General features: G+C 32.2%; 1 protein-coding gene across 4 annotated transcripts; it reads right to left on the minus strand.

Annotated features, from left to right (window-relative positions):
- Nucleotides 1-10,576: 10,576 nt before the first annotated feature.
- On the minus strand, nt 10,577-107,881 carry LOC143052602 (uncharacterized). Of its 4 annotated transcripts, none has more exons than XM_076225670.1 (20): nt 107,762-107,881; nt 96,162-96,269; nt 92,978-93,258; nt 61,612-61,721; nt 58,156-58,311; nt 56,554-56,648; nt 55,228-55,386; nt 52,469-54,275; nt 49,624-49,821; nt 45,397-48,329; nt 42,202-45,360; nt 21,439-21,915; nt 19,610-19,760; nt 18,976-19,110; nt 16,903-17,064; nt 16,364-16,466; nt 15,083-15,214; nt 14,313-14,399; nt 13,198-13,296; nt 10,577-10,884 (listed from the first exon to the last, which is right to left on the minus strand). In XM_076225670.1, exons 1-20 carry the CDS (start codon nt 107,801-107,803, stop codon nt 10,749-10,751), a joined length of 10,530 nt encoding a protein of 3,509 aa, XP_076081785.1. In that variant the 5' UTR covers nt 107,804-107,881; the 3' UTR covers nt 10,577-10,748. The 4 variants fall into 4 exon arrangements, with proteins under 4 accessions (XP_076081785.1, XP_076081786.1, XP_076081787.1 ...); XM_076225671.1 differs by adding an exon at nt 12,160-12,259 and having other exon boundaries at nt 42,202-48,329; XM_076225672.1 differs by having other exon boundaries at nt 42,388-48,329.
- Between the last annotated feature and the right edge of the window lie 36,298 nt (nt 107,882-144,179).

Consider the following 144,179-nt stretch of genomic DNA (forward strand, 5'->3'; position numbering starts at 1 on the left):
ACGTTATTGCGTCAATTCCGTGTAATCAACCAGTCCACACTAATAAACAGCTTTTCTATAAAATCATAACTGTATAAAATTTATATCCATACATGTAGATTAGACAGGTAAATACTATTCCGGGGAAAAAATACAAATTGTTTGATCATATTTTACAATAGACTAAAATGAGGACAACTAAACATATTGACAAAACGTCAAAAATATGCGTGTCAGACGTAACATACTACTAGTATGCACATTAAATATTTAGCAGGGGTGTTTGTGTTCTTCAAAACAATGATATATCTGCGAAAATTCGAATACATGGCATGCTTTATATATGAAGTATTACAATATTACAGAATGTGCGTTCCTGTAACGACCAACGCTATTTTTTGGCAAAACAAATAGTGTTCATTATGGTAAGATTTAGGAAAATGTTAAGTTTTAAAAAATTATAGGTTTTAAAGTATAAGATAATATGAAATTTCCTTTGTGTAAATTATGCATGCTGACAAAAGTACATAGATAGACCATATCAAAATCAAATTATTGCAGCACCTACACCACATATAAAAATGCAACGGCTTCTGGCAAATGTATTGCAAGATGACCTATGTTGGATTTCGCCGCTTTTTACAAATAAACTGTCGTTTGCGACGTTATTTATTGAAAATTTAGATTTGTTGCATGCTCAATAGTGCTATTCCGTAGTTTTACTTTAACTCTACAAAACAGCTACATACTTTTTGATGATTTGTGTAGTCAAAACGACTTCGTTTTCAAAGAAATGATTGTCCACTGCATGGACGATTTTCATACGTTTTCAACGTTGTCGATTCGGAACCCTATTTATGGTGCGTCATTTGTATACATTTCCTTAGATAGAATTTTCTATATAGTCAGATACTATATATCAACAAGACCACAAAGTATAAAAAAATTTCAGATGATTAATTGGGGTTGTTCATTAGATGAGGTTTTAAAGTGGTGAAAAAGTTGTGTGTTACGAGAGGATAAAAAAATCATCTTTTTCAAATTTTCAAATTCGGGAAGCGTAAAACTGCGATTATTTTTTTTATTTCTCTGCAATAAGATTCATATGTATAGAACATTAAAGTGAAAATAAAATTGGGCCTGAAGCCTGGCTATATACCTCTCCACATCATACAAAGCTTGTAAATATGTGAGATGAATATAATTAACCTTTTTTTCTGACAATCGTTTCACTTCTTAATCTAGTTGTTCCGTTATTAAAGAAAGTCAAGTGAATTTTATAAGCAAGACCCGTTTAACTTGTAATTCCCGAAAAACTTTTTTAATTAAAGCAAAATATATATCTTATTCCTTTTCGGATCTAAATGGGGAAACATTGCATTTTATTACGTATTAAATCAATTGGTCTCTGGTAGAGAATTGTCTCATTGACACTCATCATACCGTATATATCTTCTCATTTCATATAGACTTATGCATTACCCAAATACTATATATTTTGTTGTTTGATGCTTACTTTACTTTCAGTGGGAAATATTTCATGTATATTCAGTACAACCAAACATTAAGACGTATCCATATTGATGTGTAAACAATAATTGCAAGCGAAATAAAAAAAAAATATCCCTAATAATCATTACACGCTGTAAAACGTAAAAAATTGACGTTACCATTTGAGACGCAATATCGTGCGTAACATCTAAAAGTGTCTAATTGACTATTTCTTGATGTCATTACTCTTAAATGATGAATTTTACAATTTTGTGTTATTGCCCTTTATTTTGAAACCATTATGATATAGTGAAACTTTAATGACAAATATATCCATTACCCCCATTTGTATAGTGATCGTTTTACAAATCCTTGATTATACTTAGTATACAGATTACCCATAAGACAAATTGATGAGATCTTTGGTAAACTCTTTATTGCCATTAAATGTCATTTTTTACAGTTTTGTTTTTTGTTTCTATATTTTGTATTTTATCTTGAAATCAATAACAGATAAATAAAAAACTTTAAAAAGAAAAGCGTTCATATGACAAGATCCGAAAATAGAATACTGTAGATAGTATTTTCCCTCAAATTACGATTTTTACCCTTTTGTGGTTTAAACAAAAACTTTGGAATATAGAGACAATTATAAACAGAAAATATGGTCAGCAATACAAGGTCAACAAAAAAGTGATTTTAGTTTTGAATACTAGTCTAATTATGTCTACTTTTTGGAGAGTGACCATACTCGAAGATGCACATATATTGACACCTGCTCTTTAGAGCATCTTGTTATGTTTTGAATTTGATTTGCTCTTTGTTAATCTTCCTTTTTAAAGCTTAACAATTTTGTAACATTTTGGGTTTCCAACTGTTGCTTTGATTTCATGGGGAGTCTTTTGTAGACAAAATAGCTATTATAGCTGTATAGCTGACTATGCGGTATGGGCTTTGCTCAGTGTTGAAGGCCGTTCAGTGACCTATAGTTGTTAATGTCTGTGTCATTTGTGGATAGTTGTCTCATTGGCAATCATACCACATCTTCTTTTTTATAAAATAGGTGTCTTGCAGACTCAATTTTAAGCCGGATATTTTCATTTGTCAAAAAAATATTTTTTATTTATTGGTTTTTTATTCTGTATTCTTTGCCCATTATCATCTATTATGAACCTTCCATTATCATCTATTATGAACCTCCCATTATCATCTATTATAAACCTCCCATTGTCATCTATTATGAACCTCCCATTATCATCTATTATGAACCTCCCATTGTCATCTATTATGAACCTCCCATTATCATCTATTATGAACCTCCCATTATCATCTATTATGAACCTCCCATTGTCATCTATTATGAACCTCCCATTATCATCTATTATGAACCTCCCATTTTCATCAAAAAGCCATTTAGTTCGTTGAATTGTCAAACATGATCGAACATGCTGAGAGGTCTCCAGTGCTTCACTGAGTATGATTGTGTTGAAAAACCCTGAGATTAGGTTTTACAGGAATCACATAAACATAACATTCAACAATACCCATGAAAGTGGAGGTTATATGGATCCTGTCAGACAGTCATGGACATCATGCAATGATTTATGCAAGTTGATTTATATAACATGTATACAGTTCACCTCAAACTAAGTTATATGAACCGTTTATAACCATAAAAACTTTGCAGGATTATAGTAATTGGATATCAAGGTCATATTAATCCTGTCATAACCATCTCAGTGGCGGATCCAGCCATTTAAAAAAGGGGGGGTTCCAACTATATGTTCCCATTCAAATGCATTGATCGGCCCCAAAAAAGGGGGGTTCAAACCCCTGGACCCCTCCCCCTGGATCCACCAATGCATCTCTACACCTTACACTCATTCTATACCCCACATTTAATTGTAAAACTAACTACAAAAGCTTTAATCTAAGTCGTTTGAACTCGGGTGATAAGTTGTCTCATTTGTAATCTCACCACATCTCCTTTTTTTGCATAGGCCAAATAAAACAGTATGTGTGGTTCCAGTTACATCTGAAAAAAAGTTAGGGTACACATGTAGGTAGGTAGGGATTTTTAAATTTTTTTTTTACATTGAGTCTATGGGAACATCATTCTGACTTTAACAGTGTTTAATGAAAAATGACAATAAAATCTTTAGGGAAGGCTAATTTCAAGACAAAAAAGTAGGGAAGGTAGGGTCACTTGAACCACACATATATTTCTATTTGGCCTTACATGTACCACACAGACTTTAAATTGACTATTGAGCCCTGAAAAAACAGTGAAAATGTTAAGAAATGAAATAAACAACCTTAAATATGGTAGCCCAAAATCCTGCTAAGTATTAGAGCTTTGTCTAAAACAGTCTGAGAGATGTTGCATTCACAAAATATCATTGCTGTAGCATAGTCTCCCCAAAAATGGCACAAGTCCCATAACTCCCTAAATATTGGCTTATTCAGAACTATAGTATGATGATGCCAAACTAGCCTTCTATGAACTGGATCTGTAAGTCAGAACTATGGTATAATGATGCCAAACTAGCCTTCTATGAACTGGATCTGTAAGTCAGAACTATGGTATAATGATGCCAAACTAGCCTTCTATGATCCGGATCTGTAAGTCAGAACTATGGTATAATGATGCCAAACTAGCCTTCTAAGAACTGGATCTGTTAAGTCAGAACTATAGTATAATGATGCAAAACTAGCCTTCTATGAACTGGATCTGTTAAGTCAGAACTATGGTATAATGATGTCAAACTAGCCTTCTATGAACTGGATCTGTTAAGTCAGAACTATAGTATAATGATGCCAAACTAGCCTTCTATGAACTGGATCTGTAAGTCAGAACTATGGTATAATGATGCCAAACTAGCCTTCTATGAACTGGATCTGTTAAGTCAGAACTATGGTATAATGATGCCAAACTAGCCTTCTATGAACTGGATCTGTTAAGTCAGAACTATGGTATAATGATACCAAACTAGCCTTCTATGAACTGGATCTGTTAAGTCAGAACTATAGTATAATGATGCCAAGCTAGCCTTCTATGAACTGGATCTGTTAAGTCAGAACTATGGTATAATGATGTCAAACTAGCCTTCTATGAACTGGATCTGTTAAGTCAGAATTATAGTATAATGATGCCAAACTAGCCTTCTATGAACTGGATCTGTAAGTCATCATTATAATCTATGAACCATAGATCAGCTTTAAACCAACAAGAATTACAAAAAAGGAAGTAACAAGAGCAATTTTCCTGAAGTTCAACTCTGTAATTCCAAGAAAATACATGGTTATCCAGAATGAAATACAAACTCACCTTTATATACCAAACACCAGATCAATGTCAGCAACAAGAAAATACATGGTTATCCAGAATGAAATACAAACTCACCTTTATATACCAAACACCATATCAATGTCAGCAACAAGAAAATACATGGTTATCCAGAATGAAATACAAACTCACCTTTATATACCAAACACCATATCAATGTCAGCAACAAGAAAATACATGGTTATCCAGAATGAAATACAAACTCACCTTTATATACCAAACACCATATCAATGTCAGCAACAAGAAAATACATGGTTATCCAGAATGAAATACAAACTCACCTTTATATACCAAACACCAGATCAATGTCAGCAACAAGAAAATACATGGTTATCCAGAATGAAATACAAACTCACCTTTATATACCAAACACCAGATCAATGTCAGCAACAAGAAAATACATGGTTATCCAGAATGAAATACAAACTCACCTTTATATACCAAACACCAGATCAATGTCAGCAACAAGAAAATACATGGTTATCCAGAATGAAATACAAACTCACCTTTATATACCAAACACCAGATCAATGTCAGCAACAAGAAAATACATGGTTATCCAGAATGAAATACAAACTCCCCTTTATATACCAAACACCAGATCAATGTCAGCAACAAGAAAATACATGGTTATCCAGAATGAAATACAAACTCACATTTATATACCAAACACCAGATCAATGTCAGCAACAAGAAAATACATGGTTATCCAGAATGAAATACAAACTCACCTTTATATACCAAACACCATATCAATGTCAGCAACAAGAAAATACATGGTTATCCAGAATGAAATACAAACTCACCTTTATATACCAAACACCAGATCAATGTCAGCAACAAGAAAATACATGGTTATCCAGAATGAAATACAAACTCACCTTTATATACCAAACACCAGATCAATGTCAGCAACAAGAAAATACATGGTTATCCAGAATGAAATACAAACTCACCTTTATATACCAAACACCAGATCAATGTCAGCAACAAGAAAATACATGGTTATCCAGAATGAAATACAAACTCACCTTTATATACCCAACACCAGATCAATGTCAGCAACAAGAAAATACATGGTTATCCAGAATGAAATACAAACTCACCTTTATATACCAAACACCAGATCAATGTCAGCAACAAGAAAATACATGGTTATCCAGAATGAAATACAAACTCACCTTTATATACCAAACACCAGATCAATGTCAGCAACAAGAAAATACATGGTTATCCAGAATGAAATACAAACTCACCTTTATATACCAAACACCATATCAATGTCAGCAACAAGAAAATACATGGTTATCCAGAATGAAATACAAACTCACCTTTATATACCAAACACCAGATCAATTTCAGCAACAAGAAAATACATGGTTATCCAGAATGAAATACAAACTCACCTTTATATACCAAACACCAGATCAATGTCAGCAACAAGAAAATACATGGTTATCCAGAATGAAATACAAACTCACCTTTATATACCAAACACCAGATCAATGTCAGCAAGCATATTAGAATAAAGTTACAACAACTGTTTGATTTCAAAATGATTGAATAATGAAAGGACAGGGGATCAATTTGGATAACACTATACCGTATAGAGGGTTATTTTTGTGGGGTGCAAATGTTTGCGGATAGAACAAAATGGCTCAAATTAAATTCCGCCAAATTAAAAGTGTTCATGCAAAATTATCAATAAAAGTTTCGAATACGTCCAAAAATTTTGTCCACCTTATTTAATGAAAATCACGAAAACTTTACGCCCGTGAAAATAACCAGCTATACCTGTCCATGATACATGGTAGAGATAACATAAATCTGACCTTGATATGTGATACAGGAATAAATAGGACAAAACCAGTACACAATGTCCTTATATTGCAAAGAAGGAGGAATATATAATAACAAAATACTGTAAGAATCAACAGATATTTATTTAACAAATATTCAATAACAATTTACATGATAGAGCACCTATAAAACTCTTGATTAAATTACATTATATAATTAATTGGGTTAAAATCAAACATTATTCACTGTAACTCTTCATATATGTTTAAGAAGCTTGCAGTAAAGGAGAAATTTCCTTTTTTAATTCAATGAAATCTGTGTAAACTAGAAATTTTTCTAACCACAATTCATCAATGGGACAATACCATAAGTTAAAGAGTCCTTATATGGATTTCTCATCCAAAGGTTTCTTGGTATGAATAAATTTTTCAAATCAAAATTAAAGACATAACAAAATTCAATAAACAAATGGGTTTATAACTCAGTTTTTTTTTTATGGAAATAAGTTTTCCAGACAATTTTCCCATTTAGAACTGACTTAAATTCTTTGTTTCAATTTTGTCCATAATTATACCTTTGAAAAACAATATTTTCTCAAAAGTTACTTCCCATTGGTTGACATGAGTTGTCTTTCTTGGAATTGGAAGAATTTTTTATTTTTATGCAAATAAAGTTTCTATGGAACAAAAAAATACAGTTTGACCTGGATTATTATGTTACAGAAGTTCAGTTTTACACAGGTTAAATGACTGAATAAAATTTATTGCATGCTCTGATAGAGGTGGTCAGTTTGGACATGATTTCAGTTTAAACAGATTTCAGTGATTTGTCAAACAAACTATTTTCTGTAACAACAAACAAAATTATCAAGATTATAACCAACACTATTGCACTTAGCCAGTTCTATGATAGATAATTACAGTATGTATATAAAGTATCAACTTTGATGTTGAAATCCTTGAAAAAGGTTTAGGCAAACCCTTTACAATTCAGGTTCTTGTAATAATATGGAAAAACAATTCCATATGGAATAATGATTTTCATACAGTGGCGGATCCAGGTTTTTTTTATGGACGATCAATGCATTTGAATGGAAGCATATAGTTGGAACCCCCCTTTACTCTGGGTTGGGAACCCCCCTTTTTATAATGGTTGGATCCGCCACTGTTCATATATGAATATAATATAAAATTATTTATCTCAATAAGTAAACACACAAACAAGGAATAAGCCTATATGACAATCTGGTATTGGAAATCATGATTAACATTTTAAAAATATATTTCAACATTAAAATTAAAAGATATATAATAATGAATTAAAATAAAATTGTGATTCATAACAACAAAAGTCACAAAAATAATCATATTAAGAAAATTTGCTAGATTCTATTCATTGGGGAAATAGTTTCAAGACCTTCAAGACAAAATTCACAGAGGAAATGGGTTCCTGACCTCAGTTAAATGAAAATCCCATAATGCACTTTTTTTGGACAAGGGCTTTGATATTTAGCTTTTCCTAGCATGAATGAGTCAAGTAGTTTATATATTTTATATGTAATTTTGATATATATTATTACGTTTTTGTGTTTATTGTCATCTTACAGCTTTTAAAACTCATTAAGGGGAAATTATTAAACAAAAATATTTATGTTTGCTTGATATATATATTTCTTTAATATCTAACCTACAATGCAATGAAATTTTGGAACATGTTTTTTTTTATTTCATTTAATCAATATCTAATTTGCAAAGCAGTAAAAATTTTGACAGATGTTTTAAAACATATTAGATATAAGGGTAAATTTTACACTGCAATCATGATATAGTAATCTATACTGCCATTTCATATATATAATTATTTTACAGTATTTCATTTTAATTGGTTATATTCATAAAGGTTAAGATAATATTCATAGTTAATAAATTTCAAACATATTTCGAGTTACTGAATATGTCAAACAAGGGAGATAATAACAGCAATTTGTCTTTTTTTTTATAGATATGATCATAATGCTCAGTGTTCTGATCTATATCAGAGGGAAGATAATTTAAGCATTTAAGGATGTACTTAGGTGAGGTTTTGGAATTGGTGTCAAATGTTCGGACTCCTTGGTGTTTTTCCATACAATACAATGTAAAATATTTTGCACCAAAACACCAATTTTTTTTTTCATAGAAGACTTAATAGCTCATGAAAGGTTATTTACCAAAATTTTAGAAGATTCTTAATTTTCTTTCTTTTGTTTTGAGACCTAATAATACCAATGCAAATATAAGGTAAAAGTCAGAGTCATTTTTAAAATCTCAAATATCTCGAAAAGGAGGTCCATGACCTATCAATATTTTTAGCTTATTATACCCCACACAACGAAGTTGCGAAGGGTATAATGTTTTTGACCCGTCCGTCCATCAGTCCGTCCGTCCGTCCGTCAGTCCGTCCGTCCGTCCATCAGTCCGTCCGTTAATCCTGTTTCTTGTCATCACAACTCCTCTCAAACCACACAACAGAATTTCACAAAACCTTTTTATATGAAAAGAACATATTATGTTGTTGTGCATATCGACAGGAAATTACGATTCAATTTTTTATCTAGGAGTTACGCCCCTTTGAACTTATTTACTTTAATGTACTACTGCAACAGTTTGTCATCTCAACTCCTCTCAAACCACACAACAGAATTTCACGAAATCTTTTTATATGAAAAGGACATATTATGTAGTTGTGCATATCGACAGGAAATTACGATTCAATTTTATTTCTAGGAGTTACGCCCCTTTGAACTTATTTGCTTCAATGTACTACTGCAACAGTTTGTCATCGCAACTCCTCTGAAACTACATAACAGAATTTCATGAAACCTTTTCAGATAATAAGGACATACTATGTAGATGTGCATATCAACAGGAAATTACGATTCAATTTTTTTTCTAGGAGTTATGCCCTTTGAACTTATTTGCTTCAATGTACTTCTGCAACAGTTTGTCATCTCAACTCCACTGAAAACACACAACAGAATTTCATGAAATTCTGTAGATAATAAGGACATACTATGTAGATGTGTATATTGACAGGAAATTATTATTCAGTATTTTTTCTTATACATTTTTTTTTCTTATACTTACTTATTTAATTTCTCCAATGACAATGTGGGGACGTGGGGTATGTGAGCGTGCTCACTAAGGTTCTTTAATTTTTATCCTTAATTGATGCTCTACCAGCTTATAGTATCAATTTTAACTTCTTAATTTATTAATTTTCACCTAACCTCACCTAAGTACATCCTTAATAAAACATCTTTGTCATAAATAAACTGAAATCATCATCTAATTCAATTCCCAAACAATATCTGTGTATATCATATATCAATTGAAAGACAAAAAATCACTGCTTTCAAGCAAAAGGTTGCAGCTAAGCAAACAATAGTTTTTTATTTAAATTATCGAGAACAAGCAGTCTATGTCTTACAGAACCTAAATTTGCTCACACAATTCATCTCATAACCTTCAAGCTACTGAGGAAATATCTTCGAAGACATAATGTTCATTAGTTCCTGAGAAAAGTGTCATCAACATATTCAAAAATTAAAGTATCTCCAAACAGGAAGAACGTCTTGGACAAATTTGAAAATCACTCATATGTTACAACTCATCACTGTCAAGCTGTTGACCATTCATGAAAGTGTAAAAAAAGTCATAAGAAAAGTGTGATGAAAAGATGTGGTGCTAAGAAAATGTGTGCAAAAATTATTAGATGTTGAAAAAAAAAACAGCTTGAAGCACATGAGTTAACTTTAAAATAACTCTAGGATGATTGATAATTTCATTTAGAGTAAATAAATAGCTTGATAAAATTTGAATTGAATTTGCCTTCTGATTAATTTGGTTCTGGGGTAACACATATCTACAACAGTATGATATTCATGTATCTTTCTCTATATTGATGCAGAAAATGTTTGCTTTGTTAATGGTATGTTTCTGTTAAAAATTACAAACAGATATATCCAATAAAAATTTTCATTTCACTCAAAATGTCACTAATCATTCAGTTTTTAAATAAGATCACAATAACAATCGAAAGAATGTATAATAAAATGTGTAAAAATATTATAAATTATACAAATTAAAATAGTTATTTCCTTTTCTTGGCTTTTTCTTTCTTTGCCTCCAGTTTCAATTGTTTCTCTTCTTCTTTTCTTTGTTTCTTCTCCTCACGGGTTTCCTTCTGATCGAGATAATTTGGATTCTTCTTAAGGAGCTCTTCAACACTAAAATCACACATAAAATATAAATATGTAAATGAGGTACATTTGTAGTATGATGGAGACATATAATCTCGTCTTTTTTTTAAATACCTTGGTCTCACGTATGAATGTTCTATGTCCCAACACCCTCTATTCTTTGATTTACCCCATTCTTCTTAAACTCTTACTGTTGCAATTCTCATCCAGTACCATTATAGGCTTCAATAATTTTTTTTTAATTTACATTATTTTTGTTGTTTTATGTAATCCTATTGCTTGTTTTCATCAAAGGCTATTTGTGGTAAAAGGTAATTGAGTGCCATATTATGTGCAAATAAACATTTCTGTGCTTACCTAGTTGCACTGTATACAAATGTTTAGTGGTTACCTTTTAACAATGTATGCACATGTGCCCACGGGGGGGGGGGGGTAACTTCGATATTTTTTTGGTAGGGGTGTGCCATTTATGCCTCAAAAAACGTACCCATATTAATATAACATTCACTGAAATTCAGTACCGATAGTTATATAAATATTTAAGAAAGAATGACCTATACTTGTATACAATATTTTAAATATGACCCATGCTTATATAAGCACTAACTCATCATCACTAATAATTCATAAATATACCAGCTACCCTTAAGTTTTTATATATAAATTGACATCCTTTGGTGCACATACATGTATATTTTATCGTTATATATATATATATATACGCATGGATTGTTGGACTAATAATGTAAGATTCTCAATAGCATATTTATATATATATATGTAGATCATACCCCAAATCAATATACATTTATCAAACGTAAATGCATTTTACTATAGATTAGACTAATAATGTAAGATTCTCAATAGCATATTTATATATGATATGTAGATCATAACCCAAATCAATATACAGTTATCAAACGTAAATGCATTTTACTATAGGATGTCATGAAAAAGGAAGGTCATTTTTATATAAAATCTCGCAAAATTATGACCCATATTTTTGGCACATCCCTGTATACCCAATAATAGGAAGTTCCTATTTTTTTACAATGTATACATGTGCAGTACTTGCCTTACAATATGTACACATTAGTTGTGCATACATATTTACAATGTGTGTACATGTGTTCTTACCTTTTTTAAAATGTGTGTACCTGTGCTGTGCTTACCTATTTACAATGTGTGTGCCTGTGCTGTGCTTACCTTACAATGTGTGTACCTGTGTTGTGCTAACCTTACAATGTGTGTACCTGTGTTGTGCTTACCTATTGACAATGTGTATACATGTGCAGTGCTTACCTTTTTATGACTGTGCCTGTGCTGTATTCAGGAAGGAGTGTGAGGAGTAGAGGAAGAGGAAGAGTGAGCAGGGGAACGATGCTGAAGCAGGCTGTCATACCTTCAATTAATCAAAATAATTCATTAGAATAGAAACAATTTCAGTCCAAATTTTGCGCCAGTCCCAAGTCAGGAGCCTCTGGCCTTTGGAGACCTTTGTTAGTCTTGTATGTGTTTTAAATTTAGTTCATTTATTTGTTTTCGGTTTAGTGTAACATCCATTTTCACTGAACTAGTACACATTTTTGTTTAGGGGCCAGCTGAAGCCCACCTCTGAGTGCCGGATTCCTTAAATACCAGCTGATTCCCTAACCAATAAAAACTGTTCAGTGCATATTTTTACAGAAAATAAAAAAATTTCAATCAAATGTCATGCCATTAATTATGATAATGAACTATTTTATATATTTTATTGATAACTGCAAAACCAACTTATTTTGGCGAACAAATTATTTACCCGACTTTCCGAAATACAAAATTTATGTAAATATCCTTTATCATGAATTTGTTGAACTGAAATCTACTCTTATATAAATGAATTAATTTATCCGGCAATCATATATATTGTCCCTTAATCTCTCTTCCATGATGAGCAACTGATAGTGTTGATATTTCTTTTTGCGAACCAGTTCATTTTGAGGTCCTCTATGCATTCCATGTTTAAAACTATGTTGATTTCTTTGAAACATCAGATGATCAGAGACAATGATTTATATTTTAATAACTAAAGTTTTAAGTGGTGAGTGTAAATTTCAGAATAAAAACAATTTACATTGATGAAAATATAAAACTTATTGGTAGAGTATATAAAGATATAAATTGATAAAAATTAATGACAATGATTCAGCTGTAAATGGTTACATCTCTGTAATATTTGAAACCTTGTTGCTATCCTACTTTTTCACTAGCTTGGTCAAATGTGCTTGTGGTTTGTGAAGACTGCCCTAATGAAAGGGTCATATGATTACCTAATGTAAAGATTGTGTGTGAAAAACTTACTTTTTAACTTCATCTGGGATGTATATATAGTCAACAGGGACGATATTGGACAAGTCTTGCAATGTTCGCACAAACTTTAACTTGGAACTAAATTTTGAGCTGAAAAAAATTAAATATTACATAACATTTTAAAAATATGGTTTTATCTTTCTTTTTACATTAAATCTGCATTGGCGGATCCAGGGGGAGGGTTCAAGGAGAAGGTTCCGTGGGTTGGAACCCCCCTTTTTTTTGGACGATCAATGCATTTGAATGGGGACATATAGTTGGAACCCCCCCCCCCTTTTGTCCTGGGTTGGGAACCCCCCCTTTTTCAAATGGCTGGATCCGCCCCTGCTCTGCCATATTCAAATGCAACCTCAAACACAAATTAATTCCATTATCTTTTGTAGAATAAATATGAACATGTACATATCTTATAAATAGAAAAGTTTTGTTGCAGACCTGAAAATTTTTCCAGTGTGAAATAATTTACTGATTTAACAAAGTATAACTACTGTGGATTCAGACTAGATATCAATTTTTGTGGATTGAGAATATATTGCATTTTTCTATGATATTTGATTACTTATTGATTTGCAAAAGTCTGCAATCAATCCCAGCGGCAGATCCAGGGGGGGGGGGGGGGAGGTGATGGTTCCCCCCCCCCCTTTTTTTTGGCCAATCAATGCATTTGTACAAGAGCCTATAGTTGGAACCCACCCTTTACTCTGGGTTTGGAACCCCCCTTATTAAAATGGCTGGATCCACCACTGAATCCAATACAAAATTAGCACTTCTTTGAACATTTTAATTGAGGTTCTTTACCCATGAATATTAATGAATCCACATTGAAAAATTTACATTAATATTGTAAATACCGATAGACATTTTCTATTCAAATTAGACCCTTACAAGATCTCCAAGAAACGTTCAATGACAAAACTTTCTTCATAAAGCTGTTGTCGTAATTAAGCTTGATCAAAGTCATTTACACTTTTATAATTTGTAATTTATCTAAGAAATTATCTTCCTTCTACTAAGCCATATCATGTCTTTTCATATTCTAAGATTATTTTGTCTTTGTGCCTTTGGGATGCAGTCTCATAAACATTAACATTTATCATGTGACTTACCTAATAAATGGTTTTGTCATCAAGACGATTGTCCTCAGCCATAATGTAGGGTGTATCAGTAATAAACCTTTTAAATTTTTCTTTAATCTACAAAATATATATAGTAATATATAGATCTGCATTGATAAGTTTCTTGTTGGTGATATTCCCAAACCAAATAGTGTTTCTATTCCTGAAGTCCTAGCAATTTTATTTCACATTCAAATTCTAATATGAGAAGCGATGTGATATTCACCAAGCAAATCTAAACTCAAACTCTAAAACATGAATATAGTAAACTTGGTAAAAACTTCAATGAATTGGGTAAAGTTTCTACACAGTGCTTTTTTTCAATAAAAATTTCAAACAGATGAATTAAGGTAGTTCACTTCTCAGTTTCAAAGTAATTAGCTTTTCAAAACACTAGTTTATATTGATAAGGAATTAATAAAGGAATCCAAAAAGCAAAAAAAAAAATATAGGTCACCGTGCTTGTTTTCGAGATATGAGACATTGAAATTTTGGCGGGAAAATATTCTCTCTTGACTTTTCATAGCTTTATCATTGACAAGTTAAAGTTCTCAAAAACTGTTAAAAAGTAATTAAAATTTTATAAGACTTTTACAGATGGCGTATCACTTTACTTGTTAAAGAATTTCAAAAAGAAAAATGGGGGTCACCGGGCAAAATTTTTCAAGGCATTTAAATGGATAAAACCAGAGGATTTCGAAAAATCTGACAAAAAATCAAAAACATGACAAGCCAGATTCCTTAAAATAATGAAAGTTCACCTTCTGTCTATCATTTGATAACATTTTTTAAGCCAACCAAAACTTGGCATTTGTCTCCTGGGTGTGGCACCATGGAAATACACAATCATATAATCTTCTGCTACTAACAATTCTAAGGTACTTATCACATATCTGAAATACATAGAAATTAAAGTCAGACAAATAATTTTTGAAAAGCTTCCAATTCGAAATAAAATTATGCATCATAATTTCTTACAATGATCTTTAAGGTATAAAGTCATACAGCTCATCCTCATTACATTAAACTCAGATTTAAAAAAAATATTTGAACATGAGATGATTTGATTTATCTCCCTTTAAACATGTCTATTTATCTCCCTTTAAACATGTCTCATAATTTTCACCTTTCATTTCTTTAATCAATGTAACATAGTCAATGCTTTAATTTTAACTGTTAGCCAGTTCATCATATCAACAATAGTCTTCATAATTAATTAGTGATCAGAAACTTGATGTGAGTTTGAACCCAACTCATGGCAAGGTGTTCTCAACTATGACATTAATTGATAAGGTTGCCAGTTTTCCTGCCTAATATTGTTACTTCAAAAATAAATCTTGTCCGTGTGATGATTGAAATGGTGTATAGCACCAACAACCAATCAATCAATCTTGTGATACCAAACCAATATAATTTCAACCAATCAATCAATCTTGTGATACCAAACCAATATAATTTCAACCAATCAAACAATCTTGTGATACCAAACCAATATAATTTCAACCAATCAAACAATCTTGTGATACCAAACCAATATAATTTCAACCAATCAAACAATCTTGTGATACCAAACCAATATAATTTCAACCAATCAAACAATCTTGTGATACCAAACCAATATAATTTCAACCAATCAAACAATCTTGTGATATCAAACCAATATAATTTCAACCAATCAAACAATCTTGTGATATCAAACCAATATAATTTCAACCAATCAAACAATCTTGTGATACCAAACCAATATAATTTCAACCAATCAAACAATCTTGTGATACCAAACCAATATAATTTCAACCAATCAAACAATCTTGTGATACCAAACCAATATAATTTCAACCAATCAATCAATCTTGTGATACCAAACCAATATAATTTCAACCAATCAAACAATCTTGTGATACCAAACCAATATAATTTCAACCAATCAAACAATCTTGTGATACCAAACCAATATAATTTCAAGATTGTTTTCCTCATAATAATAACTTCTTTTAAACCTATGTTTTGAGATAAATGCAATAAAAATATTTCAGACTTACAAAAATAAATTATCCATAACATAATTATAATCTTTACGACTTCTATCGGGTAAATAACAACCAGAAAATACTATAATAGCATTCAGTCCATCACCATAGTAACCTAAAAGTAAACAAATATGGAAGTCAGTTGAAGTTAGCAATGTAAACTGATGAAAAATGCGAACATTGTAGCAGTCATTTAGCCTAGAAACCCCAAAAAATTAATGTTAGCATTCATTCAAATGTAGATATGTTACAAAAATGTTGGACACACATCACTACAAGCGGTTGACAAAACCAAAGAAACACAATACTGGTGTTATTTCTTTCAAAGTAATAGGAAGTCATTGGAAGTTCAAGATGGCTACAACAGCCCAATGAGTGAAACTTACTGTAGATAAAATTTTAAACATGGGATCAATTTTCCCAGATTTTGTGGGTTTTAGAAAGCTATGAATTTTAATATTCAGTCAATTTCACCTTTTTATAAACTTGTATGCAGACTTTGGCAGTCATGAAAATAGAATTTTCCACTAATTCTCAAAACTGGTACCTACCTCCATGTGTGAGAACTTTTTTATATGGGTCAATGACCTTGAGGTCAATCTTCTGTTGTTTCCCATTGATTTCTACACCTCGCCAATGTTTGGCGTCCTGGTACTCGTCTTCAGCGCTGTATTCTGCGATAGGTTCTTTTGGAATGCTTACAGGAGTATCATCTGCAAAGGAAAATTAGAAATAATAAAATTGAGAATGGAAATCGAAAATATTCCAAGAGACAACAATCAAACCAAAGAGCAGAAAACAGAAAACAGATGAAGGCCACCAATGGGTATTCACACAGCAAGAACGTACACTATCCGGAGGCTGGACTCAGCTGGCTTCTAAAAAAGTATACAATAGAATTCAAAGTAGCTGCTACCTCACTTGGTTTAGGGTGTAAAGTTGTTGCATTGGCAATCATATGATACCACATCTTCTCTTGTACCTATATTGCCAATGGCAAAGTAGATTTAGTAACTGCTCCATTCAGTACATCTGTTGGGTCATCTTTGTAAAAAACAAATTTTTTGATCTATAGAAAGTAAGAATTTTGTATATGGTTAGGAGATGAATAATTATGAACTATTGCTTGTAACGAATTTTTATGCTAAAAAAATTGCGTTCAGCAGCATATGTACGGTATTCATGGTCTTGTTATATTTATAAACTATTGCTATTCACATATTTGAAATTCCAAACGAAAAATCTTTACTTTTCTAAACTGCAAAATAATTGTTAAACAAATGAATATTTCATGTTATCATAATACAATTTTCTTAGTAATTCAATCTCTTCTGTCAATATTAAGAATTTTGAAACTTCAAAAATATCGAGTAATTTGTACATTCTACAATTTGCAGAATTTTGATACTGTTAAGCAGATCAGCGACTAAGGGAAAAATTCAGCTCAAAAGATCAATATTAAAATCTACATTTCTGTAGCCTGAAATTAATGTCTTTTTTAATACAATTTGAAGTGTGATGCAATATATATCTGTAAGATTTATAGCACTTTGATATTGTAGCTTAATTCTGTCTGTGAATAACACACAAAAAAAAATAATAAAAAAAATCATGATTTGCAGTAAAAAGCAATAAATATCTGCAAGATTTACGACAATTTAATATTTGTATCTGAAATCTTACTGAATAATACAAAAAAATAAAGAATTAATGAATATTTTATTGCTTTATCTTTATATTGAGACTGAAAATTCCTAGATTCTAGAAGACATTTTTTGTTTGTTTGGTAATAAACTTGATTTATATCCCTGTTGAAAAAAGATAATTATGATTTGTTTATGACTGAAAACTCCCATTTTATGCATCTCAATTTATCTATCTCTTAACTTAAACTAATTCCATTCATTCCAAGGCCATTCGGTAAATAATTACTGTGGATTTATTTAGTATCATTGGGTACCAGTTTTCATGGATTGAGATTCACTTGTATTTTATTTTATTTAAAATAAACCAAACCTTTCCTAAATAGTTATCAAAGGTACCAGGATTATAATTTAGTATGCCAGACGCGCGTTTTGTCTACATAAGACCCATCAGTGACGCTCAAATCAAAATATTTATAAAGCCAAACAAGTATAAAGTTGAAGAGCATTGGGAATTCAAAATTCCAAAAAGGTTGTGCCAGATACGGCTAAAATCAGTTTTAATTTTAACTGGCTACTTTTTTTTCTTACAAACGAACTCTCCCGATGAAAGGATACAATAGCTCTGTGGAGTTTTATGTTTTAGACGAATTAGTCAATAACTGATTAGTTAGGAGAAATGTAAAGTTCCCATCGAATTAACTCCACATAAAAGCTATTGTGTAAGTTCACAGGGAGAGTTCCTTTTACCGTAACTTAATTAGACAGGTAAACATAAAATAGTTTTGTAGAAAGGTTTTGTTTCCTCACAATATTGGTTTTGCCAAAGCCTTTTAGAAACTTTGTATTTTACTGAATGGTTAAATCATATTTTACCTTTATACTGTGCCCTGAAATTGGTATTCTAAGAATAATTAATGAATCGTAATGTAAATTTTGTCTGAATAAATCTTTATTCAACAAAGGGAGACAACAACTTACTTTCCCATTCTAAATCCCCAGGATTATCTGTGGTATCTATATCATCAGGGGAAGCATAGTCCTCCTTAAGAATGTTAAAGTTAGCAGATATCTTTTTCTTTTTACGAGTCGTCTGTAAAGATGTTGGCCTGTTTGCTGAAATAAAACACAAGACTGTATCATTCACATATCAATTTGCGATATGCTTAAAACTGAACAAGAACTTGAATACTTTAAAAATATCACACAGTGGCATCCATGTTCAAAATCAAAATGATACTTGAATAACTAGTTTCTAGCTAGGACATATTATTTTTCATGGCAGAATTTCATCAATACTTGTGTAATAACCTTTCAATGAATTAATGCAAAACTTCCAAATTGACTTCATCATTAGTTTCAGATTTCTGTTTACTCAATGAAAGGTATCTAAGATGTAAATGAAATTGCAATTCAATAAAGTCATGTTCTATCTCAAACCAAACATTTGCAGTCTGACAATCAGACAGGAAAGGAAACATCACTATAAGAAAAGCCTCATTGGCAATTATACTACATCTCCTTATTTGTATAAGGAAAATCTCTACAAGAAAAGCCTCATTAGCAGTCATACAGGAAAGGAAACATCACTATAAGAAAAGTCTGATCATCTTACCAGGTCTGGTACTATCACTACTATCAGAATCCCCACTACTATGTCTAGACCGTGAATCACTGGAATCTGAATCATTGTCTGCGGCGACACCCATACCAGGTATGGGGTCCTCATGCCACTCCTCTGTCATATCCATACCTTTCTTTACTGGCTACAAAACATAAATTGTAACAATTTACAATGAGATCATCAAACAGGGGTGGATCCGGCCATTTTAAAAGGGGGCTTCTGAACCCAGGACAAAGGGGGGTGGGGGTGTTTCAACTATATGTCCCCATTAAAATGCATTGATGGTCCAAAAAAAGGGGGAGTTCCAACCCCCGGAACCCTCCCCCTGGATCCGCCACTGTCAAATATTTTTATTGAAAAATTACTGGAAACATTTCCTTAATTGATAGCTTCATCTCAAAAGATGTTTTTAAAGTGCCGGTCCCAATTCATAAACCTCGTCAGTAGTTTTCTTATGTAATATCTTAATACTTTTTGCTATTTGTAAAATTAAGTGTTGATGCCAGGTTTTTGCTAGTTTCTGTTAAATTTATTCACAGCTTTTTAAGATTTGGGATGAGTAATAACTTGGCACTCTGTATAGACACCTGTTTATTGTTCAAGTCTGTATACTGCCTTTTAGATGTCCTTTGGTTATTTTATCATTGGGTTGCTATCTCATTGAAATCTTAACCCCATATTTTACTTTCGGAAGTTTTCCACCCCTCTCCCCCACACTATTCAGTCCACTCCTACACCACTGTAATGATAATATAGGGTAATCTATACTATGAAATAAGGTTGAATAAATCAATTATGCAAAATTTATTAAATGCTCATATGCAGACTTTTGCAAAACTACAAAATCAAATGACCACAAAAATACATTTTTTCTAAGACCATAAAAATTGGTATCAATGAAAATAGGTGAATTCATAGTATCAATTGACATTTACATTTTTTTTGGTCATGTAATTTTTGGTCATTTTTTGGTCATGTAATTTTTGGTCATGTAATTTTTGGTCATGTAATTTTTATCCTTTTTTCATGAGAGTATAAAGCACTGTTCAATCTTTACAGTTCTTTGTTCTTTTGAAAATGATGTAAATAAACTCATCATAGATACCAGGACTAAATTTTGTATATATGCCAGACGCACGTTTCGTCTACAAAAGACTCATCAGTGACGCTCGAATCCAAAAAAGTTTAAAAGGCCAAATAAAGTACGAAATTGAAGAGCATTGAGGACCAAAATTCCTAAAAGTTAATGGTTGTTAATAAGAAAACAAATTGATCAAATGTGCATACAAGAACAGCTCAAACAACAGTGAAATTGGGGTAAAAACTCTAATTTGGCATTAAAATTAGAAAGATCATATCATAGGGAACATGTGTACTAAGTTTCAAGTTGATTGGGCACTTCAACTTCATCAAAAACTACCTTGACCAAAAACTTTAACCAGAAGTGGGACAGACAGACAGACAGACAAAAGATGGACGAACAAATGAACTGACCCACAGAGCAGAAAATATAATGTCCCTCTATTTTCGTAGGTGGGGCATAAAAAATTCAGCAATGATTTTATTTGTAAAGGAGCATAACTTGATCTATAAATGTAAAAGTGACTCTACTCAAATTCATCCTTGGTCTGTGTTTTGTGTTAATAATTATTATGTATAAGTGTCATTTAAATTCTATTTGGTTGAGACAAAGTTAAATTAGATAACAGGAACCCATTTCGGGTTGTGTGTTAAATTTGATGCCTGAGGCGAGGGCATACAAATCTTTTTGTGTGAACTGCCATTTAAGTCTTTGATAAATTTTTACACATCTCACTTACCTTAACTACTTTAGGTTTTTCTGTTCCATCATCTGTTTTCTCTTGTTGTTTCACTGACGGTTCTTCTACTTTACTGACAGGTTCTTGTGTTTTGTTCTCTGGTTCTTCTACTTTACTGACAGGTTCTTGTGTTTTGTTCTCTGGTTCTTCTACTTTACTGACAGGTTCTTGTGTTTTGTTCTCTGGTTCTTCTAATTTACTGACAGGTTCTTGTGTTTTGTTCTCTGGTTCTTCTAATTTGCTGACAGGTTCTTTCGATTCACTGACAAGTTCTTGGTTATTGTTCACTGGTTCTTCTGATTTACTGACAGGTTCTTGTGTCTTGTTCACAAGTTCTTCTGATGTACCAACAGGTTCTTGTGTCTGGCTCTCAGTTTCTACTGATATGTTCTCAGGTTCTTTGCTGACTGTTTCAGGTTCATTTTCAACACTTAATTGATTATTAACAGTTTCAACTTGTGTTTCTTTTAAATCCTCCTGAAATAAAAGTAAATAGGATTGTCATTTCATCTGCATTTAGATGTACTGGAACGTTACAATCTTTAAACAAAATTAGGTCTTGGCAAAAACATGAAAAGTTGCTTACAAGCCAGGAAAATATTGAATTAGTTTTTCCCAATTCTAAAGTTCCTGATATCAAATGTTATCCTTTCAAAGCGAAAACATCATAAAATACTTTACAATCAAATTTTCTCATTCCCATTGGAACATTAATCAAAGTAATCAAAATACAATTATTGTATCATAATGCTTTATATTTCTATTGATTGAAGTGTCTACATATTGTATATGGTTTTTACTTCCAATTAAGTTAATAGATTTTAGTTTGACATGTTTGGTAAAAGACATATGCTGCAGTTTGTAAAATAAAATGATTTCTGATAAAAAACATTCAGAACATCATCATGTATATATCAAGTTTATGAAATTATTAATAATATCAACTTTTATTTCTAGCATAAATTTTCAATAATTATGTATTTTAGGCAAATGAAACTGCTGGTTTTAACCCATAATTTCCAGAAAAATTTCACTTGTCATGTAATATTTTTTCTAAGAATTTCAACCTTAGCATATTTCAAAATAAGGAATATCATAGTGGATTCATATATTTGTGACATTTTCTTATCATATTGGAAATATCATAAAATTGAAAATGGTGAATGTGTCAGAGACAACAACCAGACCATAGAGCAGACAACAGCCAGATGCCACCAAAGGGTCTTCAATGCAGCGAGAAAAGTCTGCACCCGGAGGCATCCTTCAGCTGGCCCCTAAATAAACATGTATATAAATACAATAATTATTTACTTTTGATTGTGGGATGTGAAATTTTTAACACAATTAATGTTGTTTCTCTTCTATGTAAAACATCCTCCTTTTTTAAAAAAGCTAATATTTTGACCTATCTTAAATTTCACTTGGCAGGCAATATTAAAAGCCTACATAAAACAGCAGATTCTAACAAATGTCAAACAGTGATTTTGGTACATCAAAAGAAAAATCATTATGAATTCAATAATGAACTTCAATGCCCTTTGTGATATTTACATAATGTGACATTTCATATTTTATTGAAAATATTATATTTGATATACAAATTTTATTAACTTTTGATTTTTAACACAATTAATGTTGTTTCTCTTCTATGTAAAACATCCTCCTTTTTTAAAAAAGCTAATATTTTGACCTATCTTAAATTTCACTTGGCAGGCAATATTAAAAGCCTACATAAAACAGCAGATTCTAACAAATGTCAAACAGTGATTTTGGTACATCAAAAGAAAAATCATTATGAATTCAATAATGAACTTCAATGCCCTTTGTGATATTTACATAATGTGACATTTCATATTTTATTGAAAATATTATATTTGATATACAAATTTTATTAACTTTTGATAGTGGGCTTCCAACATGCCAATATTTTCACAGTATGAAATAAAATTAAGAACTTATTTAACAAATGAATGTCTCTGGATTATTCTAAATATGATTAATCAGTGGCAGATCCAGAACTTTTCATAAAAGGGGGGGGGGGGGGGGGGGGGGGCCCTCTGACCGACCTAAGGGGGACCTGCTCCAGTCATGCTTCAATGATTCCCTATATAATCAACCAAAATTTTTCCCACAAAAGGGGGGACCCAGGCCCACCCCCTGGATCGGCCTATGTCAATCCTTGAAAAAAAGTGAAAATATAAAGACAGGCAAAACACAATAGTCATCCAAAAAAATCCAGACATTACAATGTTGTTAATTGTGTACTAATTGAATTGCATTTCAATCTAATTTTAGCAAATTCATTCAGTCTCTCTAATGAAGTTTACCAAAGGAGCCTCACAACATCATGGTTTGGCCCAACACCAATATTTATTTCATCAAACAATATTGGACAACAATCAACTTTCTAGTCTAGACAATTTCTGGCAAATGATACTTACAAATGAATTCAATGTACTTAATAGACATTTATATACTGTTTCTAATACTTAACTCTACTACAGAGAGTTGTTATAACCATTGCTTAATGAACATTTTATATACTGTTTCCAATACTTATCTCTACTACAGAGAGTTGTTATAACCATTGCTTAATAGACATTTTATATACTGTTTCCAATACTTATCTCTACTACAGAGAGTTGTTATGACCATTGCTTTAATTACTTTTTCCAGTAATTTACAAGAGTTTTATAGTTGTGGCCTTCTGAGGGTGATTCTGGCTATTTTATTGAGACAGGTCTTGTCAGTGTTTTTGTAATTCTTCTCATTAATTAAAATAACAGTCAATTCATTGCAAAAATATTTGATTCCTCATCATGATTACTTTATAAGTACAGTTTGAATTTTGTGGTTTAGAATGTTAATAAATCTACATATGATTGCTAACTGGAACAACTTTTCACCACAAATCAAAGACAAGATTTGACCTTTGACTTTTGTACATTAGACTTTTCAACTTTCAACTTGGTACAAGATTAAATGAAAGTTTTTTGTTTCATTTTGCCTTTAATTTAAGAATTTAGATTGTTTGATAAATTGCTGGTTTCTTAATGTCCAGAGGCAAGTATTTAAATTATGTTATAATAAACAAGGTATCAAGTTTCACAATGATGTGACCAGAGTAACTACAACTACTGTAACCTGGTACAAGACTGATAGACAGACTCACGGACCATAAAACTTATGCCCCCTTCTCCTATTGGAGGGGCATAAAAATAACAAAAAGAATCAGCTTTTCATTGCAATAAAAAATCACTGATGACAGACATTTATTCATGAAACAGATATAACTGTTCTTCCTTTTGAAGTTTCAGTCTTCAACATGGAACAATTTACCTCATTCTGTCTTACAATTTCAAGACAGTGTATTTTTTTTTACCAATTAAAGAATTATAGAATTTGGCATTAACTCTGACATATAATCTTAACATGTACTTAATGAATCCTAAAAAAATATAACATTTACATGTTTTCCTTGATCATAATTAATAATACATGCAATCGCTGGCAGTAAATGTGGAAACGCTGGCAAAACACACAAAAACACAGGAAAACGGCTTCTAAGCATGCTGGGATTTCGTTTTCTAACAATCAGATAAATTTATCAACAACCCACCCTACAACTTAGATATTAAATTATTTCAGTGAATTTTGATTAAGGAAACAAAACTATGCACTTTGTTGATTTGTTAGTATCATAGTGAATCTTATCTCTGTTTGATATTAAGCATATTTATGATGCATGCTGGGAAAATGCATGGATTTTGCATTATTTCATGTTTTGAAATGTTAAACACACAAATTGATAAGTACTGAATGATACCAGCTGTATATTTTATCATAGACACCTGTATGTAAATATCTCAAGACTGGCAGAAATTCTTAGAAGTCAACTCTTCAGAAATCTGTGGTTAATATAAGCCTCAAAATACAATGGAAATGGGGTATGTGTCAAAGAGACAACAACCTGACCAAAGACCAGAAAACAGCCTGAAGCCACCAATGGGTATTCAATATATTGAGTAAATCCTTCACCCGGTGGCGTGCTGAAGCTGGCCCCTTAACAAAAATATATTTTGATTTTTAGTTTAATTTGGAAATCTCCTTCTGTAATTCTGAAGGGCAATATTTGTCTAGTGGGTTCATCGTAAGGAATTCAAAGGTTGATTGACTTACAAATTTTCTACAGTCTATGTATGCAGAAGTGGGCAAAACACAGGAATCAAATATGAATATACAAGTTTTCCTCAAGCTACGTAAATTGTTTTTCATGAAAATAAATGAATCCTCAGTATTCAAGTTCTTTGCAATAGGAACACATTGTCTGGATACACTATTCAGCAGCTTTTAAAATCAGCACAGATGTTATTCATTTGAAAATGTTTTTCTGATCAATGAAAATGTTTCTCTGATCAATGAAAATGTTCAACAAATTTACAGTACATAAAAACTGTAATGAATCTATCAGAAACAAACTTCTTTATTTATTAATGCATTTTAATCCTTAATTTTATCAAATTTTATCAGCAATAAGTTAATTATCTCCCTTTGCTGCTGATATATATATTCATTACCTCCCTTTTATCAAAATTATTTATTGTGTATTTGAAGTTTTGAACATCTGTAAATGATTATTTGCATTTTTTTTTTGCCAAGCATTAAAACTTATCCACCCAAGGGTTGAAGACCACTTTTTAAATTAGGTAAAAAGATAAAATTTACAAAACACTACAAATATGAAATCAATCACACATGTTGTTATCAGTTATCACATACATGTAGATCTGTTTATTTTGGAAAGCATTGGTTGAATGTGTTCTCTGCTTTATTTCTTGGAAATATTATAAAGTACAATCTTGAAAATCATATAAATAGCAAAACTTCTAAAGTGCAAAAGTAAAAATTGTCACAATAAAAAATGTTCCTGATGTGGATCCAGGATTTGGTAAAAGGAGGGTCTGCATTTCCCTAAACTAGACAAAATTTGTATTCAACACCAGTAAATAGCAGGGATTTACCATAAATGAAGCTCCATAAGGGGGACTGGACATAGAGGGGGATTATCCAATCACAATGCAGTTATTTCTTAGGACTAAATGTTTGATGAAATACTTGGTGACAACTGATGACTTGGACCAAGTTTATCTGGTCAATGAAAACTTAGACCAAGTTTAAACTTTGACAATGACAACTTGGCTTCAAATTATCATATTGTAAGTTCAGAAATTATTGCAATGTCAATTCTCAATATCGCAATGAATAAAATCACATTTAAGTCTAAAATGACAAAATTGCAATAATAAATGCATGCAGAAATGTCTCAATTTACAGTAGTAAGTGTTACCAGGGAAGGGCATATGAAACAATAATAAAATTTACGCTGTTAAGATTATTGCTGGCAAAAATTGAACATACTTTTTATTTTATCTTCAAAGAAAGTCTATCCAATTATCATCCAGTTTACGTCACTATAATTATTGTCTGGCAAAATCTTTTATTTCACTTATGTCTTTCTATCTGCTGTGCATTCAACGTGATAACACAAATGTTTTATTTATTTCAATAACTAGATGTATGATATTCTTAATTGGTTAATTTAAAGTGCAAGTGCTGGAATGCCTGTACCAAGTCAGGAGTATGACAGTTCTTATCCATTCGTTTTTGATGCATTTTGTTATTTGATTTTGCCATGTGATTATGGACTTTCCGAAATTGATTTTCCTCTAAGTTCAGTATTTTTATGATTTTACTTTTTTTTGTACATTCTGTTAGAAAAAAAACCAATATTTATTAAATGTCTTGAGAAATTTAAATTAAGGATTTAATCCAATTTAGCATGTAGCTAAATTCCCAGAAGCTCACTCCAATATCTGTTGATGTCTTTGGAATGACTCTCTGAAGACTTTTCCTTAAAATAGTAGTTTTGAAAGGAGAAGTTTTAAACTGCCTTAATGAATATTCACTAGACAAAATTCAATTTAGGTTTTTGAAAAAAGTTAAGATTTGAGAATTAAACCATAAATGTTTTTTTTGAAAACTGTTTTAAACAATTAAGTTGCTACAATAAAGGTTGTCTTTATGAAGAATGAGTTTAACAAATGTATATCATTTGTTTTTATCCATTCATTCATTTGAATATTGTTTAAGTTTCTATATGAATATTGTTTTTTTCATGCATATTTTACAACAATGGAAAACCCTCATTGGATATACAAGTACCTTGAGTAACAAAAAACCCTCTTGTACTTTTAGTCATGTTTAGTAACCCTATACCTTTGAACATGTTGTAGAGCTGTCAAATGAAGAACAAGCAATTAGTCAGATTTGATGGACTACCTGGTCAGAAGACATGCTGTAGAGTTGTAAAGTCTAATTATTGTACATTTCTGTCATAATTGATGACCAATAATGTACTGAGAAGGGGTTATAAAAAGAAGGTTGAACAGATGGAAGTAGAGGCTTACAAGATACAATGTAGATATAAGAATATGTGGTACCATAGAGTGCCAATGAGACAACTCTCCATCAAAGTCGCAATCTACAAAAGCAAACCATAATAGGTCAAAGTACGGTCTTTTACACAGAGCCTATATATATATGGTTCACACCGAAAAGCAAGCCATAAAGGGCCCCAAAAAGAGCCTGAATTGCTCATCTGGAAACACCCCCCTTTTATTTTTTAAATCAACCCTTCTCCAATGAAGCTACACATGTGGTTTATATATGATCTTGAAAAGAGTCTCACTCCTTATGCTGCCTTTTTGGTGCCTTCCCCACCTTTCAAAATACAGTATATCCTAATCTGATCAACACGAGATCTGCTTGTTGTCAGTTTTTTAGTGCCAGAGTGGTCATAATACAAATATAAAGGCATATTTTCCTGGCCTCAGGTCATCAGATTTTGTTATTGAAATAACACAACAAGGCAATCGGTCCTCATGTCATTATCACCATCCATTGACATAGGTTTGAAAATCAGCTGTATAGATAAATTTTCTATTTAATTTAGCAAAGATATTTGAATGCTGCCCACTGTATTAAACAAATTTTATGTGTCATGTGTCATAGGCGGATCCAGGGCCCCCCCCCCCCCTTTGGTGGAAAAAATATGGTTGATTATATAGGGAATCATTGAAGCATGACTAAAGCGGCCCCCCTTAGGAAAAGTTCTGGATCCACAACTGTGTGTGTGGGGTAGGATGAACTTGTGAATTAGCTTTTTTAATAAAATACTTTTTGATGTAGCATGTACAAAGTGCAATCTCTGTAAATCAGTATGTATGACTAAAAATATTAACACCCTGTTATTAAATATTACATATGTTTAACCTATCCCTGAATTATCTGTTTATACAGTCCACCACACAGCCCTCTATTTTTCGCTCTTCTGGAGCGCTCTTTCATCTGGTATTAAATGTCAGATAAGCTAGTATTATCTAAGTACTTGTCACTTTCAATTAAATATATTATTGTTTCAATTTTTATCTGTAAAAAGTTTAACTATGTACAAGATGGGTAATATGATTCCCAACAATGTAAACACTATAGCTACCTGACTACAGTTTTGTCATAAATGAAGATTTTACATTATGAATAAATAGCTGCGCCATGAGCGCATGATACGCCCTTCACATTTTCATAGAGTAAAGTTCAATTGCTTTTCAATGTCATATAAGAAATTTATGAAAATCAAAAGGGAGCTTACATCAATGGATATTAACAATTTACCAAAGTTTCATGAGAATTGCTGAAAGCATTTTTGAGTAACTGTCCGAAAACTGGAAAATCCCCCTTTTTAATCATTTTTTTAAAATCATTGATTTTAGTCGAGCATTCGACTTTAGTCGAAAAATAGGGACATAGTGATCCTACATTCCGTCGGCGGCGGCAAAAGGGGGGGGGGTATGAGTTGTCGGCAGCGGCGGCCACAAATATTCATTCTGTGGTTAATTTTTTTGAAATTTTAATAACTTTCTTAAACTATCCTGGATTTGTACCAAACTTGGACAGGAGCTTGTTTATGATCATATAGTATCCAGAAGTAAATTTTGTAAAATTGAAATTCCATTTTTCTGTATTTCACTTATTAATGGACTTAGTTTTTCTGCCAGGAAACATAACATTCACTCTGTGGTTAAAGTTTTTAAAATTTTAATAACTTTCTTATAAAACTATCCTGGATTTGTACCAGACTTGGACAGAAGCTTGTTTCTGATCATAAGATAGTATCTAGAAGTAAATTTTGTAAAAATGAAATTCCGTATTTTACTTACAAATGGACTTAGTTTTTCTGCCAGGAAACAATATATTTATTATAGAGAGATTTTCATCAAATATTCTTATTATACATGTTATAGAGAGATTTTCATTAAATATTCTTCAAAGTTTGAAGTATAATGTATTCAAAGTTTAGTTGCATTTGTCCAGATAAATGACCGTGCATAAAAATTGAGTAATTTAATGGCCACGGTCACGTCAAAGATGCAAAAGTTTAGTACCGACGTTTATTACTTTATTGATTAATTGGATACTTTCTCCAGGTACTATATAAACAAGTTTGTTCAATTGGTGTACTATCTGTGTATTCCAACTGGACAGAACTTTGTGCTTTTATTTAAAGGTAACCGGACAATTTCAGAAACCCTAGTGTTAGGATAAAGTCCTAAAACACAAACAGCATACAAATTACTTGTCATCTGCATACGTGACATACAAGTTTCATCCAACCTCTCTCTAAACCAAGCTGAGTAAAGTCTAACCCCAAACAACACCAAAACCAAGTACAAAATATTCACTCTGAGGTTGAAGTTTTAAAAATTTTGATAACTTTCTAATATTATCCTGGATTTGCACCAAACTTGGACAGAAGCTTGTTTATGATCAAAAGCTAGTATCTAGAAGGAAATTTAAGAAAAAAATTGTACCTGTTTTTCTGTATGATATTTATAAATGGACTTAGATTTTCTTCAAGTTAACATTACACACAGTCTGCCGTTTTTAAAACATAAATTTTATTAGATTCATACACTATCCAGGAATTTTACCAAACTTGGACATGTTGGACAGAAGCTTCTTAAAATTAACAGATAGTATTGAGAGGAATATTTTTATTGATTTTTTTCGTCATTTTTGTTGAGTCTGTGATAAACAGCAAAAGTAGGCGAGACACTGGGTTCCACGGAACCTTATGAATTTTATAGTCTGGACGTTGTGACTTTAAATAGCTTAAGACATGCAAAACAAGAATGGTGACGCACACATCCTTAAAGAGTAACTGCAAAGTGTGGTCAGCTTAGAATTGGAATGTTGTTTCTCAGATGACTAAATGATAAAATAAGTTACATTTTTCCTGAAATATTATTGATCATTATTAAGGGATGTGTGTGTGGAGTGGGAGGAGATTCCAGTGGCGGATCCAGAAATTTTCATAAGTGGGGGCCCCACTGATTGTCTAAGAGGGGCTCCTGCTCCAGTCATGCTTCAGTGATTCCCTAAATAAGCAACCATTTTTTTCCCAAAAAGGAAGGGGGGGGGGTCCCCTTGCCCCCGACTAAATCCACCTCTGGATTCTGCTGGAGCCTTAGTGAAATTTACTAAAAGAATAAATTGTGAATCTTCATTTATTGATTTTAAAATTTAAATGAAAATTTTATTCTAATTTTTCAACCCCTCTTTTTTGTTCTTTATTTTATTAACTTGAATTGTGTGATACATGTAAAGTGCAAATTAACTGATAAGGTGAACTTTGAAAATGCCAATTGTCATGCATTTTTTAATGTAAAATTTTATCTATTTTAAATGTTCTTATTTATTATAACTTGTTGAAATGTTTATACTAAACAGCTTCTTTCTGTTGATTTTTTTTTCACCCATACAAAGAGTCATGAAATTGTTTATTCCTTGAAATTATATTTCATGTTTTGCACAAAAATAATGCCATTTATGTGTACACCAGTTTTATCACAAAGGAGGCAGAAATTATCACTGTAGCTAGCAAGATATTTGAACCGACCCAACCTGTGTAATGTTAATTTTACTGATAATATTACAAATTTGACAAATTTCATTTAATGAATGTTGACAGCCACTTAGGTTTTATGTTGTTTTTATCTAAACAGTAGTTTTGTAAAACTTTTCAATTTGAGGGCTGTGTGTAGGACTGTATATTACATTCCTCCTATTGAATCATGGTGGTGACCAATGTTTACAAACAGAACACAGAGGTATGCTGGCTTTCAACCAGATCCAATAATTAACTATATAGCTTTGATCTTTAACATAATTTATAGCTTCTACTTAGATTATTTCTAATAAGATTTCACAAAGCAGAACTGTCTAAACTCTCAGATTCACATTAAAGAAAGACTAAATCTACTGTCCATTGTAATATATTCTTATAATTAATGCATTATTACATGGCAACAATTTCCATTCCTGGTAGATACAGGGTTGAAATTATGTACATTTGGATGGTAAATTTAAAAACTCAGTGAACATTGTAGAGAAAACCACTGACCTTTGAAGGTAAACCCAACAGAATATTCAAGAAAGTAAACCACAGACCTTTGTAGGGTAAACCCAACAGAACATTAGACAGTACAAATCAATGACCTTTGAAAAGTCAACAACATAGAGTAAACCACTGAATTTTGGAGGGTGAACCTCACTGCCGGGAACACTGGGCTGTATATATAACACTGACCTGTGGACATTAAACCCCACAGAACATTGGACTTAATATATCAACCTGTGACTAAACTTCAAACAGCAAACCCCACAAAACATAGAAAATAAACATAACTAACCTTCAAAATGAAAACCAGCTCCTGCGGCACAAAGAAAGTCCAAAAAGCATATTGGATGCACCAAAATAGAAGCTTTCAGAATGACAGAATATTATTTCAGCATATATACAATTGTAACTTTCAAGATTATTTCTGAAACGCTATTGCAAAAACTGCTCCTTTTAATATTAAATTCCAGAATCTGTGCCTGTTTATTATCTTTTAAAAAGAGAAAACCATTAACTTTTTATATGTTTTCCATACTTTTTTTTAATTCAATTCTTCTTTCATAACAGATATAACAAAGGAAAGGTAATTAAGTGTCAAATCCTAAATCAATCATCAAATCATAAACAGCTTCTGTATAGATTATAGAGAATTAAACTATGTCTGAGAAGGAACAGATTAACCTTCCAGATGTTTAACACCTGGATACATAGTGGCTGGCAATACACTAAAGAGGCTGACATGGCACTGTGGTAAACTGTAAAACATGGGGTGGTTGAATGATTTGGACCAGATAAGACTCAGGATTAAAGATTTGGGCTTTAACTGGAAAAGTATAAAATAATTTGGATATTTGATTATTTGGATTATAATACTTCAGACATAGGAAACAATTGGTTGAATACTGGTTGTCACAGTAACAATATTCAGTGCCAAATATGCCATGCGCAATTTGGAATAATGCAGAAAATAAACAATGGACTAAAAAAATACCAAAGAATAAAACAAGGGATTTTGTGCGATGTCTTGTTGTTTAAATTTAAGTATGAAACACTGCAACTTAAATGTTAAATTTGGTAAAACTGTAAGACATTTATACTGTTTACTTGAGGTTTATAGAGCCTTACATTTCGGAATGCAAATAATTACTTTATATAAAGATTGTAAGGGACATCATCTCATTCAATATAAAGTTATCTGTGATTCAATATGTGGATATCATAACAGACAAATGGCCACTTACAGGACTTAAAAAAAATGACCTTGGCATGATTATTCATGTGATGATGAACTTCCTTCAACCTTTTTACTTTTATGAAATACATTAACTAAATCTTAGATGAGATTTAAAAAGTAATCCTGATCCTGGTCATGAACAAACTTCTTAAAAAACAACTGAAATCAAACTAAAAGGAATGAGCCAAAAATGACATACCCGTTCAAGAGTAAAATCCAGAATAGTATCATGTATGATAGTACTGTGGTTACAGTGTGGTATATGAAGTAATAACATCCAGGATAGAGAAATATGTTGTATATTATTCATATAATTATATATGAAGTCATCCTAATAATAATTATCACTAAGTGGGATATTTGGTATAATTACATGTAAAGTGTTATATACAACATTAGAGAATGTAATAAGCTGACAGGACAAGTGATGGTCAATTACAAGGCCATCCAACCTTATAGATACATATAAACAGGGAGGTCATGTACTCCCATAACCCTCCCCTTTACATCTGCTCCTATTTTACTTTTATGGGTTTAAACATATATAAACCAAAAGAGAAAGTACCTTATAACCAGGAACTATTTGAAAATAAAATTTTAATCATAAAATTAATAGGGCAATAATTCATACTTAAACTACCCTTACTAAAGAGAGTAAGCTTTTGGGATAGTTGGTTTGATATTTTACCAATCTAAAACTTTTATCCATACATGCATGGCTAATTCACTACTTACAAAATGTAATAGTACAGTTAAATGATAGACCCAGAAACTATCAACAAATTATGAACTGGTTATCAATTTTTCAAAATTATACCAGTGGTTTGTTCTTTCTGATTTTTACTTCATACAACTATATGTGGTTTGAAATAATTTTAAAAGAGACTGTTTTCAGTTTGTAAATGATAGAAATATAAACCAGTAGCTCTTTTCATAAATTATCTTATAACTAAAACTAAATATAAACCATTTAAATGTTACCGATTTGCAAGTGATTTTGCTTGCATTTGTAGGTTCAACTTGAGGAAAAAAGTAATAATAACCTACCATTGCATCTATAAAGTCCACTGTGAAGACCAATTTGTTTCCTTGTTTACATGTTTACAAGACAGATATTTTAGTTCTAGTTCAATAATTCAACTGATGAAAAATATAAAAACATTTTTGCGTACAATTATACAATCCGGAAGCTTTCAAAAGCATATATAGGTAATTTAAATATTGAACAAAAGATTTAAAAGGACAAATATAGCATTGATAGCATATATAACCTCACCTAGCATATACTTTCATTTTAAAACAGGTAAACACAAGAATGTGTCCTCAGTACACGAATGCCCCACTCGCACTATCATTTTCTATGTTCAGTGGACCGTGAAATTGGGGTAAAATCTCTAATTTGGCATTAAAATTAGAAAGATCATATCATAGGGAACATGTGTACCAAGTTTGAAGTCGATTGGACTTCAACTTCATCAAAAACTACCTCGACCAAAAACTTTAACCTGAAGCGGGACAGACGGACGAACGAACGAACGAACGGACGCACAGACCAGAAAACATAATGCCCCTCTACTATCGTAGGTGGGGCATAAAAATGTATTATATTTGTTTATGGTCTACCTAGCTGTTTGCATATGTCCATATCAAGGTGAAATCATGCCAATTTTTTACTACACCAAAAGATATACATTTATTTTTGCAGAATATATTTCTCTAAAAAAAAAATAAGACTGTTTGGAGTAACCATAATCTATTTGTAATTTGGAGAAGCTTATTTCAAAAGGAAGGATTGCCTCAGGCCTGCTTGAACAGGCAATGATTACGGACTTAAATTGGAACAGACAGTCCATCTATTGTGAGAAGGATAAACTAGTTTTTCATTTTCATCCTATAATCCCATTAAGTGGTTTTAAATTATATTTACAGTTTTTCAATAGACAGAAAGAATAAACCATTTGCATTCTACTACCAAAGTTATAAAGAAATTTTTGATATACTTTGAAGCTGTGGTGTACAGTCAACTAGATAGCAACTAACCAAAAGAAATCAACATTCTTTAACAATACACATCTCTATACAATATGTCAAACATGAAATTACTAATATGTTTCCAGTAATTTTACTTCAGTAACAGATAAAATTGAGAATGGAAACACGGAAAAAAGAGACAACAACCAGAGGAATCAGCAGAACACAGCCCAAGGTCACCAATGAGTCTTGAACACAACCCAAGGTCACCAATGAGTCTTGAACACAGCAACAAAAATATGCATCATCCAAGAGGCAGGCTTCAGCTAGCCCCTAAACAAATTGTTTACCTACTCAGTCTCAGCAGCTCAGCGAAAATGGACTTCACAATAAACTGTGAAACATAATGAACCAAAATTAAAAAAACATTTATGAATAAAAAAGGTCATTTGGAGACCTATAGACTCTATCCAAAGTTAAAACTAAGAATATGAGCAAGATGTAGCAATGAAGCTCACTGAAAGAGAAGAAATATAGAAATTTCTCTCTTGGGATGAAAGTTCCCCATCATTAAAATGTGATTATGAATAAAGCTATGTTCTCTATCTGCCCTCAGATACCCATTGTTCAGTCTTATGGCACAATGACAAGTATTCTGCAATATTCCAGCATATATATGTAACAAATGAATAGCTTTGTTCTGTTAAAATCTGCAGGCAGCTGTCATAAATCTTCCAGATTACATAATCTATTCTCACACTAGCACTTAATTTACAGAGAAAACTCACTAGGGTTATCTGTCATACTTTCTGACATTCTTGGCATTCTTAGAAACATTTTAAAAAGTTTTCAGTAATGAATCATGAATTTTATTTTACAATTTCACAATAAATTAAGTTTGTCACTTTTTTTATGAATACATTGTAGTTGATGTCTACAGAATTTCCAGCTAAAAATTGACCATCTGTATACATATTCTGTATGCCTCTAACTTCTGACAATTAAGGCACACCTCAACTTATTGGGAGTAGTATTTATCCTCCACCAAGAATTATTGCGTTTACAACTCAAGTCGCATTTTTCGCAATAATAAAACCCTCCACTAATTTCTGAATTTACAGTATACCCACAGTTACTGACAACTAGTTTGAAGACCATGATTTACAAATAAATAAATCATGTTCTCCCAGACTACATTATCAATTGGTACACATCCACAAGGAATTGTGTTTAAAGACATCATTAACTGTCTGAGAAAGCATGACCTTATTCAATGCCAAAATATTAGTACAAAAAATTGGCATGGTTTAGAACCATATGAGTTTTCATAAATGCAAAGTAATACATAAGCAATTACTTTAAAAAAAAATTAATTTAAGTAATTGCAACAAGAGACAATAATATTCGATAATCATGATAATACTATGGGATTTAACTACTAGTAATACGTAACTGTTTGGTTCTTAGAAGGTCAATGATAACTTTTTTTAATCAAATACACAGAAGAATCTTGGATGTTTATAAATGGTTTCACTGATTTTGTATAGGAATGAACAAATTAGCAATCTGTTTACAATAGACTACACTAAATTGCAAACTGCTTTATTGCATATAGTTCTTCTAATTGCAATTTTCTTCTGCACAAAACGATTTTCTTTTCAACTAACGTTGATATAACCATGTTACTTTGTATAGCTGTACAAGTGGCTTTTCGTTTAATTGCACAGAAAAAAACAACCATTTATAATTTGAAAAGAATTCGTATTTTGTAGAAATCTTTTATGTAGAAATAAAAAGATGTGGTAGGATTGCCAATGACACAACTCTCCACAAGGGACCAATTGACACAGTAATTGACAACTATAGGCATTGGCAAATCCAGGGGGGGGGGGGGTCTGGAACCCCTTTTTTTTTGACGATCAATGCATTTGAATGGGGACATGTGGTTGGAACCCCCCCTTTATCCCGAGTTGGGAACCCCCCCTTTTTAAAATGGCTGGATCCGCCCCTGATAGGTCACTGTAAGGCCTTCAACAATGTGAAAAACCCATACTGCATAGTCAGCTATATAAGGACTGAAAATAAATGACAAATGTAAAACAATTCAAATAGAAAACTAATGGCCTGATTTATGCACAAAATAATGGTCTGCAAGTCATGTTTCATTCACAGTTCTCACCAAAATAAATTAAGTGTCATTCAAACCAGATGTCATTTCCACTTCAAAGTATTCTATATCTATCTCATTAAACATACCATAATTATCTGCACATGTAAAAACAGTTAGACAGACCCCTTCCACAGCCATGACACAAATCTCATAACATTTTATACACAATGAAACATGATTGAATCTATATGAGTATCAGTGGGAAAGTCAGCAAGAAGTGATGTATTTTTCTTCTAAATCCCTGCCCTTAAAATATTAATATTGCACTTTTAAAATACAATTTATTAAATTAGCTATTATGGATAATTTGCTTCTTCGTTATTATGCAGTTTTCGATAATATAAATCTCAACTATGTATAAGAACTGACACTTGGTTGTTCAAATAGAGTGTCCAAATATGCTTAAAATATTAGTAGTATAATTTTAAAAAAGCTTGGTATAATCCATAATAGCTGTCAGTGATTAAATGGACCTTCAAGGAAACCACAGGTTTCATGACTACAATGGAACTACCTTAATTTCTAATTTTTGACACTGAAAATATATGCGTCAAGAAATTCTGTCATCCTTTACAAACATTGGAAATAAAGACAATAAAACCTAAAACAATGTATAAACCTTAACCGTTTAAAAACATTACAATTGTAACAGAATTGTTTACCAGCAATTTGTCTCTCAAGAATCCATTTCAAGCTAACATTAGGCTGTCAAATCTTACAATCTTTACGGACCTGTACTATTACAAGGCAGACATCAGTTCCAGTCCACTGACAAATGTGCATGTAAATATTATGCACCACTGACAAATGTACTGCAGATATTGGGTTCATAGTACTAAAATATAATTTACTAAACTTCTAGTAGATCAGAGATTGAACATGAATCAGCGATTAGCCAAAGGGATTCAGACCCCAACTCTCTTGAAAACAAGTATGTACAACTAGACTTTGAACATTGAAATTCAGACTAAAGCGACAGGCACCCAAATATCCCCCTTTGGAGACAATGTGACTACAGTCTTGAGAGACTTTCATGATAATTAAAATATCATATTAAATTTTACTTTTCAAAAAGTTGCTAGACACTTGTAAGAATGGAATTACATATCAGCAGCCGGTTGTACGAAAGTGTCATTAGCTTAATGAGTCATTAAGGCTTAATGATGCATTAAGTTCTTATAAATGAGTCCATTAAAATGTGTTGCACGAAGTACAACTATGTTGCTCATTAACCTAAATCTAATGACTATTGTGGAAAAGGATAGAAAACAAAATTATGTACTCCTCTCATTAGTCCGTAGAAATAGCCTGAACCCCACACAAAAAATGAACAATAAATATTTAACTTACTAATTATTCTGAGTATTTCTTGTATTACTTTTAGATAACTCAAATATCCTTAAAATGTTTACATACAACGTCTTATTCCAAACTGCTGTTACAGAAACTGATTTCACAAATTGTAACAACCTGTTAATTCCAGTCTGGCATATTTTATATTCATTTCAAAAGTCAGGAATATTGAAAAATTAAATCAACTCACCCACTAAAATTGTATATCTGCTGACATTTATAACTATTCATTACATCCATAAAATATGTTCCAATTACACTCACAATAAATATATATCAGTGGAAAACTTAATTAGAGCCACAAAACCTATAGAACCACTTTCTATGATAAGATCCCAGTAGAATATACAACATATCCCTCCATTATGTAAAAGTCTGTCCTCGGTGATGTAATGAGATAAATAAATACTCCCAATGTTTACTGGTCTCATTAACTAACATGTAAATAATCTATGTTTCCTGTTGCTGATGCTGAGAGGCTTCCAACAGGGGATTATGCTAGTGGGTGATGATGAGAGAGGCACAGCTAGGGGGAGATAATCTTATACTTCCTGTTTTAAAATGTCTTTATAATTAACTTTGTGCAATGTATTAGATGGTTTTTACAAGGAAGAAAATAACCTTTTAATCAAAAATAAATAGAATACTTTAAAATGTTGCAGAAAATGTCAATAGGCAAGAGGTCAGAGTCAGAGGTCAAGCACTTCATCTGACATTTTGTTGAAGTTGCAGTGAATAGTATGTCTAGTAATTTAACATCCTTATAGACATCTTAATACTTAACTGCACCCCGACATTTAATATGCTTGACCCATATGGGTGTATTTTGAAAATAAAAATTATTATTTAATATGAAGCAAGTTATATAACTGAACTTTAATAGTCTGTCCTCAATTGTTTATGTGCATTGACAAATGATTATCAATTAAAGTTTAATAAACAGAAAATCTAATTTATATCTTTTTAAGGCTGTAGTTTTAATGGCTTTGTTGTTAAATTAAACTAAGTTTATTTTTGTCCATTTAACTATTTGGAACAAATCATATAAAATAGAATTAAAAAAAAGGCTTTAATGCTGAAATTATTTTTTATACTTTTGCCTACAGCAACAAGGAGGAGGTAAAAAGGCCAAGTATCTATTATTAATTTCACAGCTAATATTTGATATGAAATGAGATGCGAAGACTATCTACCAAAGTTCAAAATGTAATGATGTGAATGTTAACTACTTAGTTCATTTTTTTTTTAAAGTTAAACCACATAAATAAATAATTAAATTTGAACTGACCTGAAATATTTACATTTTTATCCGACAGATCAGTGGTTTCCTATGAATACATTATAAGTAGAGAATTTCCTGTATACAGATTTATTTCAAGGGTTTTTAGATAAATATTTTTATGAATAACAAAGATAAAACACAGAAAGACAATTCTATCAAAATAAACTAATACTTTGTTGTTTCCTTTATTTGCCCTAAAAATTATTCGTTCATCCTTCTTTTTATAAATTTATATAACTTCAGATTCTGTCCTGCTGCATAATTTGATGGATGTGAACAAAGTAAAACCATGACAATGACAGCCAGATGTAAAATGATCTTTGATTGGAGATGCTGTGGGAAATGATTATCATGTCAACCCTTATTTTGTGCATGATATCCAATTTAAATTGATTGTGCTGTCCAATCATTCCTTTTATCAAATGACAAGTATATATATTGTTTAATATTCATGGAATTATAAAATGAGTAAAATTATCATTTTTGTCTACACGCTTCATGAGGTTTTTTTTGTTGGGGTTGCTGATGATGTGTACTTTGATATTCTTTTGTTCATTTTAAGGGCTTTTAAAAAAACAAAATTTCAGGGTCATGAAAGTACTTTTAAGTTACATCGCCATGAAAAAAATCTTAATTGTTGTTTTCTTGTAATTGTTAAGGCTCTTTTATCAAAAACAAATTGTCACCAAACCAATCTTAATAGCAGTCCCCCCCCCCCCCCCCACAAACAATAAATTCTGTAACAGTCACTAGTTACATAAGAAAGAAAGACTTCAAATTCTCCTGTTGTAATCGTTCATACCTGCCAACTTTTCAAAATGCCCAGGGGGGTTTTGCGTGCAAGATGGCTGTCATAGTCCTAAAAAAACTTCAAGGGGCCTTCAAATACATTTTTATGTTGTTTTTTTGCTTCTTCATACTTTTTTAAGCCTAAATTCAATGGAAAATTAATTGTTTTGTTTAAATTGTGGACAAAATTGCTCTTTCAAAATTTAAATTTGGGAGCCTCCATGGGGGAAATCCCCCCCCCAAATAGCGACAGTTGGCAGGTATGATCGTTAGACAATCTGTTCATATTTGAAAAAAAATGACTGTCCCACTGGATATATTTCCCTGATTGTATGAAAAAGCTGCAGATGCTCAAAACCTAAGAAAGACAACTCTAACTATTATTTTTCAAATAAATACAGACAGTATATATAAACATAATTTACAACTATTCTACTTATATAAATAAAAGAATAGGCCAATGTGACAAATTAACTCTCCTTCCAAGTCACAATTTGTAAAAGTAAACCATTATAGGTCAAAAGTACGGCCTTCAACATCGTGCCTTGGCTCAGACCAAATGCCTTTCAAAAACACACGTTTCATATAGACTTCCTGAGTTGATGTGTATCAAGTCCAGATATTCCATTGTGTATATTTTTGTGCTGATAAGCAGAACATTCACCTTTTTTTTTTTTATTTTTTCAACTGTCTATTGAAAATTCTTAGAAAGGAAAATAAATAAAAAAAAAATCAAATCCTTCTTTCTTTCATAGCTTTTTGTGGATCCCAAACATAAATTTTCTTAATTCTATAGTTTATAGCCAAGTTCTGTCGTTAATTGAATCACATGGTACAGATGTACAGCTGAAAATAATCGTTTCATAACATAAGTAAAATAAGGCCCCAAAAAATATATACATGTTTCCTGCATCCAATCATAAAAAAACTCTTAGGGCTTCAAGAGATTTTCGGTGTATTGACAAAACTTAAAAGATAACATGTTTTCTCCAATTCTAATCCCAATTTTCACAATCCAGAAATGCAGGTGCTATTTTTTAAAATTCCAATGTTTTGACAATTTTGCAATAAATTAATTCAATCTTATAACAAATTTAACTGAACAATCCAGCTAAAACAATACTCCGTAGTCTTATAAAAATGATTCCAAATTGCTTTTTCTTGAATTATATATATATATTCTGGTAAAGCAATACAGGGGTGGTGATTGGTGTTTAAAATCTTTAACAGGGTTGGTGATCAAAGTTAGGGTTGGTTGTGAGGCAGGAAACAGATATATATTTGTCTTGGCCTGAATATAAAAGTTCTGGTTTACAAAAAGCATGCAATAACCAATACAAGCAGGCAAAACTGAAAAATTTATTGAATAATAAAATATAAAATATAGTTCATGCAGTGATAATACAGAAGTGCTTGGGATGTAAGCATGCAGGTTTGACGAAACCAACCTTAACAAAAACATCCATGCATGAAAAGTCACCGTTAATTGAACTTAAAGCATTCCTGTTGGTAGGATAGGTACTATTTTCTTCCAAAGGATTTATATCTATACATGCAAGGATTGTGTCAGGCTCAAATACAGTTTCATCAGCTTGGGCAAGAGTTTCATCCGCCTCAGCTAATAATTTTCCTACCTCGTTGTGGGTTTCTTCGATAAAATTATCAGTCACTGAAAATCTCTGTTTAGTATTCTCTGAGTCACCATCACTAGCGATGCTGATACGCCCAGCACTTGTCATGTAAATTTCCTTAGTTCTTTTTGTCGAATCAATAGCACCATTTTCATTTGTATTTATTCCATTTTCATCATTAACATGTGTATCTGATTTTCCAATATGTATATTGTTTGATGAATTGTTTGAATTATCTCCCTTTAATTCAACATGTTCAGTTTCTGCACCTGGTATATTTTCGTTGCTAATCAATTCTTCATCATGTTTATTCAAATCAGTTTCTTTTTCACTAATTTCATTTCCTTCACCAACAAATTCATTTACTGAATTATTTGAAAATTCTAAATTAATTCCTTTTAATTCACTCTGTATTTCATTAAAACCGCCAGCAACTGCACTTAGTGAATTTTTGTTGCTCATCTCTTCTTCATCGTGTTTGTTGAAATCCATTTCATTCCTTTGACCAAAAAGTTCATTCGATGAATTGTTGGAAAGTTCTAAATTATCTCCCTTTAATTCATTATATACTTGAATGTGATTTTCAGCTTCTGCACCTATCAAATTTTCATTACTAATAAATTCTTCATCATGTTTATTCAAATTTGTTTCATTTTCATCAATTTGATTTCCTTCACCAACAAGTTCATTTGATAAATTGTTTGAAAATTCTAAATTATCTCCCTTTAATTCACCATTTAAATGCTTAAAACTGTCACCAAGTAAATTTGCATTGCTCATGAATTCTTCATCTTGTTTATCTAAATCCTTTTCATTTCCTTCACCAACAAATTCATTTGATGATATGTTTGTATATTCTAAATTATCTCCCTTTAATTCAACATGTTCTTCATTTAAACCTTCAGCTGCTCCATCTAGTAAATTTCCATTGTTAATAAATTCTTCATCATGTTTATTCAAATCTGATTCATTTTCATCAATTTCATTTCCTTCACCAACAAATTTATCTGAAGAATCATTCGAAAATTTTAAATTATCTCCCTTTAAATCAACATGCACAATTTCAGAATCTTCAGTTACTCCTGCTAGTAAACTTTCATTGCTAATTAATTCTTCATCATGTGTATTCAAATTAATTTCCTTTTCACTGATTTCATTCCCATCATCAACAACTTCTACAACTTGATTATTCAAATCAGTTTCAGTTTCATTTTCATCAATTTTATTTCCGTCACCAACAAATTCATTTGAAGAATTGTTTGTAAATTCTAAATTGTCTCCCTTTAATTCAACATGTTCTTCATTTAAACCTTCATCTGCTCCACCTAGTAAATTTTCATTGTTAATTACTTCTTTGTCTTGTGTATTCAAATCAGTTTCACTTTCATCAATTTTATTTCCTTCACCAACAAGTTCATTTGACGAAATTTTCAAAAAATCGACATTATTTCCCTTTAATTCATCTTCAGCTACTGTACCTAGTAAGTTTTCGTTGCTAATAAATTCTTCACCATATTTCTTCAAATCAGTTTCTGTTTTATTTTCATCAATTTCTTTTCCCCCACTAACCAGTTCATTTGATGAAATGTTTGAAAAATCCAAATTATCTCCAATTAGTTCACTATGTTCAGATACTCCACCTAGGAAATCTTCGTTGCTGATAAATTCTTCATCATGTTTATTCAAATCAGTTTCATTTTCATCAATTTCAGTTACTTCAGCATAAAATTCATTATTTCCACTTTCTTTCATTTCACAAACATCAGGTTGCAAACCACTAAGCTCCATTTTAATATCAGAAATCATATCGGTAACCTCCCCTTTGATTTCTGAATTTATCAAATCAGTTATCTCCTCTTTAATGTCTTTTATCTGTTGGTCAGGTGAAAGCACTTGATAGCTACCCTCTGTCGTAGTTGACGTAGGCTCTGAAGATTGACTACTATACATTCCCTGGAGGGTTGTGACAAATTCAGTATCGTTGCCCTCTCCCTCACTAGATATATAATCCAAAGTGTCAGCTTTATGATAGGTTGATCGAGCGTCTTGTGTAGAGGCCTCTGACTCATCGTGTAACTTCCCGTAATTATCTGTCTCTCCCTCTGATGATATGTAATCCAGTGATTCTTTTTTTCTATCGCTAAAAGGCACAGAATCTTGGGATTGTTCCAGAAAATCAATGTTTTCTGATTTCAAAGGTGACATATTTTCAGCCTCATTTTCAGATGATGTGTCAAGAAACCCCATTTTATCTTTGTTTTCTATACCAATAGATACTTTATCTGAAATACTACTTTGTTTATTTAGAGCATCTTCTGATTCTAAAGGTAACAAACTTTCAGCCTCATTTTCTGATTTTAAAGGTGACAAATTTTCAGCCTCATTTTCAGATGATGTATGATCAACAGACTCCATTTTATTTATGTTTTCTATTCCAACAGAGGTTTTATCTGAAATATCACTTAGTTCATTTAAAGCTTCGCCTGAATTTAAAGGTAACAAGTTTTCAGCCTCATTCTCTGTTTTTAAGGGTGACAAATTTTCAGTCTGATTTTCAGATGATGTATGATCAACAGACTCCATTTTATCTATGTTTTCCGTTCCAAATGCAGGTATATCGATAATATTACTAAGCTCATCAAATGCATTGTCTGATTTCAAAGGTAACAAATTTCCAGCCTCATTTTCGGATTTTAAGAATGACAAATTTTCAGCCTCATTTTGAGATAATATATCAACTGACTCCATTTTATTTATGTTTTCCGTTCCAATACCAGGTTTATCTGAATTATTACTAGGTTCATCAGATGCATTATTGTATTTCAAAGTTGACATATTTTGAGCCTCATTTTCAGATGATATATAATCCACAGACTCCATTTTATCTATGTTTTCCATTCCAACAGAGGTTTTATCTGAAATATAACTTAGTTCATTAAAATCTTCGTCTGATCTTAAAGGTAATAAATTTTCAGCCTCATTTTCTGTTTTTAAGGGTGACAAATTTTCAGCCTCATTTTCGGATGATATATCACTAGACTCTATGTTTTCTATTCCAACAGTAGGTTTATGGAAAATATCACTAAGCTCATCAAATGCGTCTGATTTCAAAGGTGACAAATTTTCAGCCTCATTCTCAGATGATATATAATCAACAGACTCCATTTTATCTATGTTACCTTCTCCAAAAACAGGTTTATCTGAAGTGTTACTATCTGTAATGTCACTTAGTTCATTAAGAGTTTCCCCATATTTAAAAGATGATATATTCTCAGCCTCATTTTCAGATGATATATAATCAACAGACGCCATTTTATCTACGTTTTCCATTCCAACATCGGTTTTATCTGAAATATTAATTAGTCCATTAAAAGCTTCTCCTGATTCTAAAGGTAACAAATTTTCAGACTCACTTCCTGTTTTCAAGGTTGACAAATTTTCAGCCTCATTTTTAGATGATATATCAACAGACTCCATTTTATCTATGTTTTCCATTTCAATAAAAGGTTTATCAGAAATGTGCTCACTAAAGTCATAATTTGTTTTCAAAGGTGACACATTCTCAGCCTCATTTTCAGATGATATACCAACAGACTCCATTGTATCTATGCTTTCAAATCCAACAGTAGGTTTATCAAAAGTATTACTTAGTTCATCAAATGCATTGTCTGATTTCAAAGGTGACAAATTTTCAGCCCCATTTTCAGATGACATTTCAACAGACTCCGTTTTATCTATGTTTTCTATTCCAACAGCAGGTTTATCGCAAGTATTACTTAGTTCATCAAATGCATTTTCTGATTTCAAAGGTGACAAATTTTCAGCCTCTTTTTCAGATGACATTTCAACAGACTCCATTTTATCCAAGTTTTCCGTTCCAATAGCAGGTTTATCGAAAATACTACTGAGTTCATCAAATGCATTTTCTGATTTCAAAGGTGACATATTCTCAGCCTCATTTTCTGATGATATTTCAACAGACTCCGTTTTATCTATGTTTTCTATTCCAACAGCAGGTTTATCGCAAGTATTACTTAGTTCATCAAATGCATTTTCTGATTTCAAAGGTGACAAATTTTCAGCCTCTTTTTCAGATGACATTTCAACAGACTCCATTTTATTCAAGTTTTCCGTTCCAATAGCAGGTTTATCGAAAATACTACTGAGTTCATCAAATGCGTTTTCTGATTTCAAAGGTGACATATTCTCAGCCTCATTTTCTGATGATATTTCAACAGACTCCGTTTTATCTATGTTTTCTATTCCAACAGAAGGTTTATCAAAAATATTACTTAGTTCATCAAATGCATTGTCTGATTTCAAAGTTAACACATTTTCAACCTCATTTTCTGATGACATACTGACAGACTCCATTTTTTCTATGCTTTCTATTCCAACAGCAGTTTTATCTGAAAGATTACTTAGTTCATTTATAGCATCTTCTGATTTCAAAGATTCATATTGAATCAATTCACTTTTTTCGAAATCTAAAAGTGTTTGGTTATTTATCTGGTTTCCCTCATGTTGATCCAAGTTGGAACCAGCAGAAAAATCCAGCAGTGTGTCTGATTGGTTATTGAATGAACTTTGAACCAATTCCTTTTCATTGCCTACATCTATATTTAAATCCCTTGCAAACATTTCCTCCATTTTGTCTGAACTTTCTATTTTTGAATCACTTGAGAGTTTTGAACTACTAGTGGAAGATAAGTAGTCATTCGATTCTTGAGTTTCGAAGGATGACATCTGTCCATTTTTTGCTGACTGAGCAAGAAGTAACAACTCATCTGATTCTAAGCTTGCAGCACCAGAATTTTTATCAATACTTGACCGTGGGGTATCTAAACTTCCTTGATTAGACCATATGACAGTTTGGCCATCTTTACTAGGTATGGACGACACAGTATCAAAACTGGTCTCTCTTGACCATGTGACTCCACTTTCTTCAGTTATATCACTACTGGAATCTGAAACAATATCCTTGGTTACAGTAGTAGTTGCTGTAGTTACAGTTGCTATAGCACCAGATATGACATGTTGGATAAGCTCTGCAGCATATTCATCAATAGCACCATTGGGTTCTTCCAATTTAGGTTCATTGGATTCTACCATCTCAGGTTCGTTGGATTCTTCCATCTTGAGTTCATTGAAATGGTCCATCTCAGATTCATTGGAATCTCCCATCTCATTGGATTCTTTCATCTCAGGTTCATTGGATTCTACCATCTCAGGTTCATAGGAATGGTCCATGTTAGGTTCATTGGATTCCTCCATCTTAGGTTCATTGGGTTCCTCCATCTTAGGTTCATTGGGTTCCTCCATCTTAGGTTCATTGGGTTCTATGATCTCTGGTTCACTTAATTCTTCTGTCTTAGGTTCATTGGATTCCACCATCTTAGGTTCATCCAATTCTTCCATCTTAGGTTCATTGGAGTCTTCCATCATAGGTTCATTGGATACCTCCATCTTAGGTTCATTGGGTTCCTCCATCTTAGGTTCATTGGGTTCTATGATCTCTGGTTCACTGGATTCTTCCGTCTTAGGTTCATTGGATTCCACCATCTTAGGTTCATCCAATTCTTCCATCTTAGGTTCATTGGAGTCTTCCATCTTAGGTTCATTGGGTTCCTCCATCTTAGGTTCATTGGGTTCCTCCATCTTAGGTTCATTGGGTTCTATGATCTCTGGTTCACTGGATTCTTCCGTCTTAGGTTCATTGGATTCCACCATCTTAGGTTCATCCAATTCTTCCATCTTAGGTTCATTGGAGTCTTCCATCATAGGTTCATTGAAATCTTTCATCTTAGGTTCATCAGATTCCTCCATCTTAGGTTCATTGGAATGGTCCATTGTAGGTTCATCAGATTCCTCCATCTTAGGTTCATTGGAATGGTCCATTGTAGGTTCATTTGATTCCTCCATCTTAGGTTCAGTATCCTCATCCACTACAATAGATAACTTTTATACATTATTCAAACTCTGATATATATGAATATTCTATAACGACATAATAATGTAGTATCAAATATTTCCTGTTGATTTCCTTGTAAAATGAAAATTTAATATTTGCCAATAATTTTACATTTATAAATACACCAAAAAAGTAGAGGATATTCAATGAGTAAAACATGTTGTGTCTAGACCTATATTATTGTATATTGGAGTTTTCATTTCTTACAAAGATTGATACAGAAAAGAGAGGTTTCAAATAAAATGATATATGAATGCATTCAACAAGTGATCAACAAAATGAAGTATATGTGGTGTAATTTTGTAGATATCTCAGGTGTACAGAATCTAATTGTTATCTTGCCAGTTACCTGATTAACTTTTACATTTTACAACTGACTTGGATATTTTAATTCAAGATGGCAGTCATTTTTGATATATCCTGTCAGCTTTAAGGCCGTACAGTGACCTATAGTTGTTAATTTCTATGTCATTTTGGTCTCTTGTGGAGAGTTGTCTCATTGGCAATCATACCACATCTTCTTTTTTATATTAAATGTCAATACATATATAATATTTATGTTTGCCTGGCACAAATTTCTGTAATTTTTCCATGACATACTATTGTGTTTTTGTCCTTTCTTTGAATTTACTTTATTTACTGAGTGAAGAACATTAATAACATGAGCAACATGACAGGTGCCAAATGTGGAGCATGAAATTGCTTAACCTTTCAGAGCATCTGACATCACTCCTAGTTTTTGTTTGGTTTGTGTTGCTCAGTCTTTAGTGTTTTATGTTCTGTTTTGTGTACTAATATTTGTCTATTGGTCTTTTTCCTTTTTAGACATGGTGTTGTCAAATTATTTTTGATCTACGAGTTTGAATGTCCCTCTAGATGACTAGTATCCTTCAGACCTCTTTCATGTTGTAATTTTCAATAATGCAGTTATCAGTACTGTGGATTCATTAATATTTGTTGAATACCAATTTTCATAGATTTTGTGGGAACCAGGAACTTAAATGTTAAAGTAATACAAACTTTCTAAAGGAATGTACTGTATGTATGCAAACTTTGCCAAAACCACTAATTCAAATATCCACAATTATGCAAGTTTTCCCTAATCCTTGAAAATTGGTACCAACAAAAATAAATGAATCCACAGTAGCATATTGATTTGGATTAATTCTTAATCCAAAATATATTACATGAAACAAATCAGAACAGGTAAAAGAAAATTAAACATATTTTACATTTGTAATTATGAAACACATTTTCAATGACCATACCTTTGTCTGGAGTATGTCGTAAGAGTATTTCCTGTCTAACAGTCTGTGGTTCCTCTCCACTGATCTTACGGAAGCTTATACTCTCTACTATCTCCTTCTCCTCTGATGCCTTCACAAGGTCAAGGTTACCAAGCATTGGGTCCACACTAGAAAGGTAATCTGTTTCAACAGGTACTTCCTCAGGTGTACTAACTGAACCTGTAAATTTTAATAAAATAAATGAAATTTCTTCATTTTTTTCCTTAAATTTCTAAATCTTACTGAAAAGTCTGATATGAATACAATTCTCTGTTATACAATAAATAAATTTTCAAGAATGAAATGTTAATGAATACAAGCTTTTACACACAAATGTTTTTCAAATGAGATTAAATAGAAAAAATCAATTGATCCAGAAAATGATGTGATTATAATTTGAACAGGTACATCAAGCATGCCCTAATATAATGGTACGTTACACCAAGGAGGTTATATTAGAAGGAGAGAGGACGAAAGACGATAATTACACATAAAATGTTACCGACTTTTCTGTAAGTGAGTGTTAATTAGTTGAGATCCACTCTGTCACAGAGGGAGATTTTGTCCTAATTACATACCCGAGTAAGAACGGAAACACCTGAGGTATCATAAACTGACCGGATATACAATTATTGAAATGTTAATCAGATTTTTTGTGATATCTTTTATTAAGTAATTAAAAATTGAAATTTTATGTTAAAAGTAAACTTATTACCAATAGAAATAAAACGAATATCCGTCTCATTGCCGTCAATGTTAATATCAACAGTCATAACAGAAAGTCACTTTTACGTTGTTTCCGATAAATTTCTCTATGTTTCAATTGCAAATATTCCTTCCGGTCGTTACCGGTCACCATAACTAAAGTACTTTGCATATTCGTATATTTTCTATGATTATTACCTGCCAATTCTCATAAGCAGAATTTGACAGGTGAAGCGAAAATCTTTGTTTAAAGCAATGTAGTGTTGAATAAAAATCGCTCACTAACTTTCCTTTAAACCCTCATAACTTTGTCATTTCTTAATCTTTTTTCACCGTAGACAGACGGTTGATTTTGAAATTGAGCGTCAAATCTTTTCTAAATCATAAACACCTATGCACTGCACCGTAACTAAAAATACACCTGAACTTTAATGACCCAGTCACTGATAACAATCATGTGACATATACGATTTATCTAATAGCCCGTACTAGCTGTAACAGCCCGGTACATCAGAGGGCCATGTCAAGTGGGTGATAAACATGTCGGTTTCTTTATAATTTTATCATTTTTCTCTGATCGAACTGCTATCCTGGGGATGCTAATTTTGTATCAAGCAGAGTGTTCACTCTCCTTCTAATATAACCTCCTTGGTTACACTATTACTATTTAAACAAGATACAGTAAAATCTTAGTAAAGTGAACTATTGAAATGCCAAGATGGTGTGTCAGAGACTAAACAGTAAAACCTAAGTAAAGTGAACTATTGAAATGCCAAGATGGTGTGTCAGAGACTCAGTCCAACAGTCTCTAAAGTAGCTGGACCAAAAAACAATTTGATGATAAGACTTACAGTCAAACTGTAAGTGTTTAACCCTGCCACATTCTGTATTAATGTGTCTGTCCAAAGTCAGGATCCTGTAATTCAGTGGTTGTTGTTTGTTGCTGTGTAACACATTCGTTTTTTTGTACATTTATTTTAACATAAAATAGTCTGTTGGTTTTCCCATTTAACTTGTTTTACATTTCTCATTTCAGGGCTGTTAATAGCTGACTATGCTGTAGCGGCTTTGCTCATAGTACAGGGCCTTAAGGTGACCTATATTTGTTTATTTCTGTGTCATTTGGTCTCTTGTGAAGAGTTGTGTCATTGGCAATCATTACACATCTTCTTTTGTTATAAGTAAAGGAAATTTGGATCATTCACTGATCAACCTGACAAAATTATTTATAATTATTTGTCCTTCTGTATAATCTATGCACATCAGTTAGTAAGACACAGTGTAAAAGCCAACTAAATTCAATAAGTTTGAAGGCCTATAATGAAATATTTAAGCTATATATTAATTACTTCCACATATCTAAGAGATTTCATGCATGTGCAGTAAACATCTGTGGTTTTTTTATATTTTTCATTATACTTCATAATTTTTGTGCTTAAGGAGGCTCGCAGGTATAAGATTTTCAGAAAAAAATTAAACATTTATTTTTCAGTACAAATTTTATTTATTACCTTAAGTAGTTGTTACTTTATCATATGGTACAAAAATCATTCCAAAAAATCAATTCGTGTAGTGAATTTTAAAATGAAGATACCATTGAAAAAGCTCCAAATTATCTCCCTTTGGTGCAAAAATGCAATTTTTTGGCATTAAAATTGAAATATCTTTTTTAACTCATCGTCGACCTATATTTTTTATTGTTGTTTTTGAATGAGCTGTACATAAACTAAATAATTGTAAAATTTAAGCAATTTCTGTAATTTAGTTCTTTTTTTATTTCGATATTACCACTATTTCTCCTATTTAAGTTCAACAGAAAAAAAGGACATAAACAAAAATGTATGCTTCTTTTGAAGGCAGATTGTCAACGTAAATGAACGGTGACCCCATTTTTTTATTTAATTATTCTATTAAGTATAAGATAAAGTTCATTTATAGAAAAATATAGCGAAATCCTATATTAAATAAAAAATTTGATTTAGACCCGCGAGCCCCCTTAAGGAGGTCTTTAGTTTAGAATTATTAATCAGTGCAGCATATTTAATTGATACATATATAATGTGAAAATTGATAAAGACATTTTTATGTAGTCCTCTAAAGAAACAACTTAGAAACAATTTACCTGTAGAAGATGGGGATTCCAGTATTTCCAAATTTTTATTCTCTTTGAAATAAAATTCTTCAGTACTGACAGGTGATGTGGCTGACAATTCCTCCTTTTCAGTTTCATTAGGTATTTCATTCACTGGAAAACTATTTATAGCATTCTCTATCAAATTTTCAGTAAGATTTTGAGCAAATTCATTTATACTCTGATTTAAAACAAGATCCTCAGTTTGCAAATGATCCACATTACCTCCCTTTGATTCAAAATTCTGAAAATTATTGTCATTGTTTGAACCTTTTGCACTGTCTTGTGATGGTTTGCCATCAAAACTTGATGAACTAGAATCAGTTAATCTACTGCCTCCATCAGAAGGTGCATCGAAAAAAGACACCAAAAGATCGTCTGAAGTTGTCTCCTTTTTTACCATTTCCTGAGCAATGCCTACAGCTACAACATTATTGTCTATATTTGTAGGATTTAACATATCTGATGTGTCAAACATCAACAAACCAGAATCAGTTATTTCCTTCACTGCAAGACTATCTTCATCAGCTTCCTGTTGAGCTTCAGAAGCATCATCTTCAATATTTCTCAAAGTCTGATGTAATTTATTTGTGTCTAAAAATGTTCTGGAATTTTTTTCCAGCAATGATAAGTCTCTATAGCTATTATGAGGAGTATATGGGGTCACTTCACCGCTTTCTGAACGTAATCTTACTATGTCATCTTCTTCGTCTAACCTTGACATTTCCATCGATGATCGTTTCTGTTTTATCCGCTGCACCATTTCCATGCTGTTGAAGCTTGGTAGCTGGTGATCCTTAGCATACTGGTCAAAATCTCCATCCATGTAACTGTTTGATGGTGTGTAGGGTACACTATTTGGATCATTTTCCGTACCATCTGCACTAGTACTTTCCGTTGATCGTAACCTGCCTTTTTTCTCTCGTATTTTCTCTAGCATTTCTGCACTATTCAAACTTGGTAATACAAATTCCTTAACATGAGCATGGCCTGTAGAATCTATAAAACTATTTGGTGGTGTTATTGGATAGCTGGCAAAAGCTGAGCCTGGTTCAGAATTATGTGCTGACGAGCCCTGAGAAACACTATTCATCCCAGAGTGTGGGGTTTCAAGTGTTTGTGAACCAAACATGATATCCGCCTCATTAAACTCATCTGTTGCTTGCTCATTATCAATATTGATTTCAGGGATATTACTGGGCAAGTTATTGACAATTATGGGAGTGTTATTTGCAGATGAACTAAAAGGGTCGAATCCTCCAAGTAAATCAACATTTGAAGATAAATCAAATTGACTGGTTTGTTCTGAGGTCCCTACTAGGTCAAAGTTCAAATCTAACTGATTCTGGGACTCTAATGGCGACTCATTGAACACATCTGTGTTGTTAATTTGAGAATTATTAGTAGTATCTGTTCCCGTGAAAATATCAAATTCATCCACTAAATTCTGGTTAGTACCAGTTTCTGACTGGCTTTGACTAGACTGTTGACCAGCAAAATTCAACAGGTCAAAATTGTTCAATGGCACTGAAGCTGCAAACTGGTTTTGACTAGTTTGATCATCTGAGAGGTTAAAAAGGTCAATACTATCCAATGGTTTTTCAGCATTATTTGATTGTTCATCACAATGACTAATCACATTTTCATATTCATTGACAATAGTTTGAATTATTGGTAGAACAACTTTCCGTGAGGCTCTCACACATCCTTGTTTATAACAGGTCAGATTTTGTTTATCTGTTGTAACTACAGTAAGTTCTAAGACTGGATCTCTGTTAGATGATAACTGGTCACATATCTGAAATATTTATAGAGAATATAATGAAATTCAAGAAAATTTAAAAGTGAAGAATAATGAATTTTGAATAAAGAAAGTAGTGGTTGATAAAATAAACATTGTGTATAAATTTCATAACATTTGGTTGAGACAAACTGAAGTTAGAGAACGGAAACCAGTTTTGTGACTTATGTACAGAGTAAAGACGGACTAGGGTAAATCTTAAAGCCCCATCTGCTACAGATGGGTCATGAAAAAAGAGTAAACTTAAATAACTAGCTAAATGAAAATTTGTAGGTTTTAAATGTAAGAAATTCTTTAAAATTTTTTTTTTTTTCAAGCACAGCTGTTGAGATGATCATTTCAAATCACATAATCTTTCATTTCGGCAGACAGTGTGGGATGTTGTCCGTTGTGTTTTTTCTTCTACAATCTAGAAATCAGTTCCTGTAAACTTTACTGTAACTGAATCCAGTGAGTTCCAAACACGATAATATGAGAAGTCCTTTTTATGTGTGTATTTCATAACAATAATGAGTTTATTAAATGTAGTTAACAACTTTCTGGTCAATGTTATTTACATTTTATCTGAGCATTTTTATGATATTTATGTCCAAGAAATTAGTCTTCTAATTGTGTATTACCTTAAACAATTTGTTACACCCAACTGTTATGTAAATTATGATATGGATTGATTGATTGTTGGTTGGTTAACTTCCAGTCATGCATCTTCAGGACAAGATATGATATTGAAGTCTGACATACACTCAAGTGACTAAAGTAATAAATGGTTATTCTCAGTCAAATAGAGAAAGAACATAAGCCAACATTATTGAAGATGCCTTGGATAATAGTGATAAACAGATAGTCTATGGTCACTCTTCTAGATAAAGTTTCTCAGCTGCATATTCTCAAAGTGCTATCCCCCAACCCTATTTTCAAAACCATAGCCATAGCTTTATATCTCTCTCACCTTTTGCTGTAAAGCCATTTCTGTAGAATATACAGCTATATCTCTGACTGGTTCTCCTTCTGTGACTTGATGAATCATCATAACAATGACTGCTAGCACTGACCGGGACTGGAGAAAGCTGGACAAATCTTCTATCAGGTTCTCTCTTGATAAAAAATCCTGCAAATGTTAAAAAAAACATAGCCTGAATGAAAGGAGATACATTACATTCATCAACAAGATATTCAATAGGTTCTACTGTATACACAAATATGTAAATGTTGTAAGATGAGAGTAGTATATGTGGCAATAATATGAACAAAAATACCAGATTCCGAGTAAAATTCCATTATATTAACAGAAAAAGTGTGAAGAAAGCAAACAGTTGTTGTAGGTAAAAATGTTAAAAAAATATGGGTATAGCTGTCAACTTCAATGACAATTATTTTAAAGTACATTTTGGAGAGGACTTTGTTTATTTGTATTTTTAAACTTTAATCTTATTATAAAAAGTAACAAAAGAGGTCAAAGGTCACCATTGGAGAGTAGGTAACATTCATGTTTAATCCATTAATTCAGTACTTTAAGTTCAATATCCAATGGCAGCAGACCTCACAATACCTCTGTGTTCATTGGTTTATATAGTCACTGTTTCAGGTGAAGATTTGCTTATGGGGTATATACTCTTCAAAACTAGTGCAAATATTCTTTATTTATTATTCCATAATACTTAAATTATTGCAAGATATAAATAAAATATATTCAAAATACAATTTGTATATTTATTTTAAAATTATCTTTGTTAACATTTGAATATAAAAGAATATTTGTTTCTGACCAAAACATGGGAGATAATCCAGTATTTACCTGTATCAATCAATACAAGTATTACTTATAAACATAAAGGTTTTACATTTCATGTATGATTAAGATTAATGTTGTCTTATGGCAAGAGTTGTATTTTTTATCTGGTCAGATATCTTGTTTTAATAGTTTATAATAACAATGTAATTGTATAAAGATAGTTTAAACATCCATTGTTAAAAAAAAAAACAAAGGTGAATTTCCTGACACACAGATACTAAAAGTATTAAGTGGGGTGCTTTTTTACTAACAATGCAAAAGTCTGATAAGCATTTATTGTTGAAGTCTTTGTGTAACTGATTTGCTTTTTCATTGAAGTTTAATTAGTTGATTACTTTATTTGTAGTATGGTCCATCTTTTGCAAAAATTCATGGAAATGAGTTTTTTTCAACATTATTCAATGACTAAAAACTTTAAGAAATTGTCACATTTTGCATGTAGATTGTAAGATTGTTCTAAAATGAACCAAAATATATATTCACCTGTAGACTTATACTGACAGATGACATAGCTACTTTAATACTATTCCCTGAGACAATCTTTAAATCTTTCTCTAATAATTCTAAGGTTGTCAACTCTGAAAAGAATATAATGTTCAAATAAAATAATGTTTAAGGAGAATATTACTTATGATTAATTGATGGATAAACATTTTACAACCATTTCATGCAAAAAATTGTGCATATAATACAAATATAGATTAATTAATTTTATTTTGGTGCCAGCTGAAGCCAATCTCTGGGTGTGGGATTATTTCTCTGTGTTGAAGACCTATTGGTGGCCTTCGTCTGTTTTTCAGCTCTTTGGCCGGGTTGCTGTCTCTTTGACACATTACCCATTTCCATCCTCAATTTCATTACTTTAAATAACAAACACTAAAGAAGACAGGAGACAAGAAATTAGATGTCAAATTTACAGCAAACCAGTTTTTATGTATTTTGTCAGCGCTTTTAGGCTTGTTTGACCTGCCACATTTAGTGTGTATTTTCCAACCTATCAAGGACCATAACTCATACTTCACCAAAATATAATTTTATTTTTTCGTTAAATATCTTCCAAAGTAAACATGCACTTATTGAAATGTTAAATAGTTTTTCTGTTTATTAAATTTCTAAATTTGCCCTTAAGGAAGTTGATACGTCTGAAGAGAATGTAAACGTTTTCTCTTTTGAGGATAATCAGCTGTATAGTAGTGAGCTTCTAGAAAATCGGCCATTGTCTTCATCTCAAGTCAATTATCTGACAAGAACAGCCTCACTATAATTATCAGTATACCTTGAACAATACCTTGGATATATATAAATTGTTAAGGAGCGTTGTCTGTATAAATATCTCTTTAATGTCTGTCATACCCAATGCTAATCAATGCCAAATATAGGACTTGAAATGTGTTCAATGGTGAACAATTTGTTTCTGTCATTAAGATATCAAAATGTTCGACGCTTCAATAGCTTTTGTCAAAAGATTGAAAAGCAGGACACAGGACTACAGATTCATTACATGACAGGTTATTGTGGATGCATTATTATTCACATGGATACCAATTTTCTTTGACTTTGTTGACAGCAATGATAGCACCGTTCTTTTGGTCTTTGTGTTAATGGAATTGCATAAAAGGATTTTGTATCAAGAATGGATTTTGGGGGCTCTTTGTTAAGCTTGCTCTAAGGTGTGAGCCAAGGCTCTGTGTGGAAGACTGTACTTTGACCTAAAATGGTTTACTTTTACAAATTGTGACTTTGATAGAGAGTTGTCTCATAGGCACTCATGCCATGAAAAAGAATAGGTTGGTTTGCCCTAACCCTCCCTACTAAGAAAATAGCTGCCTACTCAAAATCTTTTATTGTCCTGATGTGATTTTTTTTTTCATTATTCAGATAGTCATGAAGACTTATAAACATCTGATGATTAAATTTCTCTTTACCAAAAAAAAAAGAAAATGCCTACCTACCTACCCACTGCCTCAATGTTTGAGTAGGGTTTGGGAAAACCAAAATGTTTTTAAGTGTGGCCTCATCCACATCTTCTTATATCTACTCAGATCTTTCTTTTCTATTTTTTTGAATCAAGTACTTATATATTACCACTAATATCTGTTTTAGCTTTCTGTATTGTATTGTAGAGAACGTCACCATTAACTTCAGGTAACATCTCCTTCAGCTTGTCAGCCATGGCTACGTCTTGGTCAGTCATCTTGTGAGCAGCAGGACTTAGGTTCACTGTATCAATAAGGATAGCACCTGAAAGCAGATGTTTCATTTTAAATACTACAGTGAAACCTGTTTAAACTGAACCTCTTCAGGACTTAAGATTGTGTTCGGTTTGGGCCAATTTTCGGTTTTATCAGGTTCACAACACATACAAATTGATATGACAGTGCTTTTAAGAACATGTTTGGTTTATGCAGGTTTTCGGTTTATGCAGGATTCGGTTTAGCCAGGTTTCACTGTACCATACATTTAGAATTTTTCATTTCAATTATTATTTCAATTGTCTATAAGAACAATGGACAGAAATATGAGATTTGTTATTTACATTTAGGAACATGCACTTACAAATAATTCTATCAAAACATGAAACGCTTGCAGTTTTTATTTTTTTCGTAAAACCATGCTGTCAGGATATTTGTAAATATAAAAAATTCCAAAAATCTATTGTTATTGTTTATTAGAAAGGGATGGATAGAATACAAATATATCCAGCTGCACTTTGTATAACAATACTGTGAAGTAACTGCATAAAAAAACAAGTTATGAAACAACGATTTTGAAGTTAATATCTTAAGACATATTTTACTTATATGCCAAAAAATTGAAGGGATGGGAGGAGTGAAACATAAAAAGACCTTGGCACATTGCATCTGCTGCTGATTACGGGCCTTTTATAACTGACTATGCGGTATAGGCTGTACTCACTGTTGAAGGCAGTACGGTGACCTTATATCTAGAGATATCTAGATGGCAACATAATGTCTAAATCAAACCCTCTATTGTAAACATTACTGTGGAATCATTAATATTTGTTGGATACCAATTTTCGTGGATATCACGGGTAAAGGGGAACCACGAATTTAAATGTTCAACGAATTACAAATTTTCTAAAGGAATGTATGCAGACTTTGCCAAAATCACGAAATTAAATATCAGCGAATATGCAAGTTTTCCTCAAACCGCGAAAAATTGGTATCCCTGAAAATAAATGAATCCACAGTATATTAAGCTGTAACTTGCTCATAGTCAAAACAGTCATGAAAATAATTAAAACAGAAACCTTAAATGACTAAATTAACCAGAAGACATCTTGAAGACAAGATACTGTTTTCATACAATACACTGTAAACAATATGAAAATCTCTAAATCACACTGAGTCTAAAAACTGTTCTGAATAAATTAAACAGAAACTTAACAACTGAAACAACAAGAATTTAATGTAAAGGTAACATATTTTATTCAGCATTAATACAATACTCATGTACTGTTAACAAGAAAAAAGCTCTATACCATACTGAGTCTAGAATAGTTATGAATAAACTAACATTCATTGATCGACCTAAAAATGCCATTCTCCAAATAACAACAAAAAAAAACAATCAATAAAATATACATTCACTGTACTTACAAAGTAAATTTTCCAATCATTGAACTTTTAATAGAGCACATGTGTTACATATGTTTCCCTGTTAACAACTCCATGTTCAATTTACAGCAATATATGAATATTATTTTCAATCAGATTTATCTTGTCATCTTAAACATTTTAAATCTAATATTTGGAAATAAAATAAATGACCTATATATAATTGTAAGATCGATTCAGGTGTCATCTGTTTTGTATTGAAATGTGAAGATAGATAGTACTCAATGTTACGGTTATTCAAAAGTATTGTATTAAATCATACCACTGATGTTACGGCTATTTAAAAATAATTGCATTAACTTATACCACTGATGAAACGAAAAAGGAATGCTGAATGTTTGAAAAATTTCAATTTAAAATCAGTTCAAATATATTTAAATTTTATAAAAACTTAAGTGTAATTTCATCAACAATGAACTAAAGTAAAGTAGATATAATATGAATATTAAAACTAGAGACTCCTTGAGCCGGTGTCGCTTCATGACCTGATATTTTTATTTACAATTCATGCATGACATAATGCAATCGTTATACTTTTGCTTTAGTTTCAGAGATATTAATCATATACTGAATGTTACCCTTATGTTTTATTTTGAGCCATGTCGGTCATGTCGGTTGGTTGGCAGGGTCATCGGACACATTTAGAAACCCTTATGTGAGATCTATTCAAAGGTGACATGTGTTTTGTATTGAAATAAAGATAGAAAGCATTCAATGTTACGGCTATTTAAAAGTGTACATTGTATGAATTTATAACCCTGATGTAATGAAAAAGGAATGCTGAATGTTTGAAGAATTTAAATTTTAAATCAATTCAAACCCATTCAAATTTAATAAAAACTTGAGCGTAAATTCCTCAACAATGAACAAAACCCATACAATAAGACTATAAAAACAAGATGTTGTACTATTGCCAACTACCAAAGTTTAAATGATAAAGTTAAAGGAAATATAGTATGACAGAGTACAGGCCTAAACAATAAGAATAACCTATAATGTACAGCTAAGGCCAAATAAAAATATATGTGTGGTTCCAGTTATCCTACCTTCCCTACTTTTTTGTCTTAAAAATAGCCTACCCTAAAGATTTTATTGTCATTTTTCATTAAGCACTGTTAAAGTCAGAATGTTGCTCCCATAGACTCAATGTAAAAAAAAAACATAAAATAGAAGAAAAAAAATCCCTACCTACCTACCCTAACTTTTTTTAAATGTAACTGGAACCACACATACTTTTTTATTTGGCCTAACTACAATTTAAAGAATTTAATTGCATTATTGACTTTAAGCAAAGGAACTATATTCAAACTAGTAAAAAGGCTGTCTATAACTTGCAGTGAATCTGGAACTTTTGCTTTCAATATGTATTGAAATCTTTTGACTCCTTAAAAAACAGCTAAAATAATTATATTCCTTTGCTTAGTTTTGTCATAGTCATGTACAGATTTTGTGAACTATGAACTAATACACAATTACAAGTTAGAGACTTAGCGTGCTTCATAACCAGACCTGCATTTACCAACATTTCTTTTTGGTAAACACCTTGTCAGTTATTTTCCAGTTGTTTAGTTGGTTGATATAAGGGAGCCTTTGGTTTTGACAAGTTTTATGAACTTTTCCTTTTGAATTTACCTTTGTTAGTTAGGTATTCTAGTATTACATTCAGGGTCAGATCATTAAAAGAAACGATTTCAACGAATATGTCCCCTTTCAAATGCATCAATTGATCGTCAAAAAAAGAGGAGGGGTTCCAAACCTATAGCTAGGTACATCTCTCTCCCTTGGAATCACTCCGACTTATTTTTAATATACATTTTTCACTTGTTTTCACTTGTTTTCACTATGTTTTCACTTGTTTTCACTTGTTTTCACTATGTTTTCACTTGTTTTCACCATAACTTACCATACAGGAAGGTAAGAGCTGTCAGGTCAAAGGTCAAATCTGTTCTTTTAAAAACTTCTTCAGCAACTAATGTAGCACATGATCCAACTTTGGCTATGTTGATCTTTACTCTGTAATGAAAAAATAGGTCAAATTAGAAATCTTTTATCACCTTGACCCTCCTTGAACTATACTGATATCTGTATACCTACATGGGGAATGACAGGCTGGGTTCCCTAAAGTAAAATGAAGTTTTAGAAGATTGACTTCAATTTAAACATATTTTAGTCTCTACTTGACTAAATGAACAAACTAGGTAAGCAATATTTAAAGGTTAAGAAATCTGATAGAGTTGTTTATGTATAAATATCGATAAAAAGTCTAATTATATATCATTTTGAGCCTTCAAAATGTCCATGACATTTAAAACAACAGATGTATTAAAGCCTTTTTGTTGGTACCATTCAAAACCCAAACATACATAAAAGAAATTCAAATTTTTTTATCCTGGAAATGTCTAAAGGAATATAAATGTAATATCATTAAATGATTATATTGTGTATATGACAAAAGCGTGAAAGTCAGTGTCAAAAGATGTTATGGATTTAATCACTGAATACAATAGAGAGATGAAATAATGGCTCCTTTGTTGCTCACATTGCAAGAATATGCCATTTCAATATTTATTGTCACCTTGCTTAATGCAATCAAATGTTTTTGAAATTTATTTTAATATTTTCAAATAAAGTGCTTTTGAGTGTACTCAAGCAAAATGAAAGCTTCAAACTATTTTTGTCTTCAAAATCTTTTTATATTTGTTAACATCAAAATCTGAATGTCTTCGCTTGGAATTTTCTGAGGAATCCATCATAAGAAAATGCATTTTCTATAAAAATGATGTTAAATTTCCACAAATTTACATCAACACAACAAAAGGCAGAGAAGTTAAACGGTGCTCACAGCCAGACAGAACATAACTCAGAACTAAAATCTTGTTTATTGGCATCAACACTTTATCCCAGAAATCAATCAAATATTGATCAGTGTCATTGAATTAATAAAGAATTATGAGATACACAGAGCTGACGAACCAATCACTTTTGTATTGACGGTTTGATAACCAATAATTCCTCTAATAACAATTGATATACAATTATATGGTTCCAATAATATATGGTTCCCTGCTGAATGACAAGTGCTTGGTGTCCTTGAATCTTAACAAAACAAAGTAATATGAGATAAACAGAAAAAAGGGGGAAGATCTAGATGTAAACATGAAAAATATCTAAGGGATGTTTATTCTCAATGTCATTGTGGGTTGTTTTTCCCCCATTATTTTTTGTTTTTTCCAAGGCTGAAGAAATCTTTTGTAATTGAGATATAATTGGATAATACCACCTTCTCGTATTGGAGAAACAATTGGTGCTTATCAGCTTAACACCAAGTATAAAGCTTCAGTAGTAATTTAATTTTTTATCTGATAGCAAATGTTTGATACATGATCGAGTTATCCTTTTAATCATTCAATGCATAAACATATTGAATTTAGTAGAGATACTTATCAAGTCAGTGCAGTAGCCATTATAAAAAGATTCTCATCCTTTTTTTTTTAAATTAGGGAAAGGTGAAAAGGGGGGAGAACTTTTAGCAGAGACAGATTTAGAGAGGAATGGGGCATGGTGCCTGGTCCCCATTAATGAGCTACATTTAAGGTAAATTCTAACTTTTCACCTGTCCTACTTTAAATGCAAGCAGTTGCCTCATTTAGGGGACTAAACCCCCCCCCCCCCCCCCCACGGATCTGGCTGCAACTGATTATAATTTTTTTTTGAGAAACAATTAGCAAAATTAATACCACTGTCCTAGGTTAGGAAGAGGGTTGGAATCCTGCTAACATGTTTAACCCCGCTACATTATTTATGTATGTGCCTGTCCCAAGTCAGGAGTCTGTAATTCAGTGGTTGTCGTTTGTTTATGTGTTACATATTTGTTTTTTGTTCATTTTTTTATATAAATAAGGCTGTTAGTTTTCGTGTTTGAATTGTTTTACATTGTCTTATCGGGGCCTTTTATATACTATGAGGTATGGGATTTGCTCATTGTTGAAGGCCATACTGTGACCTATAGTTGTTAATGTCATTTTGGTCTCTTATGGACAGTTGTCTCATTGGCAATCATACCACATCTTCTTTTTTATATTATTTACTTAATACCAACAAAGATATTAAGTAACAATCAATTAATCAATACAAACAAAAGTGATATACTTAACCACAACATGAGTTAAATTAACTCAACACCAACTAGAAGGGTTATACTCAACACCAACTAGAAGGGTATATACTCAACACCAACTAGAAGGGTTTACTCAACACCAACTAGAAAAGTATACTCAACACCAACTAGAGGGGTTATACTCAACACCAACTAGAAGGGTATATACTCAACACCAACTAGACAGGTATACTCAACACCAAATAGAAGGGTTATACTCAACACCAACTAGAAGGGGTATACTCAACACCAACTAGAAGGGTATACTCAACACCAACTAGAGGGGTTATACTCAACACCAACTAGAAGGGTATATACTCAACACCAACTAGAAGGGTTATACTCAAAACCAACTAGAAGGGTATACTCAACATCAGCAAGATAACACAACAGAATCAAGAGTATTTTACTTAAAACCTACAAGTGATCTCATCAACATCAACAAGATTATTTACTCAATTTCAAAGTAGTGTTATTCACATCAACAAGATGCAGTGGCAGATCAAGAAATTTTCAAAAGGGGTAGGTGGCATACTGACTGCCTAAGAGTAAGAAAGGCGCCAACTCCAGTCAAAAGGGGAAGGTAGCATACTGACTGCCTAAGAGTAAGAGGGGGCCAACTCCAGTCAAGTTTCAGTGATTCTCCTAATAATCAACCAAATATTTTCCACAAAAGGGAGAAACATAAGAGTGATTCATTCCACATACAAGTGTGATTTAACTCATCACCCAGAAGATCCTTTTTTAACTGAATCTGCATACATTTTAAAGTTAACATTCTTACCCTTTTTAATACTGAGTAAAATTATACACACAATATTATAATGTTTCCAGTATACACATGTAGTACACAAAGAAAAGTCTACTGTCCTTCAAGTAACACACACATGTATCAAGTTTAGTTATGACAATGATGATGAAGGGGAAAACAACATGCTTAGATGTAAAGAGGCACTTCTAAAAAACACACTTTTTGACACAGAAAGGATATGACCTAGAAAAGTGCTATTTATAGAACTAACTTGAACTACACATTTTATAATATATCATTGAATCAATTTAAGCTATATTTTCAAATCAAAGTGTGCACAGGAAAGGAAGGACATTACAATCCATGTCTGATTTGGTTAATGCCTCATGGGTTTTGAATAATAAAAGGTCAAGGCTTATTTGGGACCCACACTGTTGTCGTAACGCCTTACATAACTTGATGAATATCAATGTTAAATGCATTATTGTTTTCTTCAGCTGTTTTTACATCTAAAAGGAACTCAGCTGCAATTTCCAATTTTTTTACATTTCAAAGGGCCATAACTTCCTTGAAATTAAGTGGTTACAATTTTGAGTTGCTGGTAACTATTAATCCTAAAAAGTATGTTATATAGCACAATGTAATTCTTTTTTAAAAGAAATACTACTGTCCCCACTTTTTCAGGACTACATGAGATATAATTTCCAATTAATAACTACAATCAGCTGAACATTGAATTGATAACTTTGACAATCTCTCCTCAGGATGAACCAGACAGCAAGATATAATATCATGTAATGTCGACCAGAAAATATTGTATCACGTAATGTAGACCAACTAATGTCCTTTCATTCCTTGCGGACAAATAGTTTCATACAAATATAATCATTTTTATCTAGATCATATTTTGTTATAATCTAAAAATAATTAGTTTGCAATCTTCCGCTAAAGTAATTTACTGAAATTATACAAAGTAGAAAAGAGTATGATCCATAATAATCATAGATGTAAATTGCAGAAGAAACCAGGGCTCTCGGTCATAAAACTTTCTCAGTACACTGAGAGTACAGAATTTGTGCTCCAAACAGCAATTCCATTATTTTGATTGGTTGAATTCTGAGTCTGAGGACTATAATCGTAGTCGTTACTTTTATGACCCAAGGCCTGATTTCTCTTTCTCATTACTGTTGAAGGAAAACTCAAGTGAAATATTTGTTTAACAATTCACAAGGAAAAATAGCCAGAAGACCTTGGTAATAAAACAATTCAACAAGTATTATCAAACACTTTGAGAATTTTACTTTTCTTAATTTAAGCAATAATGTACTGACAAAACCACTCCAAATATCAAATTACATTATTAACATTGATTGCATCATGTCTGTATTTTGAAAAGGTTACAATCTGATTTAATTATAGAACTGTCTGTCCTACTTTCTGTTTTAAAGACCTTTTGGGATACTCTAGTTACTTAGTAGTTTTATCTGATAAATGCACACCTTCAAAAATTTGAAGACTGAAATTTCATTGGGTGATTTAATTACTATAGTACTTGAAAAAAATTTAAAACAAAATTTGGTGAAATCCATGTAATTAATTATTTTAAAATCAATTAGACTTCTGATTTTCTTGTTTAAAGGTTCACATTTTGTTTTAGTCTTATTCTTCATTATGCTAACTTTACTATCAAGGTTTTGCTCATTGTCAAAAGTACTGTGACTAATGAGGGATAGCTGTCTCATTGGCAAAAATTGTCCTTCTGATCCTCAATATTATTGGGTCTGATAAAACTTATTTTCATGATTTTGGCAAATTCAGAAAGTTTTGCATGATTTTATTATTTTGATTGTTGATCAACTGCCACAAATGAGAGATTAATTTAGTATGGCAGGAAATGCTGTCAAAATTTGAAAAGCTAGTTTTTAACATTACAAAACCTTTCCAGCCACAATATTGTCAATTAAGACAATAATAAAAACCTTTCAATAACTTCTGAATATACATTATCTAATGGTTTTCTTATATTCAATATCAGACATCTAACTGTTTTTAGTTAATACCATAAAATCCATTTAGATAATGGTTATGTTGTCTAAATAACTCACTAATCTTCTGTACAAATGAAATATGATACAATCCCAGGACAGCTAGACTTCTATAGTATGGAATCTATAATTTATCCATACCCATATTGTCAATAATGAGCCTTTTTTCACAAGCCACATAAAAAGATTCAGTGGTAATACCATTAAAGCTAAAACCTTTTGGTAAAGGATGCATTGGATAATCCTTCCTGATTTGTCTATAAATATCTCAGTATCCTGACAATAAACTGTTTTATCATTCTTTCTTTATAATGTTGAAGTAATTAATAGTGACTCCTGTAGACTTGACGTGGTTTTCTTAGATGTAAATTCTGAGATTTTATTGTTACGAAAATGCAATTTCATAGAATTAACAAAAAAAAGAGGCTGTCAGAGCAACAGCAAACCGAATTTGTTAATATTTATCCATGTCCTGCCATTTTTCAATATTACAAGAACCATAACTGATGCACAAATATAAATCAATTGCTTTTAAAAAGCAATTGGAGGCGGTCTTTTCCCCTTTGAAATTGAGTGAATGGGTGGGGGGTGGGGTGTTTGTTTGTTTGTTTCTGTATGGGGTCTATATCATTGTTACCGGAGAAGTTTCATGTTTAGTTTGGAAAGTTTTTATTTTATTTTAAGTACAGCGTGCGGGCCAGATTGAGGAGACATCACGTGACGCGGGTTTATAATAACGAAAACTTAGTCTTTTTATTTCTCTTTAGGTGGGGACGTTGAACAGACAACATGTATTGAGACAGAATGTACACAATGTAATTTCTTTTGTCATTGTAGGAAATTGACATTTTGATCACAGTTCACCAGCAGTGCATGTTTTGGATTTAATTGATCCGGTGTAACTTTAATACACATTTAAGGATTATTTTCTGATAATGTACATTTTTCAGCACCTGTTTGTAACACAGATTAGTATTTCAATCTAGGAGCGGACATTTTATTGTAGGATGTCACTGAGATTTACGGACCTAGCAAGCGATTTTTACGGCATTGCCATTTTTTTTCTCTAGGAAAAGTCTTGAGAGATATCTGCACCACGTTGTTTTATGAACCTTTAGTACATGTATGCCCTGCTGACTGCAAATTTTGGGGTCGATTGGACTTGTAGTTTCAGAGTACATGTGGATTTTTTTTTCAGAAGAGATGTAAGAAAAATATTAAAATTCAAAATCTTGAATAATTGAGAGTTTTTTCTTTCCATATTGTTTTAAATATATATATACTGTAATAAATAAACTGTCATACATATTGATTGATTGATTGATTGATTGATTGATTGGTTGGTTGGTTGGTTGGTTGGTTGGTTGGTTGGTTGGTTGGTTAAACACGTTGGATAGGTTTCCTAAAACAAGCGAGAAAGAAACAAATGAGATCCTGAACCCCATATTAAACACATGAGACGGAAACATGCACTGATTGATTGATTGATTGATTGATTGATTGGTTGGTTGGTTAAACACGTTGATTGGTTGATCAAACACGTTGGTTGATTGGTTAAACATGTTGGATAGGTTTCCTAAAACAAGCGAAAAAGAAACAAATGAGATCTTGGACTCCATATTAAACACATGAGACGGAAACATGCACTGATTGATTGATTGATTGATTGATTGATTGGTTGGTTGGTTGGTTGGTTGGTTGAATAGTGTTTCTTGAAACAAGCGGAAAAGAAATGAGATCTTGGACCCCATATTAAACACATGAGACGGAAACATGCATGCACTGATTGATTGATTGATTAATTGGTTGGTTGGTTGGTTGGTTGGTTGGAATTCAAACACACATAAAACTCTTTAAATAGTGCCAAAATCACATAATTTGCCTCTTAGTACATGACCTTGACCTTTGACCTTTCGACCTCCGTCAAGGTCATTGCTCCACAATGTCATTGCAAAAGACCCTATGGGTCAAGGACCTTTTGTTTAAGAGTTTTGCCTAATAATGGCTTTTTATAAACCATAAATGGGGGTTATGTCCCTTACATAATGGTAAAACCAATACAGTCATAACGTAACAAAGTTGCCCCTTGAAGTACCAAGCATTTTTCACTACTTAAATTTTCTGTATCTATAACCATTTCAAAGTTATAGGGAAATCAAAAACAAATAAAAATCTAAAATACGACCTTGACCTTTGACCTTGACTTAATTTCATTTTTTTGGACCAAGGACCTCATATCAAAAGATCCTAGGTCTCTATCACTTATGGTGTTCCAGTTTAAAATACATTTCAAAATTTCAAATACAAAAAGGGAAATAACTCTCATATGGAGCGTTCATATTGCTTCGGTTGAAATTGGATAAATCATGCGAAGGATATAACGAGCAATTTTATAAAATAAATTTGTCGTAATCTTTTACGGTTGCGAAGGAGTTGTGATCACAAGGAAAACAGTGTTTGGGGAGATAACTCCTACAAAGAAAAGTATTCGGTTACGCAGGGTAAATTTCAAAAGCGCATAAACTGTTCGATATCATATACCAAATATCTAAGCGACATATTGCGAAACAAATGTTTATCGCAAGAACAAAATTTGGCGGAAGAAAAAAAAAAAAATAATCAGAAGAAAAACAATAGTTCTTTCCACAGAAAAGTGGAAAGACCTAATTAAAGTGAAAATCATCAATATCAAAATTGACCTCCATTTTGTCATCAGTAACAACATATTAAAATTTGAAAAGCTTTGGTTGAACGGTTTATGAGTAAATGCAACAACATGACTTGTAACACACTTTTTCCATCTTTCAAGAACCATTTACCTCCCTTTTGTTGTTTGTAACATCATATTAAAATTTTAAAAGCTTTGGTTGAATAGTTCATGAGTTAATGCACGAACGGGACTGGAAATGTCATTTTTCAATCTTTCAAGAACCATCTCCAGAACCGTAAAAGTCAAAATGGTCATTATTGAACTTGACCTCCATTTTGTTTTCAGTAACAACATATCAAAATTTTAAAAGCTTTGGTTGAATGGTTCAGAAGTTAATGCACGGACAACATTTGGTTGCCGCCCGCCCAACATCCCAAAATCAATAACCGACATTTTTGTCAGAAAAATCCAGTTAAAAATCCTTATTTCAGTACCACTTTGTCTGTTATGGAATATCCGTATCACAGATGATAGCGGATACAGTGAGTGTTCCTTATGTCGTAATTACAATCCCTACCATTTTAAGATTGTGATCTACTAAATTAGACTTCTTACAGGGTATGTACTAACATGAGCAACACTACGGGTGCAACATGTGGAGCAGAAAGTTCTTACCCTCCCAGAGCACTTGAGATCAATCTCAATATTTGGTGGGGTTTCGTGTTGCTAAGTCTATAATAGATTTCTATGTTGTGTTTGTCAATTTATGAGTTTGAATAATCTTTTGGTATCTTTCGCCCCTTTTCTAAAACATATGATAATAATCCATGTGTAAACTAAGCTTGTAGATAGCAACAATATTTGCCAGAAAGAAAGAACTTATGGTACAATGTGCTTAATTTGACTACTTTGGGAAAAGTTTCTCACATTCAGTATAACTTTTGCCTTGTGACAATTCATTTTGTAACCTTTCTTTTTAGTAACACTATAAAAGATTTGAATGTTCTATGAAGAAAAATCAACTTCAAACACACAAAATTCATGAAGTGTTAGTTTCATATAAAGGAACCTATTTAGGAGAGAAAATGAGATCTGAAGAGTGTCATAAAATAGCTTTCATCAAGCTAGCATAACAGTGAAATACCCATTACCATTATCTGGTGGATTTCTATAATGATATCAAAAACATCTTCAAATTACCATCCTTCAGTTAAGTTTTTAGCATCAATAACATGGTAATTTGAATATAATATTTTTATGAAGAGCTATTGTATTCCTTTTAATGCTGAATATCAAATCATGTTGTCTTTAAATCTTAAAAAGCTAACTTAAAATTAGCTAAAGATAGTAAATTTGCCTCTCAGGCATCCAATTTTGAATAGATTTCTGACCGAAAAAAATTGAGAATGGCACATTAGACTGTTCAGCTTAAGTTTTATACAATTTTGGTTATCGTCTTCACACTCATACACATGGCAGACTGCTTTCATTATTATCTGTGTACATAGGGATGAAATTTCCTTAGAATTATAGCTGAATTCTTACTATAAATGTAAACAACAGACAGAGCAATTGCAATTTGTCTCTAAATAAGAGAATCCATACAATTTTTAACCTTAGGCCAAACTTAAAAATATGTTTGTTTCCCCTCCCCCCTGACCCGGTTCAAAAATAAGCCCCCGGGTCAAAAAATTATTTTCCACAAAAAAATCGAAATTATTTTTTTTCTGAAAATAATTTGTTTCCATTTTTGGAAAGTGCTGGAAAGCAGAAGGATTGATAATCTAAATAAATACACTCAAATTGAGCACAAACAACTGATAAATGGCCTGGACTGGACAAGTCAAACCATTCATGTGACCATGCTATATATGACAATCACATCCAGTTAAAAAAAAAAAAAAAAAAAAAAAAAAAAGAACCTGCCTTCCTGGTCTGTTTACAAAGGGTAGACCCGGGGGAGGGGAAACAGACATTCTTTTAAATGTGGCCTTATAATACTAATAATTCATCAATCTATTGTTAACATCTTCCATATTTGATATCAAGCAGTAAAAGGAATACAATACCTCTTCATCAAAATATTATATTCAAATCACCATAAATAACCACACACACATTATAGGATGTAAAACAAAGTAATATTGTACTATAATGAATAAGAGATGATGATGCATGATGGGACAGATATTGAATAAGAGATGATGATGCATGATGGGACAGATTTGAATAATTTGTCATCTTCATTTATAACAGGAAATTAATATATCATTTCTTGACGAAATTGACGAAAAAAATTGGCTGTGAAAATCTCAAGTACTGTTGTGTCATTTAATCACTTCTAAATAATGTCACTGGTGAATTAACAAGATTTGATTAAATATCAATAGAGGTCAAAGAGTTCAAGGGCAGTCACCCACACAAATTCATTTCCCATGAAAATCTCATGAGTTTTTATAAAGTTTTGTGGTCAGATAATTTTTTTTATAAATACAAGGAAATGAGACAACCCCACAAAACACTAACAAGAACCAATATGATGGTGTGTCAAATATAAAAAAAGAAGATGTGATATAACTTCTTCTGAGACAACTCTGAAGACTACCACATTATGAAGAAGTTAACAAATATAGGTCATCATATGGTTTTCATTAATGTGCAAAGCCCATACTACATGGTAGGCCAAAAAGGCCCTGAAATTCAAAGCAATTAATTAGATAACAAGAAGTCTGACTGACTGAAAAGCACATGTTACAAAGCATTGTTACCAGATGCATGAATAATGGACAAAATGATGAACAGAAATCATAAAGACTGCTCATTTAGTTGACAACTGTGTGACGTTAAAAACTACAAGGTTGCTAGATATCTCTTGATATAATAATTATTTGTTAAAATGCATCTAATAATATTATAAAATTATAAAAACTGAAAGTCGATTTCTATTTAAATACAATTTTAGAACACAACATACAACCATCCAAAGCTCTAATTATAGAGGCAAAAAATGGCATGAAATTTAGATGCACTTATATCTAACGACAATTGAGGGAAAATCAATTCCGTTTATAAACCCTAAAGATAAAGATACAACAATAGAACATACAAAATGATTGAAATTGCTGCTAATTTTTTGCTGGATTTACTAATTACGTTAGTGTCCCCTCAAGCCATTATATATATGCTCATTCACAGCTTCATTAGGGAAAAAATTAAAATCTCTTTGTAACTCTACTGATGACATTTAAAAGATCAATTTACAGGAAACACCGTGAAAAATCTGGGCTCCAAGTAAGAAAACCCTTGAATCAAAAAGTGAATACAAATTGCATAAAAAAAACAACTTTTACCATCTGATGTGATGGTATTCCATAATTTGTTACATCTAAAATAATTGTTTTTGACTAGTTTGAGAAATATATTTTGCAGTGCCTCAGTTTATTACAAAGATTTCTATACATGTATAACATAACTCTATGATTATCCCAAATCACCCCTACAGCCTAAAATTCAGCATATTATGCTCGCAAAAAATCCAATTCAAATTGTCATGATGATAAGTCTGTTTATAAAGGTCAATCTCAAGGCCAGAGGAATCTTAACTTATAAGAGAGATGACCTTATTGAGATTTAAAATTGATTTCAACTGATAGACATTACTTCATCTTTTATTTACATGACATGACAAAACAGATTTTCACTTGACATAACGTGACCTTTAAGGCAAGTTTTAGAGGCGGATTTTGGGGGACAGGGGGACCTTGTCCCCTTTTATGTGAAAATATTCAAATGATTATTTAGGGAACCAATTAAGCATGATTGGAGGGACGCCCCAAGGAGTCTTATGCAGACTGTGGGCCCCTTCTTATATAAACTCATGGATTAAACACTGAATACCAAAAACTATAGTTTAATGTGACAAATATTAAAATATAAACCTTACCTATTCAATTCAGTAGTACTCCATGTATTTCTACCTCAGCCACATGTTTTAATAATATATATGTGAGTATACAAAAACTATACATTAAGTGGTATGTGTCAATTGATTCTTTAGTTTCCTGATGATTAATCTGTTTCATAAATAAACAACAAGTTTCCATTGAGCTTGTAACATCTGAATCATATATGCATTGTATATATACCATTATTATGTATTTTCCTGTTTAATCTTTCGTAACATCTACTTTTCTCTACCTTTGGACACACAGATTAAATCTTGAGAAAAGGTTACTGGAATATTGATGATGATATCAAGATATATTATAGATGATGAAGATTCATAAGAACAGCTGATTATGGCATGATGATTTTCCAATTAGCTGAGTTATCTCCCCTTAAAAATAAATTAACTTCCACTTTATTCATTTAAATTCCAAAGTCACCTGTACAACCATCAACATTTAACAAACCCAATACCCCAAGCTATGATAGGTCTGAATATTCTTAAGAACAGCTGATTATTGCATGATGATTTTCTAATTAGCCGAGTTATCTCCCCTTACAATTTAATTTGATTTATTAACATATATTTTTCTCTACCTTTGGACATTAAGATTAAATCTTAAGAAAAGATTAGTGAAATATTGATGATGATCTCAAGTTATATTATAGATGATGAAGATTCTTAAGTACAAATGATTATTGCATGATGATTTTCTAATTAACCCAGTTATCTCCCCTTAGGTTTTAATTTGATTTATTTACCTCCACTTAAGGATGTTTGCTCCTCTTGTAATGGAATTTTTTTTAATTTTCTGAATCCTCATGTTTTATCCGGGATCCATATCAAAATTTTGACCACTTTAATTAACCCTTACTTTTATTTTCATACTTTTGTTACATATATAGTTTAAAAAGCCATAATATTAAAATGTTATAAAATCCTTGTTATACATATGTATTTCCCCAGGTTAATATTTCATAACATCTATTTTTCTCTGCCTATGGACAAACAGATTACATCTAAAGAAAAGGTTAATGAAATATTGATGATCAAGATATACTATCAGTGGGGGCCCACTGGCTGCCTAAGAGGGGGCCAGATCTCGTCACACTTCAGTGATTCCCTATATTCAAGCAACCAAATTTTTTTCTCAAAAGGGAGGGGCCCGGGCCCCCTGTGCCCTCCTCTAAATCCGCCTCTGATTATAGATGATGAAGATTCTTAACAGCTGATTATTGTATGATGTTTTTCCAATTAGCTGAGTTATCTCCCTTTAGGTTTTAATTGGATTTATTAACCTCAGATACTTAATTCATTTAAAATATGAAATCCATGATGGATAATATTTAAATGACAATTTTGTCAGAAATGATTTTGAAAGCCAACATATGTCTTATTATGTTAACTTTCAAGGAGATTTGAAAGAGCCATGGTTTAGCCCTGCATGGTAATTGAAAATTTAGTTAAAAGCAACTTAAGCCTTTCACCAGAATGTTATTAATTTTTTAAATGATCTGAAACCTAATGATGTGTAGCAAAGTCACTTGTCAATGTCACTATGATGTCATCAGTCCTTACTCATTATATATGAAATATATTATACAAACATTCACATCCTTTTATAAGACATTTTGTGACCTGCAATCTCTTTTTATGGTAAGGCCTTTTTTTGGGAATGATTTTTCTTAAATTTTGCATTATATGCAGGAAGTTTAAAGCCCTTATTATAATGCAAATATGTAAGATAAAGTTCAAAATATAAATACTGATATCTGATAAACTTATTTCATATGAACATAAGAAGGATGTTATTTTGTAGATTTAAAATGTTTATTATTCTTAGTGATTTTTAAAATCAGGGGGTAAATAAATATAGGCGTATCAATTACAGTATGTATAAAAATAATAAGACATGGTATGATAGCCAAAGACACAACTTTCAACTTGAGACAAACCAGTGGCGGATCCAGAACTTTTCATAAGGGGGGTCAGCTGACTGACCTAAGAGGGGGCCGCTCCAGTCATGCTTCAGTGATTCCCTATATAATCAACCAAATTTTTCACACAAAAGTGGGGGGGGGGGGGGGCTGAATCCGCCTATGCAAACAAAAAACATAGAAGAACAAACCTTAGTGTCAATTGGCATAAACCATGTCATTTAACAATCAGTTCTCACTGGGACATTATAGCAAATGCATTGTGACACCACAATATACAGGAAAGTGAACGAATTAGAAAGTCATCTATACAAACTTTAACATTGAGCAAACCCCATACCACAAGCTATAAAAGGCCCTGAAAATAATTGTTTCTATGTTTGTGACTTAGTGTTAACTAATATTTTCCTATGATCTTATAAGTAAATCCCATTCTTAATTAAGCCAGCACAAATATAAATCAAGTGCATATGTACTACTGTAGACTCATTATTATTCGTTGGATACCAATTTTCGTTGCTTTCATAGGTACAGGTGAACCACAAAATTAAATGTTCAACGAATGACAAATTTCCTATAGGCTTGTATGCAGACTTTGGCAAAACCACAAAATTAAATATCCACGAACATGACAAGCTTTTCATAATCCACGAAAATTGGTACCCACGAAAATAAATGAATCAACAGTAATTAATACCCTTTTAATGCTTAAAAATATCAAACTTATTGTTTAATTTACCTTCACATAAGGAAATATTTCATCGAACAAAATTCGTAGAATTACATAATTTTCCAATTCACAGACCAAACTTTTAACTACCTCATAGCACATTTAATTCCTATATATTGAATTCCACAATGTGCCATGTGTTTTTTAATTTCTATCCAGTCATTTCTGATTCATTTATATTTTATACGTAAACTGTGAAAAACAATAACATTCGTAGGAATGACACAATACAAATGTATTTTTATGTCTATATGGATTCGATACCAGCTTGCAAATTAATTCTCAGGTATTCCGATGACTTCTGTAAGATGTTATTTATTTTACGCTAATCACTGAATTTTTTTCTTTAATGATCCTAGCTTGGCTGTCAACCAAATGTCAATAATAAAAGAAATGTTGCTAACTAAATAGCAGTTAGGTAAAGTAGACAGGGCTAGGCTACAATACCTGTATGACAAATTGTTTATATTTTGAAAAAAGTGAATTTAAGGCGTATACCTAGAAAAATCATAATATACAATCTTGGTCATCATGCATTCCAATGTTTTAAGATTATTGTAAAATATCGTTATAAAAGTGCAAATTCTTTTCCCTTGAATAATACAACATTAATACTTGAGAGAAATCAATAGTTTGGATTATTTTCTATCAATCTGTTTCAGTTTAAAAAGGATGTAAGAAATTTAAAAAATCTACAATTTAAAATTGATACTTTTTGTTGAAAGAGCATATATATGTTAATGAGCAAAATAAGCTAAAGATATTGATAGGTTATGGAGCTCCTTTTTGAAATATTTGATTTTAAATAATTGAGGAATGTGTCCATGGGACAGAGTTGATGCTCTCAATTGCATATCATTTAAAGTTATAAACGGACATAACTGAAGAACAGAAAAAGTGACACTAACCAAATTTGTACTTGATTTGAGTTTTGTGGTCATAAGTATCATGTAAAACTTTTATAACATATTTAATTGAAGGAAACTAAAGAAAGAGAAATGAAGTGAAAAAAAATCAGTATTTTTTTCCATTTGTACAGGGCATAACTCTAGAACAGCAAAAGTGACACCATAAAAATTCAAACTTGGTTTTGATTTGTGGTAATAAGCATAAAAGGCATTAAAATTAGAAAGATCATATCATAGGGAACATGTGTATTAAGTTTCAAGTTGATTGGACTTCAACTTCATATAAAACTACCGCAACCAAAAACTTTAACCTGGGACGAATGGTACAACAGACGAATGGACAGATGAACAAACGCACAGACCAGAAAACATAATGCCCATAAATGGGACATAAAAATGGTGGGGAAAAGGCCGACACAGATTTTTACTTTTTTTTTGCATTGGTATCATTTGGGTTTCACATTGGGAAAAAAAGAAATCTAGAATCTGCCTAAATTTTGGTAAATGACCTCTTATGAGCTATTGAAATCTTAACATTATGAGAAATAAAAACTGGTCTATTTAGTTAATAAAATAGGACCCTAAAAAACTTCATATACATGTTTTGCAAAAACTTTCGTATTTTACAATCTGAGCTGGAAACTATATATGGAATATGTTACAAATTAACAATTATATCATCACATCGTTTGTTTGTGTATGTGTCATATACGTCTGGTTTTGTCCCTACAAAATCAGGTGCAATTTGGGCAAGGCCTAACTAAAGCTTAATACCAGAGTCCCTTGTTATCTTGTTATCAGCTGCCATATTATACAAATATTGTACGATCATACGATGTATATACACATATACAAATGTATAAAAGGGTTGGGTTGGTGGTTTGGAATGCATGCATAATGTGTCCATGGGACACTGATGATGCCACCACCTCCATATAACATTATAATGGGACATTACTCGCAAACAGCAGGGGTTAAGAAATCCGCTAGCCCGATGTCCAGGACTACAACATTTAGACCTCGGGCAACTAAAACTTGTAACCCAATATGCCCGACAGACTAGTAACAAAAAAATCTTAGCGTTTCTAACATAGAAAGTGGAAAATCCCCTCATCACTTTTCTATCTTAGCCAATCAGATTCAACTACGTCATCCGAGATTCCCAGAATTTGAACTGATTTTTGTACAAGTTTTAAATTAGAACAAATAACTTTGGGTGGATCCCGTACTTTCAATATCGATGTGTCAGTACAGGAAGTGGTATTGTACATTGCTTATGCAACCAGATTGTACCTCCTTCTGATTAATTTATTGTAATATAAATGTCAATCCCTTTTTGACAGCAGAAACCTGACTTTTGTCAGATATAGATTTGAAACAAGTGCACATGTTATGGACGCCATTTTGTTTTTGTTTACAAACTTCGGAGAAGGGTCCAGAACCATGACCTTAACATTAACAGTCTTCACAAAACTTAAACTTGATGTAATAATATTTCATCAATCATGATTATCTTCAATGATATTCGAATGAATTCGATTTTTAAAGAAATAAAATTTATAACAAAATACAGTTTCAGTTTAGAGACTGTGCTCAGGTTGTAATCTATTTATAGCCCACAATTTGCTTACCTGATTGTGATAAATGTAAACATGGACATTAATGTACTACGTTTATAAAACAATTATAAAAGACCCAAGTTATGGATGGTGATATTTATTCACATAATATTTGAGGTCATTTTATTTATTTTAATAAATAGAATTTTAAAACTGAAAAGAAATATGAGTATTACATAATTAACCAGCTGATAATTCTTTTATCTACCCATGTATAGCAGTGGTCAAGACTTGTATCATCTCCGGATTTGGTCATCTCTTATATCAGAATGTCCAGTGAATATTCAATTATCGATTAATTGAATATATCTGATAAGGGGATTTTTTTGCTGACATAAGTTTTGGGTATCCAATTTGCAAAAATCTACTGTACAATGGATACAAATTGTTAAGTTTATAGAATTCATGGTTATTGCAGCAAACTCTGAATTTGTAAGGCATGATAGGGCTAGCAGGTCAGTTTTGTTGGGCTAGTAGTTCTTCCAACAGGGCTAGTAAAATCCTACTTTTGATTAGCCCTGGGCTAGTGAGCTATAACAAAATTTCTTAACCCCTGAAACAGTAAAAGTGACCCCCTCCCCCCATTTCAACTCTGTGCTTTGTGGTAATAAGCTTTTTGTATAAGTTTCATAACATTTGTTTGAGGCAAACTAAAGTAAGAAAGCAGAAATTAATTGGTTCAGACAAAGAACACCTCTGCACTCTCCACCACAGCAAAAAAAGCATATTTTTTTTTTGCAGTCACTGAACCATGACACTGAGACTAATAACAACAACAGACATTATATGCCTGACAAAAACTTCATAGCATAAGGTATCTGCATAGAAGGTATGAAGCATCCAGGTCTTTTAGCTTAAGACATATAAAGCTTTATACAAATAGTTTACGCTGCTGCAGTCTCCAGATTGTAACACTGAATATAATGTTTGGCTTACTGCGAATTTCTGCACAAGCAAAACAAAAATCACATGTGGGTAATTGTTCTTTAAAATCATTTACGTATGTGCTTTAGAAAACAGATATTCATTTATTTATTACTACAACACATCAGACATCAACATCAAAGGTTGCCATTTACTAATCTTTTGTTTTTTGAAGATGAAATCAATTAAACATTTTTCAGTTTGCATATCTATCAAAAACTAAAACGAATATGCAAGAACTTTATAAACACAGAATAGGATTTTTTTTGCCAACTTCAAATGAGTGAAACAGATGATAAATAAATTTAATTAGTACAATTATTTATAACACTGTTAAGTAATTAGTTTGCAGCACTTTACCTTAAGCTTTGAATCTGTCAGCTTAGCCGATTTTTTTCCATATGATTGAATTTCTCAGATTTTAATTACAACAGCTAACTTGTAAACATATTGCCATCGAAATAATGTGTTGTTTTTCTACTCCTGATAAATGAAAACATTTTTTCCCCCGTTCAATGTCAACGACACTCAAAACAACGTAATTGACAGGATGGCGGGAAAACATTCAACATTTTTTGTCTTTTTAGGACAGGACAAATCCTTAAATAATTGAATGATTTCCTTTCTACAAGAACCAAAAGTTTACGACCTCAAAGACTGATGCCAGATTAATTGTTCTAATGACAGCAATAGTGGCGTGAATGGAAAGCCTTTGTATTGAATAAAATGAAGATTGACATATATTTTCCAATAACTATTCCATGTAAATTGTATCTACATATATATACATATGCAGGTTTATCAAGACTGTTTAACATATCACAAAATACCTCATTCAATGGCTCTAAGCTGAAGTATATAGGCATGCTTAATAGAAATCCTTAAAAGTTGTAACTTTACAGATTTCTATGTAAAATTGAGAATGGAAATGGGGAATGTGTCACAGAGACAACAACCGTACAAAAATTACTTCATAGATTTAAGAAGACTCAAAATACAATCGTCATCTATAAACTTAGGTCTTTATAGTATGTGTAAACATAAAAAGATGTTTTTTGAGTGCCAATGAGACAACTCCATCCAAGTTACAATTTGTAAAAGTTAACCTTTATAGGTCAAATACCAGTGAGACAACTCCATCCAAGTTACAATTTGTAAAAGTTAACCTTTATAGGTCAAATACCAGTACCATGATTTTACATCCAGTAAGGCGTCAAAGTAAAAATTATAAAATAAACTTTCAAGGCATCATAATTATTTATGGACTTATATACTAAGGATATGCTTTGCTTATAGCAGGTTCTCATCACATTCAGTTCTAATTTGTCATTTAATTGAATATAAACCATATAAACAACTGTGTGAACAAACTTAATTTATTCTAGGTGTGGTGAAGGATTCAAGTAGATATTGAATATTAAATTCTATAAATTCATATAAAATATCCATTCTCTTTAGAGTATATCCTCTCTGATATAATGGCCATTATTATAGCATCTACACCAGTGTCCTTTATAGTCCAAAATTAAGCTCCCTTTTTACCTGATAGTCCTGCCCTATACTATCTTTGTTTTCAGAAGGAATATAAATACTTCAACTTTGTACTTTATTTGGCTTTTTATAACTTTTTTGGATTCGAGCGTCACTGATGAGTCTTTTGTAGACGAAACACCCGTCTGGTGTATATGTAAAATTTAGTCCCAGTATCTATGATAAGTTTATTTTTAAAGTAAAAGTATAAAATAGTAAATAGTTATTGAAAAAAAGAGGATTAAATGTATTGACACCTGTTGACTATTTCAGTAACATTCTTGTCCTCTACATGTCTTTTGGTTATTTTTATTGTAGGGTTACTGTCTCATAAATGTACCTTAGAGTATACCCAACATCCTTTTTATATTCATCTGCATTTTTGCTGCAGGTGTAAGCAAGTTCATTTAATTTGGACAATTTGAGATTTTTCTCTAACTTGTAGAAATCATTACTTCTAATTTCCTATTTATAATCTATTTACAAGAAATTGATTTCGTTGACAAACACTGAAATCTAATGAAGACCCAAAATATCAAAGTTCACTCAATAAAAAACCTTTAATTCAATTGATGAGAAAAATTATCAATTGCTTCTGCCACGAGCCATTTAGCTGTTTAGAGAAACGACCAACAGTAATCAGTATTAATTAGGACAAAATCTCATTTATTTCTCAAATGTCAAAAGTTAATCCTAAAGTTTATTGGAAGACATGAAGACCGTTTAATAAGAGCAATATTTAGCTACAAGCTTTAGATGGAACGATATTTAATTCTGTTGAGAAACTAGGAATATTTTTTTTTGTTTAATGGCAACAAAAATATAGATAATCCCTACAATCATTCTCAAATCTGTTGGAAAATTATTTTCGTACTCATGCAATATTAGCCAGAGTCATTAGTTGGGGGTCTGATATTGGCCCTAGAGAAAATATTTGGACAGAATAATTATAATAATCTGTTATGGTAATTATACATTTCTGAAACAAAACTGCCCTGGATTGCAAAACATGTATAATTGCACTTTTTTAAATTTAAAAAGAAATCAATACAAAATTGAAATGTTCAATACTGAAGAGATCATTTTTTATACTATCTTAAGGCGGGTTATTTTCATGTAAAATTTCACGATTTTCATTTAATAAGGTATAAGAAATATTTTGGCGCTTGTTATTTTGGCGGATTCAAAAATTTTATCAATACCTTTGCATGTGCAAATTCAAATTCATTTTGGCAATTTTGTTCTATCCGCGAAAATAAGCGACAATTTACATCCCGCTAATATAACCCTCTATATGGTATATAACATGTTTAGCTATGTTCATAATAGCAGATCATGCCTTTATCTATACTTGGTAACCACAAGACATGGAGACTTTCATTTTATTCAATATCAGAAGTTATAATAAAAATCATGCATATAGATTGTCACTGTGAAGGATAGAGACACTAGTGAGTTAGATGTCTTTTTTTTATTTATTAAATTGAGATCTATAGGTAAATACGAGTTAATTCAGACTGATTGATTGATAATTTCTTGACTTGACTTTAAAGTATTATGAAACCATTGTAGAGCAGTAGAAAATGTGTGAATTAAGCTTGACATGGATTTCAGTACCAATATTTCCCTACCAGAATTCACTCACACAGTACAGGGCAATATCAAGTGTCTCTGGGTGATAAATACATGATAGTCACTTCTAAAACAGACATCAGGGGCGGATCCAGTCATATTTAAGAGGGAATTCCAACTATATGCCCCCATTCAAATGCATAGATCGTCAAGAAAAGAGAGGGGGTTCCAACCCCCAGAATGTTAACTATTTAGTTTAATAGTTTAGTTATTATAGTTTAGTCTACATAGTCTTTAGTTCTATTTGTATGTATCTTTGTATATTCAGTGACTTGGTGGGTTTAGATTAAAGTTGTACAAAGAAACTTCAGTCATTTATAGCCAATTAACACAGAACCCCCACTCTGGATCCGCCACTGGACATAATTATTATAGACTGCTCTAGGAACAGTAAAACAGTAAGTATCTGACATAATCAAATTCCAATCAGACAAGGGTGGATCATTGTCAACGTTGAAGTCCCTAACATAAATCAGGATCAAGCCCTCTTTAATAGTCTTTAAATATATTTCATCCTCAACACATATAGATATAAGAGATCAGTGGTACCGTATGAGTGCCAATGAGACAACTCTCCATCCAAGTCCGAATGCATGCAATATTTGCCACTGGACATTAAGCAATTAACAATCAATCTACCAATCTTCAAATAAGGTTCACTTCAAGAAAGAAACAGTTAGACAAAAAGATTCAATTCCTATCTTTTGCCCCAAATGATTTATTTAGTAAGTTAAAAAAGTTATAAATTATCTAAATGTTTGAAAATGTTTTTCTTTCTGCACAACTAATGCAGTTTTATCTTTATAAGGACCTAAAATTCTACTTTGTGTCTTATCATCTTTCAACATATGTGAAGGAAGATAAAATATAACGTTTAATATCCTAAGAAGAATTTCTAGTTCTCCCACACATGAATAAAAGGAGATTATGGCGGGCATATCTATTAGTAGTCAACAATGGTGGTGTTAAGACATATCTTAATGCCTTTTGTTATTTGGAGAATTTGCTATAGGTGTTTATCAGACAGGTCTTTGATACAGTTTTGCAAAAATTATTGCATTTTTTTTTAAAGACGGACAAAAATGTAAGATTTTAATTATGGGTGATTTTTAGTAAATGCTGCAAGAATTTAAAATACAACATTTATTTATGCAACATCTATCATGTAAAAACAAAATGGTGCAACTATGTCAAACTTAAATCTTTTGTAACATGCACAAGCAAATTAAGAAAATCAATAAATAAATCGACAGAAAAGGAATCCAATGCCAAAAATCTTTAAATATATCTGCAAAAATAAGTTGAATGTATGTCACCTGTTTAAGAAAGTCAGTACGCAAAACAATTTGCCATTTCAATTCCAAATTTACACGCAGTGATTTCAATTTATTTTAAATACCTGAAATTTAACCTTGCAACATTAGACAATACACTTTTTTGGATAAACAAATAAAATCCCAAAACAGAAAAATATTGCTTGTGTTTCTTAAATTGCTTTGATGAATGCCTACATTTAATTTAGCTACAAAAGTTGTTTTGACATTTCTCTTAAAAAGGACACTAACAGTTAATATTTCAAACATGGCAAGAAAGCTCTAGAATCAATAAATCACATGATAAAGAACACATAAAGAGAAATTAATAACGCTGTCATCAATCAACAGTTAAAACGGTTTTGTCTTTTAATCTAAATTACTGGTAAAGTCCATATAACAAAAAACTAAAGCAGACACAATTCTTATGCTGTAAAAATACAGGCACAGGACCACATAACAAGAAAGAAAACAAATCTCATGTTATCAATTTAAAGGTAGAGAACTGGCCCACACACACAGTTCTCACATTGTAAGTCATTTTAATCACTTGAACATATATAAATTTCATATTGTCAATATAATCGTTGGAACATAGAACTAGAACCAACACAAATCTCATGTTATTCAATGATTGGAACAGAGGGCTAGAGAAGATATAAATCTCATGTTATCAAATCAATCATGGGAACATTGAACTAAGTTAAACACAAATCTCAAGTTGTCAATCTCATCATTGGAACATGGAACTAGAACAGACACAAATATCATGTTGTCAATTCTTTCATGGGAACATAGAACTAGAACAAACATAAATCTCATATTGTCAATTCAATCATGGGAAACAGACAAATCTCATGTTGCCAATTCAATCATAGGAAACACAGAACTAGAACAGACACAAATCTCATGTCGTCAATTCATTCATGGGAACATAGAACTAGAATAGACACAAATCTCATGTTGTCAATTCAATCATAGGAAACACAGAACTAGAACAGACACAAATCTCATGTTGTCAATTCTATCATGGGAACATAAAACTAAAGAACAAATATAAATCTCATGTTGTCAATTTAATCATAGAAAACTCAGAACTAGAACAAACACAAATCTCATGTTGTCAATTCTACCATGAGAACATATAACTAGAACAAATTAAATCTTGTATTGTCATTTCACTCATGGGAACACAGACCTTGAACAAACAGAAAAAGAAGAAACTGAACGGATCAGAAAATGCGTCTGTTGAAAAGACTCCATCAGGAAATGTAAAATAATCTTTCCAACATTTGTAAAAAATCCAATAAAGATTATAATATCAGGTAGAAAATATAAAATAATGCATGCAATAAATTCAAAATCAGACAAATAAAAAGACAATAATATTTCTCACAATTAGATACTAGTATTTTCTTGAAACATTCTCCTTTGATCTCTCTAAAACCATGATGATTTATTACTTAGATATATTTTTTGAACATTAAATGTAGAGAATTTAGAAATCAATAAGAAGACGACAATCCAAAGAACAAACAGGCACACAACAAAAGCCAGCATGTAAATTCTACATCAATCAACATGGTATTATTTCCTATTGTAAAGAATGCAGCATACAGGTCTGTCAAATGAAATCTTTAATTAATGGGTATGCTCACATTTTATACCATTTAAGTCAACAGGAATTGTTTGCTGATGGAAAATGTAACGTAAATAATGTGGCTGTTGCACGAATTCATAAATTCCCTACATCACTTGATTTAAGTGAATGCTACAAATTATTGTTGATTTTTGAGGAAAAATTAAAGAAAAATTATGAGAATATATTTTTTTCAAAACTTCCAAAGGATCAGTTTGTTCACTCTTACTTTTCAAAAGAGATGTGAAAAATACCAAAGGGACAATCAAACTCATAAGTTTAAATCAACTGACAAAGCCATGGATAAACAAAGAAAAAAAACAAACAGACAAACAAGGACACACAAAACAAAACATAGATAAAATAAAGATGGAGTAACACAAACACTGAAAAACACTTGGGATGATATCAGGTGCCCATGTTTCAACAAGTAATCTTTCCTAAGCACTGTGTGTTAATTTCAAATCACTGCACATACAAGAAGACAAATTGGATTCAAACAGGGAATTGCTAATGCACATTATTAGAGGTTTTGATTAGAAATTAACAAATGTTATAAACACATGACTTGATTTCAAATACAATTTATTCATGATTGCATAACAAATGGGACTCAAAATTAGGAGTTTGAAATGCAATTTAACATAGTTAATCATTTTCTAATCATTCGGAAATTTTACAAATATTTCTTTTCTTTTTTTTTTCAATATATAAAAAAGACAAAAAAAAATTAAGCAATAATTCAAATTGAAAGAGACAAGTAGTATATATATATATATTTATTTAGGGGCCAGCTAAAGGACGCCTCAGGGTTCGGGAATTTCTTGCTGCATTGAAAACCTATTAGTGACCTTCTGCTGTTGTCTGTTCCCCATTTCCATTCTCCATTTTAAGTAATAATTGGGGAGGTACAGTGTTATTAATGTGCAATGTATTTGCAATATTTATTTCATGTGTTTACTGTGATGTACTTGAAATTCATTATTTAGCTTTTTTTGAGTATTGCTAAAAACAATATACAGATTTTTATAAAAGTTTGCACTCAACCTCAAATTGTCCATCTTATATTTGGTTGCTCCAAGCACATACCTCTCTTTACAAGCCTCATAAATTGAAAATAAAAACATGATTAAAAAAAATATGTGGTTGATTATTTGACTCAAGTTTGCTTTACACAACATCAGTGCAAAAAGGCTATATATACCACAGCAAGTTATTCAAATGAACAAGGTCATAAAGGTCACTGTAAAACATCCCCAATCAATATTCTACCTCAGGAATGATCCTTCGACATTTTATTTTTACGGGAACATCTTTCAGAAGATAATAAGATTTCCTCCGTGCTATGCAATTAAGTCTTGTTTATGGTATTCAATTAGCTGGAAGACTAATATGACATGATGATATTCTATGAAAAGAGACAAGATTTTCTCCAGGCAGTGGTTTTTCAGACATGACTAAAAAGAAAGAACCGAAATAGATATGTTTAAGATTTGAGAAATTCATGATGTTAATTTGTATGCATGTCTTGATGATTTCTGTAGGGTAAATTTTTTTTTTACTAACTATAAATAGAAGCGAAAAATATTTGTTCCTTATTTTTTCCTCATTTCAAAAATATATATACTTTTTTTTCATCAATTCAAAACCAATACTGCAGAAAACTGAAAAGTAGCGGTCCGAATACTCCTGACCACAAAAATCACAATAACCAACCAGATTTTTTTCTCCAAGAACTCTTAAACTACAAGTTATCAAAGAACCTGCACTGACAAAATGAGAAAGGATTAAATAGAAACAATTTTATCCTGATTTATAGTACAATAAATAAAATACAGTTATGACAGAAGGAAACCAATGAAATCCACTGTAATACTGGGACAACGGGATAAATGAGGTGAAGTTAAATGTGTTTTTGAGTTCTCAACTCTCCCACTACAGCACTAGCCTAGGGAACTGCCTCAACTCTCTTATTAACCATGGAAACTGTGACAGTAGCAAGGTGAATATTTGCATTTAACAAAATCTAGTTCAGGGCCCAATATCAACATTACTATCAATCAGTACACCTCCTTCAGATTTAGTGTAAAGACATCATTCTTAAGCAGTCTGAGAAAAACATGATATATATATATAGATTCTACCAATACATCCTGGCAGTGTAATACAATATTTCTAAAATGGAGACATTTAAATTTTGGTGGTAGATTTAGAATCTGTTTCTCTAATAATATTTAGACGATATGTAGACAAACTAAATCCTTCTTTTCAAATGATAGGCAAAATTATGTGTATTTTCTATGCAACATCATCAGGCATGGTTGCCTTTTTCATGATGTCACAATACGAAATTCAGAAAAAAATACCAATGAAGACATAGGGGATCAAATGAAACACACGTTAATCAAATAAAAATTATCAACAGGTCAGGAAAAGGATAAATGGGCTAAGAATAAGAGAAAATTCTATAAATTTTGGCTCAGGAAGAAATATCATCCATTTTTTTCTTTAAAGTTGTGAGAAGATAAAACAAGAGGCTCTCAAGAGCCTGAATCGCTCACCTTAATTCTTTTGGTTAAATCATACCTGTCAACCTGTGACGATGAAAATGCAGGTCATTACCTGCATTGAAGAATCAAATCTCAGGTCATAACGCGTACGAACTTTTTCGAGCTGAATTTCAGTATTTATGGTACATTTTCTTATAATGTATATCAAAGATACCAAAACATCAATGCATGTTCACTTGGTTAAGTCATTTTAAATCTTATTTATTATTATTTCATTACACTTTTAAAGATTTTTATAAACTTGTGTATCACAGTCTTATGTCCTTTACTTTTTGTCATCATCTAAAATTTATTTTTCAAATGTAATTTTTAAATGAGACTACTTGTCTTTCAACATACCATGTAGAGGTATTTCATGTATGAACATTCATCTCTCAATTGACAAGGAAATTAGACTACGGTAAAATATAGTAATACAGTTAAACAAGTATAAATGTAAAAAATAATTTTCAACTTTTTTTAAAAAATTGTATAAAGGTATAAAAATAATGCAAAGTTATTTTTCAATATGTATTTGAATTTTATATTATTATGATTTAATCTTTTTCACCCATAAAACGTAAATATAAGGAATAATTTTGAATGATGACAAATAAGGGGAAGTAACTCTTAGTTGAAATATCTTTGTAAAACAACAGGGCAATTCATTTACGACCTAAAGCTAATGTAATTGGTGTTAATCAACAGTGTGTTTGACACCAAAGCTGTCAAGTGAAGCCATGCACTTAATGGGTCACTTAATTTGACAGTTTACATAGCTAGATGAACTGCATGTTCATGGAAGAATTACGAATTTGCCGGTATTTCAAAGGAATATTACTTATGAAAATCAATCTCAAGGCTAAGAAATACGGGTGAAATCGGGTCATTTTCGGAATTTCCGGGTTATTTCAATGACCCGGCGGGTGATCCGGGTGATCCCTCAGAATTGTGAAAATCTCGGGTCACACCCGCAGAATCCGGGTCAGTTGACAGGTATGGGTTAAATCTCTCATCAATGATTATTTTGGCTTTTCAATTTATTTAAATGTTTTTTGGATCGTCCTATTTTCTTCAAAAGCCAAAAAAAATAATCATTTTCTCCTATGTTCTATTTTAGCCATAGGCTATGTTTCTTGACATACAAGGAAATAAAATATAAAATTTATACTAGATACTCTGAAACTCATTTAGCCTAAGTTTGGCTGAAATTGATACAGCAGTTTCAAAGGAGAAGATTTTTTAAAGTAAGTCAACATGATGAACAAATTGTGAAAAAAGTCTTTAAAGGGCAATAACTCCTTAAGTGGTCAATTGACAATTTTGGTCAATTTGACTTAATTGAAGATCTTACTTTGCTGAACATTATTGCTGTTTACAGTTTATTTCTATCTATAATTATATTCAAGATAATAAACAAAAACAGCAAAATTTCCTTAAAATTATCAATTCAGGGGCAGCAACCCAACAACAGGTTGTCTGATTCATCTGAAAATTTCAGGGCAGATAGATCTTGACCTGATAAACAATATTACCCAACGTCAGATTTGCTCTAAATGCTTTGGTTTTTGAGTTATAAGCCAAAAACTGCATTTGACCCCTATGTTCTATTTTTAGCAATGGCGACCATGTTTGTTGATAGATCATAACTTCGGATCCAATTTACAAACTAGATACCCTAAAGAACATTCAGTTAAAGTTTGGAAGTATTTGGCCCAGTAGTTTCAGAGGAGAAGATTTTTGTAAAAGATTACTAAGATTTACGAAAAATGGTTAAAAATTGACTATAAAGGGCAATAACTCCTAAAGGGGTCAACTGACCATTTCCGTCATGTTGACTTATTTGTAAATCTTACTTAGCTGAACATTATTGCTGTTTACAGTTTATCTCTATCTATAATAATATTCAAGATAATAACCAAAAACAGCAAAATTTCTTTAAAATTACCAATTCAGGGGCAGTAACCCAACAACAGGTTGTCTGATTCATCTGAAAATTTCAGGGCAGATAGATCTTGACCTGATAAACAATATTATCCCATGTCAGATTTGCTCTAAATGCTTTGGTTTTTGAGTTATAAGCCAAAAACTGCATTTGACCCCTATGTTCTATTTTTAGCAATGGCGACCATGTTTGTTGATAGATCATAACTTCGGATACAATTTACAAACTAGATACCCTAAGGAACATTCAATTAAAGTTTGGAAGTATTTGGCCCAGTAGTTTCAGAGGAGAAGATTTTTGTAAAAGATTACTAAGATTTACGAAAAATGGTTAAAAATTGACTATAAAGGGCAATAACTCCTAAAGGGGTCAACTGACCATTTCCGTCATGTTGACTTATTTGTAAATCTTACTTTGCTGAACATTATTCCTGTTTACAGTTTATCTCTATCTATAATAATATTCAAGATAATAACCAAAAACAGCAAAATTTCCTTAAAATTACCAATTCAGGGGCAGCAACCCAACAACGGGTTGTCTGATTCATCTGAAAATTTCAGGGCAGATAGATCTTGACCTGATAAACAATATTACCCACGTCAGATTTGCTCTAAATGCTTTGGTTTTTGAGTTATAAGCCAAAAACTGCATTTGACCCCTATGTTCTATTTTTAGCAATGGCGACCATGTTTGTTGATAGATCAAAACTTCGGATACAATTTATAAATTAGATACCCTAAGGAACATTCAGTTAAAGTTTGAAAGTATTTGGCCCAGTAGTTTCAGAGGAGAAGATTCTTGAAATAGTTTACGACGACAGACGACGACAGACGACGACAGACGACGACGGACGACAGACGACGGACAACGACGGACGCCAAGTGATGGCATAAGCTCACTTGTCCCTTCGGGACAGGTGAGCTAAAAAAGTATCCTTCTCTTCATGATTTCAAAATAATTAAAAAATACCTACCATCATCATGATCTTTTGTTTAATTCTTAATAATCAATTAATTTCCAATATAACATGACGATTGATCTTTTACTATATCCTACTCTATCTAATATTTCCTATTTAAATTCCTCATTATTTGCCATCACACAAAATGTATCACCATCAAGATTAAAACTTAAAGGTACTTCAATCCTTCATATCATAAAATAAATTCTAAGATGTCACCATATTTTTTAATTCACACTTCATCTAAACAAATTATCTCTCTATAAGGTTAGTGAATTGATTTTTTCTGTTTAAGTGAGAAAAAATAATTGTTCAATGTTTCACTGAAAACTGCTCATCAAATAACCACTCTAACTGCTAACAAAAGAAGAACTGAGCAATCCGTCAACTTTGGTCAAATCTTTGTATTTGCATGCATCATATCGGGAGATTCTGCAGATTCTTAGACAAAGACATAATCCATGTAATTGGAAAGGTTGTGGTTTCTAGATAAATTAGATTTGTCACAGAGAATATGGGGACTTAATTCTATTTATTTTCTCAATGAAATATTTGGAGAATCCTTCTTCTATGTTTGCTGCGAAAGGTCTTTGAGATAAATATTGAAAATGAAATTATCTGCCATTAATCTTAAAGATTGCTCCTGAGTTCTTGATATTATTCAAAGATAATTTATTTAAGGGTATCATCAACTGAGTAGTCAATGCATGTATAGCAATGATTTATAACATGCATGTTTTAATTTTTAATTTTCCGTTTTAGAATCTAAAGAATTATGGGTAATCTCATTGTTCGTACACCAGAATTAAAATAGCTTTACGTCAATGATTGAATTTCCATAGGTTAGAACATTTTGGTGTATGCTTTTGAAAACGTAACCAAAATGAATGAGATTATGAAAAGGTGAATTGATAAATTTAGAAACTTAGGTTCAAACTCTTTCAGGCAAAGTTGACCCACGTTGATGAGGGTGGTAAAGGGTTATTTTCGTGCAAACGCCGCTTTTTATTTCACGTTCAGCGTGTTTTTACTTTTTAATTTGACGTTCAGTCGTGCAAGACGGGTGCCTCGTTCAACATGTTCTGCTTATTTAATTTTACGTGCATCGTGATTTTCAGTCTTATTTTGTGTGCTTGGTATTTTTCAAATAAAATTCAAACACTTGGCAGGGATCGTCAAGAAATACTTTTTTAAAAGCCATAAACCAATTATATCATAAATGTGTATACTAAATCCGGAATATCAAGTAAAACAAAGAGTTAATATATACAAGAAGACAGTGACTCAGTCACAAAAGGTTCACATAAAAGTATTTATTTTTCGTGCAATGTTCATTACAGAAATTATTTCACGTTCAACGTGAAATTATGTCTTATTTCACGTTTTTTTTGTGCAAGCACCCCACTTTACCACCCTCGTTGATTTTAGGCTATTCCTTTTAAGATTCCTTCTGATTAATGTAATCCAACTTACACAGAAACTTATTTCACATTTAGGCCTTTCTAGCCCACTTCACAGCAATCTAATTTCATGATTTCATAAAATGAACTTGATGTAGTTAAATAAGGAAAAAGCAAAGTTTAACATGTTCACAATGATTTGTATTCCCATTATTTTTCTACTGGGGAAGATTGTGAAAACAAATCACACACAAAAAATAGTAGTTTTACAGTATATAGCTTCTTCACGTATTTATGCTGTGGATTCATTTATTAACGAAGGTTTCAATTTTCGTTGATTGAGAAAAACTAGCAATCTCATGGATATTTGATTTTGTGGTTTTGCAAAAGTCTGCATACATTCTTATAGAAAATTTGTAATTCCTTGTTCATTAGAATTTGTGGTTCCCAGGTAACCTCAAAAACCACGAAAATTTGTATCTAACGAATATTAATGAATCCACAGTACATTTGAGTTCAAGAATTTTTAATAAGGGTAAATCAAAAAATTGGCTTCAGACTCAACTAAACTTGCAGCCATCAAATAGGATTGATGTTGGCAAATTAAGTAACCTCTAAATATTATGACACCAACCTGTTATCTTGTTTTCTAACTTGTGGACGGTGGTCAGTCACAGATACAACACAATCATCCAAACAAATGTACTTCTGAGGTAAGATATTATGATCGACCAATGATAACTTCAGCTTGAGTTGTCTATGGAGGTCATCAAGGTCAATCTGATCATTGAAGGTCAAAAGTTCATCTGATATCCCTTGCTTCCTAAGAAGAAATGTAGTTTCTGTCCTAAGATGGTATTTCTGTTGTGGAATGTCTAGCACTGGGATGAAGACAACATCTTTAGTACCTGAGGTCTTATAACAAAAAATCACATTTAAAATTAAATTTATCTTAATAAAAACTTGAAACAGTTTCAACAAAAGTTTAATAGTTTACTTTCTTTTATATTGTAGTTATGTATGCTTAATTATATGGTTTATACAAATAAATAATATAAAACATCTCGTTTTTAAAATTGTTTTGTAAGCTTGTTGTTTTATATTAGGGTAGTAATGTCCTTTACTGTCAGGCGTCAAACGGTCATTTTCAGCTACCTTTAGCGTCAAATTGGTTAAAATTTTACCTTGAATCGTCATAATATCCTTATCGTGATTCGTCAAAGGTGTCAAATAATTATCGTTCATACCGTCATTTTGGGGGAAAAATTTAACGTGATTTGTCAAAATCAGTCGATTTTTTATTGTCTGAAAGAAAGTGTACATTTTATCGTCATGCACCAAAAACTACCGTTAATTTTATTTGGCTAGAATTTTTACCGTTATTTGTCATGATGCAGGGATGATTCCACTATATAGTTTAGGAGCGCTTAGCGGCCCTTAAATCGGCCAGCGGCCCCCAAAAATGTTTGTGAATATAAATTCCCAATTCAGGAAAATGAAATAAAATTCGGTATTTCCGGAAAAATTTCCGTCACCGATTACGGCAACTATAATTTTTCATAGTTTGTCGTCAAAACATAGTAAAATCTGGATAAGAGTGCTGACTACGATTGCATTTTATTAACAACGATTTAATTATGTCAACATGAGGTAAACAATTTTAGCAGCCGGATTCAATTGATCAAAATGTTATGGGAGTATTTGATCTCGTAAAAGTAGATCGCTCAGCAGGTTGATCAAAAACATTCTCAATTTTATTTTTGTCAGACTCAAAATGGGTGTCACAGCAGAACTCGGCAAAGAGCAAATTAAAACTTTTGTATAACATTGATGAATAAATTTTAATGGGCGCAGATCTCATAAAAGCAGATTGCCCAATAGAGCCGGTTATGTTTTTGTTGAAAATAATGTTGATGATAGACCATTCATGAAATGACCCCGAAATACGATGTCATCAGTATGGATAAAATATAAGATATCTCATATGATATATAAAATAGCTTTTAAAAATGAAATTATATAAGATATCTCATATATTAAATGAGATATCTTATATAAATCTTATATATTATACAAATCTTATATATCATATAAGATATCTTATATGTTATGAGATAATTTGAAATTCGAATAAATAGCTTAACGGCTTGCCATACTGGTTTATGTTAGCTGGTATATATGTTTTTGTAATCGGCGTCTTTTACCAAAGTTAAGATGATAGTGAATCATGTGCAATGATATTCATGTATTACAACTTCCCTGGTCTGAATCCAACAAGTGAAACTGCGAGCTACTGCTCACTGATGATACCCCCACAGCAAGTGGATAATATTAATAGTGTAAAAATATGCAAGTGTTCGGTAAACAGGAAGTTGTCGAGTGATGAATCTGAAAACGCATCACACGGTATAGCTGACTTATATAAATCCTGAAACCAAATTTCAGAAATCCTTGTATTGTAGTTCCTGAGAAAAATGTGACGAAAATTTTCAACTTGGCTATCATGTGTAAAATCATACAAGTGTTCGGTAAACAGGAAGTTGTCAGGTGATCAATCTGAAACGCATCACACGGTATAGCTGACTTAGATAAACCCTGAAACCAAATTTCAGAAATCCTTGTATTGTAGTTCCTGAGAAAAATGCGACGAAAAATATTCATGGGACGGACGGACTGACGGAAGGACAGACAGAGGTAAAACAGTATACTCCCCCTTTTTTAAAGCGGGGGTATAATAACTTCTTCAATCAGTGTACAGGTGAAACATAATATACATTTTCTGTTTTTACAGTATAATGATATTACTTAGTCTTAGATTGTATGCATAAAAAATTCCCAATTGGGATAAAAATTCCCAAATTGATGTTCAAGGGACCCATTCGAAAACACCTGGAATCATCCCTGTGATGGGACCCCCATTACCACCCTCTTATATCACATGACTTGTGCAAATTTCACAAAATAAATGCAGTAGTAGAAACAAAACAATACAAAATGAAAAAAAGTTAATTCCTCAATAGCATTTCCCAATAACTTGCTAAATGTACTAAATATACAATATCAATTACTTATTGATGTTTACTTTCAAGTTATTCAGCTGAGCATCAACAAAACAACATTTCTACACAATTAATTTTTGTTCAAATCAATTGCTTCAGTAGCAATGCATTTACATTTTCTTAATTATTCAGACCAAATATAGGTTTACAAAGAAATTTCAATATATCAACTTGTGCTGCACTGAAAAATGCCGTTTCATATTTAAGGTTATGCTATTAGTCAAAATTAGATTTCATATCAAAAATGCATTTGGCAACTTGTGTTGCATTGAAAACTGGCATTTCATAAAGGTTTTGTTGCAAACTATTAAACTAGATTACATATCATAATTACACCTTATGTAAGAATCTTGGGTTTTGATTGGTTGATAGCCAGTGTATTTTTCATCAATTTACTGTTATCAAATGAATATTGTTCATTTTCTAAACGCAGCCGGGGTATTTGCAAAAAGGATTTGCCTTTTTTACCCTCTCTACCATGGAATTTGCCAAAAAATACTCTATCCAACTGGACGCTTGTAACGTCACGATCATCAATGCGTTTTTGAACATTAACATTCGATGTAATTAAACAGAAATAGCATGTTCTTGAGGAGTATTTGCGAAAAATACCAGTCTTGAGAATGAATTTCCCTCGCCTTACGGCTCGCGAAATTTATCATTCTCTCGACTGGTATTTTTCGCAAATACCCCTCCTTAACATGATATATTTGTTAAAAAACACATATATTAGCCAATCAAATAATCATGTATACTTACAAGTGTTAGAAAATAGGCTAACACGACTGAACAAACAGCAGAATCTAGGTCACAACTCTCGTTACCAATGACTACATGAACTTCAACTTTATCTTGAAATCTAGAGCTCTGAAAAGATACAAATGTTTAAATTGTTATTAAAAGCTAATTAATCTGATTTAATTTATTAGCTATAGATTGATAGATTGTTTTCAAAGTGTCCAGTGACAAATATTTCTTGAAGCTTGAAATGAAACATCTTTGCTAGCCAGTCTCTTTTCTCTAAAAACTTTAAAAAAAAAACAACAGCACATCATAAAATTCGTAAGGGTTCCACGGAACCCAGTGTCTCGCCTACTTTTGCTGTTAATTGCAGATTCAACAAAAATGAGGAAAAACATCAATAAAAATTTCCCTCTCAATACTGTCTTTTGATTGAAAGAAGCTTCCAAGTTTGGTAAAAAAAATCCAGGATAGTTTATGAATCTAATAAATGTTTTATAAACTTTAACTGCAGACTGTATGTAATGTTAACTGGAAGAAAAACTAAGTCCATTTATAAGTAAAATACGGAAAAAGTGATTTTTTTTTTACAAAATTTACTTCTGAATAATATCTTATGATCAGAAACAAGCTTTTGTCTAAGTTTGGTAAAAATCCAGGATAGTTTAAGAACATTATAAAAATTTTAAAAAACTTAAACCACAGAGTGAATGTTTTGTTTCTGGCAAAAAAACTAAGTCCATTTATAAGTAAAATACCGAAAAGTGGAAATTTATTTTTACAAAATTTTCTTCTTGATACTATCTTATGATCATAAACAAGTTTCTGTCCAAGTTTGGTACAAATCAAGGATAGTTTATGAAATTTATTAAAATTTTAAAAACTTTAACCACAGAGTGAATGTAATGTTTCCTCGCAGAAAAACTAAGTCCATTTATAAGTAAAATACAGAAAAGTGGAAATTTATTTTTACAAAATTTTCTTCTTGATACTATCTTATGATCATAAACAAGCTTCTGTCCAAGTTTGGTACAAATCAAGGATAGTTTATGAAAGTAATTAAAATTTTAAAAACTTTAACCACAGAGTGAATGTAATGTTTCCTCGCAGAAAAACTAAGTCCATTTATAAGTAAAATACGGAAAAAATGGAATTTTATTTTTACAAAATTTACTTCTGGATACTTTCTTATGATCATAAACAAGCTTCTGTCCAAGTTTGGTAGAAATTCAGTATAGTTTAAGAAAGTTATTAAAATTTCAAAAACTTTAACCACAGAGTGAATATTTGTGGACGCCGCCGCCGGAATGTAGGATCGCTTAGTCTCGTTTTTTCGACTAAAGTCGAAGGCTCGACAATAAATACTAGCATCTGCAAAGTCACAACTCCACTAAGATGAAGCACTTAACATTTTGACTACAACTGAAAAGAAGTAAGTGAACTGGTATATGTTGGAAAGGTGTACAAATTTAAACCATCTGCATTAATTCTGAATAGCTGCTGCAAGGAGGGTAAGTTATCATGCAATTTGATTTGAAATATCTAAAAATAGGGCATCTGGGCCATCACTCATAAAACTTTACTTTGTACTTTGTACTCTCAGTACCAAATGTCGGCTGGGAACAGCAATTCATGTATTTTGATTGGTTGATTTCTGAGTACAATAATATCCCAAAGTACTGATTCAAGTGTACTAACACATACTTATACTTTATTACAGGTACAATTTCAGCTAATACTGATTGATTGATGGGTTAGTGTTTCATGTCCCTTTCAGCACTAAGGATAATTTCACAAACATGTCAATTTTAATTGGTGGGAGAAGATGGGGAACCCAAAAGAGAAGCACAACCTTTAGCCCGTAAACTGACAATTCTAGTCAATTGATATTAGAGTCAAACAGACCCACCACATGCTGGAATCATATTTATAACCTCAGTGCTGACATGCTAGTCACTGTCACACACTTTGTTAGACTACTTTAGACAACTCAGCCTACAATAACCCATACTTCAACTCATTAACTGAGATTTAAATATCAACTAATGTACCTCACAGGATTTAAATGCCTGTACAGATTTCATAAGCAGTCTGGGAAATCATAACCTTTTGCAATGCCATAATAAAAGTATCAACTGGAAAGTATTATATGTTTGTTGTTTGCTTAACATCCAGTGGCAAATATATCATGCATGTTCAGAACTAGAACTAATTACAAAAGAATACAATGATACCTTGAACTATGCATATGAGGAGAAATTGTGAGTCTGATGCAGACATATTTTTGCCTTGCAACAGGCCACCCCACCCTTAAAGTTTCATGCCGTATCAAATTCAACATCCCCATTTAACCTGATGCCACATTTTTATACATTCTGTTAACCCATTGGGTCCACTTTGGCAAGGGTTTTATTGCTGGTCAGAAAAAAGACCAAAAGTGATCTTATTTCTATTCCTCAGGCACATAAATTAAAACTCTCTATAGGAAGATGCAGAACAGCAATGATAGAACTGTTCCTTTTCTTTAAGATTTATCTAGTGCAATTTGTTAAATATCAAGGGCAGATCCAGTCATTTACAAAAGTGGGTTCCCAATCCAGGATAAAAGGGAGGTTCCAACCTTATGTACCCGTTCAAATGCATTGATCATCCAGACGAATGGGGGGAATCCAACCTGGCCCCCTTGGATCTGCCTCTGCATATTTAGATTTGTAGACCATATTCCTTTTCTATTATGTAAGAAATAGGTGGACTGAATTATGGACAGTCTTTTTTTAACCTGGGAAGAATTTCCTATTATTGAGTCCAATTTAAATTTTTTTCAAAATGTTTACGGGTAGTACTCATTTTCCTTTGTCCTTTCATGAATTATGATACTTATATATACAGTGCACCTATTCTTAATAAGAAAAATAAATGTACTTGTACTAAAAAGTGAAATACATGTAGGTCAAATCAGATAAAGAAACACCCCTAATCCAAATTTTACTCAGACTTAAAACTTTTTCTGATATAAACCGAATAGGTCAGAAAAAAAATTAGAACTTTAAAATCAATTTACTATAAAGAATAAAACAGATGACATTAAATTACCTTCTAAATTCCATGAATGTTAAATTCCTGTTAAAGTTTCAGTTTTGTTTATATAAGAAAATAACAGATATGTGTATTGCATATAAACATTACCAATTGTAAAGGTCAAAGAGTTCATCTACTGATTATGATATACGTTGATTATATAAATAAACAATTAACTGGCCTTGATCTAATATTGTGGAGATAAATTGACTATTATATCATTATGAATTATTGTAATATATTAGGTATAAAAATAGACTGTTGCAATTTCCTAAAATTTTGAATAGTATTTTATTGACAGATCTCCAATGCCCCCAAGAAAACAAACAAATTCTATAAATATGTTTTATTATACACACATTTTTCATGACCTTATATTTGGTGCCTTTCAAGTCTACTTGTTGTATATAGTTAAAGTACATGTATATAATTTAATTTTGGATGTAACACGTCTTCTGATTGGCTGACGTTTTGTTATGAGCCCATAGACATAATTAAGTCATGTGACCGTGACGTCATCAACCTTTTTTTCATGGTTTTCTACGGTTTAAAATGGAATTTAGAATTAAATTATAAGAAATGAATGTAATATTTTTTCTGTCTATTCGAAATAACATAAAAAATGTGGTGAACACTGTTAAATAACCCGCTACGAGCGTTATTCAGTGTGAACCAAATTTTTAATGTTATTTCTTTATAGACAGAAAAAATATTACAGTCATTCCTTAAATAGACAATAATAGTGCATTGACTTGACATATCAATGATATAAGGATGAGGCTTAGAAACAGGGAAATGCGAGGCACTGCCAAGCTTTTTCCCCGTTTCGGGCCGAATCCTTATATCGTTCATATATCAAGTCAATGCACTATTATTGTCTTTATACTGCAATCTATAAAAAAAAAAAACGTTTCAATTGTTGTTTCATGTGTTAATGTTATTATTTGATTTAAATATTGGGAAACTTCCACCTTTTATAAAATGGCTCATATCATGCAGGCAGAGAAATATAAAACACAATGCAATGTACATTACCTGTAGAAACCCAAAATTCATGGTAACGAATTTGTTTGAGTGTGAACTAAAATATCAACAATAAGCATAAAACCTAATGATTTAAAGTTTGCAAACCAAAAATATCAACAAGTGAAATGTCTTTTTTTCTTCTAAAAATTGCAAAAGAATAAGTTTGAGTTGTTGTATACATTGGAAACAAGAACAGGTTGAATAGGTCGTATGAATAATTAATTATAATTTCAGCAATTTCTATTTGAATATTCATGAGGAAAAGTGATATCAGGTCAGTGACTGTATATGACATAGAAATATACGGTCAACACATTTTGACTGCTCAAATAGAACGAGTGCAGTATAAATACAATTAATATTATGTGATGGTGTTTATTAGCAGATGAAGATTAAACAGAGTAAGAGCAGAGAGAAGAACAAAATATCTCACCTACCCTACCCAACCCCCAAAAATATCTCACCTACCCTACCCAACCCCCAAAAATATCAGTGTATAAAAAGTTAGTTACTTTATAAATAGCCATGAAGACAAAGCTGAGAAATATATTTAAAAAAAATGAATATTGTAAATTCAGAAATTATTGTTAGGTTTTTAATCAATGAGAAGAATGTGACTTGGTTACGTATTGCAATAAGAACTCACATACTGATATCCATTCTGATACAAATACCCTCTATGAAAATTTTCAAGATTGTCCAGAAATTACAATAAACAGGCTATTTATTTCAACTTGAATTTTTTTTAAATTATGGAATTTCCATATTTTCTTGTGCTTGAAATTTTTAATAAGTTCCATGTTTATTCTGTATTATAATGTTTTAGCAGTGCATACCACTTTCCATACAATGTAATTTGTATAGATAGTGTTGTGGGCCGCACATTTCATTCTATTGAAAATGTGCTATCTTGTATGTAATTATAAGAAAGTGTTGTGTGTCGCACAGAACATTAAAATATAGAATAAACATGAGAGTGTATTAAAAAATTCAAGCCTAAGAAATTATGCAAATTTCAAAATTAAAAATAATTCCAAGTTGAAATACTTTAGTACCCCGGTAATAGCATATTAATAATTAATTCTTGTTCTTGTCCATTCTAGGTGATTTAAATTTGTGTATACCTACACTTGTCCTGGACCTGTCTTTTCTGGTAGGGGACTCAACGTTTTTAAATTGAAAAAGTCAGGGACCTCCAATTCTTAACACTGGTGCTTTATACAGGTCTTTTGACTTTCTTAAGAAGGATCTTTCTTAACTTTCATTACTTAAAGCAAATTTGAAGCCCTGCACTCATCAAATTACTGTATTTAAAAAGTTGTTAGAATACTGTTGGGTAGCTTAAACACTGTACTTGACATATATATAGCCAGCATCTCCTTTTATAGTAATTCAATAAATAAATGTAAAATCTTTCTCATTTCTCATCTTAAACTACATGTATCAGGTTCTTTAATGTATACAATATTGCATAGCAATAAACCCAGAATCTCCTGTTATGCAAACAAATAGTTTTTCTTAATTGTTATTCAACCTACTGTAAACCCAAATTTCTGCAATGTTGTTTTTTTTTCATTGGGAAAATTGTTATTTGATCAACATGACATTAAAACTAGAGACTTTAAGAGTCTATGTCACTCACCTTGACATTGAATAGAATAGGAAGAATATTTATTGTTCCAATCTAGGGCCCTTGATGAGCAGCATGACATTTATTCATAAGAAAGAATATGAAATATCAAATATATTCATATAGTTTTAAAGGTACATAAATATCACGAACATATTTAGTGATGATCAGAATATTTTCATCTTAAAAGGGGAACAAGAATGAAAACAATTACAGAAATCGCTTAAATTTTACAATTATTTAGTTTGTGTACAGCTTATTCGAAAACAACAATAAAAAATATAGGTCACCGATGAGGTAAAAAAGATATATCAATTTTAATGCCAAAAAATGGCATTTTTGCACCAAAGGGAGATAATTTGGAGCTTTTTCAATGATATCTACATTTTAAAAGTCGCCTGGGGCCAACACGAATAAATTTTTTAGATTGATTTTTGTACCATATGACAAAGTAACAACTACTTACGATTATTAATAAAATTTGTAATGAAAAAATAAAGTTTAATTTTTTTCTGAAAATCTTATAACCGCGAGCCTCCTTAAATTAGATTTATGATACAATGTAGCAAGCCCTTAGATTTGTCCATGGCTGTCATTTTTTGTTGACAAACAGAAAACACCCTCTGTGCCAATAACCTCGACAGAATGATAGAGTCATTAAACATTTTAACAACTTCTTTTTTTGCAAATTTCGATCATGTTTAACATTGTATCCACAGTCCTCAATCTTAATTTAATTTGCATCTTGCATAAGCACCAACCCTATTATTTTCAATACTTTTTGAGTTTTCATTTTATTCTGTTCTCGTAATACTTGTGTTGCCTTCCAATAATGCATTTGCTTCATTTTAAAAGGGATTACAAACCATCATGAGCATCGCTTGTTGAAATCAAAATAAATTTGGTGTACATAGGAAGTCAAACAAGAGAGAGCACTTCTGAATTTTTTTGCTGTATACTATAAAATAGATTTCAAACATGGCAATTACATGTAGAACAGTGGTTGCCAATCAGAGTTATTTATTATACAGAATTTGAAAAATTATGTATGATTCCTTATACATGATAGAAGCTCATTATTACACCTGCATATATGAAGGACACGTTGTAAGAGGGTTTCATACGAAATAAAATTTAAAAAATAAAATCCTCCCACCCGCCCCGTTTTTTTCAAAAATTTGGATGAAAATCTACTAATTAATTTTAGTTGGCCTTATTGCTGTTTACAATTTATCTCTATCTTTAATAATATTCAAGATAACCAAAAACAGCAAAATGTCCTTAAAAGTACCAATTCAGGGGAAGCAACCCAACAAAGGGTTGTCCGATTGGTCTATAAATTTCAGGGCAGATAGTTCTTCACCTGATTAACAATTTTACACCATGTCAGATTTGCTCTAAATGCTTTGGTTTTTGAGTTATAACCCAAAAACTGCATTTTACCCCTATGTTCTATTTTTAGCCGTGGCGGCCATCTTGGTTGGTAGGCCGAGTCACCGGACACATTTTTTAAACTAGATACCCAAAAAAAAAATGATTGTGGCCAAGTTTGGATTAGTTTGGCCCATTAGTTTCAGAGAAATTTTTTTTGTAAAAGATTGCTAAGATTTACGAAACGTTGTTAAAAATTGACTATTAAGGGCAATAACTCCTAAAGAGGTCAACTGACCATTTCGGTCATGTTGACTTATTTGTAAATCTTACTTTGCTGAACATTATTGCTGTTTACAGTTTATCTCTATCTATAATAATGTTCAAGATAATAACCAAAAACAGCAAAATTTCTAAAATTACCAATTCAGGGGCAGCAACCAAACAACAGGTTGTCTGATTCATCTGAAAATTTCAGGGCAGATAGATCTTGACCTGATAAACAATTTTCCCTCAGTCAGATTTGCTCTAAATGCTTTGGTTTTTGAGTTATAAGCCAAAAACTTCATTTTACCCCTATGTTCTATTTTTAGACGTGGCGGCCATCTTGGTTAGCTGGCCAGGTCACCAGACACATTTTTTAAACTAGATACCCCAATGATGATTGTGGCCAAGTTTGGTTTAATTTGGCCCAGTAGTTTCAGAGGAGAAGATTTTTGTAAAAGTTAACGACGCAGGTCAACGCCGGAAGCTGGACGACGCCAGACGCAGGACGCAAAGTGATGGGAAAAGCTCACTTGGCCCTATGGGCCAGGTGAGCTAAAAATCAAATGTAAATACCAAGAGTTTTAAAGCTTCTTGTATGCCTCAGAACAAATACAATTACATGTACATCGGAAGAAAATATAGAAGTGAAAAATGCAATTAAAAAAAAATAATCATTGAATTATATGATACTACTAATATTATCAAAATTGGCTAAAATGGAATAGACAAACTAGAGGCTCTCAAGAGCCTGTGTCGCTCACCTGTTACTGTATTTACTGATGTCGGCCATCTTGGCAGGCAGGGTCATTAGACACTTTTTTAAAATAGATACCCTAGTAATGATTGTGACCAAGTTTGGTTAAATTTGGCCCATAGTTTTAGAAAAGAAGATTTTTGTACAAGTTACAAAAATGATGAAAAGTTGTTCAATATTGACTATAAAGGACAATAACTCCTTAAGGAGGTCTCTGACAATTTTGGTCAAGTTGACTTTTTTGTAGATCTTACTTTGCTGACCATTATTGCTGTTTACAGTTTATCACTGTCATACAAGTGAGAGGTTTAGCTAGCTATAAAACCAGGTTCAATCCACCATTTTCTACATTTGAAAATGCCTGTACCAAGTCAGGAATATGACAGTTCTTGTCCATTCGTTTTTGATGCGTTTTGTTATTTGATTTTGCCATGTGATTATGGACTTTCCGAATTGATTTTCCTCTGAGTTCAGTATTTTTGTGATTTTACTTTTTTCTCTATCTATAATAGTATTCAAGATAATAACCAAAAACTGCAATATTTCCTTAAAATTACCAATTCAGGGGCAGCAACCAAACAACCAGTTGTCCGATCCATCTGAAAATTTCAGGGCAGATAGATCTTGACCTGATAAACAATTAAACCCGTCAGATTTGCTCTAAATGCTTTAGTTTTTGAGTTATAAGCCAAAAACAGCATTTTCCCCTTATGTTCTATTTTTAGCCGTGGCGGCCATCTTGGTTTGATGGCCAGGTCATCGGACACACTTTTAAAACTAGATACCCCAAGGATAATTGTGGCCAAGTTTGGTTAAATTTGGCCCAATAGTTTCAGAGTAGAAGATTTTTGTAAACGATAACTAAGATTTATGAACTAGAGGCTCTCAAGAGCCTGTGTCGCTCACCGGTTAATGTGTTTACTGATGTTGGCCATCTTCGTTGGTAGGCGGGGTCATTAGACACTTTTTTTTAAAATAGATACCCTAGTATTATGATTGTGGCCAAGTTTGGTTAAATTTGGCCAAGTCGTTTTAGAAAAGATTTTTATACAAGTTACAAAAATGACGAAAAGTTGTTCAATATTGACTATAAAGGGCAATAACTCCATAAGGGGTCCTCTAACAATTTTGATCATGCTGACTTATTTGTAGATCTTACTTTGCTGAACATTATTGCTGTTTACAGTTTATCTCTATCTATAATAGTATTCAAGATAATAACCAAAAACTGCAAAATTTCCTTAAAATCACCAATTTTAGGGCAGCAACCCAACAACAGGTTGTCCGATTCAACTCAAAATTTGTGAGGGGATATATCTTATTCTGATGGACATTTAAATCTTGAAAGATTTGCCCTAAATGTCTTAGTTTCAAAGATATAAAGCAAAAACTGCATTTTACCACTATGTTCTAATTTTAGCCATGTCGGCCATTTAGTTTGGCAGGCTGGGTCATCGGACACATTTTTTAAACTATAAACCACAATGATAATTGTGGCCAAGTTTGGTTAAATTTGGCAAAGTAGTTTTGGAGAAGAAGATTTTTAGAAAAGTTACAAAAAATGACGAAAAGTTGTTAAAAATTGACTATAAAGGGCAATAACTCCTTAAGGGGTCAACTGACAATTTTGGTCATGTTGACTTATTTGTAGGTCTTACTTTGCTGAACATTATTGCTGTTTACAGTTTATCTCTATCTATAATAGTATTCAAGATAATAACCAAAAACTGCAAAATTTCCTTAAAATAACCATTTCACAGGCAGCAACCCAACAACAGGTTGTCCTATTCGTCTGAAAATTTCATGGCAGATAGATCTTGACCTGATCAACCATTTAACCCTATGTCAGATTTGCTCTAAATGCTTTGGTTTTTGAGTTATTAGCCAAAAACTGCATTTTACCCCTATGTTCTATTTTTAGCCATGGCGGCCATCTTGGTTGGTTTGACGGGTCACGCCACACATTTTTTAAACTAGAAACCCCAAGGATGATTGTGGCCAAGTTTGGTAGAATTTGGCCCAGTAGTTTCAGAGGAGAAGATTTTTGTAAAAGTTTACGGACGACGGATGACGGACGACGGACGACAGACGACGGACGCAGGACGACGGACGCCAAGTGATGAGAAAAGCTCACTTGACCTTTCAGGTCAGGTGAGCTAAAAATGGTTAAAAATTGACTATAAAGGGCAATAACTCTTAAAAGGGTCAACTGACCATTTCAGTCCTGCTGACTTATTTGTAAATCTTACTTTGCTGTAAATATTTATCTTAATTTATACAATCTACACAATCCTATCTTACAAAATCATTCTACTGAAATCCTCTTTAAAGGAGTAGGTTCAGTAAGACCCCTTTTAATGGCCCCAAAAATATAGCAGTTTTACGAAATTGTTAAAATGTAAACCTTTAGTTATTTTTTGGACAGTAGAATGCTTCTGCTACATACATATGGGCTGTTTTTGACAATACAATGCACATATATCCGGTACTAGCACCATTAAGGCATGCTAAATTACTGAAATCCTCATAATTCTAGCATTTTAGTTAAATTTTAGACGGTTTCCGTGTAAAACGAAAGTGGCCGCATTCGTGTTCATCCTTAATATTGAAATGTAAGTTGTATTTTATGATAATACATAACATATATAAAGGTTGAGGATGAACACGGATGCGGCCACTTTCATTTTTACCAAAAACCATCTGAAAAGTGACATTTTTTGGCATATTAGCTAGATTTTTCATATTTGAGCTTGAATCGGATCGTTTTTATGACTAAATCTGTTAAAATCTTTCACATAAACTAATTAATTTAAATAAAATAGACACTTAAGTGTTTAAAAAGTGGTCAAAATCTTTCGTCAGATGAACCTGAAATTTGAGGCCAAAATCGGTCCTTACCGGACCTACTCCTTTTCAATTTTTTTGGGACAATTCTTATTTATCTCAGGCATTTGTCAGGTATCAAAAAACAAGATTTAAAAAACTATAGAACAGGAACGAAAGATACCAGAGGGAAATTCAAACTCATAGATAAAAAATAAAGCAAAACTGACAACTCCATGGCTGAAAAAGAAAAATTAAACAGACAAATAATAGTACACATGACACAACATAGAAAACTAAAGACTTTAATTTATTTTGCAAAACAAACCCCACCTAAAAATTGGGGTAATCTCAAGTACTCAGGAAGGGTCAGCAGATCCTGCTCCACATGTGGCACCTGATGTGTTGAGATATTGATAAGAAAAAAGATCTGATTAATTGGCTGTATCATTGCGGTCAGCTTTTACTGGTGGTTGAAGCCTGAGCGTGACTGACATTAAAACAGTAGATGAACTTCTGATAGACCATCTTGACTACCAAGGCTCCACCCAAAAAAATCTGTAAAAATTGTAAAACAGGCAATTGTAAATCTTTAGCTAGATGTTGTAATGAGTAAAAACAAAAGTGTACATTTGTATGTAAAATATAGAAGCAAATACATTAACTTACCAGTGCTGTTTTGGTCTCTCTCAGAAATTCTATCAAGTTCATCTTCCCTGTCTCTGAGTAACTAGTAAACTCTATCAAGTCAACCCATGTGTTCTATAAAGGTTTTACTTTCTCAAATATCCATCTAGAAAATAAAGACAATATAGTCTCTAAAGCTATGTCATGTATGTGTAGCTTTATAAGTTTTGAAAATTTCCTACTACAGACAGAATCATGGATGGAGGCCCATTATTTCTATGTCCACTGCAACATATCACTTGGGGAACAAAATAAAAATAACTGAATCTGGCTTTTCTTTGATTATATTAATATAAAAAAATAAAAAATTCCAAACAAAAGGAGATTAGGATAAAAATCGAATGTGTTTCATTTGAGTTACTTTTTCTGCAATTTGGTAATTATATACATGTATGTATAATGAGTTATTGTTCAACCCTCTTGGATTTATTTTAAATGATAGTGATTTCTTTTTTTCTTATTAATAAAAACTTATATTAATGTCATAATTTATAAAATGTAAAATTAAAAGCTTTGTACATTTTTTTAAATACTGTAGTTTTAATTTTACAAAAAAAAATAGTACTCTAATATGATTATTTATAAGGACTTGATTTGCTTGCCCTCAGAATCCCTTATGAAGCCCTTTTAAGTCCATCAGGAAAAAAGACATATAAGCCTTTCAGAAGCTTTTAAAATCTGGAAAACACTGAGATACAACACCTTTTTTTATGTATTGCAGTTTTTTTTTATTTGCAGTATAATCAATTTCACTTATTCACTAAAATTTCATATTTTGTATCCACATTTATGGTCCGTGATATAAAGTAGTATTGCAGCTTTTATTTATTTGCGGGATGAACAATTTCACTTAATCATCACTAAAATTAAATTTTTTGTATCCACATTAATTGTCCATGTAAGTAAACTATAAGAAGAAATTAAAATAAAGTGTTTTTGTTGTGAAAATGTTTGTTAAACTTATTCTGCCAAGATGTGTTTGTTCTCTTGCACAGTGGAACGAATTATACAATAAGTTGTCAGGCTGTGTGTAGGTTGTGTGTTCATTTAACTTTCTTCCCAAAAACAGACAACATTTTGCAAGCAATTCCATACCATTTCAACTGGCTTCCCTTGACCAAAGGTACATGAACTGCTATCAATCGCGTCAGGAATGCTGTAAAATGTTTTGGTCGCAGAGAATAAAGGACAAAGTATAAATATCACTAGTTTATGTTGAATTTTAACTGTGTGTTTGTAAATCAAACTATCAGGATGTCTTTTTATCTATAATAGTGGTTGTATATTTGATTAACATATTTTCAGGAGCATCACATTGAATTTAAGAATACAAAGTCGGGTGCATTTAATTAAAATGTATTATTTTATTTTATTTAAGAATAAAAAATGAATTTAAAAATTGTATGTTTTCAAATATTATCATATGATTATAAATCATAGTAAATATAGATGTGAAAATAAATAATCAGTCCTTGTTTTAATGAAAATGAAAAATCTTTCTTCAACAGTACAGAAAATAAATAATATGACCTCTTAGTCAACAACAAAAAAAAAACCAATACAATTCATCCTATTTTTTACACAAATTTCATAATTGTAGTCGGTCAATTTATGCAGTATTATAACAAATGAACTTTTATTTTTTTACACAAATGAGGCCGTTAGTGTTCTCGTTTGAATTGTTTTACATTTGAATTTGCAAAGCCTTTTATCATGTTTATCATGTTTATACATTTTGTAGCTGACTATATGACATGGGTTTTGCTCATTGCTGAAGGCCATACAGTGACCTATAGTTGTTAATTTCTGTTTCATTTGGTTTCTTGTAGAGAGTTGTCTCATTGGCAATCACACCACATCTTCTTTTTTTAAATATTATGAATCCTTGTCATGTTTTACACTTCGTACACCATTATTTTACTCATTCAAAGCTGACTTGTTTATCAAAAAAAATATTGTTTTTATTATTAATCCACCAAAGACTCAGGGCAAACACCCTCTATGAGTGAGCGGACTCAGGGCGAAGGGATGCTGTTATCAGGACCCCCCTCCCCCGAATATATCAAACAGGTCAAATGATCCCCCCCTAAGTTGCTAAGAAATAATCTGTCAGCTCAGAGATGCAAACAGTTTTTTTTTCCTGTCAGACAATGGGGCCTACAGGGTACCAAGTTTTGCCAGACCCATCAAATTTCTGCCAGACCCATATTTTCACTCAAAAATCAAATGAAATTATGCTATTGAACAAACGTTAATTTTGATTTTGTTGATATTATTATTATTTTAAAATAACCTGTGATTCATAACAATTGTAGTTTATTGAATAATACATTACATAATATTGATTCTTGAGATTATCGCTGGTACTAATACGTTTCCCGTGCGAAATACAAATTGTGCAAGTCATCACATTGTTGTTATAAAGTAACCATGATCTCCCCTCTTGCCATTTTGGGTTGAATGACCTTTCAGGTCGTTTCTCCTTTTCGTACAAAGACCGCTTTACAGCTTTATCAACTTGAATAGGTGACTGGTTTGGTCTTTTACCGGGTTTCGACCCACTTACAAATTTTATCGGCCATGACATATTTCCTGAACTTATCAACTATGCTTAATAGACCTCCTTCCTAGAGAGCGAATTTCTAAAACAAAAAACATGACGGAAATACGGAGAATTGTTCGGGGCGAGATGGACAAGGTACGAAAGACTATTACTGGGCGGAAATACTGGTTCCCGGAGTTAGAAAATGCGGGGGAACAGGACATTTACTTTTATTAAAGATGATCGCAATTTTATAAACAAAATACTCTGCCGGGGCCGACGGGGATTTCAGTTTTGGCCGGCCATCAGGTCCTGCACAGCTACGAGTTTTGCCGGACCTGCATAAATTCTGCCCCTTAGGTCCGACGGGTCCGACGATTAGTTGCATCTCTGTCAGCTAGGTCCATACATGTACTCATCATGTAGTTCTAAGAGTCAGTAGTCCAAATAATTATGACGTCTAGGAAGGCTATTTAAACTGGGATAAAAAAAAAGTCAAAATCGAAAAATACGCAAAAGACGGCATGATTAACTGGACTATAGCACCAGAAGCATCCTCTTTTAAGTTTGATCTTGTTTAGTTGTCAGCAGAAAATGCCATGTTATTCGGATATTTTAACAATGGAAGACATATGACAATCTAATATTTTTGTGGTATTTATTGGGTGGAGAATAGTGTATGCCTATCCTTTCATTTTGTTCACCTTTTCTACTTGCACAGATTGTCGACTTTCACATTTTGCCGGAAATTCATATTGTAAAATGAAAACAAATCTGGTTTTGAGAGCTGTAAATTTCTTACGGAACTACATCATTTTTTTGGTCAAAATAGATCAAAATTGTGTTTCTAATTAATGTTCAGACTCATAAATCTTACAAACTTCTATTTTAACTCTAACAACTACATTTTACTTTAGAAATACAAATTTAAGCATGAGTGTATTGAAAATTCGACATTTTTTGAAAATGACCAATATATATATATATAATTAGATTTAAAAAAAAAAATAGTGCAATATCATTGATGATTAAAGCTATTTTCATCAAGTTTGTCTTGTGTAAAAGGCAAGATTGATCACGGGAGAAAGGGGGTTGGGGACGGATCCAGAACTTTTCCTAAATGGGGGGGGGGGGGGGGGGGGCTGACTGACCTATGGGGGCCCGCTCCTGTCATGCTTCAATGATTCCATATATAATCAACCAAATTTTTCCAACGAAAGGGGGGCCCCCCAGCCCCCCCCCCCCCCCCCCTGGATCCGCCTATACCCCTGGTGCCAACCTCCGGGTTCACACGTCGAACTAAAATGGGGTTTAGACATGTTTTATCATGACTATGCAGGGGCGGATGCAGGAATTTTCGAAAGGGGGGGTGCAGGGGGGTGCAAAATATATGTCCCGATACAAATGCATTGATCGGCAAAAATAAAGGGGGGGTGCGCACCCCCGGAACCCCCCCCCCCCCTGGATCCGCCACTGCTATGATTGATCATGATTTTATCGCATTTATAAAGGAACCCCCCCCCCCCAAAAAAAAAAAATTGAAAAATTGAAAAAAAAAATCAACATGCAGAATAAATATATCTCCGGGTGCTGACTTAAACTACCATTTATATTAAAATAAACACGTTCGGATTTTTTTGCCAGGAACCCTTGTGTTCAATATCTAAATATCTATAGGTCTGCTTCGTTGTTGTTCGGATATTTTTTCTTGTATGTAACAGCTTCATCATGTAGAATTGTATATGTAAGTATCAAGTTTAACTTTTCATATTCTGTCAATTATGAACCTTACACTCATATACTGCTATAATATTAAGGCCCCATCAATATTACCATATACTTGAGAATTGTTATTTGAACTAAGTGCATAGAGTTTATGAGTTAGAACAGTTCTAGTTTTCTCAGTAGTCATAATAAATAATATTTATGTTGGGTTGCATGTCTTCCGGTGGACTGAAATCTTGTCACTTAACTTGTACATAAAACTTCATCTCAGTATGCCACCCTAGTATAAATAGATAAAGGAAGATGTGATATTAGTGCCAATGAGACAACTCTCCCTCAACACGGAGCCTTAGCTCACACCGAACAAAGCATGAAATGGTATCATATCGAATTTATTATACAATGTATGCATGAAATACTTGCCACTGTATACAATATACTCATCTATTAATTCTTACAAAACTTGTTAGTAAGTTCGTGATATGTATATAATAACATTGTCAGACTTCAAAGTACAGATAAAGTTCAAATTTGCCCTGAATAAGCATGAACAAATTGCCACTGAACTTCAAACAATTAACAGTTTTATAAATCAAATTCAGGTTTCATTTGGTTGAAACCCAAAATTTATTTCATTACTACCACTACCACACCAATAAAAAATGGCCGCCATAACATACCAAACATTACTGAATTGGCGTTTAACTCCAACAATCAATCAATCATAAATCAATCAATATCAGTAATTGTCTTTTTTTCTTTCTTTCAGTATGTCAAAGGAAAAAAAGAAATACAAACAAAATTATAATGACACCACTTTAGAAATGGTTGTCCAGTTAGTTAAAGATGGTGGAATATCTATGAGAAAGGCTGCTTTGGCATATGGTATCCCTAGATCTACAATACAAGACAAGGTAAATGGGAGGACTGAAATTGCAGCCCGATCTGGACCTAATGTAAAAAAGAAGATGTGGTATGATTGCCAATGAGACAACTATCCACAAAAGACCAAAATGACACATACATTAACAACTATAGGTCACCGTACGGCCTTCAACAATGAGCAAAGCCCATATCGCATATTCAGCTATAATAGGCCCCGATAAGACAATGTAAAACAATTCAAACGAGAAAACTAACGGCCTTATTTATGTAAAAAAATGAACGAAAAACAAATATGTAACACACAAACAAACGACAACCACTGAATTACAGGCTCCTGACTTGGAACAGGCACATACATACATAATGTGGCGGGGTTAAACATGTTAGCGGGATCCCAACCCTCCCGCTAACCTGGGACAGTGGTATAACAGTACAACATAAGAACGAACTATAAAAATCAGTTTAAAAAGGCTTAACTCATCAGATGGACAAAAATACAAGTAGAAGTGGCCGGGTACTTATACATCCCGACACAAAAAGACGCAATGAACAGATCTGAGAGTACTCGCAGTTATCTGACAGCTAGTTCAAAGCCACTAAGCCTGTACTATCTACCACAGAAGAGTCAAGAATTGTTGAATGGTGCATAGAAATTGCAAAAATTGGGTACCCAAGAACCAGATTTGAATTGTTACACATAGTAAAGAAAATTTTGGACGACGATGGCAGACAAACAAAGTTCAGAGACAATCTTCCTGGCAAAGACTGGTACTACAGTTTTAAATCGCGTCATCCAGAAATCTCAGAGAGAACACCCAATGATCTTGGAAAGGAAAGGGCCATGGTTTCACCTTTTAAGATAAAGAAATGGTTTGAAGATTTTTCAAAGTATATGGCGGAAGAGGTAGAGGGTGGAATGGACATACTAAAAGACCAATCAAGATTGTATAATGCTGATGAAAGCGGTTTTCCGTTATGTCCTAAGACAAGCAAAGTTTTAACGATGAGAGGATCGAAACAGGTTTATAATTTTTCCAGCTCAGACAAAACCCAAATCACTGTGCTTGCATGCACTAGTGCAACAGCCCATTACATACCACCAATGATTGTATATCCAGGAGTAAGATTCAAATACAACCCACTTGAGGGTTTTGAAGAGGTCATACTTGGCAAAAGCATTAATGGTTGGATGGATTCTGACCTTTTTCTTACTTGGCTTCGTGAAACTTTCCTACCACACATTAAAGCAAGAAAAGTTTCCCTTCCAGTCTTGTTATTTGTAAATGGTCACTCTACACACATCAGTTTGGAGGCCAATGAATTTAGTCGAAGAGAAATATTTGTGATGTATTGCTGGCAGCAACACGCAAGTCATATCATGCAGCCTCTAGATTTATGTTTGTTTTCTTCCTTAAAACTTAATTGGAGGAAATTTGTCAGAACTTACCAGATGGAAAATCCAGGAGAAACGGTTACAAAAGATGTTTTTGCAAAGGTATTTAAATCAGCATGGGACATATCCGCTAATGTAGAAAATGCTGTGAAAAGGATTTAAAGAGGCAGGGCTTTTCCCTTACAAACCTTCAGCTGTAATAGAAAATCCAAAACTAGGACCAAGCTGTTTGTTTCCAGAGTTCAAGCACGATCCATTACCAGTCACATTCACAGTTACTGCTATCGTTGATGACAATGCTTCAATTGTAAGTTCTGTGCTTCCATCAACAGTTACTGTTACCGTTGATGACAACGCTACAGTTTTAAGTACTGTGCTTCCATCCACAGTTACTGCTGCTGTTGATGACAACGCTTCCATTGTTACAGTAAGTACATGTCATATTGAGAACATCCCGACTGCACGACCAACAATTGAAATTGCAAATGTATCCACTGTCGAGGTAGAAGCAGTAGAAGCAGTAGAAGCAGAGATCCCAACTTTGATTTCACATACTCAATCACTTTCTGAAACTTCTGTTTCTAGAGACTCCTTTGCTACATTCCTACAATTGCCAAAAGCAAAAGAGACGTCTGCAAGAAAAAAAACGTATGTTCCATTGCCTAAAGCGTTGTCTGGGTCTGTAGATGAACAAAATCCTGACAGAAAGGACAGAAAAAAAAGAGCATGAGGAACGGGAAAAGAAAAGGAGAAAAGAAGAAAGAGAGGAAAGGAAGCGACAGAAGGAAATGAAAAGTTTGAAGCCAAAACAGGGAAAAAAGAAACGAAAAAATAAGGCTACGACCAATGGGGAAAATAAATCTTGCTATAAATGTGAGAGTGAAATAGAAGTAATGGTGTTATCAATCAAATGTGATAATTGTGAACGTCTCTTCCACAGATCGTGCGCAAATTTGTCGCAGTGTGGAGTTTTAGAAGGAGAATCTGACCCATATTACTTTGAGTGTGAATTCTGTTAACTGACTGATCTGACTGATTATTGTTGAATTATCTATTTAGATAAATAAATTATTTAATGTTTTAATAAATCTCTTCTATAATAACTAACTAAGTAACTAACTACTGTTTTTCAGTATAAAATCTGGTACAAAAGGATCAGAGCTGAAATACAAAATGTACATGAAAACATAGAAAACATAGAAAAACAAAACAACAATAAACACAAAGAGACAGCAATTGTGTAAAACATACAACAAACAATAGTCAAAACACTCACATTTATAATATGGTTTGTTCATAATATTAATATGAAATGTTGGCCGGTAAACGTCAATTAGAGAGTAATTCAATGCAAACAAAGATATGCAATACGGTTAAACATTTTTTGCTCACTATAGGTCATTTGGGCTGTGGATTATATATAGTATGAAAACTGTCCCTGTCTCAGTCATCACTAAGTCTTAAGAATAGCTTAATTTGTGTTACACTCACACTTTCAAATCAATAAAATTACAAATTATTAAACTGTCGAGGAATTATACTTGTTTTGTTCGTCCATCTGATTGATATTCAGTCTTAAAATGCTTAACTCATAGGTCACGCAAACTGAGGAAGATAATAACGTAACAAGTCTATTTAATTTATTTCGATTGTTAATCTCGTAATATTATCAAACAAACAATCGTACACACAGTTTTTTGCTTCTCGACTTTCAAATTGCTACCATTTTCTTCATTTCAGGATTAGCTATGTCTTTGAACACTATTGTCATTCCAAACATTTACATCACTGGGGTCAAGTTCTACTTGCCAAAGAATCCTGTTATTGGAACTATTTTTCATGCCCAGATAGACAGAAATAATAATTATGACACAAAAGCAATTGCTGTAAAAACACTTGACTCGCACAATATTGTGGGATACTTTACCAGACAATCTGCTCAAGCGATGTATCCACTTAGAGGCAGTTACTGCCAAAGATGAAGAACTGGGTCTTCCATCACTGTATTGGATACCTAAACTACATAAGTGTCCTTACAAACAACGGTATATTGCTGGGTCTTCCAAGTGCTCCACGAAACCTCTTTCTAAATTATTAACATCTATTTTATCAGCAATCAAAGACGGGCTTCAAAGTTATTGTGAAACTGCCTATTCTAGAGGTGGCGTGAATCAGATGTGGATACTTAAAAATTCCAAAAATCTTTTAGAGTACATACAATCTAACTCTCTTTCATCTTGTAACAGTATTAAAACATTTGACTTTTCTACTCTTTATACAAGTATTCCACATTCCAAACTAAAAGACAAATTGAAAGAGTTGGTATTACTTTGCTTCATAAAAAAGAATAGCCAACGTAGATACAAGTATCTTGTCTTAGGGAGGGATAAATCATACTTTGTAAAGAATCACTCTGATTCAAACAAAAAATTCTCTGAAACCGATATTATCAAGATGCTTGATTTCTTGATTGACAACATATTTGTAACGTTCGGAGGACGTGTTTTTCAACAGACTGTCGGCATCCAAATGGGAACAAACTGTGCCCCTCTACTTGCCGACTTGTTTCTTTATTATTATGAGGCTGACTTCATGCAGGAACTTCTTAGGAAGAAAGATAAGAAGTTAGCAATATCCTTTAACTCTACTTTCCGCTATATAGATGACGTTCTTTCACTAAACAATTCAAAATTTGGTGACTATGTGGAACGCATCTATCCCATCGAATTGGAGATAAAGGATAATACAGATACAGTTAAGTCGGCTTCATATCTTGACTTACATCTAGAAATTGACAATGAGGGTCGGTTGAAAACAAAACTTTACGACAAAAGAGATGATTTCAGCTTTCCAATTGTGAACTTTCCATTTCTAAGTAGCAACATTCCAGCAGCACCTGCATACGGGGTATATATCTCCCAATTGATACGATATTCCCGTGCTTGCGTTTCCTATCATGATTTTCTTGATAGAGGGTTACTGCTCACAAGGAAGCTATTAAACCAAGAGTTCCAAATGGTGAAGTTGAAATCATCCCTTCGTAAATTTTACGGACGTCATCACGAGTTGGTTGACCGTTATGGAATAACCGTTTCACAAATGATATCGGATATGTTCCTTACATGGTAACTACAATCCCCTTCCCTTTCATGAATGTGACCTACCGAATAAGACTATTTACCGGATTTGTAATCACATAAGCAACACGACGGGTGCCGCATGTGGAGCAGGATCTGCTTACCCTTCCGGAGCACCTGAGATCACCCCTAGTTTTTGGTGGGGTTCGTGTTGTTTATTCTTTAGTTTTCTATGTTGTGTCATGTGTACTATTGTTTTTCTGTTTGTCTTTTTCATTTTTAGCCATGGCGTTGTCAGTTTGTTTTAGATTTATGAGTTTGACTGTCCCTTATTATCTTTCGTCCCTCTTTTATTGAGGAAGGACATGGTTTTATGGGGAAATCTTTTTTGACAATTACCAAAGATCCAGCATTTTATGGTGGGAAGATAGTTTAAAAATGCTCTCTCAAAATGCAGATACAAGAAAGAGATTTTGAAAATGTTAAGAACATGTTGTGTGCAGCAGATGTGAAATTTGGTACATATTGACAATTTTCAACAATAGTCAATTTCTCCTGAAGGTCGATACTGTTTTTTTTAAATCTGAAAAGTGGCCGAAAATTGACGACCTTCACATTATATTAAATATGTAGGTTATAAATGAAATAAAACGATAATCCGCATGAGCAGACTTTGTTAACCGATGCATTCATAACAAATATGAATAATTTGACTGGAATCCTATCGAAAAATTAATGGCCGGAAATAGTCGAAGTCCGGTCGAAGTTTGACAATCTATGCCGAAAACACCCTACGATGTTTGATGTGATCATGAACTTTTCCATATCTTGTCCTCAGTCAGATATTAAATATTGCATTAACATTCCATAGGTTAACAACCAAATTCACCATGTTTGACTAAAAATACATTTTACGTTTTAGTGTGTAACCAGTAGACGAGAAAGTAGGTTAAGTGGCCGAATATACCCGAAAACACTCTATAGGTGAATTTTTAACAGAATGCTGGTCAATGTTGCCTAAACATTTCGTCGAATTCAAGGTGATCTAGATTTCATCAATTTAAGAGGGATTCCGCATTTAACAGCAGCCAAAACGGGGGACCGACATGTCTAAAAAAAATGGCAAATTGACTATTTAAAACGGAAGCTGTCAAACCAATGTATATCTTAGAATGATTACATGTAGATCCAGCAGAAAATAATTGTATCCAATTTCGTCTTCTTTAAAATATGATTTGTCAGATGTGCAGAAAATCTCTTACATTAAAATTTGGCTTCATTTTGTATTTAGCTAAATTTACCAAACCATTGTAACCGTTTAAATACCGTCCTAGCTGCAATAATATTCATTGAATTTATGACTCCGTTTGGAAAAGAGTAACTATGGTTCTAATTTATACGACTATATTCGTTGAAATAATAAACAAAACAACGGTGCAGGCGCGGATCCAGGGTGGGGGTCCGGGGGTTGGAACCCCCTTTTTTTGGACGATCAATGCAATTGAATGGGAACATGTAGTTGGAACCCACCCCTTAGTCCTAGGTTAGGAACCCCCCTTTTTTAAAATGACTGGATCCACTGGAATAATGTATTGATAATATATATATTCGCGATTTATCTAACTGTTACCCTTATTTTTAAACTGGTGAAAAATGATAAGGGGCAAAAAAATAAATATACTAGCTGCCGTGACTATGCGGTATGTTTTTTGCGTTGACGGCCGTATGGTAACCTATTTGGAAATAACTGTGTCATTTGGTCTCTTGTGGAAAGTTGTCTCATTGGCATTCATACCATATCTTCATATTCTTAAAGTCAACAAAAAACCACTGATACAATACTTTTATAAAAAAAAATATTGTAGACAATAGTAACAATTAGATAGATTATGGTCTTTTATCCTTCTTCAAGACACGATTCGCACAGTTACTGAACCAAATACGGATGAATCAGAGACATTACCTGGAATTGCAGTGCGCGGGATTTGATAGCGAGTTAGTATATGGCAAGTGAAGGTGATACAAGGCTGATAACCATTTTTATTCACTCGGAAGAAATATTTGTGTCATTTTATTTTGTGTATTACAGATAACATGGATAAGGCAGTTGTCCATATAAAATTAGATTTAAAAAAAATTGCATCTTTTTAATATACATTTTTGCCTGTCTTGTACACTTCTAATCAAGAATCAAGAATCGGACCAGATTTTTCCAAAAATACCTGTTCAGTTTTAAAAAGTCTCAGACAAGAGAAAGCGGGCCACCTTCCCCAATCCGTTTCAACCCTCTTCGTTAAAGACGGAGGAATAAGTAGGTCTTTGGAATGTTATTCATAATAATTTTCACGACTGATATGGAAAATGAACGCTAATATGTTTAAATCCGCGACATTCTATATGGACCTGTCCCAAGTAAGGAGCATGTAATTGAGTGATTGTTGTTTGCTGCTGTTTATCACATGCGAGTTTTTTTTAATTTAGTTTTGTTGGTACAGTTATTGTATTGTTGCACTACTGTCCAAAGATTAATTATGTCTAAGCCTGTCACAGTAGAGAATTCTCGATATCTGACTTTACTAACGTCATACATAAAGTATACGTAAGAAATCACAATTAAGACTGTATTTGAGATTGAATTGTCTCCCTTTTTCCAAAAAAAAACCCCATATCAAAATGCATTCAGCTATAATTTCGCCATTATCTTCATATTTTTCTTAATCTAATTAGGATATTTGAATTAAGACAACATTGTTGTACATAGGGAAAACGTTTATTTTCAGTTAGGGAATCATGAATATATTGAACAATTAAAACAATCTTGATACTGTACGTGTGAGTCTTTTTGTTTATAAGAAACAAACCGATCAAAAACCAGATACAGCCCAATGCCATTAATGGACTGTTTTATGCTTTATGGTCTGGTGTGGTCTTTTTGGAATGTTTTCGTCTTTCATTTGTTTTTCATACTTCGTCATCCCGGGCTTTAATATCTCAGATCGTTAATCTATGTCCTAGCTTAGACTATTTCTTACGAGTTATTTAGTGTGAATTGTTGCAAGTGTCTTTTAAATTGGTTTTTACCGACTGCTGTTGCATCACTTTCTAAACTTAGGAGAGCATTTTGAGTCGGTAAACATGTTTGTCCACCGCCATAATTTATGCTCGGTCATATGCTACTCAGTGCTTGACTTTGTTGCTATTTATAATATTTGTGTTTGGTTCGCACATGTTTGCTTTCTCGTTTTAATTCCCTTGCCTTTCCCTTTCCAAAATAGCGATTTTGTCAGTGCATAATTAATCGATCTTTAAGCGTACATGCACGTCTTCAACTTGAAAAAGCAGTTTCGATTTTTTAGTATTTATAGTGATTCTGGTAACTTAAAATTATTGACCATTAAACCTTAAGAAAAATAATCGTAATTAATGGAAGCAAAGGAATGTATAAAGAGCTGATATCCAGTTTAGGATTCAATAACTGAAGACACTGCTATACATCTGTTGTACTTTGTTTAAAATGCCAAGGGTTAATTATTAAGTCAAAGCATATTATCATTAAACTATTATAATTGAAATAAAAAATCTCAAAATACAAATATCATCTCACTTTGTTGACCGTCAATCCACGATTTTCAAACCAAAATAGGTTGTATCTCTAATTTAAAGTTGTGTTTGACGTATAGTTATCATAACTAGTATTTTGAAGGTTTTTTTTTCTCCGGAAAAAACCTTCAGATATACCTTATAGTCAAGTCAGAATCAACATAATTTTATGTGTGAAATTATAAAAAATCAAAAGATAAATGTTTATGGTTCAGATACAAAACTTCACGCCAACATATAAATGTGTCGTATATCTTGTATCAAGATAGTTCTTGTTTGTTTATTGTCGTCAGTACATAATTAAGGCAAATCTGAAATTGAGCCCTTGGTCTGGACTAAAGCTAAAAATGAAGGCCATACGGTAACCAATAGTTGTTAAAATCAAGATTATTTCCCCTGATAGTCAGCCATCTGATTGTTAATACTGTTAGATATCGACGATTCATCTTTTGTGGTTGAACAAAGGATTTTTTTTAAAGTTTATTTTTTTTGGCTTCATATATATTCTTCATCAAATTGTCTGTACGAAATAAAATGCCCCTCCGCACCAAATATTTAAACACATAAAAAGATGGTTCGTTCCTTCTATGATGTTAACATTAGAAAGAAAAATAATGGAACATCTGAGTTGCTATCTCCTTGCCATATTCTACCAAACATCTCTTTAAACGAGTATCCACAGTAAGGTTGAACATATAAATAACGAAGATATATCTTGGGAAGAATTTCTTTATACGAAATATCGAATGAAACAAGTGTGGACACAGACTAGCGTGGACAGTATCCAGCATATAAGAGAATTACTCGGTCAAACTCATAAGACCCAAACAAATTCGAACTTGATCTGGATTTTATCATGGACATTTGCCAGCCAGACGATACCACCAGATAGACCACCAGAAAGACAGATAAACAGACAGATCAGACCACCAGAAAGAGAGATATACAGACAGATAGGACCACCACACCGACAAGACCATCAGACAGACGGACCGACAGGCATGACCCCCAGACAGTCACACAAACAAGACCACAAGACAGACAAGCAAAAAAGACCACCAGACAGACACACAAACAAGACTACCAAACAGGCACAGACAGACAAGACCATCAGACAGACAGCAAGACAGACAAGACAACCAGACAGACAGACAGCCAGACCAGACCACCAGATAAACAGAAAAGACCACCAGACAGACAGAAAAGACCACCATACAGACAGACAGACAGACAGACAAGACCACTAGACAGACAGACATACCAGATAAACAGACAGACAGACAAGAACACCAGATAAACAGACATACAGACATAAAAAGACAACTAGGCTAGACTACCAAACAGACAGACACACAAGACCACCAGACAAATATACAGAGAAGACCACCAGACAAACAAGACCACCAGACAGACAGACAAAAAAGACTACAAGACAGACAGACAAACAAATATAATAACGTATCCTACAGCTCCATTTCACAGGTCAGGGACTTATATATCTAGTTAACACTAGATGATTAACGATCTATATCAATCAACAAAATGTTTTATAGCTAATTAGGCACTAGTCCCACACAAATCAATTTAGTTTAATTACCAATTAAACTTAACCAAACTTAAACTAAATCAGCATATCTTTGCGTCTTGGCTTTAAAAGTCATATATAAATATGTAACATAACGTTGCTATGAAATAAAGAGAAGAGCAAATATATTTGCGTGTTTCTACAATGTACATGAAATACTGTTGAGACCGAATATCTACAGATAAGCCTTTTTCAAATGATTTTTACAGTTCGTTCTTTTGTTGTACTATAAAACCACTGTTCCAGGTTAGGGGAGGGTTGGGACTCCGCCACATTACGTACATATGTGCCTGTCCCAAGTCTAGAGCCTGTAATTCAGGGGTTGTCGTTTGGTGCCGTGTTACATATTTGTTTCTCGTTCACTTTTTTGTGTACATTAATTAGGACGTTAGTTTTTTTGTTTGAATTGTAAAACGTTTTACATTTGTCATTTCGGGGCCTTCTATAGCTGACTATACGGCATGGGCTTTGCTCATTGATGAAGGCTCTACTGTGACAATTTTTATTAATTTCTGTGTCATTTGGTCTCCTGTGAAGAGTTGTCTCATTGGCATTCACACCTCATCTTTTTTTTTTATTATTATTTTAAACGAGAAACATTTATCAAACATACCAACAAACTACAAGCACTGTTCCTGACTTAAATTCCTGACTTAGGACAGGTGCATATAATATATGCTGCGGGTTTGAACGTTTTAACAGGCGCCAACCTTCACCCTAAAACTGATACAACAGTATAACATTACAATTGAAAAGACGCACTATAAAATATTAATTGAAAATGGCTTTACTCTTAGACTATACAAAAATGAATGTAATATGAAATCGTGTACCAGTGTTTGACTGAAATTTCTGCAAATTTACTTTGCATATGTTGTAATGGCTCTTGCTCTTTCTGCATGAAAGAGAATAAACTTTCAGAAAGCCAAAAAAAAAATAATAATTTTGCAACCATCAGCTACATTTTCCTTTATCTGTTTGGACTCCTTATAATTATAAAATCTTGATTTATTTCCTTGCAAAAACTTCTAAGCTTGTTCAATTTCATGTAGTATGTGCTGCAACGCATTTGAAAAATTTGGAATTGATGACAGGGGACTCTACAAAGATCCTTTAGTAATCTAAATAAATGTTCATCAGTTGACAAAAAACATTGCACATTAACGTAACAACTGTAAAAATACAAATGTCGTCTTCACCGAAAACTTAAATAACCAATTTGGAAAAAAATGTATATATAACATATGTCAACTTAAATTAAAAGATACTAATAAATTTCATTTTATCTATAAAAATCGTATTTTTTTTTTTAGCTTACTGTCAAAAAAAAATTATATATCTGTAAAAACAATCACCGACTTGCCATCTTACGTATGCAGTCAGTGATTAAGTTCGTAATACATAATATAAGTTTTCACCTTTTTAACGGTCTAAAAATGATTTTGGGAAAAAAAAAAGACAATCCAAATTAATAATTTTCACTTTCATACGTACAATGTATGTTACAATGACGCTTGAAAGGTATAAATAACATGAAGTTGACAAATACCATCGTTAAGTTACATTTAATGTATAAAGTAGATACTTATGTCGCTTGTGTTGTTTTCTCTAGTATGTATGTACCTGTCCCAAGTTAGGAGCATATAATTCAGTGGTTGTCGTTAGTTGCTGTGTAGTTATTTGTTTTTTGGTTTTTTGTATACATAAATTAGTCCGTTAGTTTTCAGGTTTGAATTATTTACATTTGTCATTTCAAAGCCTTGTATACCAGACTATGCGGTATGGTCTTTGATAATAGCTTGTGGCAGTTAGGAGTATTATGTCATTACTATTTCCCTTGTTTAAAACTATAAATTTCATATTTCTTATTTTAATAATTAATAATTTACATGAAACTTATTCAGTATATATTTGTTAATTAACATAGCTTTTGCCATTTGAAGTCATTGGTTAAAGATATTTATTTGTATTGTAAAGTTTAATATTTGCATCGTCGCAAAACTTTGATCACCTTCTGCCAAAAACTTATATATTTTATTTTAAATTATTATGTTGAATCTTCTGCGGACTGACATTCTGTCCAACCATGGAAAGTCAAACTTGTAGGTTAGTGCAATTGCCACATGCCTCCTAAGTACGGGAAATTTGAAGTATTGATTGCTCCATTAGAATTTTCTACTTTCTTATGGCATATCATGATAGAAGTTGTACTTTGTTGATTAAATTATATATTGTTTTCAGTTTTTGGTTTTCATATACTTAGATATATTATAGCGCATCACATTTGTCATCCGTCGTTTCCATTACATCAGTTTACAAACTAGAATTAGCTCTGGTCTGCATCCCCGAATCCCCAGCAAAATTGTTCCTGCTACAAGCTAAAGGCCGTACGGTGAATTATAGTCTTTAATTTCTGTGTCATGGGATATCATATGAAGAGTTGTTACATTGACATTCATACCTCAGCTGCTTTTTTTATATTATATTTTTCCTTTCAGCTGAACTTCTAGGAAACTGCTGCAAAACATTTACATACAGTACAGACATCCAAAATTAAAAGTTGGGTTAACCTAGAAATCTTTCAAAAAGGGGACCTTCATTCTTCTGTTTTATCAAGATATACATTAATTTTATAAATATATCACGGACGACACAAGGTGAACAACATGATGAAATTTCTAAACAAATTATATATCCATTTCAGTAGTCCTGAACTATCACCTGTATTTGGTTGGGATTCTTTTTTGGCTTTGTTTATTCAATTGTATTTGGTTTTAGAGGTTTTTATTTTTTTTATTTTGCATTTTATTATAAAGTAAATCACTCGACCTGTCCATCATAGTTTATATATAGGGAAAACGGTAGTATTACATTTTCCCAGCATTAGGTTGGCCTTTTGTGTACCCAAGACAAGACAGGTGAAGGAAGTCAACTTAGGAGCGCTGTGATTGGATGTAAGGGTACAATATATTTTTTTTATTTATCTAAGAATAACTGCAGTGTGTAAATTTACAATATAAATTTTAATACCTATTGAAATATTTTCTAGAGAATTATTCGAAAAAGGCTTCCAACATTTCATAAATTTGGTGCAAAATGACGGTGGGCATGGATAACATAAACAAGCTCCGTTGGAAATTGGTCATGATACTATTTGGCTTCAATTTTTAAAATACAGTAATAAAGTACTAACACCACACATAACTGTTTTATCCAGGTTTTTATTATAAAAACTGGTAAATTTAGAAATTGTTAGTATTGTCGCCTATGGCAGAATAAATAGTATCGTTTTCCCTATAATTACATGCCAAATTGTAATTGTAATCGAGGGAGTGAGGTTCGGAATGGAGCGGACCGGAGGAATATAATGGGTTGTAATTTCATGGTTTTTGGTCAATGGGTAAGTAATTTTCATCTTTCGATAAGATTTTTGTAAAAAATCTTGATTCATCGATTACAAATCAATTTAAATCTTAAAAAAAAATGAATATGTGATATCTGAGAAATATATGAAAAAAGTAAAATCACAAAAATACTGAACTCGGAAAGTACCTATTCGAATGGCAAAATCAAATGATAACACACATCAAACGAATGGACAACAACTGCCGTATTCCTGACTTGACACAGGCCTTTTCAAATGTAGAAAATGGTGGACCGAACTTGGTTCGATAGCGCTAAATCACTCACTTGTATGGAAACGTCGCACGCTACTGGTGTTACTTTGGTAAAATCACGGACAAGACACATTCATCTTATTAATTTTTAAACATAAAAATTGATATTATAAAGTGTTGTATATCATTTTAAAGCTTTTAAACTCTTCTTTCAGATTATTGCAATTTTGTATATGTAACAGACCATTTTCATTAATTAAAAATCAATAAAACCTTTATTTTGCAATATGATTTCCATGTCCCGCGTTACACTTTTAGTTTTGTGAAATTCTGAATACCGTAAAAAACATATAAATTTTATAACCAAACGATATAAAAGTTTGTCTAGAACAAGCAATTCATAATTGGGCGATGACGTAATGTCGATTTTTTTCTCTCGAAAAGACGGAAATAAAAAAAAAGTGATCAAGATGATACAAATTATGTGTCCCATGCACGAAAGGTTGCCGTAAATTTGGTTAAATTGTCCCAAAAAAAGGAATTCCAGAGCAATACCCATGTCGAAAGTAAATAATTCTTATACTAGTATTTTGTACAAAGATCACACTTTCGCCTCATGCAATAATCAGGAATTTTTAAAATAAATTCTTATTATTCGAGTTGAATAGCAATGTCCGACATTTTGTCCCCTTCAAACCAAATTAAACGTAGGGTTACGTTTTCTGTTTTTTCATGATGTTTATTTAATACAGTGCCATTCGCTACATAAAAAAAATTATAATGGATAAAAGTACAAAAATTTATCTCTATTTTGATATCAAATTCCCATAAATTGAATCTAATATACAAGATATCAGATAAAACTAAAATGTCCGATACAATGTCCCCACAAACGATTTTGACGTTATTTAATAAAATTATATACTTCTAACGTTCCGTCTAATTGTCATTATTGCGGTTTTCACAGACGATTTGGAATACGGCTATTTCGTTTTGTTGCTTAATAAGAAAACTTTAAAATTAATGTTTATGTTGAAGCTCTACCGATTCATAGAGAAGGGGTTGGGAGAGATTTTCTCGCGGAACTGAAGTGTTTTCCGGACTATAATAGTCGGATCTGCCATAATACAAATTAATAGAAAAAAAAACCAGCAATAATAATTGTTCCCGCTAATTCCCTTGCATATATTTGTGCAGAACTGACATGCTAGATATGCCGTAGACCTTTCGTCTTGACATTCTAGAGTGCATTTGCAGTGCATAGTTTATCCATAAAAAAAAACCAATCGATTGCCTTTTAATTAAAATGTATATAAAACAAATGGTTTCAATTCAAGTTATTTTTTTATTTTTAATTTGTTAATAAAACTAAAGCTCAACATCTTTTATCCAAGAAAAAACAATTGATCCTTTCTTAGGAAAAAAAATCAATCCTTTAAAATTTATTGTAAAAAGCCATCTGAACAACATGCAGTCCAACGTTTTTATTTTGGCTTACGTCTTTGAGTGTGTAACGTTAGGTGACACCAGTATCGTGCGACGTTTCTTGACAGTCGCACCAAATTCCATTATATCTACAATGATGCTTGAACAAAACAGACATTAAAGATAAAATTGTTAAAATAGGAGTACAGCAGTCATCAAGGAATGACTGATTTTTTTTCTGTATATGAAGAAATAATACAAAATGTGATGCACACTGAATAACTCGCGTAGCACCACATATTTTTATGTTATTTCGAATAGAATAGAAATTTATTTTAAGCCGGAGTAAAGCGTGAAAAAAAAAAATGATGACGTCACGGTCACTTGATGAGCTGGTAAATTCAACAACGTCAGCCAACCAAAAGACTCGTTACATCCTAAATTAAGTTTTTCTCCATTAGAACAAAAACAAACATGTATTTAACAAAGAAGCACACATAAAGGCAACAGTAGTATACCGCTTTTCGAAATTCATAAATCAATTGTGAAAACACAAATCCGGGTTACAAACTAAAACTGAGGGAAACACATATGAGAGGAGATCAACGACACAACAGAAACACTAAAATGCAACACACTTAGAAACGAGCTATAAGAAAACAATAGCTATTTTCCTGACTTGGTATAGGACATTTTAAGAAAAATGGCGGTTGAATCTGGTTTTGTGGCAAGCCAAACCTTCCGCTTAAATGACAATGTTAAATATAACAATACAAGGACAGCATTACATGACAGGCCTACACTACAAATAAACGGAAGAACATACAGGACAGAGAAACACACAAATAAACAAAACAATAGAACATTACGACAAGCTAATAGTTATTTAAGGTACCAGGCTTATAATTTAATACACAAGACGCGTGTTTTGTACGTCTACATAAGACTCTAAAGCATCTATCAAATTAACAACTACATTCATTGCTTACTTATAGCTGTGTTTTAAATCAACCCACAAAGGATTGAAATATGTGAAGTCCTATGACTGTAGAGTAGAGTAGAGTCGCATGTTCGACGTTAGAATGTAAACGTCACACAGGAAGAAATATACGATAATTATGTCGTTCAAAGTATTTTAAAATAATAATTTCACATGGGGTATGGTGGTATACAGGGTTAATTTGTTAGAACTAATTTCAGAAAAAGACCGAGATTTAAAATTATCCAGAACTTCTCAAAAACTTTTAAGAATCCACAAATGGTAAAAACCACTACGCGAGTAAAATAATTTTGTCGTTCAAGTATTTTTAAAATTATAATAGAATAATAACATAATGCCATTATAATAGAGCAATAACATAACGGGTTTTTATATTTTTCATTTTTTTTTTATATTTTTGAGGATGAGCTAATCCGGTGAGTGAGTGTATTTGTATGTTTTATTACATTGTACTTGTTGTGTTTTTGGGAAAGGTTTACTTTCTAGTATATGTTACAATATTTGAAATATGTAACAGTATGTTATCAAATTAGTAAAGTTTCCGCGGAACACAGTGTTTCGCCTACGTTTGCTGTAAACTTAAAATATCAGGCTCTACAAAATCTATTCAAAATCACTATATCTTGATTGAAGCTTCTGTCCAAGTTTAGTAAAAATCAAGGATGGTTTTATTATAAATCTAATAAATGTTTTTAAAAACTTTGACTGTAAAAAATCTTACCTAAAAAAAACCAACCATAAGTCCATTTACAAAAGATGAACGAAAGATACCAGAGGGGCAGTCAAACTCATAATTGAAAATAAAATGACAACGCCATGGCTAAAAATAAAAAGACAAAGACAAATAATAGTACAGAAGACACAAAATAGAAAACTAAAGACTAAGCAACACGAACCCCACCAAAACTTGGTATGATCTCAGGTGCTCCAGAAGGATAAGCAGACCCTGCTCCACACGTGGCACCCGTCGTGTTACTTATATTATTATTAATCTGGTAAATAGTCTTATTCGGTAGGTTATATTTGTGAAAACGGAAAGGTATTGTAGTTACGACATAAGGAATATCAAGGAACATATATCCGATATCATCTGTGAAACAGTTATTCCATTTATACAAATGTATACAGAAAAACGGGAACTTTATCTTTTATTTTATGTTATTTCATGATTTTATGATCATAAACAAGCTTCTGTCCAAGTTTGGTAGAAAAATAATATTTTAAATAAAATTGCTTTGACAATCGTGTATTAAGCGCTCACCGTTCATTTGTTAATGAATCATTAAATTCTAATTCGTAAACTGAAACGAACATAAAATATTTATCAAATAACCACAAACTCTTACATGGGAGACTCCACTTACAGAGACACGTGCTCATTTTATTATAAATATGAGTATAATATAGTTGAAAGTTCATATAAATATATATAGCTATTAAGCAGCTGGTACTGGTTTCCCCATACTTGTGGTCCACAAATCTGAAAATAAATAATATGATTAATAATATTATTTATTTTGCAAAATGCTACTGTACACTTTGACTGCAATGGCTCGATAAAGCATTAGCCTTTCAAAAAGGGCTAGTCGACTCTTATCTTCCGGTTCCGGTTGGGGAACATGCGTTTTTTATCATAAGCAAACTATGATTTAAAAACAATTACTACATATAAAAGGACAAGGGGCAGGGAATAGTTCCAAGTGCACATTCTGTGCCATATTTATATTATATCCATCACAACAGAGAATTATAGCCGTTACATCTGTTATCTTCATTTTTTTAACAGAAACCTGTCACGTCGCTGTAAAAACTAACAATAACATGGCGTCTATCTTTGACGAAATACCTCAAATTGCCGTTGAAAACGCTATTAAATCCAACCTTTGGATGCCCGACACTGAATTTATGAAGTATAAGTTGCCTGATCAACCAAAACCACCAACAGGCATTGCTATCAAGGCACCTTTTGAGAAACTAGATCATGACTTGTACCGGCCAGCTGAGCGTATGGTGGCATTCCGAGTGGAATCAAAAGATCGGTTTCTGCTTTGGATAAAAACTTTTGCCTTTCGATACCATTCCCAATTTGGGGCTTTGGACAATTATACCTGCAAATGGACTGACAAAGAAAACACAAAAGAGGGCATAATTGGAGAAATATTTATACAACTTTTTAAGGGCACTGAAGATGAAATAAATATTGACTCAAACAAGTTGCTTACATTTCATTTATATCCAACAACCTTTCTCATAACAGTTCAAGGAACACATTATTTATCATGGGCAAAAACAGAGTTCCAATATCTTCAATCAATACTAGACAATCATTTTAAATTAGACAATACAGTTACAAATTGTGAACACAATAGTCTTCTTGATTCATCAAATACAGAGTATAATGACTTCATAAATCATTTGGATAAAAGTGAGACAAAACCTATGAAAATATCAACCCCTAGAATTGTTACACCAAAAACACATGCTTCTGTGATAAATAAACAATCTGCAGAAAATATCCTTGCATCATTGCAACTATTAGAGAGCAAAGTATGTGAAGTGTCAAACACCTGTGCAGGCTTTAAAGATGACAATCCTATAGATAACAATAGCTACGATAAAATATCAGAACTTAATCAAAATCTGAATGACCTAAAAGAAAATCAACAAAAATTAGAAAAAGAGCTTCATGGTCTTGTGTTATCGTCTAATCAAATGAACAAACAATATGTAACGACAGCAGTCCTTGAAAAGAAATTTGTAGACTTTCAAAAGTCAATTTTGACAAAAATAAATTTGCAAACAAATGAAGCTTCATTTAAGGAAAATTCTGAATTAAAGAAAGCGTTGAGAGATTTGGATTTGTCTAACTCAAAATTGAAAACACAAAATGAGGCTCTTGAGGACGAAAACCAGTTCTTAAAGAAGAAAATATCTGATCTTGAAAAGCAACAACATGAGATACTTGCAGCTGAAATGCAATATGAGGCAAACATAAGCACACAGAACAGATTTGCCGAGCTAACTTCACAAAATGATGATATGACAGTTACACCTATAAGTGAAAAAAACAGAGAACAACAATATATTAAGAAAAATGATGAAAACAGCATTTCTAAAGAAAAACCACATTTTCTAGACTTAGAAATAATTATAGACTCTCATGGAAATGGTCTATTGGCTTCAAAACTTTACAGAAATGTTCAAACCAAAATCAAGGTTCTCGGACCAGGAAAGAAGAATATAAAAGGTGCAGGGGAGGCTATTTTTCAAACAACAAATAAAGACACCAGACATATAGTGTTAGGTGTAGGAAGCAATGACTTGAGTATTAAAACAACTACTTTATGTGTTAATGAGATGAAAACCCTTATAGATAACACAAAAAACAGCCATACTCACTCCAAGATACATGTTTTACCAACGTTTGATCGTGCGAAACAGTCCCATTTCAACAGAAAAGCTAAAGAATTCAATGAGGAAATACAGAAATATTGTGAAAATCAATCAGATGTTGAATTCATTTTAAACAATGACATAATTGGTACTAATACATCTATTTTTCAAGATGATGGAATTCACTTTAACCAATTAGGCAAAAAATACCTTGCCAGGATATTGAAAACACATTTAAACCCAGTATTTGGACTCAAACCTTATAATGAATATAAGACTTCTAATTCAACAAATAAAACACCAAACAGAAACTACAGACAGAACCACTCCTATGGTCGACAAAACAACGACAATCAGTCTTACCGACAAAACTACATGTATAATGAGAACCAAAACCCCTATGACTATTATAGTCAACAATATCATAACGCTAACAATGGGAGATCCAACCAAAGTGAGATGAACCAACTTCTCAGTAGACTTATTGAACTTGCACGATAATTCAGTTATAAATCATTAAAGAGAAAAAAGTATATAGTACAGTACATTTAGTTATACCTAAGTTATACTTTGATTATGACCAATTGGAATTATAAGCATTTATTCTAGTTGTTATTATTTTTATTTTTGTACAAAAATCACAATAGTATGTTTTATATTATTTAAGTTGCTTGAAAATGTCATTAATAACATATACATGTATATTGTATTATACACTTTTTAAAAGTCTATGGTTACTATATAGTATAAGCAGTATTACACACATATTGCTAACAATGTTTATGATAAATGAAATTAGCATACATTTCAAGAAACAAAAATTTAGAATTTCTACCCTTGTTCCATGTTTGAGTCTCATTTTGGTGTTTCAAGTTGAAGTAAAAGAAACTTATGAATTTATATATAATTTTGATAACTGAAAGAAAAAGAAAAATATACATTACACAGATCAATGATTTTACAAATATATATGTCCCTGCATATATATGTTTTATTAACCAAGAGATCTTTAAAGTAATAATAATTGAGTTATTTCCCTTTCCCCATGTCCTTTGTAAATAGATAGATTTTTGACTTGCTATATGAATATTGCCTACTGGAATATTCATGGTTTAAATGAGGATAAATTCCAGGATGATTTGTTTATTGAAAATGTTTGTAAATATGATATTGTTTGTTTTGCAGAAACAATGTTGAGAGAGTCTCCAGGAAATCTTCCAGGTTTTACATCTCCCTATATAGTTAAGCCTATTAAGGCAAAAAAAGGGGGAGACCATCAGGTGGCATGCTTATATTTATAAAAGCCAAATTTAAAAATGTTATTTCTGAAATAAAACAGAACAACTTCTCAATATGGTTGAAAATAGATGGAACTTTTCTCAATTTGGAGAAAAACATTTTTCTTTGTTTTACCTACATCAAACCTTATATTAATAAGGATATTTCTGAACTGACATTCACAAAAATGGAAAATGATATTTCTTTTTTCCTATCGAAAGGTGAGGTGATTTTAAATGGTGATTTTAACGCACGCACAGGAGGGTTAAATGATTTTATTCAAAATGATGGTCAGGGGTTAAAAAAAATTGTTACAACTTACTAGCCCTGGACTTATTGGCAGCAGGATTTTACTAGCCCTGTTGGAAGAACTGCTAGTCCATCAAAACTGACCTGCTAGCCCTAGCATGCCTTAAAAATCAAGAGTTTAATGCATAATATAAAGTGGGTGTCCTTTGTTTTGAAGGAGACATTATACACTGTATTTAATCATTTTTGTTGATCTGTTATTTATTCTTTTGGTGCTTAACCTAACTTAGTTGTTCCCACATTCAAAGCAGACTTTTTATTGGCGTGCTTAGGGCAACTAACGGCAATATTCACAGAGCATTGTCTGTTTTTTCATCAGCAACAGCCAACCTTGCCAGAGGAATCAATGTGTCCCAGTTCTGACAACTTTTCAGGAAGTGAATGTGTGTTTATTTGGCAAAATTGTAAAGATCAAAGAGCAAAAAAACAATAGATCAAAGTAAAATGCCGCCAAATTAGCATGAACAAGTGTGAGTCTCGCGTTAAAGACTTGACAGGACAGCGCTGTCCTGGACACTATTATTTTTTTCCGCGGCTTTTCCCTGTCGTATTTACCATTTTTGGGGGATAAATTTTCATCCTCGTTACTCCCTTCATCTACCGTTTTTCGTTTTGAAACTGACGAAGTCCCTGGGGTTCCCGTACTAAAATATTAAGAAATATTTTGTTGCATGGTTTCGTGCTCAAGAGCTGTGCAACAAGACAGTTCATGACCAATCAATACATCATACCCCCAAATACCGTTAATGAAAATCTCGGCCGATAAGCAATGTTCAATAACCCAAGCCATGGTATGAGAAATCGATATTTAAAGTACGAGAATTGCAATAAACACATGATGCCAGGCCATCAAGACATCCCAGAGTTATTTGTTCTATTTTTAAAATATGTACAACAGGACCTGTACAAACCAGTTCAAATTCTTGGAATCCCGGATGACTTAATTGAATCGAAATGGCTAACTTGGAATAGTGATGAAGGGATTTTTCACTTTCTATTTTGGAAACGTCAAGAATTTTTTGTTACTAGTCCGTCGGGCATATCGGATTACACATTTTAATTGCCCGAGGCGTAAATGATCTAGTCCCGGCCGTCGGGCTAGTGGATTTTTTAACCCCTGATGGTGTTAATGACAATTTTACAGACTGTCCAGTACCGGAAGATACCTGATTTACCCTTAGAAAGAAATCAATTAGATCAAAAAAAACAATCTACGTGGGAATTTACTAGTAAATATCTGTAAGTCCTCTCAAATGAGAATTGTGAATGGAAGATTCCTTGGTGACTCACTTGGCTACTTTACATTTTATAATAGTAATGGTAAGAGCACAGTAGATTATATGTTGACATCACAGAATTTATTTTATACCATCAATAACTTTATGGTAAAACCACCTACTGATCTATCAGATCATTGTTTAATAGCGTTGAATATTTTTAATTTTAAAAATTCTAAACAAATAGATAAGGAAGAACTATGGTCCCTTCCTGGTACATTTAAATGGGCGGATCAAAGTAAGGACATTTATATTGATGCTTTATTAGAAGAAAAGAGTGTAGAACACATTCTATCTTTAAACAAACTAATTGATGATAATAATTTTAATGATATTGACTTCTTAGTGACCAAAACTAATGAAATCTATTTAGAAGCTGCAAAAAAATCAGTTTCTTTTAAAGCAAATTTTAAAAAATCCAAAATGCAAAGACACGAAAAAAAGGCAAAACCTAAAAAAGTATGGATGTCAAATGATTGCTTACTCCTTAGAAAAGAAGTGCGTTCCCTTGGAAATAGATTAGCTAAAGCCCCTAATAATAATGCATTAAGATTGACTTATTGCAACTGTAAAAGAGAGTACAATAAATTGAAAAATAAATTAAAAAAGGATTTTTTTCATTCCTTGATAAAACAAATAAATGAGATAAACCCAAAAAACACCAAAGAATTTTGGGGAAGCATTAATAATTACAAAAAAAAAAAGAATAATAATTGTGAGCCTGCTATTTCTGCCAAAGAATGGGAGATTCATTATAAAAATTTGCTTGCTTCAAGTAATAATGATAAAACTGATACAAATCAAAATATAGAGAACAAAAATCACAACTTTTCTAATGCATCCCTTAATGTCCCTATTACATGTAAAGAAATCAAAGACTGCATTAAGAAGTTAAAAAAGGGAAAATCTGGATGTTCTGATTTGATAATTAATGAATTTCTAAAGGTGGGGTCAAACACTCTAGTTTTACTTCTGACAAAACTTTTTAATAAGATACTTAACTCGGAAAAATTCCCCAAAATTTGGAACATTTCTCTATTGACATCAATTTATAAATCTGGTGACCCATCTGATTGTGGGAACTATAGAGGTATAAGCATAACAAGCTGTCTTGGTAAAGTCTTTACATCCATTTTACAAAAACGACTTAGTGATTTTCTTGAAACACATAATTTATTATCTTCAAATCAAGGTGGTTTTAGAAAAAATTACAGAACTGTAGATCATGTCTTTATTTTAAAAACAATAATAAACAAATATTTGTTTAAATGTAAAAAGAAACTATATGTGTGTTTTGTAGATTTTAAAAAGGCTTTTGACAGTGTCTGGAGATCAGCTCTGTTCTTAAAATTACAAAATAAAGGAATACAAGGCAAATTTTATTATATACTGCATGACATGTACTCTAATACCTTATATTCATGTAAATATCAAAATATGTTTACCAAGCCTTTTCTTGCTAATCAGGGAGTCAAACAAGGTGACAGTTTAAGTCCAACTTTATTTAATATATTTGTTGATGACATAGGAAAATACTTAGATACAAACTTAACTAGCGCAGTTAATTTAAATGGTAAAAAAGTGAACCATTTATTGTATGCTGATGATTTATTGTTGATATCAGAATCTGCAGATGGTCTCCAGAACTCTCTTGATTCTTTACAAAAATATAGTACTGAATGGAAACTGGACGTGAACCTTAAGAAAACAAAAATTATAATTTTCTCTAAAATTAAAGTAAATAAAGAAAACTTTTACTTTTATTACAGTTCCAATGCAATTGAAATTGTTGATTGTTATAAATATTTAGGAGTTGATTTTCATAGCTCTGGAAAATTTATACAGGCAGTGTCAAGCCTCTCAGATAAAGCTAAAAAAGCATATTTTGCATTGAAGTCAAAACTACCATATAGTGAAAATTTGTCTGTTAAGACTTGGCTCCAGCTTTTTAATTCAATGATAACTCCTATTTTAACTTATGGATCAGAAGTATGGATATCAGAATTCAAACCAAATTTTGAAGCATTAGACAAAAGTAAATTAGAAAAAACACAAAACTCCATATTTAAAAACATACTTGGGGTTCATGGAAAGTCTTCCAATCTAGCAGTGCGGTGTGAATTGGGCACTTTACCCATTAGCATTAAATGTTATCAACTTATGTATAAATATTATGAGCGTCTCAGTGATATTGGTGAACGGTCTGGTGGTCCGCATGAAATTCTCAAGGCTGCTTTTGAAGTGGACAAAACTCTCACAAATAGAGAAAATTCATGGTCTTATAAACTATCTGAATTAATGCAATATATTGGAATACCCTTTAACAAGCATTGTAATAGTAATTTCAAACAGAAACTAGAAGATTTCTACAAAAATAAAATTATATTTGAACTTTCTAAGATAAAAGATGGAAACTGTGGTAAACTTTTATTTTTTAGTAATATTTATACTAAATTTAAACAACAAGAATATTTAAATTTTAATATTCCTAAATACCTTAGAAAAAAACTCACTAAATTAAGAATTAGTGCACACTCATTAGCAATAGAAACTGGGAGGTATGCAAGACCAAAACTCCCATCTAATGAGAGATTTTGTAAATTTTGCACAGGAAAAATTGAAAATGAGATTCATTTCTTGATTGAATGTCCGCAATATAACAAAATTAGATCTAAATATAAAATTAATGATATTAATTCAAATAATTTGAATGAAAATTTTACCAAAATGTTAAATCCTATGTCTGAAAAGGAATTAAAATCTATTTGTATGTATATTGAAGAAGCTCTTGATTTGAGAGACCACCATACCGTTTCACCAGATAATAATCTTTTACATTAGTTTGTGCATATGCATATATATATATATATATATAAATCTTATATTGTGTGTTTTAAGTAAATATATGAAAATCTAGAATAATACTGAAATATAAGTTTATGGTATCAATATCAGTTTATTATGTATTTGTATACATAGAATTGGCTCATGACTTGTTACATGAATCTTTATTTCATTTATGTGTTGTTTTAATATTATAATTGTCTGTATTTGGATCACGCCTCTATTGTGCTCTTTCCAATAAAATATTGAATTGAATTGAATAGCTGATGAAAATGGAAAGTGCTCTCGCTTTGTAGATTTATTCATTTACTAGAAAAGCCACGTGCATCAATCAACAAATTTTACCACACACGTGAGGTCACACGTTATGAAGTAGTATATATATCGTTTAACGTTGTTGCTTACGAAACTCCAGAAGATTCGACTATTTATAGACAAGTAATAGCTTTTCTAAAAAGCTTGCCGTATTTTAGCTGATTATATTGAGATCAGTGGTTTGTGAGTAGTTAATTTTTTATTGGAATATTGCACTTCAAGCAATATGAAAACATAGCGCTTTTTTTCTACTAATTTGTCATTTTTGTTGTATTATTGGTGGACCCGTGTTATAATGGAAGGAGACTTAATAAAATTGAGAATGGAAATGGGGAATGATATTATAATAAAATGTATTCTGTGTCTATAATCAACTTGATAGAAACAGCATATAACCTACACATACTTTTGAGGATTACTACTTGACAAAATGGACAACAACAGAAGGCAGTGGCGGATCCAGAGGGGGACGTAAAGTGTGTACGCCCCACCCCCCCCCCCCCTCATTGCTCATTTTTTTTTTAAATGATTAATCATACGCGACTATGTGAACTTTGCCATTTCCTGTGTACTCTATTATTAAATTTTTATCCGACAATTCTTTACTTATAGAGATATTTTTCGCTGGAATTTACTGATTGTCAAAGTCATGTGATTCGCTATGGTGTAGTTGACCAGTGCTTCGAAAAACGTCGCTCAGTCAATTTGAAATTCAAATTACAGTAACACATTGCTTAAGCTGAGGATTACAATCATGACACCTTCAAAGCGACATAGGATTGAGCAAGAACGTATTGACTTCTATTCACTATTCCACCAAACAGGAAGTAATACTCTATAGACTATAACACTCTCATGAAAAAAGTTCCATGGCAATATTATTTACCTACGAATACATGTTTAACCCTAAACGCCATTGTCATGATTGATATGGACTATATAAAATTGCTGTTTGGTGTGAACCAAGCTTTGCGTTGAAGACCAAACTACAACCTTTAATAGTTTACTTTTATAAATTGTGACTTGGATAGACAGTTGTCTTTGGTACTTACATGTATATGAGATCCAGTAATATCTATCTACAAGATTGAGAACACATTTTTTTGTAATAAATTTAAAACATATTTAATTCTGTAATATCTGATAATATGTATCAGTTATTTGTGATTTTTCATTTGATGTGTACTCTCTGGTAATGTCAGTATCAGCATGATCAGTTGATTGGTTGTGATTAGAAAAAGGGGGCAGTTTGCAATTGTCATGTGCAGGTACACCACATGTGGATCTTCTTTCCCCTCTCATTTATAAAATTGTGCATGATATTTATCACAGAAACGCACCAGTATTTTGGTGAATGAAACACTTGTCATATTAAATTAAAGTCAGAGGTGGAGTTAGAGGGTTTTTCTTGGGGCCTGGGCCACCCCTTTTTTAGGCCACACCAAATTAATTAGTAGTTCTTTGGAAAACCCGCACCTAAATTGCCGAAATTAAAATAAAAAATAAAAATAAATTTCCCGCACCTCACCTGCCAAAACCAAAAAATAAAATTAAAAATAAAATTCCCGCACGTCGAAAATAAATCCACATTTTCGACGAACTCGATTCCGGTATTTAAAAAAAATCTTTATCAATTAAGCGTTTGAAAATATGCAGTGTTTGTCATTTGTTAAGCATATTTTTGATTCTGATCAAAAAAGTTGCAAAGATGGAAAACGTGCTGATTGTTTCTGTGGTGAAACATTCAGACAAAAAATAACAACAAGGCATACATATTAAAAAATACGGCAACACAAACAAAATGTCGGACATTCAGGGAACTATATCAAGAAGCCATTGAACGATGTAGCGATGCACAAAGTGAGATTATTAATATTAAAACCATACAAATAAGTAAGTCGAACAGTTTCGATGATTCTAGTATCGAAATATCTGACGAAAATATGGTATGGTCAATATGTAATGACCTAAACTTTAAATATGTGCAGTTCACAATTGATGATGAATCTACTGCTACTAAAGATGCATCAAATTCAAAACCAAGTGGAATTAATGCATTTTCGGTACTCATGAGCTCACAAAATGATGCATCTGGTTGAAATCTTAGTTATAACATAGGCTTATAAATGTAGGTTATGTAGGTATTTCCATGTTGGTATGTTTTGGTGTAATTTATTTTCTGATATTTAATTGTAAAGTAGCACTAGCTAGAACCCCCAGTTTCCACTGTGCTTGGATTGACTGGTTAGTGATCCATATGCATAAACACAAAACACACACCATGCAGTTATGTTACAAGAAGCTAGCTAGCATACTACAGAGGGTATCTAAGGACCAGAAGGTGCATATACTACAGATGAAAGCAGTGCATATTAAAAGCAGATAGCCATATAAAGTTCATGCATAAAAAAATATGTTCAAAAGTGTATATTTGTGCAGTGTTAATTATACAAACAACAAAACAAAATGAAAAAGAATGCAGAAAGTTGAAATACATATAAAAAGGGAGATAATTTAATTATATCAAATTATGTCCCCTTTCAATTAAGTGAGTTGAAAATTCAGTTGCTTCTTTTAGGTAAAAGATATAAAAATTGAGAGAAAAAAAAATATCGCTCGCTCCATATTTCTTCAAAATTTGAGGCGAAGAATTTAAAAATATAAATTTAAATTTCGCTTGCTCGCCCCATTTTTTTGGGGTAAAATCTCAAAGAACTATTAATTAATTTGGTGTGGCCTTAGGAAAAATTTTGTTGTTTTTATAGGGAATCACTGAAGCATGACTGGAGTTGGCCCCTTCTTAGGCAGTCAGTGGGCTCCCACTTATGAAAATTTCTGGATCCACCACTGAAAGTTTGAGAAAAGTTAGATAAGGATTTATGACAAATTATGTAGAAAATTTGCACAGGTAATGAATGAAAAATCTATGAAATTAAACCAGGTGCTCCGCAGGGCGCAGCTTTATACGACCGCAGAGGTCGAACCCTGAACAGTTGGGGCAAGTATGGACAAAACATTCAAGCGTGATACAGCTCTGAATTTGGATTGTGATCAAATTTTTGACATTACATGGGTTTTTTTTACACAAAACAAATGTCAAGATTTTACAAATCAATTAAAGATTTCTTCTTCAAACTTTTTAAATCTAAAATTAAATAGTTGACACAGCATAGGTTTCTGACACAGAATGAATGTGGTCTAATGAACTTAAAAGTTTTTTTTTGCCTTTGAGCAATTCACTATGCTGTTGAATATTAATCCTCTCAAAAAAATGTTTGAAGAAATTTTCTTTTTATTTATGAAATCTGAAATGAGAAAAAAATAACCCCCCCCTTTTTTTTCACATCCCTGTTTCCCTTTTTCCAAAACTGATATCAATTCAAATTTCTAATGGAGTTTGCAACAATAACTACTCTTTTAAATACATCATAAAATATTAAAATGTAAAATAAAGTGCTTGTTATCACTGAATGGTAAAGATTGGTTGGTAGTAAAAGTGAATATACATTGGTTATTGTATAAAACAATAAAAAAAAACTTCATCAGCAACATTTTATGTTGGCAAATTTCCAATGAAGTTATTTACATAAAGTTATTGGCAAATAAAAATAGAAAATGACATCACAGTCATGTCTGGCAAATGTCCAACATACATTAGCTAAAAACATTTTAGATAAGATAAGGAAAAAAAGCTTCATCAGCAACATTTTATATTGGCAAATTTCCAATGAAGTTATTTACATAAAGTTATTGGCAAATAAAAATAGAAAATGACATCATAGTCATGTGTGGCAAATTTCCAACATATATTATCAATTTCTATTCTATACAAAGAAAGATAACTCCAATTGAAAATTAATTGCTATTGCACAATATTGTGCAATTAGATATTTCTTGCTACTGTGCAATACTGTGCAATTGAAAATTTCTTGCTATTGCACAATACTTGATATGGAATCCTGATTTGGACCAACTTGAAAACTGGGCCCATAATCAAAAATCAAAGTACATATTTAGATAAGGCATATCAAATAAGCCCAAGAATTTAATTTTTGTTAAAATCAAACTTAGTTTAATTTTGGACCCTTTGGACCTTAATGTAGACCAATTTGAAAACTGGACCAAAAATTAAGAATCTACATACACAGTTAGATTTGGCATATCAAAGAACCCATTTATTCAATTTTTGATGAACAAAGTTTAATTTTGGACCCCCATTTGGACCAACTTGAAAACTAGGCCAATAATTAAAAATCTAAGTACATTTCTAAATTCAGCATATCAAACAACCCCCAGGATTCAATTTTTGTTAAAATCAAACTAAGTTTAATTTTGGACCCTTTGGACCTTAATGTAGACTAATTTGAAAACGGGACCAAAAATTAAGAATCTGCATACACAGTTAGATTCGGCATACCAAAGAACCCCAATTATTCAATTTTTGATGAAATCAAACAAAGTTTAATTTGGACCCTTTGGGCCCTTTATTCCTAAACTGTTGGGACCAAAACTCCCAAAATCAATACCAACCTTCCTTTTATGGTCATAAACCTTGTGTTTAAATTTCATAAATTTCTATTTACTTAAACTAAAGTTATTGTGCGAAAACCAAGAATAATGCTTATTTGGGCCCTTTTTTGGCCCCTAATTCCTAAACTGTTGGAACCAAAACTCCCAAAATCAATCCCAACCTTTCTTTTGTGGTCATAAACCTTGTGTCAAAATTTCATAGATTTCTATTAACTTAAACTAAAGTTATAGTGCGAAAACCAAGAAAATGCTTATTTGGGCCCTTTTTGGCCCCTTATTCCTAAAATGTTGGGACCAAAACTCCCAAAATCAATCCAAACCTTCCTTTTGTGGTCATAAACCTTGTGTTAAAATTTCATAGATTTCTATTCACTTTTACTAAAGTTAGAGTGCGAAAACTAAAAGTATTCGGACGACGACGACGACGACGACGACGACGCCAACGTGATAGCAATATACGACGAAAAATTTTTCAAATTTTGCGGTCGTATAAAAATAGGCACTATTATTAAAAGCTTTCCTTGCTTATTCAAAAGGACATATCATATCCTCCATGCTATTCCGATCTGAGTTTTTATTCATACATATGCATGTACATGTAGTCTGGTGCTGTTCCAAGTAGTCTTCTTTTTTCTGTTTCTTGAGAAGTATTTGGTTTACCTGTTCAGTCACTGTAAAGTGTTACAATTCATATTTAAACGCAACACATAAATAGTGACCAAAAAGGTATGGCTATCACATGAGAGAAGCTAGAAAAAGTCAAATGTATACATTTTAAACATTTTTGTGGGACCATGAAAATGTGGTATATAGATAGATATGCATAGATAGACCATAGAACAAATAAGCAAACAATTCAAAGGAGATGTACATGTAAGATGAATTATGAAAAAAGAGCCATGGCCAGGGGCCCCAAACTTGACAGCATTTGGTGTTGAACAGGTTAAATGTTTGCAGTGACAATAAATATAGCCTTTGTTAGAGGTGACCCAGGTCGCCTTTCTCTAAATCAGCTATATTAAACATATTTCTGGGCCGGGTTGAAAAATAAATGAAAATGACTTTAAAAAAGCTAATAGAAATACACCAAATTTGGGAGACATCTATTTAAATGTTTGAAATAATAAGAAAGTTGACAAGAACTAAGCTTTTTCAGATAATATACAGACTATTGCAGTCAGCCTATAATAGACTCTTTGCCTCCTGAAATGTTTGCTTATACACTGTGCTTTCCTATAATGATTTAAAATCAGTGTGATAGTTTTCATGAAGAATACTGCGCGTACAGGTATTATGACAAGATAAATGTTGTGTTACATGTACATAGGCGGATCCAGGGGGGGGCCCTGGGAGGCCCGGGCCCCCCCTTTCGTGGGAAAAATTTGGTTATTATATAGAGAATCACTGAAGCATGACTGGAGCGGCCCCCCCCTTAGGTCAGTCAGCGGGCCGACCTTAGGCAAAGTTCTGGATCTGCCACTGATGTACATGTATCTACCCAAATAAGTAAAATATAAAAATTCTTGACTTCTAAAACCAGTGATTGATCTCCTGATTTATATCTCATCACTCTATGCAGATGCTGTGTGAAAAAAAAAATTGACT

This window comes from Mytilus galloprovincialis, chromosome 11, assembly GCF_965363235.1.
Source record: "Mytilus galloprovincialis chromosome 11, xbMytGall1.hap1.1, whole genome shotgun sequence".
NCBI lineage: Eukaryota > Metazoa > Mollusca > Bivalvia > Mytilida > Mytilidae > Mytilus > Mytilus galloprovincialis.

Excerpts from the sequence above, each read along its gene's own strand:
- LOC143052602 (XM_076225669.1), bottom strand. The coding sequence starts at position 107,803 with ATGAACTTGATAGAATTTCTGAGAGAGACCAAAACAGCACTG. Across the intron at positions 55,387-56,553 it reads CTGTCAGTATAAGTCTACAG|GATTTTTTATCAAGAGAGAA; the intron begins GTGAATATATAT and ends TAACATTTGCAG. Across the intron at positions 16,467-16,902 it reads AAAAGTTCTCACACATGGAG|GTTACTATGGTGATGGACTG; the intron begins GTAGGTACCAGT and ends GTTTACTTTTAG.